We start from the raw sequence: 144,179 nt of genomic DNA, 5'->3' as shown, positions 1-144,179 counted from the left end.
TACAAATGCAAACAAGAAAGTCAATAAACACATACCAACAAAATTTTTCCATGAGAAACGATTTTCTGTCTGCTTCCACGACTGTGGCCAGGCCATCAGGACTGTGTTGTGCTTCATACCTCCTAGACCAGCTGACTGAATCAAATAGGATATTCCATCTCTGAAGTTTGGAGATACCACAATCTGGCAAAATCCTTTAGTCTTTTCTACACCCATTAAAGCCTTAATATTCTGCAATATAAGGAGATACAAATCATCAACACCAGAAGGAGTAACAGCATTAAATAATAGCAAAACTTTATCAACAATGTATAACCAACATGAAGAAATCACTAATTCCAAGAGTGAACATGATTCTATGAAAAATAGGGCCCAAATTGCTACCTCCCCCAAAAGACACCACACACAGTTTTTTCATTATTTTAATTATTCAGCCTTGTTATTTCCAAAGAAGGATGAACAAGATGTGAGTAAAAACACATAAATAAAGATAAATGAAGTAACATTGCTTCAGGTAAAGTCAAAACCAGTGACTGACAAAGCAACATATGGTTGGAATGATCAGTACTTTCTTTTGGAATTGGAAGAGTTTGGAAGTATGATGCCAAATACTAAGAAAAAGAGGCTGCCAAAGTTCCTTAAATACCTTTGACATTAAGAGGCTGATTATTTATCAGCTCCCAACATGGATAAACATAATTGCAGGAGAAAATTTGAAGCACTGTCCAAATAATGACAAGATAAACAGACCAGATTAAATTTCCCACACCCCTTGGATTTCAGAATGGCTCTCCTCCATTTAAACACTGACAAACATGAAGACACATAACCAGGTAATTTAAAAGAAGCCTTCAAACTAGTATCAAGCTTGACCAGGGAACATGAGCTTCAGCATTTATTATTTTCTGGTTAAATAACTTTAAACACCTCTCCCCCATCATCATAATCAGTTACTTGTGTGGGAGATAACATGTTTCAGAAGGAAGAACTAATACATAAAACACAAATATTTTGAATTTTACAAAAAACAAAATTTGTCAAAAATCATCAGGAACAGACTGAATCACGCAGTGCCAGGCTCAGTGTAGCTTCACATCAGAAACTCCATTTAACAGAGAAAAAAGAGCCTTCAGAGAATTTGCTAGCAAAGATAGCAAGTATGCCTGTGCAAATAATATCTGTGAGGATTTATCAGTTGAACTAGATGGGTATTTTTTAAAGACAGAAGAAATCTTTATTTCCTACAGGTCTCCTAGAAACACTTTCTAGTTTAAATTTTCCAGAACCAATGAGGCCTCCAGATGCCACAACTTTCACAATTCATCTTAATTTCCTTTTAAAAGCAATAGTTCCCTTAATCTTAACACCAGGTCTCACTTTCTAGAGAACCCATGGACTAGGCCTCCCTTAAACACATTCATTTTCCGTCTCAGAAAAGCAGCTAAATTAGGCCACCTACAAATAACATTTTAAATTCTTGTGGGTAAGCAGCTTCTATTTAAAGGTTTTTTTCTATTTTATTTTATAGGCCTGATTTTGTATTCTTCGTCTTGTTTTCCTACTCATACATGTTGATAGCAACAGCTTAGTGACAACTACTTTCACAATATAGCACGGTTGGTTTCAACTTGTTTTCAAGTTAATCAGTCCCTTAGAACCTTTTCATGTGATATCAAATAGATGATCTATCTTTATACTTTGTTTTTTAAAAAACACTATGGATAAGCCTGAATACCAAGAGGAAGAAAAAACAAAACTGTGAGGAAATGGGCAGTTAGCTATGTTAGCTAGTCCATTTCAAGATTTTAAATGCTCATCTATTTAAGAGATACCTGAAAAAATCACAGTGGTTTTTACACAGCTTTAAAGACTACTTGGATCAAAATAGTAGACATATCAACTGGTACTCTTTTGAATGACACTGCAGAAATTAACCAATTAATTAATTTGGAAGATATAATAGCAATCAAAACCTACTTTTGGACATTTCAATAAAGTACAGGAAACATGATACTTTCTCCAAACATTTCCCCACTCTACAAAGATAGGAATAGGTGAGTTTGCATAGGCAAGTAAATAAAAGTACTATTATTAAAGAAATATTGAAACTAAATTCACTTGTGTTTGCGAGTATAGTTGGAAGTAATTTTAAATTATATGACAGCTTTCTATTTTTCCTACCTATCCTACTTTCTCTGGAGAAATGGTATAAATAGAAAAATAAAATAAAGGATCTCAAGAAGGATCTTGGTCACAGTTTTCTGGCAAAGACTACTCCAAATCCTAATTCTCCTATGTATTTCTAGATGGATGTAGAAAATCACATAATGAGGATGATATTATGCCAAATATTTGCATTTGTTAGTTAAACATTAATTTTTTTTGTTAAATATATGCTGTTTTCTTCATAAGGTAATTTGTTAAAACTTGGTGGGTTTTGTTTTTGTTTTGTTTTTTGTTGTTGGTTTGGAGTGGTTTTTTGTGTTGTTGTTTTTATTTGTTTGTTTTTGGGGGAGAGTGGGTTTTAAATTTCTTTTTAATGTAATTTAATTGTAAGAACAGGGCTCTCAATATTAAAGAAAAAGCTAGGAAGTATCAGTATTATCTAATCCTATTAGAAAATTTTATAAAACATTTTGCTACATACACCAATCCATTCTTTTCATATAATACCTGATTGTGCTGAAAGCAAAAATATATGTTTTATTCAATATTTTACAACAGTCTATTGCCATTCAACATATGACTTATCCAGATCCAGGTTCAACATTTAAATACTAATGTAAATTTGCAAGATCTCTTTCACATACCTCTTCAGCTTTCTGAGCTTCTGTACATTTATCTAAGTAGATTCCCTGAAGCACAGAACCCACAATAGTCAGTCCTTTACCAGCCTTCAACTGAGAGGTAAAAGAAAGCAATCTAGGGTGTTTCACTAACTGCTCATTATCCAAGTTTAACAAGACCAAAAGTTGAGGTCTGCCAAACAAAAGGAAAAAAAAAAAAAGTTTAGTGCACATACACACATTTAGTAGGAAGAACTGGACAGTTAAAATTAACAATTAATAAAATGCAGAATAATTGCTTCATTCAGTGGAAAACAGACAACTCCTAAATAGGTAAGCCATAATTTGCAATAGCAAAACAGTTCAGGAACAGAACACATAAATCATCACAATATCATTTTGAAAAGATCCCTTAAAGACCAGTTTTACCTAGAAAATTATAAAATCACTCTTCCAATGTCATCTGGTGCAACCTGCTGCTTGAAATGACTACACACTGAATGCACATCACATTGTTTACTGCTTCATTCAGTTGGATTTGCAAAACCTCTAGAAACAGACCTCTAAGCCACCTCTTCAATGCTTAATTATTTTATCATGTTCTCTTATTCTCCTATCCTAATCTCCTGTAAGAAAGCTGACTCCATCTCCTTAATAACCTTCTTTTAGGTTTTGCATGTTTTTAAGTTAGTTGTAATAGCTTTTAGGCTCCTCTTCAGCCTCCTCCAAGATGAAGAAGCATAGATCTCCTCAGTCTCTCCCCAGAGGAGATGCTTAGGTGCTCCAACCATCACCTGCGGTTGTATCTACTGAAGTTTACCATTCCTACATCACGGTACAAAAACATGGAAGAAATCTTCTAAATGTATTCTAATGAGTGCTAAACAAAAAGAATTATTTCCCAATATTTTTACTTCTCAGTGTACTATCTATCCTCCTGCCAATACTGCTCAGTATGCCATTGCCAAGACACACTGCTGGATTACTATCTACAGGTTCTTTTTACCAGAGCAGCTTCCCAGTCTTGTATCACTGCTCTGAATATGTCTGTACCAGGCACTGAACTTGCAGTTATCCTTCTGGATTTTCATGATGTTCTTAACGACCCATCCCTCTACCTGCATAGGTCCATACAAAAGGACAGTTAACCCCTTAATCATACCAAGAGTATCCGAAGTTCAGTTCCAACTGCATACTAGATAAGGGCACACTCTATTTCCTTCAATCCATATGCAATCTACTTGTTTTTCCCAAATCAACATTTTATACTTCTCCTGTCATTGCTACAAATTCAAAAGACTGCTGACAAATTGGATCATACTTCCTACCTCAAACTAGCACAGTTTAAGACGTAACAAGATGGTTCCGTTCTCGCAATTACATTGACACAGTAGAAAAATACCTCATCTGGAACTGAAGCAGTCAAATATTCAACAGGATAGTCAACACTCTATTACAATGGTGTCTCTGAGATGCCAAGCTCATCAGTCCCAGGAAAAATGGTAAAATAATGCCATTATACTGAAGGACAACAGAACACTGCATGTGCATGCATCCCATGATACTACCACTGAGCAGTGACTAGAATTAAAGTATCACATTACATCCATCAGAACTGAAAATGCGCAAATGTCCTTAATTTTTAAATGTTAAGTAATTTTTTAGGTTGGCTTTGAGGACAATTAAATTTAGCAAGTAAAAAATTATATTGCAAAAATAGTAGTGGACATCTAACTGCATTATAGTAAAATGTGAGATTTTGTTTTAATGGCATGTAAGCAATTTAGAAAGTGCTACTATTGGATGAAGCTATATAAAAAAGAATACCACAAAAATTAATTTAAACAAATAAAGGGTCCTCTGTAGATTTGTACATTGTATTTGAGAGGGAACATATACAAAAGCAAACTCTTATGGAATTGCAGTGTTTCTTCTGTAGAGACAGTGAGACTCAAGGATAACTTTCTTTAAATCTGAAAAGTGCATATATAATCAAACATTACAATTCTTCTGCACTTTTGAAAAACATGTCAACCATGCCAGAAATTCGAGTTAGGCTGAACATACTTCCAGCAAAGTTGATTAGATGCTGACAAGTCACATTACATTTCCGTAAAGTAGTCGTACTGCAAGGACATCATTGCTATGCCAAAGTTAAAACATTATTATAAAGGTGAATTTTACTTTATCTTTACTTCACTGCTTTACCAGCAGTATTCCCAATGTATTTCCATATTCCAAGAATTAAGTGACCCGAAGAAACATAGGACCCTACCTCCAGTTCTTGGTGTGAGGAGGACCATCTTCAACACGAAGCAAAGCATAGCGAGCCGCATTCAGAGACAGTCCTCGGATTCCATCGCCCCATTCCTTTTCCGCTCTTCAGGATACGAAAGAGATTCAATTAACAGGGTCTATTTATTTATGCAAATCAACTACTTTTCCTCATGTGGGGAATAATGGATGTAAAAAAAGATCACTCTTTTGTTGCATGAATGCATAAAAAACACCTTGTCTTGTAGACTTGCATCCAGATTGAAGACTAACCAAAGTGAAGCAGGTCGAGGCCCCTTCAAGGTAATTTTTTCCATATTTATAAATATTTACTATGGTCTGGTTTATTCACACTTCAGAAGCATTTTTGTAATGCTAAGAGCTACTTAAGTTGCTTTTTAGCACTAGAATGAATAAGCGAAGGATACTTTAAAGGAATTATTTTAAAGCAGCAAAATTAACAAATGAAACTTGACTCCACATGGATTAGTATAACCTATCTTGCCCTTAACACCACCACTACGGCCTTCTCCACTCTTTTTCCTTCCCAACTTCTCTCCCAGAAAGCCAAAAGCTCCATCCATTCTCCTGACCATTGTCGGTCTCCCTACATTTTCCAGTCCCTTTAATTCCAATACTAGAATATTGGTGATTGAAAGTGGTCAGGAGAGTGGATTCTACAATGGCAAGGGGTCCATCTCCCTTACCCACCCTCCCTCCCTGATTTTCACTCATGAATTTTCTCTGAACTTTGCTACCTCTAGTAAAGCATCTCCTTCTACAAGGTAAATGTCCTGGTATGTGCCAACATTTGCAGAACTTATATATGAATTTGGAATTATGCATAATATTATGTATGCACCTACACACACACACATGTATATACACACACATGCAGAACTGTTACCATCTGATCTGACTTCCTCACTAAAATCAGGAAATTAATTTCCTTATGATTAGCCCAGTAAATGGAGATGTTATAATCCAGGAAAGCATCTAATTGGGAAATGGAGATATTAAAAGATGGAGAAACCACAGGGTGGAACAGTTTATACCAGTTTATACACCACTTAAGAGGTGTGCTTAATCATTCATCAAAGGAAGTGGCCTAGCTTCAATTTCCTGCTCCAAGATCTTACTATTTTCTTTCAGCATAGGGTGTCTTTCCTTAGAAAAGGATAGCATGCACATTTACTGATCATAATTACCTGAAGCGTTTGTGTATGTTGTTTAGTTATTGTTTTGGGGGTTTTTTTGTGTTGTTTGCTGGTTTTGTTTTTTGGAGGTTTTTTATGAACACAGCATGCTCTTTAAGACTCATAGTTGATCAGAATGTCCTACAGGTATGATCATCTCTTGACAAATGCATACAGTGCAAAGTATGTTGCAATTTAAAGATTAATTCTAGAGAGTAAGCAAGTCCACACACAGAAAACTAGAGTTTGAACTTCTGCACTAAGTAATATTTTACACTTTTGTAATAGCTGCCGCTTGATATTGAGAGGCAATGTTCCTGAAGTATCAAAAGTTTATATCATCATCTCTGTTCCCACAGGAGTTTCCCAGACTTATTGGTTCTTATTCCTGTCACTCCTTGGTGTTGCAAAGTTTGTAACAGAGCTTCCAGAGAAATTCAAATCTGAAAACTTATAACCCTTAACAGAGATCAGATCTTACCTTGTTTCAAAGAATACTCTGAACTTTATTACTTCAGTTGCATCTATTTTACACAAAAGAGCTTTTTGCGGAATAGTAAAGATATTAAATATAGAATAAATAAGATATATGGTCTTACCCTCTATATTCTATGTATTTGTATATACATCCTGCGATTAGCATGGCAATCAAAGCATAGTACCAAGAGCAAATGAACATCAAGGCAAGACATAAACTCATCCCCAGGAATGAAAGAGTCCTAAAAGAAACCATTTTTTTCCATTTTTTTAAATAGGCATGCAAATGTTCTACAAAGTTAATTTCTTATTTAAGTTAACTTCCAAAGAGGCCCTTTATCCTTCAAAGGCTATTTTTTAGCTACTATAAAATAAAAACTACATTGCCCCAATTTAGCTTATACAAAAAGATTGCATTCAGAACCTTTGTGTGACATGAATAATGCATCTAAATTAGATAAAGCAATAGATTTACTGTATTTGTCAGTGTTGAAACTTCAGTACCTCCAAGTAAGGTCAGTTTCAAAACACATTATCACTAATTACTGTTGATTTGAATTTAAGCTAAAAAAATTCAAACACTAATAAACAACTTCGTTACTTCCAGCAAAAATAGCTGATTAGTTTAAATTCAAATTGACTCATCAGTTCTAATCTCTGCGTCTGTTGAGGTCTGTCTCTTGGCCAAAAACACAAGTCAACAGAATACAGAAAAACATCTTCTAAAGGTTACAAATCAAGAAGACTTGATTTTCAGACTGTAAGCTGAAAAAAATTACAAAAGCATTTCCAAACTTAAGTCTATATGCCTTGTTTGCCTACACTTATGAAAAATATATGTAAATCATCTCAAAATGGACAGTTCTGTGTAAACTTTTAGCTACATACAACCTCCAAAATTCATTTTCACCCGATTTCCAAATTAGAGCTAACTTTGACTATATTGACAAGGTAACATATTGACATTGACAATATAACATATTAACACTGAGTTAAATTTCAAACTAAAGAAATGCTTTCTACCAGTTCTGAGGACATCAGTCTTGTAGTTTGTGTAAAAGAACAACAGCTGATCTTTTATGCCTGAATTAATCCAAGACTCTACTTTCACTCAAAAAATAAAATGCCATCCCAATTCCAGTTGAACATTACAACATCTGCTTTGGCTAAAAGTAGTCACATAGTGAGTCAGCTGCCTCACTGATGTCTCTGAGAAAAAATAAAAAGGAATTGTTGCCAAATGTATGTATTTGGAGGGCTAGATGTCAAATTAGTATGTAACTACTGAGCAGATTCAACAAGTTTTTCAAAGCTAAAACTGCAACATTTCATTTTCACTCAACTCTTTAAAAGGAAAAATCATAAGTAACTCTTATATCCTAGAATCACACCAGCTTATCTACTAAATGCTCTAGCATTTAAGGTTATTTCAGCAGCAAAATTTATCAATAGAATTATTTTAATTAAATTATGTACTTTTAAGATACAAGAAGTTCCCCAATCTTAGTTTGAGATGTTTAAACTCTTAACCCATTAAAAAAGACTAAACAGAAAGAACACACTTTCACCTTTTGTATTATTGACCTTTACTCACTTTTTAAAGGGTTCACTTCAGTTATCAAATGCAATGTCCAAAGCATATTTTAAAACCAGCCATCACATCATCAATGAGCCAACTGATGCATATCGAATGAGATTTCTTTTCTGCAGAAGTTTTGTGTTTGTATATTTTTTGCATAACCAAAATGAAAATCATCCTAGACTTCCTGGACACTTTTACCAGTTCTAATTATATATACAAGGCAGATTTTATAGTTTTTCATTCTCATTTTCACACAGAAGATCTCTGGGTTTCTAAGCAGAATAAAATGTCATCCTCTAACCCCTTTCCAAACCATCTGTATTAGCCACATATTTTCATGATCACTGTAATTACTATGGCGCTATGTTAAACACATGAAAACAAATGATGCTCTTATTGAATGCATGAATCATAACTCATTTAAGTCAGAAAAGAGATTTTATTGTTGCAATAAAATCAACGACTTAGGGCTCTATAGTTAGTTTTAACTCTTCTCAATGAAGAAATATTCCCTACCAGTGGTAATACTTGAAACGTGGTCTCCAGTTGGGAGTTCGCAAAAGCGTCTGAACTGCACAAGCCAGATTTACAAACATATAGCACATAAGGAAAAACCTGTTAAGAAAGGAAGAGCATTTTCTAATGAGAAATGTACTAGTCAGATGTGCATTAATATGTAAACACAATCCAAAAAAGGGAAGGAAGGTGTCCACTTTCCTGTTACACCATGTTCACAGTGGTCAAGAGAATACAAAACCTACATTATGACTACTTATAGAATATTAGGCCTCAAAATATGGTACTCCCATAATATAGACTCTCAAACACATATTTTGGAGACAAATGTGGCAAATAATTGACAATCATGGTGTATCATTTTTGGCTGAGACAGAGTTAATTTTTATCTCTTTCTATAGTAGCTCAGATGGTATCGTATTCTGGACCAAGTCAATAAAATAAAATTCTATTCATATTCTAAAATATTGGATTTTGTCTGTCTCTGTTAGAGGCACTTGACCTACATTAGCAGTAATTGTTATTTTAAAATATAAGTTTTTTAAAAGTTGAACATATTTTTATTAGCATTCCAGATCTCTCTCAATGAAGAACATTTTTGTGCCTAGAAGTTAGTTCAGGCAAAACATTTTGTTGTTTCATATTATATCCAGGATCAAATATGAATATAATTTTCTAGAAAACAAAGTCTAACGCATATTATTTCAAAAAGAAAAATAATTACTAGTTAATTTTAAAAGACGGTACTATTTAACTTAAGAAGACAAAACACCACACTCATACTTACATTGAAAGAATCGGTGCTACACTGTCCAAAGAGGCTATCAGAATTCCTATTTCACAAATACCAGCAGTGAGGAGCAGTGCCCAAGTTGGTTCTCCATTTGCTTTTCCATGACCAAATATCTAGTTCAATTCAAGTTTACAGTAAGATTAGGGAAAGCTGTTCATTATACAGCAATAAACAGTGGCGCAAATCATGAACTAACTTATTCAGTTCTAACTGGAACTAAAAGTAGTTACTAGTTACAAAGGAAAATGATGCAATCTATACTACAAAAAGCCAAAACTAAAATTGCAAACCACACATTTCCAATAGGAAATACACTTACCTAAAGTAAGCAATGACTACATAACATTAAAGTCCTATGGCAGCTGCTGTTGAAATGTGCTTAAGAAAATTAAAAACTATATGCCTGAGATTCATGCCTAGTAAAAAGCTAATATAGTTTAGGCCAATACTTTTTATAACACAGAAATTAGGTGTCAGTTCAGTACTTATCAACATAATATTGTCCCTTAAAGAGAACTTAGATAAGACTATGATCCTGCACAGATCCCTACCAAAAGTCATTTTGCACGTGGTAATTTCCTTTGTGGAAAATTCTATCAAGCTGTACTGGTGACAGACGGCAAAATGCTTTACCTGAGGTGGTATTTATTTTCTCCCATATTCCCCCATTCAATTACAGAAATTAAGTTGTCATTCATTCTCCATGCTGTTGTCTCCTTTTAGCTTCCTGTCCTCCATCAATTTTCCTACCATTATATTAAAATTCCTTTTTTTTCTATTCATGTTTCAAGTCTTTTGGGTTTTTTTTTCCTTAAATACACACACTCTTGCTTCTATAATAACTTCCTTGCATTTCCTTGATTGTCCATGCAGTAACTATATCACTCCAAAACAGCAAGTGCATCCTCAAGTGTCAAATCCCTCTTTTAAATATCCTGCTTCTCTTCAATGCCCTTTCTCTCACTTCCCAAACCACAAATCTTTCCTTTTGGTTCTTCATTCCTTTAAAGTCTAACTCTGAAGACATCATAACATCATCCTTTCTCTACCAAAATTTTGCTTCAGGCAGAAGTAAATTTTTCTTGTTTATATTTCTCTATACTATCCAAAATATAGAACTTACTGCATTACAACCCCTTTCCATTGACAAGTCAAACCTCACCACTACTCAGTCCCTCCATAAATACTTAGCGTATTTATTTCCTGTTACAGATACAGATTGTCTCGCAAGTCTTGAGGTAAGTTTTCAAACTCCAAACTTCACCATAGAGATCACAGCTTTGCTCTCCAGACACTATTATCTTTTGGAGTTTTTTGGAGAAGCAGCCCAGCAATAATTCTCTCATCACCTTCTGTTTGCCAACTCCCTTACTTTGAGAAAAATCTGATTTATTTCTTCTTAAAACATGCACAGAGATGTTGGAACAAATCTTCATTTTTGGAGTCATGGGATAGAATTCTATTGTTACATCTTTGCTGACGTCATTTACCTTACAAGAATGATTAAAAATTAGAATTTCATCTCCATAATATAAGAATTTTTATGCAGTTTCATAGTGAGATTAAATAACTCTGTTCATAAATACAAGCAGTAAACACAGCCTAGAGTCTACAAGTTCAGTTTTTAGTTGCTTCTTAGTTCATTTATTTCCATTTATAGAATAGTAAATTCTCAGTTTGGAACCACTAACTTTAATGTGTAAAAGCAAATATAATTAAATTGCACTGCACAAAAATATTTGAGTTCAAACTTTGTCCTACAATAATAGAGTGATCTATTATTCTACACAAATAGATCTGAGCTCCAAAATATTTTCTTCATATTTTCCAGGAACAGCAGAAATAATGTATCTTTTTTTTTTGTCTTTTTTTTTTTTTTTTGTGGTTTGTTTTCTCAAAAGAGAAGCTGCATTGGAAGTACTGTAACAAAAACAAACAAAACAAAAATCTCACTTGAATAAAAGGTACAATGCCGTCCCTTGCAATGGCCTGCAGCAGCCGGGGTGCCCCAGTGAGACTCTGGAGACCAGCACCACATGTTGAAAAGAATGAACCAATCACAATCACCCATGGGGAAGGCCAGGCCAGTGTACCAACCACCAGATTTCCATTCACTGCTTCTCCAAACCTTAGGAAAGAAGAGGGGAAACAAAAATAATTAAAACAAAAAGAATCAGTAGGCATTAAAATAACTTTTTCTATAGCTTTAACGCCCACATTTCAATCTTTCTGGACACCACCACTTCATAACAATAAACACTACATTACAATATGCACCATAAGATTTCCCAACCAAGCAATCTCTCTTTATTGTGCTGTTTTAATCAGGAAATTACATGGTTGAAAGCCAACATGACTCCTGATGTACTACTGAGATTTTAAAACAAAAAATAATGGAAATCATAGGTCTGATGGTGCACTGCAGTCTTATAAACTCCCCTTGTCATGTAACTCTCAAATTTTTTAATTTGTTCCTCAAAAGCCTATTACTTCTCCTAAAGTAATATCCCCTTATCCATCAGCTCTGCAAACACTAATTATGATTTTCTTCATCAAGGACATTTTATTAGGCTGGTTCAACTTCGCACATTTATCTTAGATTCTGCTTCTACTTCTTGAAGGCATAATGACCTAAGCAGTTTTTGCAGCCATCTCAGTTTAACAGACAAGTTTCCCCTCCAGTTTTAAACTAAGCAAAATAAATATATACCACATAGATATTTCACAGAAGAGCCATTAGTAAGTCCTATTGATACATCCTATGATTATATATACTCCATGTAATATTAGAAGTTGAATATAACTTACTTATCTCTTAATATGACACCTTCTATGCAGGCGCCAAACAACACTATACAGGAGAGATCTGTTACTGAGACTGAAGGAAGATTACTCTCTAAGAAATCACATTGAGGAAACCCCACCATTTTTCACCTAGGTATGAAATGAAGATGTCCATGACAATGAAGTATGTGTGTGTATTTCCTGGTTGCTTTTTTGTTTGGTTTTTTTAGTCTTCCCTGCTACAATTTTTTTTAGTTTAGGTTCTTACTGACTGTATTCATTCACAGTGATTTGTGAAGTATTGGAAGTAGCCAGCTCATATATCATGCAACAGAACAGGTATTTTCTCATACAAACAGGCAAGTACTTGTGTACTCTAGTTGTAAAGGACTAACAACTTCTATTGCTGGTTGTTGGTTTAAGATCTGGTTATATTGAGTATGACAACAATCACCTAATGCTAGAAACCTTTGGATCACTTGACAAAAAACATCAATTATATCTTGGAATTTGAAGCACTAGTAGAATACATACATATATTCGATAATAAAATTTGACATATTTTAATAATATTTATAAATAATACTGATATTTTAGACAAATACAAAATATTTCTTTTCAGTTAAGATTTCATTAATTTTCAGTTAAGATTTCATTCATTCTAATGACTTTCCAGTGAAAAACCTGTGAAATACCTACAAAAATCTACAGAATGTAGACTAGAAAAAAAGGCAGAATATAAAGGATACAAATAAAAGATGTAGTTGAAATAGCCAAAATTGTTCCAGTAGGAATAGATTTCTGAGCATCCTTTAGATCTCCAGATCTGTTTGAACCTGCCATAATACCTTAAAAAGAGACAAAATTTATGTCATAAAAACAATGAATAATAACTCCATTATAATATCTATGATAACTAATATAATAAGAACATCTAATTTTAAGCCAAATTTAACTCAAAGATTACCAATGGAGAAGGCTACAAAGTATATTATAATCCTGCACAAATCCTCGATTTATATCTTCATTTTATTCAGAAACCTGTTTTACTACCCACTTGAATAAGCAAATCCTATAAAGGGCAGTAAAAAGACAGATTTTAAAAAAACTGTCTAACATTATCTCAGAATCATTCTTGAAATGAAGAACTACAAGGAGTAGCAATTTTGCTGCTGGGGATGTATGTTATAAATTAATAGGGACTTAGCAATTTTAGCCAGTGTGACCTAATGCACCAACTTTCTACTAAACAGACCATCACAACAAGCAGAAGTAAATCAATAAACTAATAAATAAAAGCTTAGAAGCAAAAAATGAAAGGAGCAGGCAAGAAAGGAATGGTTAGAAAAATCACATGTATGCATGCATGTGAATCTTAAAAAATAATTATTTTGTAGCATATACTGTGACAGAAGGGAAATAAAGCCATACAATAACTAATTCTGCTATCTCTCCTAGAATTGACCTGACCACTGGAAGCAAAAACATGGAAAATAATGCCAAGATTTTCCAGTGCAAAAATACTGTCAGACTTCATGGAATGAAATATTAACCATGGGTTCAGATATGATGGAATGTTGGTAAGAGTCTGAAGTAAAGAAATTAGAGCAGTGGGGTTCTAACAGTGAATACAAAGGGATGCCTCCATAACTAGCAAACAGTGCTGAGACTCCTTATTTGAGTTCTATTCTGTTACTTGATATTACAATTACTTCAGCTGGGACTTCTGAAGAAAAAACACATCTGGTTTTTCCAGTCAAGTGCGAGCTGAGCAAAATTAAATGCAACTACTCTAAGCTTGACAAAAAGGTCTACACAGGTAATATGGCAAAACAATATTTGATATGTAAACAAATCTCAGGCAGTTAACCAGGCAGCTTGGACACCTGAAGAACCATTTTAATATTAAACCATTCTCTCATGCCTTTGAGGATTAAAGCATTGTAAAGGTATGCACCTTATTTTGCATAAGCATTTAGTAACACATGAGAGTTTTGCTTTCTTTGCAGACAAGAAATGGCCCTTACACAGATTTTTTGTGTAAGTTCTATAACTTCCAAAAGTCATCAGCCATGACCTATGTCTCCCTAGCACCAGAAGGTTGTAGGTGCATCTACTCAGACACAGAACTAGCAACAGCATGAGTCACCTATAAGATTGGTGAAAATGAAAAATTTTCACATGGAAGGCTTTTTTTCAGATATAAGTACACATCCACACGCAAGAAAAATAGTTGTGTTTACCTGTCACAGATGGGAAATAAATCCCTACAAGCATTGTGAAGTAGGTCATGATGTCTGTAAAAACATAAGGAAGTCCACTCATTTTTGACTCCTCTGATCCAGCAACTGATGGCTGATCTTTTTTCTCAACAATTGATCCTCTTTCTGAATAGACACTCCAGAGATTATCTACAAGGTGGGGGAAAAAACAGAAGTCAGTGTCATCTCTCTGTTTCAAGATATCAACTAGTGAGAATGCTATAATCCTGGGAATCAGATGCTTTTTTCTTACATAAAAATCATGTCATTTCCCAGTATGATTAGTACAAATTGTAACTGGTGGGCATTCCAGTCCATGCCAGTAAAAATGCCGTAGTGTGAGATGCATCCTTCAAAATTTTCTCTTCCTTTAAAGGAAAATTGTGTTATAGAATTAAATTCTAACATATTTGTAGAATGTACAGGCACACAGACGTACCATTGTGAAAAAATAAGGAAACTTATCTCCAGGTTCAGAGAATCTTCGTATACAGTAATATTTCCTGGTCTCATATTTTGAAGAGCAGTATGAAAAATAAATATTACTTAACAGTAATTTGAGTTGAGACCTGCTGTACAGAACAATCCTGGATAACAGTTCAGGATCAGAAGTTAATGGCAAACTATTTCCACATCTTTTGCCAAAAACAGGTTAACCAGACTCCAGAAGACCACTGATAAGCAAAAAAAAACCAGCAGAATATGGCTTAAATTCCCCAACAAACTAAGCATGTTTGTTTGAAGACTGATAGGTCAAAGAGCCAGTAACTTTTGAGAGCTTAAGTTTGTGGAAAACACTGGTTGTGTACCTTGATAAGATTGTGAGAACAGACCACACTGATTCTTATTTGGAAATGAGACAAGTTGTCATATGTGAGAAAACAAAGTAGATACTCTCCTGGCCTGTCAAGAAGGCAAAGGATTTTATAGGAAGGAAATAAACATTTCCCATGGACTGCCAGGATGATCAAATAGCCAATTTTTAGACATCCTGAACAACTTCAGGGAATTTAAGTACATTATTCTAAGCCTTTGTAATAGCAAAAAGTAACCTTGAGCACAATAGAAGATGGACTTTGAACTGTAAGTGGCCAAAGATAGGGTACTCATACACAGATTTTTAACAAAAATCTTACAGTCGGTAAGCATATGTGGAAGTACACATGAAAAACAGTAGAGAAAGCAGAGCAAAGATTAAAAGTATTATTTATTAAGAAATGCTATATGTATTACTACAATCAGATGAAGAGGAGTAACAGACTGATCTAGAGATAAGACTGAAGCAAAAAGAAGAGTTAATGAAACAAGAGAATTTTAAATTTCAGGAATTTTAGCAGAGATTTTAGAGTGATATAAAATAAGACTAGATCTCCAAATTAGAATCTATCTACCCGCTGTGAAACATAGGAAGAAAACGCAAAAATCAGTTTGAATTGCCAATCAAAACCACTTAAACTCTTAATAAGCAGCTTGCGCCCTTTATTCATCATGACAAAGGAGTGATAATGACCTGAGCACTGCAATGCATACAACTTAATGTAGAACTCTGCATGCCAGCACAAATAGGTAAAATTGGCTTAGGTATTTTCTTAAATAGAAATCACTTTCCCATTTCATAACATATCACACAGAGCTTTCCCATGCTCATTTTCCCAAAAGTGATAATCCAAGTGGACTTGAAAGCTAGGGTGAGAGAAGAAGAATGACTTTTCAGAAAAGTCCAGACATTTGGCCCTTCTAGGACCACTCCTTAATTGTTAAGGTTCCTCTAGCAGCTAACATTTAGGATACCTACACAAGAACTGGTACAATGTATCAGACTAACACAGTACCAACATCAGAACAATGTTGATTTAAGCTAGTTGCAGAACTGTATCATATTTGTTCAGGTTATAGACATATTTAGCCACCTGCAAAATGACTTATGATTGTTAAGACAACATTCACAGAAGGCATATAAGAGATAAATACTTACTGTATATGAGTGCCCAATAAATGGTGTGAGGAGTTAGCACACTTCCTGAGACACCCAGTCATGGCATCTGAATATTCCCAGTCACAGCCCAAGAAAATTTAATGTGCAGAGCCTGCAGCTCCAAAGTCTTCACACAACGCAGAACATACATCAAGTGGAAGAAAACTCTCCTTGAGAAATCTCTGCCACGAGAGCTCAAGCTTACGCTAGGTATCATAATGTGTGCCCACACTCAGCCAGTAAGACACCTAGTTTTAGCATTAGGTGTAACTAGAATAGTGAAATACATTGCTACAGGGTAGTTCTTGTTCACAGAAATGTAAATCAGTGAACAGGAGAGCGTATATTTTCAAAAGCAGGAAAAGCCATTTCAGCCTGAGATCTCCAAGAACACTGGAAGACCTGAGGTTGATGTGAAATAGTATTGATACCCAAGGAGAACGGAAGGCCATCTCTATCACTGAAAAGTGTTCCAGGGAGACACAGAAACTAAAGACTCATGAATAGCATCTGTACGTGAACAGTCAATAGCAACAATAGCAGTTTATACAGGCAATAAACATGGGAGTTATCTTTGAGTTCTGAAAAACTCAGTAGCTATTCAGAGTTTTTCTGGAGTTTTGACAAACTGGGGAAGCCTCAACTCAGCTTTTGTAAAAGAAAATTGTCAGAAGTATTCAAATTCCTTGAGGGAAACATAAATTAAGGCAATCCAATTGGATCAGTCCATCTATATTTCCCATGTTTTTAAAATATTCCACACCCAAGGAATCTACAACAGACACTGGATAAGAGGAAATCTCCTCACATGGATAAAAAACATCAGCTCAAAGACAGAAAACAACAGGTAAAAGTAGATGGAAATACAGCTTTGTAATGCAGAAGAGCCACCAGTAAGCTTCTACAAGAACGACCACCAGGATGTAACCAGTGCTATCCAGTACACTCAAACAGTCCAAAAATAGGAGCTAGCACCAAGATGAGAGCCTGCTGGCAATTTGCAGTTAGTTCAGATTTTTAGAAGGAAAACCAACTGCAATGAACTTAAAAAAACAAACAAACTAAAAAACTTCTCAAATTCAGTAAGTAAACATAATGGAATTGATGAAATTCACTATAGGTAAGCAAAGAGTAGTGAATACTGGAAAGCATGCTGCTCACACTGAGCATTCAGCAGACTCCTGGTCTTTAATGATCTTAGAGTTATGTGAGAATAAATTAGAAAAATATGCTTTTATACAGGATTACTTGTTCAATGAAACATTAAACTGATTGGAACAAAAGTACATCTTTCCAAAAGAAAAAAAAAATACTCAGTACTCAGCTTGAAACCTCCAAAAAGTAAAAGAACAATTTAAATCTTACAGGGTAGCAAAAAATTGTAACATACAGCTGACTTGTGAGCTGGGGCAGGAAATGCAAAATTATTCATGAAAAACTGTAGATATGCATATGGTAAATTATAAAATTCAGAGAACAAACTCTAAGTTACATTTCTCATACCAAGCAAATAATTCCATTTTTCATTGAGAAAATTATTTTTCTAAAAAAACAAATCTAGATTCAGAGAAGCCTATGATTCATTTAGTATCTTTTCATGTATTTGTACACTTTATATGTGATATTTTAAACTGGAGTACTATGGCAACAGTGATTGTCTAGTGTCCCTATGTAGCATATTTATATAAATCAAATATTATTTTAAGGGAATGCAAAGGAGAGGTATCACAGTATCCATTCCATTCCCATAAACATTATTTGTGTGTGTACAATACAAATTATTAAACATTTAAGACAAATCCTATGACTCAATGCAATTTGAATTCTAAACTGCCAAAGCCATATAGATCTGTGAAGAGAAGAAAATCTATACACTTTACAAACTGCTTTTCTTGAATTCAGTCACTAACTTGTACACATTGGACAATCCACAGAACTTCATTCTCATTGCACCACCTTTTAACTCGAAACAAGTTCTCCCTCAGGAGAGTTTGAAAATGTATTCATGAATGGCTTATTAAAATATACCCTCATATTAAAGCACTTGATACTAAGATTGTACAACCAGATGAAAATTTTATAGGAAGAAGCTCAAGGTACCAATCTTTCATACAGGTTAGGGATAAAGATACAATGACAGACTAGGCCACTATATTACTGACCAGCCATTGGCCATATTAATAATGTCCAAAAACTTTTAAATCACTGTGCTTTCCAACTTACCAGTTAGAACTCCACTCATTATTCCTGGAATTCCTTGAATTTCTGTTACATTATTCAGACTAAAGTAGTCATCACATGTAGCATTAAGCAAAGAACTATCACAGAACAGGCGCCACAAAGGTGTAGTCTTTGTTTCATTATTGATTTCAGTAAATTTGGCACAGACCTCAAAGTTGCGTTTTGACAATGTACGGTTTCCGAGGAGACAGATACTATAAACAAGAAAAATAAATCAGTGTTCCTTCAACACAAGCCTTTTCTTGTCCATTAGACTTCTTCAGAAACTTGTTATTTATACTATCTGTCTTAAGGCCTATACTACATCTACTAAAACAGTATATAGTTTCTACATCTAAAACTATCATCAATAGCTTTTAAAATATGGATCAAATGTTTCTACTTTATGGTATTGGCAGCTATTTTGCCTCCTGAATTCCTCCTTAGAAAGTACAATCAATTTAAGCAGGTAGACTACTACGTAACAGTGATCATGATGCATTCAGTCCTACAAGAAGGAAGTAAAATTAAGTAATACTTTATAAACTTAATTAAAAGATGAGACTGACAAAGAAAATATGGAAGTAAAATTATGCAAGTAAATCATACCCTTCCTCTTCTAGCAACTAAAAACTTTAAATTATCCTCAAAAATATTACAATCCACAAGGAGAATGACCATCATATAAGCCAGGAATAAGTAAACTGCAAAATTTAACAATAGTGATGGAAATACAAATTAAAGAATCATGCATTGGGAAGCAAATTATTTCTTTCAGGAATGAAAGAAAATTAGAAAAGTCCAAACAGTTGTCAAAATCAAATTCCTACCAGCACAGAGTATTAAGGATTTAAGTATTTTTCTTTGCTAAACTATACAAAAGATGTTTAGGATTCCAGGCTTGCTTAAAAATGGAATTATATATATCCATGAACACAAAAGAAGGAACATCAAAGAAAACATGCAGGTTAGGCAGAAACACCAGTGCAGCTTCAAGGTATTGCATTACCTGGAAATTGAGGAGATTTAACAGAAAACTGTTGCTAAAGAGATCATCTTGCCACTTGCCTTGCTTATTTTTCTTTCTAATTGCTACTGATTTGATGACTCAATAGCAGCAGGGTCAAATGATTCAAACAATGGAAACTTATGTCAGTTTGATTTAACTGGGGGATCTTGAGGTAAACTATTTTACTACCTATACAATGGACAAACTTAATGGAGGTTAGTGATATCAACCTAATTAACCAGCTAAATGGAAGCTGTTTTGTTTGGGGTTTTTTAACAGCCACCATCAGATCAGTCTTACCATTATATAAAACTGCACTCAAGTTTCTCGTTTTGAGGCAGACTCTAAATGTAAACCATTAAATTCAGGGGAAAATAAACTCTTTTTATATTTTCCCCACAGTAAAATTATATGACAGTAGCAGCAACATATAACGTTTCCAGGAACTTGGTAATAAGTCTTACCTATACTACACATCCACATAAACTCTCTTTTACCTATACAAGTGACAAAAAGATATTACTACTTCCCCACCAGAAGTTACTGTAAAAACACAAGTTTTATTCAGAAATATGTCAATATTTTACATGTAAAACCATGCTACAGAACAGTCCACAAGTACTGCTCTAATGTTCAATTTGTAATGTAATTACCAACACTTCAAAGTAATATTGAATTTGTAACAATCATACAGCAAAGGATAACTCTTATTGTGAAGTGATATTCAAGACTGAAGGTATCAGCCTATTCTGAGCATGTCTTAAGCAATATCATTTTGATTCCTCTTTCAACAGAAAAAGATGCATAAAAAATGCAACTCATATAACTGGGTAAAGTAAAATGCAACTAATAACTGGAATAAAGAAGTAACTCTTATTGAGCAAGAATTAAGCACACTGAGGATCTTGAGAAGCAATGTGTCATGCCTAACAGTAATAAAATTTTAGTTTTTTAACAGGAAAGCCTTCACAATCACGAGTGAATTTAAACACTTAAATGTTTCCATTTTAAGTGGGGAGTTACAGAAATTTCTTCATAACACAGAAAGTTTAAAAGTACGTTTCTTCCGTAACTATGGTTCATAGCTACAATGTTATTTTGACCTTTTTACTTTATTCTACAGGTTTTCAGTTAAAATTTTTAGATAAAGCTGTTACATTTACTCTCAGCAAAACCCACCTTCTTGCTCCTTAGGTGTGGATGGAGTAAAAGTCAGCAATTTTAAGCACCAAATTACATTTTCTAGAGTTATCAAATCTTATGAAAAATGAGAGAGAGATTCAGATATGTAACTCAGAATAACGAATGAGTGCACTAGTATTTAAACTACATAAACCTACTAACTGAATGCAATGTGGTTCTATTTTGAAACTTAGCTTAAAACTTGAAATGGTTACAGTAGCTATTCCCATCCCACACTTTTTTTTTTTTCCCTTTTAAATAAGCCACGCAAGTTTGATATTGCACTTACGGAAAGTCAGGTGGGTCAAAAGCAGTCTTAATAACTCCAGCATATATGGCAATGATGGAAAGAATCACACAGGCAAGGAAGACCAGTGCAAGTTTGTTGACATACTTTACTCCCACAAAAACTACTATGGCCATCAGAATGATAATACATGTTCCATAGACTCTCATGTTGTTCAGCATAGCCTCCGTTTCTTTAGCAACATCTGTCACTTTAAATATAGCAGCGCTTGGAGAAATATAGGTCTGCAAGAGATATGGCAAACTATCATACACGTAATAATGAACATTTTATTAAGAAATCATTTACTTGAACAACAAAATCTAACCTTCTATACCAGCTTTGCTTTCACAAATGAGTTTAGCCATATAATTTGGGCATTAGAAACTGTAGGGATTAAAGGAAGGAAAAGGTGAGGTTGGAGAAAAAACTAGTTTTGAGAATAGGATACAGAATAGGAATTTTGCTCCATCTTCTTCTCCCACATTAGAACTTCCACTTCTCAGATTCATGCGTCTGCCAATTGGGAAAAAGGGCTAAGGAATTTGGGGGGGAAAGGAAGTAGCACACAACAAAAATAAAAGAAAAAAAATCCCAAACCATAAACTAGACTTCCATTGATTGAAACAAAATATGAAATATCAAACAAAAATATAATAAACAAAAAATGCTTTCAGTATTATAGACCCTATATTACACTGCATAAAATTTTAATCTAAAGCTGCAACAGCACAATTAAATATTAGTGTGAAAAGGCTTAGTCACATGCTAAAACAGACATTTCAAACTACCGCAATTTCAAACAGGATTCTCTTACAAATCTCTCTCTCTTAAATTTTGGTGTGTTCTACCTGAAAAGAAGTTAGAAACTTTATAGCACTTAAACTGATAAGTGTATGTGAGAAGACAAAGTGACCTATAGTTCTGAGACATTGGTGTACTACGCTACATAACAGTATCTATATTCCTTATTTTAGCACCCCTAAAAAAAACTCCTCTTTGCTGAGCTACTAGCACTTGAATATGAGGGCTTGAGGGACTCTAGGCTAAAATTACTATTTTTCAATAATGTAATTTCTAAAGGCAAGAAGAAACTTTGAACAAGAGTCTACCATGATACATTCATAAGCAAAATCCAAAAATAGACATAGATAATTATTTACCAGAATTTTCTTAGATTAAATTTAAGTTTAGTAAATTAATATTTACTAGAATGCTATAAGAGATGAAAACTGTCATATCATCATGGAAGAAAGCAAACTAAAAAACTATTACAAATAGAATATATATTGTTCGAAAACCCTACACTGTGATGTTGCAGAATTTTCAGTCTGTATGGAGGTACTCCAGAAGATTTTCTTCTGGATTTTGTTGCCCTGCTGTTCACAGCCTTTGCCAGGAAAACCAAAGGCAGATAACTGATTTCTGTTTCTCTAAATAATCCATGCCCCAGGGGAGACAAAAAAAAAAAAACAAACAAAAAAAAAAAAAAACCAGCAAGCAGTACTCATGCCTTGTGGCTCTGTCAGGGGTCTATTCTGAGGTCTTTGTCAGATACCACTGGCAGCATTTTACTTCACATTCTGTAGCTGAACCCCATACATTTTTACTAGCAACACAAACTCAGCACAACTTTCTAAGAGGGAGAACAGTGCACCAAACTACCAATCCACAATTCAACATGTGCTCATATATGAGCTCATATGAGCACATGTGCTCATAACAAGCTCATACGGCTTGTTATCTGATATAGATCAGATAACAAGCCAGATCAGATCACACAAGCAAGCATTAGTGAAGACTGTCTCCAATTTAGATGAAAAAAAGCCTGGACTTGATGACATGAATCTAGTGAGTAATAAGAAAGATTTCTGAAGCATCTCCTCTCATATCTTCAGTTTCTGATATGATGACCAATTATTGGCTCCTCATGGATGAAGCAAAGCCAAGCAAGACTGGCCACTCCCATAAAGGCAGTCTTCCACAGCATCTTTGCAAATATATGAAAATTCAAAGCCAGTAGTTTGGAAATAAGGAAGTGGGATAGATTATTATTGCCTCATCAGAGATAATGCCCTTCATACTCTTCACAATTTTCATTGGGTAGCAGTTGAGTTACCCTGGTAACACCTGCCTGATCTAGGCTTGCAGACTAACATTTGGAAAGAGAAGATTTCTGCTTGGTTACTACATTAAGTAGAATAAATATACATCAAATAGCATTTAATTTATTTTTGTGTTACTGATAAGAATTTAACTTCCTCAAATAGTCACAAGTAGGATAAAAATAAATATCAACATTCTGAAAATGTAGTAGCAAAACATTAACGATCACCAAACTAGAATACATTTTAGATCATTAAGAACATTCATCAGCAATATCCCAAAACAGCCTTAATACATTTAATCTTAATAGAAACTAGTACTTACCAATAAAATCTCAATGGTACCAAGAATGTACATTGCCCCTGCAAAGGTTGTCCCCAAGTAGAAACAAAGTCCTACTGCTCCACCAAACTCTGGCCCTAAAGATCTTGAAATCATGTAGTAAGAGCCGCCAGCTGTGAATTTAACAGAGAGGAAAAAAAAAAAAAAAAAAAAAAAAAAAAAGACAACACAAAACACCTCCAGGCCTTCAGATTAAAGATGGCAGTAGAGAACAAAAATTTGAATCATTCAATTAACATAATCAAGATAACCGCTGCATGTGTCTCCACTGACATGCTTATGCCAAGACTCTAATCAGTGTCTGTACCATCTAGGCAGTTAGAACGTACATTTCAAGCGTAATATCCCCATGCACACTTTCTGTGGAACGGAAAGTGAAGAGCAAAGTAAGACAAGGAAAAATTTCACAAGCTAAACAGAAGTAAATTAGGAAAGGATATACAGGTATAAATAGATGTGAATGAGTTCTTAGCTTCTAACCTTAAGCTGTTCCCCATCAAACAATAAACTTCAAAAATAATTGCTTTATGAGACAAGGACGAAACAGAATATTTTCTACTGATTCTTTCTATTTTCTGTATATGAAACCATTGCCACTTTCACTACAGGTCACATTTTTTTAGTACTCTTCAAAGGTGTTGTGTAGGGATTGCTTTTTCTTGTCCACTTATATACTACTCACTTTGACCCTGAGTTCTTCAGTTCTTCTGGCTTACTTCCCATATGTAATGTATCATCTTTCTTTAAGTCATAAACTACACCACCACCCTATTTCCATTGCTCTATTTGCCTTTTAATGAGGCTCTACATTTCAAGCACTTCATCTCTTTCTTTCAGAACATCTACGAACTCCCTCAAGGCAAACTCTTCTCTCTGATTTCCACTCCATCTACTCCTAACTTCATGATATTTGTCCCGTTTGTAAGAAGCAGGAGTCAGAGAAAGGATGTGTGTAATTTTACGTAACATATATCCAAGTGTGGAGTCTGAAGCTGTTTTTTATAGAATTATTAAGGCTGGAAAAGACCTCTGAGATCATTAAGTCCTATCATTAACCTAACACTACAAGGTCCACCACTACACCCTGTCCCTAAGCACCACACCTACTTGTTTTTTGAACATGTCCAAGGGTGGTGGTTCCACCATTCACCTGGGCAGCCTGTTCCACTGTTTCAGTGTTTTCAATATGAATGAATGAGAAACTAACAAAGATATTATGATGTATCACCAATCTTTTTAATGATATAAATATATAATATTTATAAATATAATGCTCTTGAGCATAATGGCAAAAGAAAGGATCCTGCTGCTCAGGTATCCTTCAATCCTAGATTCTTATCTGTGCTTTCTGCCTTCTCCGTATATTCCAGGACAAGCATAATTTCTCTAAGAAACTGGCATCAACAACAAAAAAGTGAAAATTAAGACCTGTCTTGTGTAAGAACTGCAGGCTTTAAAGCCTGTTACAGATATTAAACAAAATTTTAACAATTAACTTTAAAAATATGAGGGGGAAAAGAGCAGAACATTTTAATTATCTGTGCACTTACTTGAATAACTCCATTTTATTTATATTTTATATATTTTTACTTTTAAAATTATTAAAATTTTATTTTAATTATATTTATTATAAAGCACAAATACTTTAAAGTTGTCTATTGTATTTTTATTTCATATATGGTACTGCATCCATGAAATACAATTATTCTACATCCTACACAAATTCTAGCTTTTACTTTTGCCCAGCAACTTCAGTTTAAGTTCATTAGGTAAACTGTCCAGAGTTCATACAAAAGCCTGAACACCAGAACTACCAAGTATTTTGCTGAGAAACTGAAAAGGGCAAGAGCTTCAAGAGCTAACTGATTTTGCAGCTAAAAAAAAAAATCCTCTTACTTCATGAAGCCAAATCAATTTATCAATCAATCCTGAAAATTTAGAGAGATGGGAAGAACCTAGAGCATTTATATAGAAAAATATTTCTGCCATGAGACAAGCTACTATTGCAGAAAACAAGATAACTAACTCCAGTGTTTATATGGAATGTAGGCAAATTCAGGCCAGAAAAAAGTAGTAGCCTTATTTGTAAAGAAATTTACTTTGTGCGAAGTCCAGTCTCCACTAATTCAAATTATAACATCCTACCTTTGATTAAAACAGCCATTAAAATGATTGATGGAAAAGATATACTGCAGATTTTAATTCCCAGAAGATCCAGTTAAAGACTGCATCTCACAGTAAAAAGTTATTTATAAAATCAATTAAAAGAAATTATCAAATTATCAAATCAATTAAAAGAAAATATGCACTTCACACAACAGTATTACTTCTGATATTTGAGAACTATAAGAATTTCTTATCCCAGATTTAAACTTCCATCATTCAGAAATTTGCCATGTAAGATAAAATTCTTCATTACCTGGAACTACACCATTTGTTGCTATAGCACTCATTGAAATTGCAGTTAGCATAGTCTGTGGAAAGATGAAATAGAAGAAATTTAAAACACCAGAGTTTTGGAGGGTTTTTTTGAAAGACTGAGCAAAACAGTAATCAAATGGAACTAGTATTTTATTCTTTTTTTAACCCAGATGTTTAATTTGAGATATTCATGCAACTCAAGTACTCAATTTTTTCAGCAGAAGATTTAGTTAACCTAGATATTTGGCACAGTCTTTAAAAAAGAAATGGGAAAATACAGACCATTGAATACACTTAAAATAGTATGTTCATGAGTCAAATTAAAAAGTAGCAAAACCTAACTGTAACATTGGTATGACAACAGCTAGTAGTGGTCTCACATTCTAAAAAATTACTTTATAGATGATGTGGTTTGATTTGTAGTTTATTATTCAGTTTGTTCTGAAGTTGTAAAAGGCAGAACACTTTAGATCTCAAAGAAAATAATGAAAGATTGCCTAAGGCAAATTTAAGAAAAATCATACGATACTTCAAACAAAAGTTTACTTTGATCAACCCAAAAGAATGTCCATGCAGGTTAGACTGACACAAGACACTCACTTAATACATAAACACATAACCTATTTCTCTCTATTCAACCACATACAATTTAACCAATGTGATTATATATGGGGTTTTTTCCCTAATACACATATATTAGAAGGTATCAGTACTCTTCCCACAGAGTATTTGGCCAAGAGTTTAGAAAAGAAGTAAAATAAGGTTAACTTACACAAGCACAACACATGAAGACAATGATGAAAGACTCAAGAACTCCAGCTGTTCCTACAATCCATGTTAAACGCAGGAAAAGGATGACTCCTAAGATATTTTGCAAACAGGGAAGATACACGCCAATAAAAGTGCCCATTTGTGGACCCTGGAAACAAAGTGAGAACATCAATTCCTTTGCATTAAAAAATTTTAATCCACAAGCACTTTATTCAACAAACACTTATCACAAATGCTCCATCAACAAATTCCAAGTGAACCTGAATGGTAGCTTCAGAGTGTCCAGTTCTGCAAATATTCACATGTTGTTTATGAAAAAAAAAATCCTGAGAGAAAACTATTTGTGATAGAAAACTCCCTTGTTCCACAGGAATGAGGATGAAACTTTGACAGGGATAGGAAGGCACTTTATCTGTTGATTATAACACTTTACAAATTTTTTATGAAATACCAGTTACAGGCTAAAGTTAAAAGTTAAAGGTCAAAGATGAATTACTCCCATAATCAAAATATCATTTATATTCTGCAAAAAGTTGGTCACAAATTGCACAGAGCTGGCACAAAAAAAAAATTATTCAATAGTATTTTCAGTTTTTAAAAAGGCAGACAAGGTATTAAGACAAAGCAAAAAGCAATACAGAGCTGCCTACAATTTCTTTTTTCAAAAACTGTAAAGCCTACCACAACATAGTATATGTATCCTATTTATTTGCTAGTGATCATCATAGGTCAAGACACACACAAAAGCATTCAGGCTTCATCACTAAAGTTTCAGTCTTCTACACTTACGAAGAGAATTCAGGCTAGTTAGAATCAACAGTTATACACAGTAGCTTTCCAGTTACACAAGATGGTCTTAAATCACAACTTGGGCTGTGAAAAATGGCAGTTGATTTAAATAAATAAGCAAGCATTGATACTTTGGAAGTTATCAAAATAATTAAGAAAATACTAAATTTCCAAGTACTTATAAGGAACCATAGAATGCCATTTAGACTATTTTTATTTTTTTTAGCATTTGGGCAATATTCATGTGCAGCATCAACACTACTGTCTCAATCACCCCAGTGAAAATGCTGCTCTGACAGGCATAGCATTAACTATCACAATTTCAGAAATGAAATTAAGACACATCCATAAAAACCGTGCTATCAGGCCACCACATGGTGCACAAACAAGACCAAGTTCAAGTGAGGACACGATGTTCATTTGGCTCATCTGCTCCAGAGGGACTAATACGGTGCTGCATTGACAAAAACCTCTACACATCTACACAGCAGCTGAATGGACAACAGGGTTCACACCAAGGAACATGTGAGAAGATCAGAAGATCAGTGTTACTTTTCTCACATCTGAAGTTTATCTTCAGATGAGATGAAACAAATATAGATCAGGCACAATTAGACAAACAGAAGGAAAGCACACTCATAAACAAATGCAGGATAAGCAAAAATCTAAGCAAACAGCTGGACTTTATTCCTGACCCTTGCCCATTGTCCTGGTACCAACTTCCAGTTCAAAATCTCCCTTCCAAGTCAAACAAGCTTTCCTTCTAAGCTTATTTTCAAACATATTTCCATTTCTGTCTTTTCTGCATTGTGCTCATTTCCCTTTTACTCATTCTCATGTGCTTCTCTTCTTTTCCTCATAGCTCAGCATATAAATTCAGTAGCAGCACCCCTTCTCCTACACAAAGACAGGTGACTCCTAGCACTGTCCCTTCCCAGCATCTACCTTAATTTTCTTAGTTTCAGTCACCATGCATCTTAACATCCCTCCTTTGCCTGTAAGTTCTTATACTGTCAGGTCATATACTTTGATCCGAGCTTTCTCCTTCCAAAACAGCCCCTACTCACAGAGGGATGAATCCACTGCAGACTCCAGCTGTTGCACACATTCCACTTCTACAGACACAATGATACACACTTTGGGTATACAGTAGACAGACAACCCTTGATGAATTCAGTTCACTTCTAGCAAGTGTGTTTAGCAATGTGTCAAACAGAGCATATGCCTTCCCCTCCCACAAGTATAGCACTTTTAATGTTTGAAACAAAGTGTTTTCTTGGAATGCATCCATTAAATTTTAAAAATACTTACTGAAACACACAAAACCAAGACAGCTACTCAAAAAAATTACTACCATGTTAAGAGATGCAAATATGCTTATAGATTTAAAAGACTGACCTGTTTCATCTCAAATTTACCTCACTATAACTATTTAAAAACCTAGGCAGTTAAAATATATTAATAAAACTGCAAAAAGTCCTACTGTATGCTCACTAGAGGTAGGTAACAGGTACTGATGCTTGCACAAGCTCACAAAGAAGAAGAAAAGAAAGAAAGAAGAAATTTGGTATACTCCATGTTTCAGATCCTAGTTTTACACATTTTACCTAGGGGTTTTACAGCAAAGTCTTGCTAAAATATGCTAACAAGAACATCAAATTGACAAAAGTCCTGCTGCAAATGCTTCAGTCCTAAACATGGTATAACAAATCTTACTCTCATTTTTAAGTGTCCACAATATTCTCTTACCAGGTTGAAAAATGCACCTCTTATAGCTAGCTTTGTCTTGATAAATTATTTGGAATCTAAATACCTTGACTTCCTTTCGTTTGCTGTCTTCATCTGCTTCATGTTCCACCACTCCTTGAGTCAGATTAGTGTAGTTTGCTAGTTTATTCAGAAGAGATGACACCATGGGGTTACTATCCATTTCTTCCTGTTGGATTTTGAAGAATACTGCATTTATTAAATAATTTTTTTTTAAAGTCATCATTTTATGATACTACTTCAATCACATACTCAACAGGTCAGCCCTGATTCAGCCAAATAAAAAAATTAGCTTGACAAAATACCAATCAGCTTTCAACCAGCAAGAAAGTTTTATTCTTTCTAGAAGTTTAACTCTACATGGCTATGTTGCACCATTTCTTTCATATTTTTACACTATTTTACAATATACAGCTTGAATATAAGAGAAACCTAGAGAAAGACCACAGTAATTTAAAATAATCTATTTTTATCACAACACAGTCTTTAATGGATTGTACTGGTAGGATTGAGTCATTAGGGTGTTTTCCAGCATCTTGCTTGTGTTCAGAGAGTGACTTCAAGTGATTTCTCAAGCACTGAAATATTTAAGTATCTCTCTGAAGTCTACTGCTGCAGGCTTACATATTCTCTCTTACACCAGGTATATTACTCCCAAAATGTTAAATTGTTGAAAATACCCACACATATGCATATCACATAAAATTGCACACATGTAATACCACCTGACACAAAAGTCAGCCCATCTGTCTTTAGACAATTATCTGCTACAAAACAAAACATGCTAAAACAAGTAATAAAATCGAGAAGAATATACAACACAAGAATTCCAAGAAAAATGGATCCAAGAGAATTCAATTAAATACAAAAAATTGAACACTGGGAATAAGACAAGAGATTGAGATGACAAAGTCAAGAAGTAAAGTATCTCTGCCTTAGAGATTAGGTAATGATAAGGTCATAATACTCAAACTTCTTTTACCAGTTTATACAACTTTAACATCTGAAAACATGAGAAAAACAAGATTGCAGGAAACTTACTCTGAAACATACATAGTCTCAAACAAGATTCACCACACCACCACCAGTGGTGATGAAGTCACTAGAAGGCTTTCAGTGGGATACTGCTAACAACGTCTATAATTTGAGATATGTAAAAGTCAGGGGTTTATATCAGCTGATGTAATGTAAGCTATGATTCAAAATAACAAATCTGGGACAAAAAGCAGCTATGGCCAAATTATCATCACTGAGGAATAGACCAACTAATTTGAACCACAAAGTTTTGGAAATGGTATTATGGAATAGAGCTTGAAGGAGAGAAATTCAATGACAGATCTTTAATTCCATTGTTCCTGTCAAAAATATTAAGATATTGCATACAAGACAAAAAGACAATTAATGATCAACATTTCTTTGATCTTTAACACAATTTTCTCTAAAACATTGAAAAATAGTAAATATATATTATTTGAGTCTTTCACAGAGTGAGATGAAAGACCATGTTCTTTGTGCAAAGATACTTGAAAAGAAGAGAGAAATGTAAGAGAACAACAAGAAAACATTGAGAAGAACGCAACAGCAAGGTGGCTAAACAATGTTGGAAGCACCTAGTTTTTGTTAACAGCAAGTATCAGACCAAGACCAGTGGATGCTGCTAGAGCAGAGCAACTAAGGTTTTTATTAGAAATACTACTTAGTTGCAGAAGTTGCCCTTTAAAATACTAAATTAATATACTTTTTTCACTAATCGATTGTAATCATTCAGTTGATTAAAAAGGTATGAAACATCCATTATAAAGTAGATGTTCACATTAGAAACTGCTGTGGTGTGCTCTACACTGTAGTTGTAAAACTAAGCCCTGGCTTGTAAGTTTGTTTTATAGCTTTGCTGCTTTACGAAAAGTCTGTAATTCTCCTGTTGAACAAATTATGTTGCTAATCCTTTTAAAACTGAATACCACTTTCTTAAAACAAATAGATTTAACTTCCAGCAGCTTTCTCTAACAATATCTAGATCCTAGACAAAAAAAATTAAATTTGTGAATACTTATTTCGTATCTTCACATTAGTGCACACCAGTATTTACTGTTCTTGCCTATGTATCATTCAAATCCACTGGAATTGAATGTTAGCAGAAAGAAAACTATGAAGAAGTTATTAAAACTCAATTTTCCCCCTCACTACATTTTAAGACAGAAAGAAAACAGGTGTTTGTTCATCTCCATTAAAGGTAAAATATGCTTTTGGAGTATTTAACTTACCTCAAAGAGAGCCATATTCTTTCCTTCATATGTGTTTCCTCTGCCCAATTCTGCATTGTTAATAAATGGACTATTTTCCCTGGCAATCCCATCCCCTGGTGGAAAAGTAACACAGTTAAAAACAAGAGGGGAAAAAAAAGGAGAGAGAAAAAAAAAAAAAGAGGGAAAAAACTATATACATTATACCATACAAGGAATAGTCAGAAGACTCTGGTTTGAGAGCTGGTTCTAATTACACCACAGGTGGCTGCAAACCCAGTTTTCATCTCAGACATGCAGATGTTAAACATTTAAGGAAATTTAGTTTAACAGTCTAATTTTTATATAGTAGTCCATCTCTTAACTATTATTCTTTAACACACACATACTGATTTCTCCCCTACTCTTTCTAGTTTCTCTAAAAACACTTGATAATTGCACTTCACATACAAATTTTGATTGGGTACAGAATAAAATAACTCCCCAGCCAACTTTTTTATTACTTTACTGACTCCCTCAAAAAATCTCCAGAAGTTGAGGCAGGAATCTATGAAATACAATGCAAAAGGAAGTATTTTGTAAAGGCTGTGGAAACCCTTCCATGACAAGCTATATTTCATCTATTCCTTACTGAAATATAAACTGTATTAACCTGTAGCTCTACTGACCTGCTCTGGCACACCTCTCAAAATATATAGCATTACTTTCACTGCCTTTCAGCCCACGAACTACAAAAACTATTACATGCTGATACTGTCACAACATTGGCATTTCCAAATAATCTCAAGTCTTTGCCTGTGCCACTTTGCCTGACTGCCCTTTTGCCCTTATATTCACAGATTACAGCAACAGCACCTATACAGTCTCTTCACTACAGAATTACAGAACAGCTGGAGAACAAGTTGTGCTCTTTTCCCCTGTCTCCTCCCTCTGCTCCCTACAGGACACTAATCCCCACATGAAATCCCAGAAGAAAGCTCTGGCAACCATGTAAACTAGTCTCAGCACAACATATTATCTTGGTTGTAAACCAGACAGAAATAGATCTAAGTCCCTCCAACATAAGAGGGACTGTGGATTTCCCACCATTAATTCCCTATCACTCTCCACAGCATCACTATACTTGTTGGTATCATCACAGAGAAACCACATACTCTCCTAAGAGACACGGAAGATAACACCTGTCCTAAAAATTAGGGCTCTAAAATTAGTTCCTTACTCCAGAGAAGAAATGGTGATGATTTCACACATCCAATATATCTCCTTCTATCCATACCCTCCAACTTTCATTTTTCTGTTTCTCTACAGTTTATATTTGGTCTCCCACTACTTCAAGTCCTACAGCCTGGTTAGGTGCCCCTCCTTCCAACAAAGGTTAATGCAAGGCCAGCAGAAGGAGCACTGTGAACACAAAAGAATCTCCCTCATGAACTAACACCTTGAGATGTTCCACAGTATATGAAACCCGCACAAGATTATCTGAGAAACTGACATTTATCCTTTAATGGGCTCTGCTATACTTAAAGAAAGGTTCAATTAGCTTTTTCACAGACAACAAAAAGCAACTCTGTCCTGAAACAAATACATCCTGATTCCTCTTATCATTTTGCTAAAGCATATGAGCACTAGGACTTCTTGCTTAAGAACTTGCATTTTCTTTCCAAGATTTTTGGAACATTGTTTTTCTTTTAGCTCCATTCTTGAAATCATCCCATTGTTTCTGCTGACGTTTTTATAAACCATTCATTAAAAGGTACATTCCAAGTTCAAATAAAAATAAGGTTGCTTGATTTCAGTCTTGCTGAGACCACACTTCTATTGACTTTCTCACCAACTGACATCTGGTACCTGTAATTATTAACTAAATGCTAGTACACCTCTCAGGGCACTTCCAATCCCTTCACAAAGGATTACTCTTTGAAAAGTGAGCTGGGAAATTTCAATTATTGTTTTGCGTTCATGTAGTGTATAACATAACTGGAGTTACTCCTTCAGTGGGTATCATTAGACACCAAAAGAGTAGCAAAAAAAAAAAATAATGTGAATCAGTATTCATAATCCTGATGTTAAAGATTACAGTTTTGTCTAACCAGTTCTGGACATAAAAATCACTATCTCAGCACTACACAGTAAGCATTTTAAACTGTAGGTAGGAGGATCGTGAAGCTGTCCTTTATATGCTTGTATTTCTAAACAGAGTTACTTGGCTTTGCTCCAATAGGAAAAAGCTCAGAGCACAGTATCTCTAATAAGCATGTCTTATTAAATGCACCTAGCAGGCTTCAAACAGAAAAATGCAGACCTTGGGATCTGAAGAACAGGAAACCTTTTTCAGTGCTTACAACCAATATTCTGCCTATTTCAAAGCTTTCTAATGACAGGCTTCAAAATAGTCTGGTAGTGACAGACTGCAATAAAGTCCGGGTTCTCTAATACAGCTCTCTTCTTGTATTTGTGTATGCTTGGCATGGCATTTTGATAGGTAATGCTGATCATGTCAAATATTATTTTAGCTTCACTTGAAAGAGAATCAATGCTGAAAAAGTGACCACAAAAGCAAACTGACAAGTACTTTGTCATCTGAATTTTGCTGACTACTTCCACAATTATCTTAAAATCATTAGAACCATAGAATCATAAAAGCATTAAGGTTTTGGAAAAGAGCCCTAAGATCAGGTCCAAGCTTTGAACACTACCATGCCAACTTAACATAGCACTAAGTGCAACATCCAGTCATTTCTTGAACACCCCCAGGGTGGTGGCTCTACCACCTCCATGGGCAGTCCATTCCAATGTTTAACCACCTTTTCAGTAAAAAAAATTCTTCCTCATGTCCAGCCTGAGCCTCCGCTGGTGCAGCTTGAGTCCATCTCCTTTAGCTGTACTGCCAGTTGCCTGGGAGAGGAGGCCAACCCCCACCTTGCTACAAATCCTTCCAGGTAGTTAGAGAGAGTGGTAAGGTACCCCCAGAGCCTCCTTTTCTTCAGGCTGAATTATCTCAGCTCCCTCAGCCACTTCTCATCAGACTTGTGCTTGAGACCCTTCACCAGCTTCACTGCCCTTCTCTGGACACGCTTTGCAACTCAATGTCTTTCTTGAAGAGTGGGTCCCAAAACTGGACACAGAACTCAAGGTGTAGCCTTAACAGTGACAAGTACAAGGCAACAATCGCTTCCCTGATCCTGCTGGCCACACTATTTACAATAAAGGCCAGGATGCCATTGGCCTACTTGTCCAACTGGGCACACTGCTGGCTCATATTCAACCAGCTGTTGACCTGCACTCTGAGGTCCTATTTTGATGAGCCACTTTCAAGTCACTCTTCTCCCAGCTCGCAGAGCTGCATGGGATTGTTGTGCATGACCTGTGCTTTGCCTCATTGAACCTCATACCTGTACCACAGTGGCCAACCTCCAGTTTTCTGGAATCTCCCCAGTTTATCATGACTAACAATAATGATACAGGACAGCTTGACAAGCTCTTCTGCCAGCTCCCCCACTACACTCTGGTGGGTCCATCCAGCCCCATACACTTGTGAGTGTCTAAGTGGCTCAATGGATCACTGGCTACTTTTTCTAGATTATAGGGGGTCAGTTCTGCTCCCCATCTCTCTCTACCAGCTCCAGGGACTGGTTGCCCTGAGGGTAACTAATCTTTCTGTTGAAAACTAAGGCAAAGAAGGCACCTCAGATTTCCTCATCTTCTGTTACAATGTTACCCTTCATATCCAATAAAGGATAGATTTTTCCCTGGTCCTCTTTTTGTTGTTAAAGTATTTATAAAAACACCTATAAACACTTCCATCACTGCTGTGAACAAAATCACCTTTATTTGAAACTTAAAAAATCACCTTTTGAAGTATGCTTATTTAACATGTATAGATATACAGTCTGCCCTATTAACATGTAAGTTAATTTGATTTGTATTACATTATTCAGTAGAAAGAACTCAGAATCTCAACACACAAACAACATCTATGGTGAAATTAACCAAACAAACAATCTCAATCTTTAGCTCGTCCTTTCTTCAAAACAAGATTCAATAGAAAATAAATGATTCATTAGAAAACTAGAACTAAATAAAGACAGGATTAACACTTTTCAAAAATGCTGTAAATCTTGCCCCTCATGCATCAAGTGGACAGCAGAAAAAGCTATTTCAGTTAACTCCATTAGGTAACATGGAACACAACAGGAATAAATACTTCATTTCACTACTAAGTCTCAAGCCATCTGTGGTTTATCTTAACCCTATCCCACTGAATTCTATGAGGAAGCCTTAAGATAGTCAAATCAAAGATTTGGTTGGAAAAAGAGCCATTGAGCCCAATCACTCACCTAACTGCCAAATTCACCACTAAACAAGGTCCCTAAGCACCACACCTACACATATTTTAAACACCACCAGGGATGGTGACTCAGCCACTTCCTTGGGCAGCCCATTCCAATGCTTGACAAGCAAATCACCTTCTCCTTAGGTTTCTTTGAAATTGTGTCTGTTCAAACTCTTCTCAAGTGTGAGCTGAGTGAAACATAAAATAAAAATTATTATTTCCAACGTAGTTTCAGACATGTCGTTAAGCTGCATTTCATCTGAAATCCAGTTTCTGCAACAAAAGTGCTCCAAAAATCTATTCTTCCTGTTGCTTGATTTCTGAAAAGTAACTCAGCTTATGAGGGTTTACAGGCAAAAATATTAAATCCAGACTACTATTTCATTTTGGACCACAGAAAGACAAAGCAGAATAAAAAAAAAAATCTTCTTTGGGTTTGTTTATGGTATGTTTCATCTGTCTTCTGACATACATAAAAAATTTGCCTGTTGATTTCATACTCCATGCCACCCAACATAAGTCATCAAAGCCTAAGTTTTAAAAAATACGTTTCTACCCCCATACCTACTTTAAAAATTATTATTAAAATTTTTAATCTGATACAGAATGTTCATATATACTGCTGGACAAGTAGACAAACTAAAGCCATAACTAACCTTTCCTAAAAGCCAGTGTGGTATTTGCTGTGTTGATGGGACATGCAAAAAGCCCCACTCTTAATTTCTACAGATACTTAAGCACTGTATGTGGATGAGTAGCTACATCCGCACGGGAATTAGCTACACCAACATTTTTTTTTGTAAACAAAACATAAACAAGCAAGAAGAGAAGGTAAGAGATGTGTCTCAAGGTAATATTCAGTGTATTGATGCAGATCATCACAATGTGGACTCCCACACACTCCAGACCCCAAATGCCAATGCAGTGTAACCCACACAAATTATCACAAACTCTCCCAGAGCTGTGCCAACCTTAAATTTTCTGACAATGTCATCAGATGATTTCTTACTAACACTTCCACACACCAAACAAAACTTAGGCAAAAATTTTTGCGTGTCACAAATCAGTGTTGGTCACAGAGGCAAAAGACAGCACGGTGTCCAAATTCATATTCTTCGGAAGTTTCAGAGTAGTGATCCTCACAAACATCAACAGGTAGATTATTTTTAAGGTATGTTAACAATTAAAAATTCCTAAGCTCATCCAAACCGGCCTAAAACAGACCCCAACAGTATAGCTTAAACTTGCAGATGCCACCTTCACCAAAGAGGTGGCCCTCTTATTCAGGGGTTGATGAACCACCAGAAGTCCCTTCAAACCCTAACAATTCTGCAATTCCCTTCTCATGCTTATTACTCACCCATCTGCATCCCCATATCATACTGCTCCTCACAGGAATTGAACTATTAATTATAAATGCATATGCTGTCACCAGAGACAATCAGTGCAGGAATGAGCAATTACTGGAAGAGAAACAACTTCCTTAGCATTCATGACAATTGCACTAAACTCCCCCCTCTGCTTCCTTCACCACCCCTGAATCACAAGTAGTAGAGTATGAAAAAAACATGTTATATCTGTCTTGTTATAGAGAAAGTGTCAGAGAAAAGTTAGAGGTAGACAAGGAATCAATCATTCAAGTGATCCTAAATTTGCACTATGATGCCTGTTCAAGAGCTTAAGACAAAAATATTTGACTGTCTAATCTGATTTTCCATCTTTCTGCAGGCTGCAGAATTTCATTGGAGCATTAAGCTCTATAATCTTGAAAAAATCATATTGGAAAGTAATCAGTATATCTCTTGATGTTTTCAGAATTGAAATAAGAAAAAAAACCCTATTAATTTATGTAAAGATAAAGGTTTTTTTAATGCTGAAAAAATCTCAAATTATTCCATATTTCTATTTAAATTTGGCTTTTTCAAACTTCCAGCTATAACATCCTAGTAACTGCTTCCAAATTTAACCACTCACAGTATTTTCTCTCAATGAAGGTAACTATACTTATTCAAATCATCTCAACCTATCTCTTGAAAAACCAAAAAAGTTAAGCTCCTACAACATTTTTCTAACTTTTAAATTATTTTTGTGGAAACATCCTGTGCAGGTTTTAAGTAATAAAAAACAAAAAAAATTCAAACTTTAAAAATCAAATACAGCCTTCTAACACCAGTGTCAGTCAGTGCTATTTACAGAAGTATAATCGTCACCTCTCTACTCCAAGGATCAGGCTAGCCCTCTTTACTACAGCATTAACCAAGCTGATGATATTCTATTCCAGTCTGACCCCTAAATCCTTTCCAGATTCACTGCTTCCTCACTGTCCCACACTATGTCTGCCATCATTATTCATATCCAATTAATGCTCCTATTTACTTTTGTACTCAAACACGTTTTGTCCAAAATAGCAAGCAGCTTTTTCTCCTGACATGCTCTAAGAGTTTAACATCTATCTGAAAAATAAAAGTAGATTGCTTTCATAAGGCAAAAGAATGCAGGTGTTGTTCAAAGGAGTGAGAATTATACAAACCTTTGAATCACATGACCACAAATAAGATAGCCCAGCTATGATAATTTACAACTGTTCTCCAAACAAGCACATGTGTAAAACTAGGAAAGCTTTGATTCCCACAAGAAGTTGCTAATTTTACATGCTGTTATCTAAAGCAGAACTGTTAGGACAGAAAAGTCCGAACTCTCCATAGTTTGTAAAAGGCAACTCTTAATCGCAGCCCATGTACCCTGAGGTAGGTTCTAGCTAGCCACATACAGGTGAAACACAACAGTTTTAAATAAAAACAATGGTAACATTTTCATTTAGATAGTTTTTGGTCACATTAAGAAAAAAAACACTGTAAACTGAGAATATGAAAATGAGATCCTGTTTGCACGAGGGACAGCAAACATTCAATGTTAGTGTAACAAAACTTTTTAAGGTAAAAATACATAAAGTTTAAAGTCAATAAAACTGATGTATACGAGCGTCACATCCAAGAAAGCTGCCTGTGGCAAACCTGTAATTCTATCTTCTCTATCATATTTACTTTTTTAGCATACCTGTATGCTCAAGTTTTTGACTGGCAGGCAGCTAAAAAGAAGTCATAAAATCTTTCAAATTAAATGACTTAACACTTCTAATCTAAATCCATATATTGAAGCACTCCTTAGAGCTCTAAAATATAGTCAAGGTTTTAAGAGCCACCTTAGATTTCTAAAATACAGTCAGGGTTTTTAAAAGCCACTACCTTTCTATAATGCAAATTATTAAAACGGCATCAATAAACTTCTAATAAACACAACTTAAAGTAAACACATCTTACATCAATTTTCGTGCCACATTGACTTAAGAATTCAGTGCAACCTAACTCAAAGCTTCTTGTTCTTGTAGTTATTGGGGTTTTTTTAGTAATTAAATATCTAAATATATTTACTACATCACAAATTTCTTGCAGTATTTCTATTAATGATTAGCACAATTTATGTATTATCTTGAGATGCAGAACAAAGTGTATTTAAGCCCCTTGTAAATAAACCTATTTACATAATGGATGATTCTAATATTATATCCATCACCTATGTTATCAACATTGCTAAATATTAAATTTACCTTACTTAGGCTACTATTATAATCAAGCACAACTTACTTCTAATGAAACACTACAAAAGCTCTTTATAAATTCTTTAAAATACGGATGGAAGTACAGGAACCTCCCGTTTCAGTAAGAAATAGATATTAGAAATATGTTATTGTCTTTTAAAGAGACTCACTTGGATTTGGCCCGTTTTCTTCATAATCTTGTTCACTCATGATTAAGGAAAATTAAGTCAGTCTCCTCTGCTGATTCTTCAGGTATCAAGAACTGAAACAGGAAACTGACAGTTCCTTCCTCCCAGCTTAGTGTAAGACCTCAAATCCTGTTTCTTACTAGCACTGATTAATCCTGAAACAAGTCATTAAGGCTTCAAGCAGCATGAAGCATGCACATGGCACAAACTACATGACAGTCACAGAACTCTCTAAAGAGAATTAAGCTGAAGGATTTTCATCAGAAATAAACACCCTGCTTAGTGAAATGGGAAGGATCAAGTCACTGAAACATCCCACATCTTCATCTAATAATAAGTACTTTTAAAGTTTCATTTCTATCAAATAAATTCACTCTAAAATATCTCCATTAAACAGATCAGTAGAGATTAGCAACAAGTAGTATTAACCTATTCCAAAGGCCTACCTACTATCAAAAAACCCTCTTTTATGCACCAAGTACATATAAGCAGACCTTAAGCAAGTCAGTTTTCAAATATTGATTTTATGTAGAAATAGCTGGCATTTATTCTACTTAAGATGTAGCAGATAAACACTTTAGAATATAATTCTAGTAATTTTGTCAACTCTTTTTAAAAACAAATATTTTTTAATTATAAAGAGGTTTTTTTTAAGATTGGCAGCAGAATTTGTTCATTCTCTTTCAAATTAAATATGTCACTGCTTTCTAGATTATGCATTAATGTATTACATATTCTATACCAGCCTTAAACAACTTTGTACAAAATGCTTCAATTCTGTTAAGGGGATGTTAGTGATAGGAACAGGCTAGTTCCTAGGGTCAAATCTTTGAATAACATCCAAAATCTACTTTTCTCTGGACATAGCATCTATGTCACAAGCATGGTCAGGCGTGGAAAGGCTGTAAAGGTTGTAGGGTTGACCAGACTAGACTTTTCAGTGAGATTAACCTATCCTCCTCCACTACACACACACACACCTCTGTCGACTATTCCCTGGTTTTCCAATAAATAACATTTTGCAGAAATTCACAGCATCCATGCTTCATTATTTATATGATTACTTGTTCATAGATGATCAGGTTTGTCATTGCTATTTGTTGTACTTGAGGGTCAATTTCAAAAGGTTTTGCAGGAGTTATTTCTCACATTAGTTTCTAAAATAAGAAACTGCTGTGGCAAGGAAAATAATACTATGGGGTGCTAAAAATACCAGCTATGCCTTAAAACACCTGATACACAGAGCTGCTAAAGAACAGAAAGCTGATCAACTTTACAGAATTTTGACAGGTCTATCTAGACAGTCACTACAAAGATGTGTGAAGAAAAACAAAATACCCAACACAAATCAAACCCAGAATTTCTTACGAAACTTCTTACTGCCTACAGACTCATATTTCCTTCAGCCATTAATATCTCCTGACTACCCTTTATTTGTAGCATATTATAAACACATTAAAAGACACAGGCCCATCTGCTTCCTGCTACTTTGTGAATATTTGAGTCAGCAGGCTGCACCCTTAACTGTGTTGTTCAGTTGAAGTATTGGTTTCCATTCTGCCTCTTCTGAAGGACTATTGTGATTAGTGCTACAGCCCAGACCCATAGTCATTCATAAATGTCTTCCCCTCCTTCACACACATCAAAGTATTATATAGTCAGAAAACACAAAGCTATGGAATTTCAGATTATTATGCAGGAATGCAGGTCATAGAGTAAGAACATCCCAGGTTACTCCTTTACACACACAGATGATTATCAGGTAAGAATGTGTGAAACGGGATAAATGCACAAAATTGCTAATATGAATCAAAACTGCTTTACTGTTGATTTAATGACTAGATAGTATACAGCTGATTCCCTCAAAAAAATTAGCATTAAGTTTGATGGGACAGGTTTGTCAGGTTTTTGTGTGTTTGGTAGGTTGGGGTTTTTTTTAAAAAAAGGTACTAGTGCAGTCAAGGAAAAACTACTTGATTTTTAAGACAGATAATTCAATCAAAATTGACAACATGCTAGATTTCTAAACAACGGAACAAAATAACATGCTGAGCTATACAGGTTAAGGGTAAGTCAAATGGGAAGCTCCCATTCTCATCTTTTTTATTTTCATCTCTGCTCTCAGCTTGACCCACCTCTCACCTTGACACAACCCTAGCCATTCTCAGTTTTTGCAGCACTCACCTCAACAACATGGGAAGCATGATTTTTACCTCTGCAGCAGTTTAGTTTACTCACAGTTTAACATGCTGAACCAGGCCAGTGAGGTCTGGCCTGATGGTCAAGTGCCGGGAAAAGGAAGCAAACACAATGACACAGAGGACAACAAGGAAAGAAATAATTTACTTCTTAGCCTTTTTCTCAAGGCTGGAGCAGCGAGAAGGGCAAGGAGTCTTTCTCTGAGCAGCAGGCTTTTAGATGGCTAAATTACAACAGCTTTTAGCTGTACAAACATTTCAGAATTCTTTAGTTTTCAGAAGAATAACTCAAGAACAATTATTTGATTACACAGCATTAAATTAACAATTCCATACAATACCCAAAGCAACAATAAGTAGTACACCTTTCACTCCCCAAAACTCTCTGTCAGAGGGTAGCATTTAGTCTCCTCATGAAGTCAGAGCTCTTCGCCTAAAATTTACGTACAAATCAATGCCTTCCCTTTTCAGTGTTTTCCTCTCTACTTCCAATTTTACAGACACACAGGAACAGTCATGTATAAATTCATCCACTTCACTGATATGGATCCATAACAGTATTTAAATAAACCTCGCAACTGTAACGACTATTCCCCAAAACACCACTTAATCACATCAAGAATTATTATTTTTTTTTTTAATCTCTGGCCTTTAGGATTGTGATAAACCTCTATGAAAGTAGCAGTTCCACTCTTCCTCTCACCTCCCCAAGATTTAAAAACGTCCCAAGCCTTTCAGATGCTTTATATACATATTGCCTAACAAATCCTGTCCAACTATGCCCATACGTATATTCAGTATTTTGAGATGCCATCTGAGCAAGCACCATACACCAAGCCTCTCCGGCTAGCTCTCCTACCAAAAGAAGATTTGTCCAGATTAATGCTGTACTGCTAGTCATCCATCTAATACAAGAAACAAACCGTTGAAACAGCTTATATTGTTTTGTTTTTTCTATCGAATTTAGTTTGGAAAAAGACGAGGCTGTTATTAGAACACTCAGGCATCTTTTGAAAATACCGAGAGAAAAGCAACTATATGTAGTATGTATCTTTTATGGGTAAGTAAGGTTTTAAGAGTAGAAAACTTGGGAAAAAAATAACCCAACTTTGTCAGCTTGGTGTTTTACTAAATTAGCTTCCTAAAAGAATGTAAATATATTAATATATAATGTAAATATATTAAGTTTGTCAAATGCCTGTTTTAATCTCTTTACATTCGCATCCAACATCATAGGGAATTAGCCTTATTTATCTGTCATCTGTACCACAAAAACAAGATGCCTCTTACAAACCCCCATCCTATTCACCTGTAATCTTCTAACAAAGATGATCCCCCCATCCACGCCTTTACGGAAGTATCGGTTGTAACAGAGCGTCCGAAATAAGGCGCACGATGTGAACTAGCTCTCGTAGCGCTAGCAGTGATTCACACACCATGCTTGGTATTGCTGCTGCAACACGCTTCGGGTAAAGGAAGTGCTAAGAGCCACAAGAATTACTGCTTTCCCAGCAGTGCCTTGTCATCCAAGTGAGAAATCACTCATTTCCCCAGCAACGCTGGTTGAGAAATACGAGTGTCCCTGCAGCAGGGGCTGTCCTGAGCAGACCCTCACTCACGATGCCCGAGCTCCACCTCCGCCTTGATTCTACTCCCCCAGGAGGCTTCAGGAGCCAGGCCTAGCAAGAAGCAAGGCTCCGAACGCGACGGCATCTCGTAGCAAACACCTACTTAACCCTAGATAATGTATCTGATGCAAAAGCACATGGCTGGACAAACACCTGGAGCAAGGCAGGTAAAACTGTGCGCCTCCCCACCCTCTGAATCTTTCCTCCTAGCCCTCTCTCTAGTGAGCTCCAACAGCAGTTAGCTTTTAAGAGAGCCTAGTGGTTGGGCTTGACGATCGGATCTTACAGGACTCTTCCAACCTAAAGGATCGGTTCCAGGGATTTTTCCCGTCTGTTAAGCCGCCGTGGGCGGCGCTGCTCCCGCCCGCTCCCGGCGGCAGGCGGGAGGCGGACTGACCGCCCCGCACTGCCCCGGGCAGGCGCCGCGCCCGACCGCGGGCTGCTCCGCTCCCCGGCTGGAGCCGCCCATGAGTACTTCCTCCTTTCGGCCAGCGGCGCTGACTAATGGAAACAAAGAGAAACAAGCTCTCAGCCACCCCAGGCGCCAGACTTTAGCCCTTTCCCGAAGCGCACTTCTCCACCTGGACAGGTAGCCCCGGCATCGCTCGCTGCAGACGGGCGATGCGGCCCCTCCACGGTGGCCGGGGGCTCTCCGCCGGCCCGCCACATGCGGCAGAGCCGCTCCTCCGCACGCAGGGAGCCGACGCTCTCCTCACGCGTTGACCCCACGCGTTTCCCCACTCTCTCACCAGTGCCCCGGTCCCTCTCGTCGCCTTCATCCTCCTCCTCCTCATCCTCCTCTCGCCGCTGCCCATCCCGCTGCCGCTCCTCGCCCTGCGCCTCCACCGGCACCACCGTGAAGCTCGTCGGCATGGTGCAGCCGGCCCCAGACCCGCTGGCGCCTCCTCCCAGGGCAGCGGGCAGGGAGAGCCGGGCGCTGCCGCCTCCCTCACGTGAGAGCCATTTCCTCACGCAGCGGGGGGGCGGCCGGCACCGCGCCACCGCCCCCTCAGCGCCCGCCTGACGGCGCCCAGGCCGCGCCTGGGACACGGGCCCCGGGGCACCGGCCCTGGGCTGTCCCCTCCTCCCCAAACCTCGCCGTGCAGTTATCCTTGCAGCGCTAGGACCACCGCGCTGCTGCTCCTCTGAGCCCACCGGGCAGAAACTGCCTTCCAATGGAAACCAGAGCCAGGCTGCAGGACTTTAATCCTCTGGATCGCTGAAGGGGTGACAGCATCCAGAAGGCCCAAGCAGGAGATTTATGATCAACTTTTGGACAAGTGGAGAAAGTCCACTCTGTGTCTTTGGGCTACCAGGACATAAAGATGACTCCCAGAAATCTGCTTTCCTACATAGCAGCTGTGGTTTGCAGTGGATGGGTGAAGGTCCTGGGATTCAGGCTGGAGTCAGCATTTGAACTCTGACCTGCAGTGAAGCAGATTCAAAGAGTCAGTGGATCAGCAGTGTATCAAATTAAATATTAAAGATGTAGCACTAGTGATGAGATACAGCTCTTGGTTACCTCCGACTTCCATCTCAAGGGAGGTTGTAGCATCTCCACTCCAAACGCAGAGAAAACAGGTTTACGAGCCAAGGGCATTTTTTCTTGTTGTCTGTTCTTATACCTTCCCAGCAAAGTGCTAGAATAAATCAGAAAGACTATTCATGTCAGTCTATATCTGTGTCTTTTGGAAGAGGACTCTGGTGGTTTTATGGGTCCCATACCTCATTGGGATGGAAGATGTCTGTGTAACACTACAATCTATCCCACAGCACATAGGCCTTCAGAGAAGGGGGTAGGCAAAGTGGTTCTGGCCATCAAAAGTAGTAGTGAGGTGGCAAATGTGGAGATGGTCGGGCAGCAAGAAAAGGACACAGAGAGGCATGGTAACATTTTGATGTTTGGTAATGAGCTTCCTATTCAAACCATGGTGTCACTACTGTAATGAGAATAGCGGCTGCCTGAAAAAGTTTCTTCATCCTCCCTCAGCCTTTTTCCAAGGTTAAGAAAGCAACTGTAATGATTTCATTGCTAATGATAGCAGATTTCCAATATTAATGTTACCTGCAGAGGTAAGGATGTTTTGGGCATTTTGTTATGGTATAGACTACTATGAAAATTAATACCATGAAGGAATCAGATACGATGATAAGCTAGAATAGTAAATGTCATTTTGAAACCTATAGACAAAATAGTAATTTCTTCTTCCAAACAAGGACTGATTTTTGTCCAGGGCAGAGCTAATTGTTTCACAGTGTCTGTGAGGAAGTGGAGCCTGGAGCTATGTGTACCTGTCTAGGTTGTGATTCTATCCCTTCACTGTCATCACCAGGTGCAGAATTAAGGGATTCTTGCTTTTGAGGAGAAGGAGTGCTTGACAGCTGGAGTGTCTGTTCACAATTGGTTTTCATTGTCCCAGGTTCCTGAACATATTTGCATGTAAATCACTCTTTCTTTGTACATTTTTTTATTAGTATTGTTCCTGTTACTCTTCATTTTCTTATCTCCTTGCTGCTTCCAGTAAACATGTAATCTCTGCCTTTTGTATCTTCCACAGAAGAGGGAGGGGAGCAGCTTGTGGTTTTCTTTTTAGTGGAACTACTAAATTGGGAATACCATTCCTAAGCCATGACAACAGCATGCAGTGTATTAGGTATGGGATCATGTGTGAGCATCAAGAAGAAAATTTTCAATAGCTGATCATATTTAAAGGAACATCCATCTGGTGCCTTGAGAAGTCTATTGAAAGAAACTCATGTACAAGAAAGATGAAAACTGTATCATACTGCATGCACAAAAGGTGCATGTGGAGAAATTAGGACTGAAGCCTTCTTCATTTTACTCCAATCTGATACATTTATTTTTTTGTTTAATATAGCTAAAAGTCAAAGAAAGAGTTTTGGGCCAAACCACTTTTTAATGATCGGAGGCAGAACTTCCTCTTCTCAGTCAGAAAACTCTCTTCTGTTTCTTGTCATAACCATGGAGAACCATCTCATGAAAAATAGGCACAGTTCAGTCTTAAAGGTCTCTTCCAACCTAAAGGATTGATTCTACATATTTTCTCCCTCTCATAAACTGCCATGGAGCAGTGGAGCAAATATGATAAATTCTTATGGGCTTGTGGGTTGTCCCCCATTACAGGGACATCCAGTAATGCAAGGGCTGTGGATTTTGAACATGTTTAAAAGTTACTGCACAATGACAAAGTTTGACTGGGAAGACTAACTCACTTCTTACATTTATTTGTCACTTCCTTTGAAATAGCATGAGATAAGTACTGTTGTGATGTATGTTAAAGTATGTCTAACAACAGACTACTCTGATGGTACACTTCTTGGCATATGAAATAAAAAAGAGCAAAGTAGAATAAGATTAAGACGTTATATCTGTGTCTAAAAAGAACAATGATGAAATCATAATATTGCATGAGTGTTTTGTTAAAAAAATAAAATGGGAAAACCTTTCTGTTTGTTTCTGTTTGTGACATTCTCTAAAAACACAGAGCTCTACACCATCACCATTTCTCTGTTTGGAAAGATAGGAATGCAGCAGGACAGCACCAATTCAAACAGAAATATCCAGATGGACCTTTAGAAGTCATTCCTTTTTTAACAAAGATGGATTTTGAGAAATATTCTACAATTCTACCCCCAAAAAATAAACTAAAAACTGGAACACATTAAGATCTCTATAGTAAACTACCTTATATATCAAGATTAGTAAAAGGATAAAATTAATGTTAACAATAAGGTTGTGATTTAAAACAAGACATCCGTCTAAGGAAGTTAATCATGTCATTAAGACACCAATACCTTAAAAACTTGTACTATATTTGACGTCATCAAGATATTAGTAGTAAATCACTAGAAAGAAAGAAATATATCTATACATTCATATATATATATATATATATTTATTGTCACAGAAAAAGGTAAAGTCAGAAATACCAAAGAAGGAAGGAAGAATGCTTAACAGTCTATGTGAGTGAAAAAAATCACTAATATTACACAGTTTCTAGTCACCAGGACTAATGCAGTTTAGGCATGTGATACTGAAAATAAACTAGCCATTGAGTTCTTAGGCTCAGGAATGTTGCATTTTTAGAAATGTCAAAATCTTTAGAAATCTTGAAAAATAGGGAAAATTCCAAGAGAGGGAATGACTGTCCTTGTCAATATAGAGTGATCAATACTTAAAAAGAAGAAAAAGAGTGGCTCAGGAAAGTAGAGCTAAGTGGCTTAATGGTAATTTTGTTTTGAGGAAAGATGATCATGATCCATATATTTTGGGGCACAAGATAATGTGTCTGAACAGTAAGTGTTACAGTCCACATGAAAAATAGCCAAGGCATTTGATTTAATTCCAACAGAAAGTGGGTTGGAAATTTCTATGGAATTAACTGTATATACTTCCCATGTATTTCAAAATTGGTTTCTGAAAGATCTCAAGCTGTTAGCAGAGGCAGAAAGAAAATAAAAGACAGAGAGCAAGGAAGATTAGGATTCTCTCCGACTCGTTTTTCATCAGTCATTTAAATTTTCTAGTGAAGTCTGTGGGTCACAATGATTGCAGTAATGGCAGAATATGTTTGTAATCTGAGTTGAAAAGATACAGGCTTTATAATGCAGCCATAAATACATCAGAGGATCAGGACTACAAGAGGTGAAAATTCATCTTGGGAAGCAGTAACTCCAAAAAGGTTACAGTGTAACCCAAATTGAGTCTGACACCTTTTCAGGTTGACCTTTTCCAGATCTTCCTGACTCCAGGAATTTGTGTTTTTACTGTGACTAAAATGCTAGCCAGCTATATTGTGCTTTTTATTTCCTATCTAACAAGTATTTTCCAGAGGCCACTGCACCATGCCAGCTGATACTGTTTTAAGACTTAGTTTTTTACCTCCTTGTGCTTCCTTAATGAGAGAAGAGGGACATCATAACCTCCTATTACCTGATTCCTTACAGTCTGTTATTTCTGTCTTCTAGAACACAGTTCACCTTAACACATTGCAATGGACTAACTTTGTGAGAGCTAGAGAGTGTCAGCTGCCCAAGTGTTCATGCCTAAGGCATGCAGAGATGCTGCAGTGCTTTTTCATAACTACTGTGATTAAGACACACCTGAAGCAAAGTACCAGCGTGCATGTCTGTCTTGCATTCAGAGCACTTAGAAATAGAATTCTATGTAAACCTGATGAAATTAGTCATTGCCAACCCAGTCAATTCAAGTAGTGAACTGTTACTTTTTAGGCAGGTTGAAAAAGACAATAGTGGTATATTCACACTGTTTTGTGAGTATGGAATAACCAGCAGCAGCTCCAGAAATACTGTATAATCTCTCCATTACCAAGGAAATTGGTTCAGTCTTCCAGGATTAAAGCATGCTGATAGAAGAGCACAAACTGGTATGAAGGTGGAATGCTACTGTAATAACAACATCAAGCAGCATGGTAGACTCCTCGTATACATAATAAACACATTAATAAGAGAACACTCTGGAGGATCCTTTGATGGGTTATTTAGGATGTTTTATCCACCACAGTATGGAAGCATGTTAGGATACCATCACAAAACCAAATCCCATGTATGTACAATTACTGAACAATATTTGCAAAGCTAGTGGCAAGAGGTTTTCCTTATACAAGGCTTGGAACACAACTGGATTCAACAACTATTCCTCCATTCAGTGGATATATGACTCTTTACTGAGGCTGAGGAAACTAGGGGTATCACATATATTTACAACGCCAGCACGTTTACTGAGTCATGATATGCCAGAGCATGTGCTGATATCACCACACAGGTTTCTAATGAGACTGAGATTTGCTTTGTAATCCTTTAATAAGCCACTGTTCATTAAAAGCACATGCTTGATTGTACTTGAGTTGCTAGCAGAGCAATGCTGTTGGCTCATGGGCAGGCTTTGCATGACAGTTTTATCTTTCAGTAAATTCCTGTGGCTTCTGTAAAAAGAGTGAAACTCAAGAGTTTTATTGGTTTGCCAAAGCAAAAAACTCATGGCTGAGCTTTGTAGAAATCCTCAGACTGAGTTGGGCCTGTCATAAATTTACATGGTGATAGTTTTTGCTGCTTTTTAGTCCATGAGGTTGGGTAGACTCCGAAGGTGCTGTGACAGGTGCATATCTTAAATTTGTGGCTTCAGTTTACTCCATGAAAACCTGCATATTGTCAATTTTGTTGTAAAGATGAGATGGATAAACAGCAAAGCAAAAAGGTGTGTACACAGGCCAATCTGACACTGGAATAGGCATTCTGCCTTTCTAGACAGTAACTTACAGTGGTCAACAGAAGATATCAAAGTGCAAGATAGCAGGCAGACAAGCTGACAAACTCCCCTAAGGTAAGGGATAAAGATTGTCCCAAGGACCAGTAGCAATAGTCAATGACTAGAAGTTACAGGAAAAAATAGATGCAAAGAAACCGAATTATGTATTTTAACTCCAGGAATGCCATATAATGTTGCTCAATTGTCCAGCAGGATCATTGAAAGGGTCACAGTCGGCAAATTTCTTTTGTGACTTCAGATTGATTTGTTCCAACCAGCACAGCTGGATTTCCTTGTATTTGGAGAGTGATCTTGTGTGATTTAGTGTCCTCGTTTATGAAGAAACCTAGCAAAGAAAGGTATTGTGTATATCTTTCTCCATCTTAGTGATATCTAAAATTTGCTCTCAAAACCCCTAAATGTATTAACAGACCAAAGTTGCACTGACCAGCCTCACCTGAGACACTTCTACCTTCTCATTCTCTGTCTTTGGATCTAGGGACTCCCTTTAAATTTGGGCCTGGGCCTTCTGTCCCTGTGTGATCTATGGTATAGATATACTTGCCTTAAGTTCCATCGCAGCTCTGCTTCACCATGAGCTTTGTTATCCAGAGCCTGGCCTGCTTGTCTCACTTGGGCACTGTGGAACCAGTGGCTGGAGAATCTTGTACTGTACTAGCTTTTGTTACTGAGGTTTGGCTTCTCTCCCAAAGGGAGCAGACAGGCCTAAGTGTTCCTTGATGTTCTTCTGAATGAGGCCCTGAATAACTTGCTCTACCCTGGAAGTTTGTCCTGAGTGTAAGAGGCTGCACTAAATGACCTCCAAAGGGTCTTCACACTACTTCTTTCTGATTTTGTAAAAATGTCACCACTAGCCCACCACCAACTAGGTACAACAGAAGTTGCTTTTTAACAAAGAAGAAAAATAGAAGGAAACTAGAAAGCTTGGTAAAATAACTGTTGCCTCCAGCCTCCGCTGCCCTCTCTTTTCTACTTTTGCCTCACTGTGTTAGTATTGTGTGGTATGGGGACATCATGAAACCTAGCTCCTGTAGTTTGCCATGTGATAAAGGAAACACTAATAGAATATTAATAAAAACAGGTTCTAACTTTCCTGGTGATAAAACAGAAAGAAAGTCATCTCTCGCTATGAAAAAGGCTAAGTTTGTGTTATGGTGCCTATAACAGCACTGCTGTCTTAGAACTCTGTGAGCTCTTATTTCTGCTCATTCCTATTGCATTGTTCAAAATCACTTGCAGAATTTACTTTTCCATCCTCTCCCTCTCTGTCCTTCACTTACTCCTTGAGCTGAGAGGTTGTTGTGTGGAAAAGATGCCAAAACTGTGGAAATGCACCGAGTACACATAGTCGATTTTTCTGACTTGCACAGTCTGTGCCAGCTGGAGCAAATTTTATTAGTTACAGAAATTATAAAATAAACCACTTTTACTGACAAAAAAAGACTGGAAGGAAAACCTCTCTACAGGTTGAAGCAGGGAAAAAAAACGTTTGCTTACACCAGCATGACTCACATACACCTGTTATCCTTCATCCTTGCTGAACCACGACTCTGAGGGAAGAAAAACTGAGGGAGGGAAAACATAATGAAAGTATTTAAAACAGTTGTATCTCTTGAAGTTGTTCTCTGACAAAATGAATGCTCTCTCCTCCTCTCAATGGCATCTGCTAGCAGACACAATTGAGATGACTTGCAACACAAGCACTGTCGGTTAATCATTGCCAAGATTTAAATGAATTGTGAAACTAGTTTCATAACGCCAAATAAGTGAGGAAAACATAGAATCATATTAACAAAATGTAAAGAGTTCCTTAAAGAACAATACTTTGTCAAATGAGTGGCAGGTAAAAACACAAAGCTGATACAATAGAAGTTAATATTATTTTTATTTTAATATGACTTTGCTTTAACTGTGTTTTATTATTCTGCTGACACAGAGTACTTGGCAGGAAAAAACCCAGCATAATCCAATTACATTGCTTTTCTTCCAAAGGGAAATTATACTCAACTGAATGCTAGTCCCTCTGCCCCGTGAGAGCCCACATCACTGAGCAGCCACACTGATATGCACTCCTTGGAAGAATGAGTTCTTTGCTGGACAGTATTATGTTTTCAGTAGAAAGGGTTGTTATTTTGGGACACGGCAGATAGCACAGTTGAATCCCTTTAAGTCATAAATGCTTAGAATCTTCCTGGAGTATTCCAAATAGCATGTTATTATGCTAAAACTAGGCACTGCACCTTCTGTTTTTAATTAACTGACTGGTGACTGTTAATTCACATATTCTTTAATATGCCTGCTGAATGAGGACCCTCAGAGGACATGGGACAAATTAGGATCTTCTTTGCTTTGTCTGAAGTGAAGTGAGTCTACCCAAACAAGCTGATTCTGACCAGTTACTTCTTAATAAGGAAAGCAAATATATTTTATGTATCAGGGAAGCTAGCCAACATAATGATATTGCAAACCAATAGAAAATTGCTAATCTTTCTGTAAACTATAATAGCTACAGTTACAGCTTCAAATCTGAATATTGACTAAACTTATTATATACTTTGTTATGCTGAAATACTAACTAGCATAACTTTATTGTCTTTGTAGAATTGTGTTCAACTAAGTAAGTATAAGAACTTGTATTAGATTTACTGTTTATTAAAAATCATAATTTTCACGATATTTGGGAATACATAATCTCCATGGATTTTTTTTAAATCATGTCTCAGTGTCTCCATACTGTTGTATAATATCACCCAGTAGAATATACTTGGACAGTACCTCTCAGAATAACCTGAGGAAGTAAAGCATGCTTCAATAGCAGCTTTCCAACTAAGAACCAAGGGAAACTTTTCACCCAGGTTTCAAGTAGAGAAGCAGCTGGTGGAGAAATGGCATCTTTTGGTGACCAAAGAACATAGGAACAAGAGCCAGATTTTAGATTCTTTTTTATTTTTTTTTTTTAAATTTAACTGTCTTTCAGTTAGACTCTACTGTGATGGATCCCAGGAAAACAGGTTAGATTGTGCCTGTTACATGGACTTTGATCACACTTACCTAAAGACTGTGTGCTGCAAGCTAACTGAATAAGAAATGCTAATTGATTTTAGAAAAAACTATCGACTATCTCTGCAACAGCCTGTTCTCAGCTTTTCTTTAGAGATAAGCTCTCAACATCAACCAGTTTTGCCTTATATAAATAAAGATTATGCTGTAATGCATAAGGAAGTCCCAATTTGAGTTGTAGCATCCTTAAAAGCATTACACTTTGAGCTGTCTTCTAAATGGAAATTTGGGAAACTGTATGAAAAGGCTGTGGGCTAAGAAAAGCCTTGTAACTCTTCGTGAAATATGACCTGGTTTGGAGCCAAGAAAATGGCCCCAGTCAAAAAAAATGATGCATAATTTTGAACTAGGATGTGCTAACTTTCAGCTCATCACTCTGCTACATAAAAACACATACATCTGGAGAGAAAAAATGTCTTAAATCAATCCCACTCTAGATACTTTGTTGCCTGTAAGAATACATTTTTCCTTTCAATGTTAAGGGTTTAAATATATAAAATTACTGTTACTGTAGACTTCATTACTTGATATATATGTATATAATTTATAAAGTGTGTAAAATATGTATATACATACTCTGATACATGAATCTAGTTATAATTCCTATAGGATTTGAATAAGGAGACTGGAATACCTCTTTAGTCAGAGACCATTGTTCATCCCAGGGAAACAGGCAAGTCGTATCAGAGAACGGAGTCAGAAATTGCACAATTAGATCAGAAAACACTGCAAAATCCCCATTTAAAGACAAACATTGTGAAGAAGACATAGCCTTACAATGGGATAAAAGAGCATAGGTGAAATAAACTGTCCACAAGAAAGATTACATAGATTTAGACTGGGAGGAACCAATTGTCACAATATTATAGCATGTATTTGGGCTTGAATGGACAGAAATGAGCGACTTTCTCTCTAGCTGAGAGACTGGGAAACCTGGAAAAGCCAGGGAATGGATGCAGCATTGATCCAACTGAGGACAGAGAAAAGAGGGAGAAGAGTTGCACCTATGCTTTTGTTCTGGTAGTCCTGAAATGTGTAGATTCCATCATTATTTTTTTTGATGACACTTTTGTAAGACCTTTGTCTACAGATTTTACACTGTTAAATCAGTGTGATATTAGCAGTAATAATAGAAGTTTAGGAGGTAGTTCCCCTAACCTTAAAAACATACGGGGACAGTAGCAAGTTAGAACATGCAAGAGGACTATGCCCAGTCTTAGAAGACCACCTAGAAATCCCCAAGCAAGCTCTGCCCCATGCAAAAGTGCTAGTCCTGTGAGTCTGACCAAGGAACCCTGTGTAACCTGACCCAAGATGCCAGGATGACCATGGCACTTCCTGGGGCAGCAAAATACAGGCCACACTGCACACTAAAAGGGAAAAACAGAAGAAAAATGCCTGATTTGGGAGAATGTATAGGTGGGGACCATGGGCATTTTCGTGCTGGCTAAGAAGTTTGCAAGTTTCTTGGTGCACTACAAGCTGGGGTAGAGAGGGGCAGAGGCAGGGCAAACAGCATCCTACTGTGGTCCTGCTGCTAACTCCATTGCAAAAGTATAATTTGGAACATATATCCCACTTCTCTGCATACAATTTATATCATTACAAACATAGCACCTTCCTGCCTCTAGTTGCTTTTAGCATTGGTGTGAAAACACATGTCTTGTGTGCTGCTTTGGCTGGGATAGACTTCACTTTTTTCGCAGTGTCTGATATAGGACTATGTTTTAGCTTTATGCTGAATACAGTGATGATAACAGAGATGTTTTTGTTATTGCTTAGCAGTGTTTACACAGAGCCAAGGCCTTTTCTGCTTTTTGTACTGCCCTGCTGGCAAGGCAGTTGGAAGTGCCCAGGAAACTGGGAGGAGACACAGCCAGAACAGGTGACCCAAACTACCAAAGATATATTCCAGACCATATGACATCATACTTGTTATATAATGCAGGGGAGAAGGAGGAGAAGGGGGCGTTTAGAGTGATGATATTTGTCTTCCCAAGCAACTGTTAAGCATGATGGGATCCTGCTCTCAGAAGATGGCTGAACACCTGCCTGATCTTGGGAAGCAGTGAATCAATTTCTTGTTTTGTTTTGCTTGCATATGTGGCTTTTGCTTTCCCTGTTAAACTGTCTTTATGCAGTTTAATAGAGAAACTCTATTAACCCTATGCAACCAATGAGTTTTCTAGCTTTTACCTGTCCAGTTCTCTCCCTGGTCTCACTGGTGGGGGAGTGAGCGAGTGGCTGTGTGGGGCTTGGTTGCTGGCTGGAGTAAAGCCACAAGAGTACTTTTTGGCACCCAGTGTGGGACACAAAGTGTTTAAGATAATGACAGATTTGACTGGGATGTGCTAAATTGAATTTATAGCTATTAGTGCTGTTTAGCTGGTAATCAGCAAGCTCCTGTACTTGCCATGGAGCTCCCTTCCATGACTGTGTATTAGTCCAGTGCTCATTAATGGTTGCTTTTTGCTTTTGCTGCTTGCTGTATTGCTGTACTGCTTATCATCTCCCTGTATTGTGCCTGGGAACATTTTGATAACAACCCTGGTGAAGGGCCTGGGCTGGCAGATGGCCATGGTGTTGTTGCTGTTTCTGTATTGTTGTACTGGACAGGTGGAATTCCAGTGTAAACTTAAGCTGAATGGGCTCTGACATGAGAAGTCCATGATGGAGCAGAGACCCACCTGCAGCCTGTGTAGGATCCAATGCCTGAGCAGATGAATGGCTGAAGAAGGCTGTATCCCATGAGATGCTGTGATTGGAGCAGGTTTGCTGGAAAGGCCTTGTGACCTCATGGGGGGCCCTGCTGGAGCAGTTTGTGAAGAACTGGAGCCTGTGCAAAGGCCCTGCACTGGAGAATTTCGAGGACTGCGTCCCATGTGTGCAGCCCCACACTGGAGCAGGGGCAGCGCAGATTCCGTCACAGCCCATGATGAAGACCACAGTGAAGCAGCTATCTCCTGCAGCCCGTGCAGGACTGTGATGTGAACTGCACTAACAGTGGACACCAGTGGAACCCTTTGCTGTTAGCCAGGCTGGGCACAAGGGGAGGAGTTCATAACAATGTTAAAAACCATAACCTGTCCCAAAATGACTAGGGATGGAGACTGTAATGGATATACCTTTAAATTGTTGTAAACTATGATTTGAATTGTGTGGTACAGGAATTGGTACAGCAGAAACCACCTGAGGCAATGGGGGAGAAACCTTACAGGAAGCAGTGACATGACCCGAGCTGGCTTTGGTGCCCAATAACAAGCAGCAAGAAATACAGCCAAAGCAATGGACTAGATGAACTTAACATTCTGAACACATTTTATAGATATTTTGCAGGGGTGGTCTACAGACTAAGGGAATATCTCTATATTGTATCAAGGAGTGGGAAGGGGAAGGTGGTTAATGAGGCTATATGGAATAGTGTGGGACCTGAGTATGATGTAAATGGTACTAAGGCTTGGAAGCCCCACTTTTCTGCATGCACTTTACATCATCAAAAACAAAGAACTTTCCTGCCTCTTGTTTCTTTTGATACAGGAATGAAGCACAGGTTTTGTTTATGTGACAGATCTACCCATAACACTTTCTGCCCTTCTAGCCTTTTTATCTTTGATGTTTTCCATGCAAACTTTGCATTTCTCATGAAAAAATCACAGTCAAATTAATAGTTTGCTTTTTAATAGCTAGGGCCTTGTGCTTCTGAAAACATTCCCAGACATCAGTATGCAGGTTCAGCGAGTTACTTTCACATTCACATTAGTTGCAGAGTCATGTGATAAGCACAGCTGGCAATATGTCTTTATAGACAGTTACCACCTGTAATACAAATACAGCACAAAAATTTCCTGCCCTAAATAACTTTCTGACATCCCTAACCCTGCGATAATTGTGACCATGTGAAAGGAGGTCTTGGGAGATCTACAGCAACTGTTTGGGTTAAAAATACCCAGCACTTTTTCCCCACTATGATATGACATGCAGTGGGTCTTCAGGCAAGGAGATCTCTTGCTATGCACAGACCACTCCAATTTGTGAGGCAGTTCTTTTGTACAGATTAAAATATATACATCAGATCTCTCACTTCTGTAAGTCATGTGAGATTCTCAGTAAAACAAAGGCTATTAGCTCAATTTAAAAGTACCTCTTTTTGTTATGGTCAAAGTGGCAGATGGACTACAGTTCTGCATCCTATACCTCCACCTGCTTTTATAATAATAATAGCCAAGAGGAAAACCTGATCAAAACCAAAACTCACTTAGTCTGTAGGAGAGGTACTGGTGCAGTCTAATATTCTCTCTGCTTTCATATTGTTTAAATTAGTAGTGGAAGAATATGGAGGATTGTACATGTTAACAGCTTCAAGATGAGGCTGAACATAATCACCATTTTGAACAGTTGGCATGAGTGGTTAAAACATTTCATGTAATTCCAATAATGATACCTAAATGATAGCCTAAATTCACAAATCTGTATTCTTCTACATATTACCTAGCTCCAAACACTTGGATGTGCCATTAGCATTGCTGCACATCCTCCATGGATGTCTCCTGCTCTACCTCCTCTGCTACATTTGGGTTTAAGAGTAACATTGAGCTTTGCAATACAGCCTCAGAACTACTGTGTGCTGCCAGTGGCCTCTCCTGGCAGACACAGTCATTGTAAACTTGTTCACAATGGGTATAGCCCCCTGCTCTATAAGGTGAGCACAGTATCCAGGGTGTTCCTTCCAGAACTCCTTTCCTAGAAGGACACATGTCCACTGCCCATCAGACTCAGAAAAGCAGTTTACACTTGTGGGATTTATAGTTGCCATAAATAGTCTCTTGCAAGATGCAGATTTTTTTTAGCCGTAACTAATGAGCAGTCTTTGTTGTAACAGCATTATATATTTTGCTGGGCCAGGAGTATTTGCAACACCAGCATTTTTATGCATACTACCTCCTCCATAGCAACCATGGTCTTCAGCTCTGCAAAACCCAAACAAAAAAATAGTGTATTCTTTTTGTCACCCTTGGTTTTTCAGCTGTAAATGTGGTCTCTAGACTGCAAACCAGAGCCTGGGTCTTGCTGCTTCCACAGTAATTATGCTGTGATAATTAGTAATTATGGTCTAAGTACAGTCTTTATTTCATTCTTAGTCTTCTCTTTTTCATTTGAAACATCAAACAAAATCACAAGCTTCCAGCACAACTATTTTTAGTCCTACAAGTTGTCATCTCCCCCACAGCTTTGTGTAAAGGATGCTTCCCCACAACCAGCATTCCCAGAATGAAACTTGAAGTTCAGTTCATGGCTTTGGCTCATGTGGCCTTTCATGAAAAGCCCTTTGGGCTCAGACTGCTCACTTGTATCTCTTAAGGACTTCTGTAAAACATATAGCTCTCCTTCGTGACAGTCTGGCTTTTCAGGCCCAAGATGGCCCAGACCACTGCTACAGCTGTGTAACCATACTACATGGTTACTCAGTTTACTACTCATGGCAGCAAAACTAAAGAATTTCTTAGGATTGCTAATTGAGTGCAAATGTCTGTTCTCTCATTCCAGTAATAAAAGCGAGGAATTTATCCTGGGCTTCCCCTCCCTGTGTATTCAAACAATACTACTTGTCTTCTTTTCTGTTGCCCTGCAAATATCACAAGTCCAGCCACAATTATACTGTGCTCCACAACAAATGGAAAGTCATTAGGACAATACAAAACATGAGCAGTCCTTTGAATTTGTTAATTCTAGTGTTGGGCTCATCTGCATTGAAAACTGCACAAGCTGTTGAGCAACCACTGTGCCTGGCCTTAGACCTTAAATCTTAGTAGATTAAAATCACATGGGGTTTATCAATAGCCAAAATATTAAGCTACTATCTTTTGTAAGCAACATTCTATAACCACAGGAACATATGAATGAAGATGTTTAGTGAAAGAAACTATCTCACAGAGTTAACAGAGGATCCATTTTGTCAGCTCTGGCTACTCTACAAGAATAGCATGGAATTTTTATCAACAGTGAGAGGACAACTGAGCCACCAGAATTCACTGGTCCGCCTAATACTCATTGATCTTGAGGATAAACAAAATTTTCCCTCTAAATGACTAATTTATATTTTTTTTTCTGTTTCTTGATAGGTTGTAACTCCATGCTATTACCTGACACACTGTCCACCTTAAAAAGCAGGAAGTCTTTTGGTACTTGACTCAAGGACTCTGTGCTTCTTCTGTGCTAATCTGTTAGAACTCGGAGCCCACTGTGAAATGAACTTCTAAAATCCCCTAAATTGTTAGTGTACCACATTCCCATCCACTCCTCTGTGATTCAGCTCACACTTTAAAGCAGGTCAGACTGTGGTTGAGTGTCCACCTCACATTTGTCAAGGGAGGGAGGTCTTGCCAATGGTGCCTCATCAAAGTGTAACAAGTATCATGTAAAGAGTCTGGAGAAACAGATCATCTCAATCTCTCCCCTCTTCCATTGTCTACCATGCAAAACTCCATCTTTGGTGCAATCATGAACTCCAAGCATAGCTCACCTATATTTCTCCACTCATCAAAGTCTTCAGTCATTAGCTCATGTTTGCCTAAATCTCCTACTCTTATTTCAAGCAATTTTGCCCCTCAGTGTGCCACCAGAATGTCTGCCCACACTTTCCAAATGCCTGGGCCAGCTTAATTTGTTTTTGAAATACATTGTTGGTTGCTGTCCTGGCTGCAATATGCTCAGGAATACTACTGACTATGCATCACTTTCCTCACTTTGTCCTGCTTTTTTCTCATCACTGTGAGACTATTTCCTCCCAGAAAGTCTGATTTTCTGCCCTTTTAGCAAAAAATGCCAGAGCAACATTTTCTACATTCCATGTCACTACCTTCTCTGATACCTCATGAACTCCTGGGCTTCTGGAATGACAATGCCTTTGTTCCTGAGAACATATTCTATCCCTCCTGCTTTCTTACTCCCTTACCTCAGCCAAAACTGCTTTTTCCTGGCCATTTTATACACTTAGACCTATTCTGGGGAAACTAAGCTCAACAGTACCATGCATATGACTCCAGACCAGTTTCCAGTCACTCATCTACAGTAGTAGAGATGTATACTTCCTTCCTTATTACCTTCTTATATTCAAGCATAAAGAAATCAATCATCCCCATACCCTTCCAGTGTTCTCCATCTTTCTGACAATCTGTATGACAAAAAGACTGCCAGTATAATAAAATCTTCCAGGAACTCTGGAATTAAAGCCACCAGTCATGACCCAAGTTCATGTCTTTTTCACTCTCTTGCCCAGTCTGTTTTCCTAAAACAACCCCTGTCACAGATTCATACAGGCCCATACTCCCATTCTGCACCTGCAATGGCCAGACTTCCCACCTAGTAACAATCAGGGGATTCTAATACCTATAGCAGGTAAAGAACATTACTGACATTACTGGTGGGCTGAATTTGAACTGAACAACCAAAGAAGAATCAGTATATGATTAGAGCCAGTGTGCTATGGAGGAATTCCAAAATTGCACTCTTTGGCTGTGACATTAGTAGAAAAAAGGGGAAGTCTTAGCTCTAAATGAGCATAGTTCTAAAGTAGTTTTTATTGATAGTAACTTCTTGCACATAATTATATTTTCAATTTAGAGACCTGGATAATGTTTTGAAAAATATTTTACATGGGAGCAGTTTTTAGTTTATATCATGTGAAGAGGAAAACATCTGTCACTACACTAATTGAAAATCCTTTTGCTTTTGAAAACAAGCCTTTTTATAACTTTTTATATATATCTATATCAAAAGTTACAAAAGATGTCCATTCCACAGAATAAATTGACCTTGCTTCAGTAAGCTTTTGATGACAGAAACTATTTGGCCATTAAAAGTATGTTCTTAATAAAGAATTAAATATCAGCTAACACTTAAAAGAATGCTTTATAAATCTCAGAATACTCAAGAGCTCTCTCTTCAAGCTATGTTTCTAAATTACATTCTTTGATGCAAAAGAAATGTTATGAAGCACTAAAATTAGTTTTTCATTCACTTAGAATGAACAAATGTTCAAATTTGCTGCTCTTATTGCTATCCCCGGAATTAACATTTGAATTTAACCATAATAGTTGGAATCTGCAAACACTGTAGCAACTGAAAAATTACAGTCTTATCGTAACTGAGTTACTGCATTGCATATACAGCTTAGAAGGTCCCAGGAAAACATAAAAATTTGATTTCCATTCATTCATTCATTCCTTTCTGTTCTATGAGAAGATATTTTACCCATAAATGTGTAAAAACTACTGGATGGTAAACACTAGAAGAGTACAAAAGCTGTATCAGAATAAACAACAACAAAAGATTAGGAGCTATCAAATTTGGAACAAAACAACTGTCAAGGATCTATTAGCACAGAACACTTCAATGTGATTGCACAATTACCTCTTTTATCAATTAAAACCCATCACAATCTTTTTGAAAAAGAAAAATGTAGCACAGGTATTAGCATATTAATAGAACTGCTAATTTCTGGAGACCACATGCTGCATTCAAAAAGGTGAATAAAAAGGCTATGATGATAAAGAGAATCAACAGCCTGTTCAAAAGGGAACTCAGGGAGATCAAGACAACCCAGCAAAGACATGGAGAGAACTTTATTAATGCATCTCTACACACACCTTTGACAGCTAACATCGTATGTAGAAAAAGAACTGCTAAAACTCAAGGACAAAACTTGAGTCAAAAAAATAGTTTCTTTAGGTTGGCCATGAATTGTAGAATCCTATTAGTTGTAAGAGACTTCAGGGAGGTGATGTAGTTCAATTTCCTGCTCCAAGCATGTCCAGTTAAAGAAGGTTGTTCAGGATCTCATACAGTTGAGTTCTTAATGTCTTCACAGAAGACAATTCTGTAGTATGTCTGAGTAAACTCGTCCTGTATTTTACAACATTCCTAGTGGAAGTGTGTATCAAAAATGCCTAATAAAGTTATCAAAAATACCCCTTATAAAAAAATTAATGATTTGATATTTCAATCAAATACCTGCACTGCATACTCCCATAGAATATAATTAAAATTGCAGAAGACTTTAACTGAAGCTGCTGAACTGTCTTTCTTAAGCAATCACACTTAACTAGAAACTCTGGCAACTATTTATTTGATACCAACATACTGAATTTAACTATCAACCTCTGTCAGTTGAAATCTGACTGAAGATTTTAATTAATACCTCCTGAAACAACATTTTTTTATAAGAGGTATCTAACTTACTGTGAGAGCAGTAAATTCTGAAAATTCCTTGAATTGCTTGTTAAAAAAAAGTTAAGCTGTTTAGGTGCCTTGAGTGGACAGAATTTACTTTCCTGACTATACTGTTTGATAGGTGACTATCCAACATCCAGCACTTTTCACCATAGCTTTTATTTCCTAGAACTTAAATTTATAAGTGACGCTTCCTAGTTAAACATGTTAATTTATCCTAAATACACATTTTGAAAGACAGCCTTTTGACTAGCATATAAAAAGTGTTCTATTAAGATAAACTTTTCTTTATATTGATGTTTTTAGTTTAGTTTCTTACATCTCTGTACAGGTAAAGCCCTCTAGTTCTCTGACTAGAATACATTTTCTACACTTTAAGGGAATAAATGTGAATGTAGTAAGATGATTGGATGCTGGAGAAAGTACACATTAGATCTATCAGAAAACCAAACCATTTACTAGAGGGCAGTTCCTGAACATTTCACAGAAAGTAAAGTTGAGACTTTACTGCAAGCATAGCAGAGCTCAACAAAACAGACATATTTTTCCCCTATTCCTTTCACTGAAAAGAGCTCCAAAGAAGGCAACAGTACCTCACAGAGGCACCTAAACTGGTAAAAGGATTGCCTGAAATACCAGAAAGGTGATATGCTTTGATCTGTGCTCTTTTTAAGATTCTTCTAGTGGTAAAAATAACTTTCTGTTTTGAAAGAGATGTGAATTTCCCATAGAAGCTTTAAATCAGACACCCTGACCTAAAAACATAACAAAAATACAGTGCTTGAAACAGCAGCTCAGTGGGTAATACTAAAAGATTCCTAGGATCCTTCTGGGACCTTGCTTCTCGCAGGACATTATCAACATGGTTTCTCTCCACCTGCTCAAGGCACTGCGCACTACTTCCTTCAAAAATCTTGAGATGACAAAGGCTAAGAATACCTAGTCTAAAGTTCATGAGTGTCCAAAACACAGCCTCTCTACATAAATGGCTCTAATATTCTGGTTTATGGTTAAGTAGTAAGTATATGGACATAAAAATTTGCACATCAAACATCTTAGGAATTCAGCATTTTAGTAAAGGATGAGAACAGCACTTTTTAAGTATGAAGGCTTCTGCTGGGAATTCAATATTGACAAAGGTTAAAATACTTGAAACCCAACATCTGAACAACAGTAACTATCTAAGCCCATTTCCAAACGTGGTAAAGTGAACGGAAAGTAAAACTGATTGTCTCTTCTGCTGCTGTTTGCACACACTGGCAAGGATGATGTATTCAATCTCCCTCTAGTCCATGACAAACGTAACTGAAGTGCAAGTGGTTTTTTTCAGGGAGAGATTTCCAGTTAACGGGTTTTCCAGTGCTTGTACGCTTTCAATATGTCATCCTCATCCTCCAAAAATATCCTGAAATGAAAGTCCAAACTTACAGGCAGTAAGTTACTTGAAATAGCAAGATAAAAGGTTTTAGTCTGTCTTTAAAGACTCTTCAATCTCAGATCACTTCCTGAATTTCTACGAGCCATCTTGCACTTGCATTTCCCTCTGAAATATCAGGTCAGGCTTTTGCTGAAAATGCATGACCTGGGTTAAAAGTTTCAGGAGGAGCCAGTTCAAATTATTTCAAACTTCTGATTTTCAGACTACTTTCTTTTTGAGTCTTCCCGTCACTTACTGAACTGTGATGGCAAAGTTTTTACATCATCCCTCCACCCCCCATATATTATCCTGAATTTGTTATATCTAACGCCCACAGGACTTCAAAATTACATTAGTTCTCACTTCCCCTTCCCCCACCTGCCTTATAGTCACCGTTACAACTTAATGGAGAACAAACAACAATGAAGGGACCATAAGTTAAAATCACATATTTTATTGTCAAATAGCATTTAGACTGACATAATAAAGGATTTTTCATATAACCAAAATGTACATTTCTATCCAGAATCATCTCTCTTGTAGTTCTGAATCCTAAGAAGGCAACATGGTCTCCATTGGAATTCTCCCAGAAGGGGAGCCCTCTTGACTTGCTTCATTCTCCACACAGCATTCATTTAAAAATCACTTCAAATCCAGGAAATCACATACTTTACTTAAAAATTTGAGGAAAATGAACTTCCCAAATGTCCACTTTAATCATTACTTTTGTTTCTCTGTGATGTCTCAGTCTTCCAACTCTTGAGTACCAGGATGAAGTTTGCAAACAATTCCAAAGCACTGAACTTTAAACTTAGATTTATTTTGGGTTTATAAAGAAAGTAATTTTACATCAGTAACTTGACAAAATCAAGTTAAATATAAATCTTTCAACAAATAACAAGTGTTGTAGAAAAACTTAACTTTGCTCATTTCGAGGCAGATACTGTAAAACCTGCCACAGAAACAGTGATCTTGAAGTCTACTTATGTATCTTATACAATTTTAGGTTAAACCCAAATATCGAATATTCAGAGCACTTCAAATATGTTAAACTATAGAGACAGGCAACAGCACAGCCCAAATGCCAAACTATCTATTTTAAACACAGTTTTAAAAGCACTTCATGAAGTTGCATGAATTCCAACTGGTATCACATAACTCATTTCAAAAGATGCTTACTGAAAAGTACTTTCTTCAAATATATTTACAGGAAACAATATTATTCTTAGGGCTGTGGAAAACTGCTAGCATACTGAAGCTGAAGTCGTAAGTTACAGTGATGTCACCATGATTTTTGCCACTGACTTCATCGTTGCAAAGATTTCTTTTATCTACTTACTTTTCTATTAGATAAAAGGTGTAAACTCCAGCTCGGATTTAAAAAATAGCTATTTGAAAAGTATTTCACAAGGCACACGTGCAATATGAAGCTAAGTTATCACATATATCAAAACTCCAGCCTTTATTACTATTCCATATGAAAGTCAATGATACATTGCAGCAAAAGCAAAACAAAACAGAGAGAACAGCACCACTGTTAGCCTTTGCTGAATTCCTTCTTAAGGCCATGTAGCTGAGCTCCAGGGGAAAATCACTTTCATGGGAAAACATATGGTATCATATTTTAACCAAGTTAATAAAACTCATTTTAAAAAAAAAGATTTGGTACTTGTGGATTGCTTCATAACTACAGGTATGGCTCCAATAGCCATGATTTAGAGATGTGTAATATATATATCTATAAAAATGTTTTAACATTCACATACTTAAGAGGCAAGTGACAAGAAGTATGACTTCTCAATATGAACCAATTCGGTAATAATTACAAATTTTAGCTCGAGAAACTGAGATTACCTCTATTTTCTTATTACAAGCAGTGGCAACTTGACTGCTGAAGTGTGTCTCATCTAGGCTCTGATTTTTATGCTAATGTAATAATCTGATAAAAATTCCACTAAACAGAGCTGCAAATAATGCTAGGAAAACCTTTTAGGTTTTAAATTTCAAATCAGAGGTGCAATTGTGATGGTTTTGGCTATACTCATGTGAAAGTGTGAATAGTTAGCAGGCTTCAGCTTTATTCTATTTATTATCAACTAAACCACTTTGATTATCTGTAAATGTTAGGTCTACCTATAGTAAACCGTGTGTGCTCCAGTACACATGCATCTGACTCAGTTCACTAGACGTGTGCCAGCTCCTGTCTAGAACTTACCTTTGCAGCATAACTATATACATTCTTCCTAGAGATCTTATTAGCTTTAAGTCAGTGCTATATTAACATAGCTCTGAGTTTCAAAACCAGGAATAGCCTTTGTTTGGCCACACTGAGTCAGCATGTGTCTGCAAGCACTGGTACAGATACAGTCCTCACAAGGAAGGGATTGAAGAAACACATTCCTGGAAGTAATTTATTTCTTCAGCTGAACTCAGCAGTACGCCTTGTAGAATCCAACTATAATTTGCTTAAGAAATTAAGGGCAATATAGGACATACTGATTGTTTTTTCATTTCTGTTCAAAAAGTATTAGACAAAAAAAGTAAAACAAATTTAAATCACTACATAGAAATTAAAAGCCTGAACACTCTTGAAGGTCTCTTGAAGGTACCTGTTTTACCTGAAACACTTCAAATGTTTAGTAACATTTAAGACTACGTTTTTAAAAATGTGAAATAAACTCCTACAAAAATATACAATAATAGCGTGCATTTTAATTTTCAAAACATTTCGGAGCACAGATATGGTTTGTGAGTTTTCTACTTGTTCTTCCATGTTTTGTGAGCTGTTCAATTGAAATGTAGCCATGGAATGCTTCATAGTTAAGGCTCAGGGTCATATGGTAACTCTAAGTGAATCTAAGCATGAGTAAATGCCTTCCATTTTTGGCAATAAATCTCACACTACAACATAGTGAGCCCCTTTTTTGCATCAGCCTCTCATGCTGTACAGGGGACTCACCTCTAGTATTACATGTAGCAGCCACAAGGAACAAGAAACAGAGTGCATCAGTGTCAGAGCTCCTAAAGCTATTAATACAAAAAACTTTCTCCTCAGGAGAACAGATATTACTCAAATTCAGAGCTGTACCACCTCTTCTGATCAGACCTACTATCTCCTCTCCCAGAGAGCTACTCACCTATCTTAAATCAAGATTTGGAAACAATTCACCATCATGAGACCACTCCAGTGTCTTTCAGTGTTTAAACTGTCATCCCATTCTGTTAATGGCACTTCCCATAATTAGGCAGATGGTCTTCTAAATTTTACAAGTATTATTCCAAATCCATAACATACTTAAACCAAACTTCACACACTCATCTTAAGCTTGCACAGGACAGAAAAAAAATATAAACTGCAATAAAACCATGCACAGAGCACCAAAATAATATATAAAGTCTGATTTTGTTCAAGGTCTTGGATAAAAAAGTAGTAGTAGGAGTAATCTCATGTTGTGGGGTTGGTTTTGCTGTTGTTTGGTTTGTATTTTTTCCTTTGTTTTTGCTTGTTTTTCTTTTTAAATACGTCAAATTTGAGATAAATTAGAGTAAGTTTTAATTCCCCACCTTCCCCAAATACTGGTTCTTCAGATTCCAAAGTCTGTGCTCTTAATAGACATTTATGTATATATTTATACTTAAATTTTATATTTCTTTCCATGTAGAAGAGTAACTCAAATTCTTAAATTTACCACGATAACACAAAAGTGAATTAATAAAACATGAAAATACTTTAAGAATATCCCAACCAGTGTTTTTATCACAATTATTTCTAGTCCATTTTCTGTGAGATATGTCAAAATAAGTATTTGAGATTTATTGTCGTTCTTAATATTCCAAAAATATATTTGCTTACCACCAGTTCTCTTACTTCAAAATCATGAATGAAATTACATTATTCTGACAGCACATTAGATACAAAATTGCACCAAACCCAGATTTAAAAAGCCATACTACTATTAGGTATTATGCAGTTACATAAACTGTTGAAATGCTTAACATTTTAAATTAGCATATCACTCTAACTTCAGATGTTAAATTATGGATATGTTGAACAACTGATCATTTGACAGATATTCAAAAAGCACCTCACACAATAACTAAGTATTTTCACCTCTAAGCTTCTGTATCATAATCTATGCAATTCTGATTCATCTGAATGATTCTACATCGATCACTTCAGTCCTGGACATCAAAGTAGTCAATTACTGGCTCTTCCTTTAACGGTTTGGATAAACCACTGTTTCCACTACTCCTGAAATTATAAGAATATTAGATATTACATGCATGAAAAACAAGATACAAAGTAAATTGAATCACAAAATCCTGTAATGTCTCAATGTGCACATACACACTGAATCAGTCAACAGCATGCGCTTCTAAATTAAGTTTTATATGAAGTATCTTAATGCTCCAGAAAGCCTTTGTTAACTGAATTTTGACAAAAACATATACTAGATTAAATTAATTTACATCAACATGTGTCTGAATTGATAAAATTCCTTTTGGGGTTTTACCAGAAAATGTAACTTACCGGTAATATTTATTACAAAAAATTATACTGTACTGAAGATTAAATGTTAAAAATGCCTTTTTAGAAGAATCAGCAAAAGAAACACTGTTAAAGTGAGCTGATGATCAAATCCACTTGCTTTCAAAAGCAAGAGTAAAAAAAAATGTGGTCATAGCAAATCCAAACACTAAAGATTTTTTTCAGTAAGACAGCATGAGATCTTCCATAAGATTTTGTAGAAAAAAAATCTAAAAAATCTTTAAAGTTTCTAAATAAACTTTACTTCTAACAATGAAAAAATAAATGGCTAAAGCCCTTTATTTTATTTTGCTACTTAACTCCTTGGCATTAATTAGGTTCACTGAGGACAGCAATGCCACAGAAGTGGAAATGAAGAGTAACAACCTATTAGAAACTGACATTGATTTACACCTTAAGAATCCTTTTAAAAATGTGTTTTACTTTAGATGCTTAGCTCTGAAACAATTTAAATTTTCTCAGAACAGCCTACTTTGTATTGCAGCAGTACCTACCAACAGTAGTTACTGCAACATTAAGCAGTCCCTTTCTGCAAAAGGTACTTGAACCTGATTTCAGATGCTTATCTGGGAAAAATTTGGGAGGAAAACACTTCTGAAAGGTAAACCCAACCAAACAATACACCATCCATTAAAAAAAAAATCATAACTATGAGATAGCTACAAGCATCTGGAGGTCATACAATGTAAAGATGTCCTTTTAAGACCATTCATCAAGATGTCTTATATATCCCATCTTCAGTAATTCTCACTATCTGACAAAAATTGTAGTTCACGTTTAATCAACTGTGTAGCTATATCTACACAAGAAAAATACATTTAGTACCTGTCCAAATAATTTTATGCCAGTAAGACATTACTCTTGGTTAAAGGTAAAAAAAAACAACCCCCAACCCTCCAAAATAGCACTCTCTTCCCAACTATCTGATATTTATTAAAAAAAAAAAATTAAACTCCATATACTCCATATACTACCCCTATATCACACAGCCAATCCTACATTTTCTTATCACTTCATTTCAGGCTTACTTCTATGGAAAGAACATCTTAGTGCATGCTGCAAGCTCTGAAGCTGTGTGTGGGTTGGGAAAAAAGGAAAAAACAGGGCATGAAATTGAAGCTCAGGAATAGGTTCCTTGGGAAACTCAGCACAAAATTGAAGAATACAGTTTTAAACCCAAATTCCTTACTTATCTGTTTGCTTGTAATGAGGAAGAGGAGGTGCAGACCTGCTCTGCATTTCTTTATCTAGCACAGAAGTTAAGGTATTGCTTGGACAAACGGATTTCCCTCTAAAGAAATAAAAGAAAGATTATTTAGTTCAATAGGAAATCATACTCATTAAGAAGTTGGGAATTAATAATATTTTTAAGTAGCAGTTTTGGTGTCAGAGTTCACACTTGAATTCTTAAATAATCTATTTAAATATTTAATTTTCCAAACATGGAGACCAACACTGCAAAAAGTGCATTTTCATTACCAAGAATCCATCCAGTATTATAAATGTCTCCCCACTGCTGTCTGTAAAAGATGCAGAAGCAGCTTAGTAGATTTGAGCATCCTTTTCTGCGTGTCAAGTCCACAACTCCTTTCTACTATGAAGTGCACTAAATGATCAACTGTTAAAATACATAAACTGGAATACTTTAGGGTAACATATCTGTTCTTTCAAAGAACAAGATATAGATCAGAAGGAACAACTTAATAGCTTAACTCAGAACCACAAGAACACAGTTCACTGAATCTTTAGAACATTATCTAAAATTTTGGAAGCACCTTCTCAAATGCTGTCAGTAAATTGTGTTAAACTCGTTAACCACAGCACTCTGCTAAGAGGCACTCTCAAACAACACTGCCTCTTCCTTGTAAGCAGTTCCAGGTTAATCAGATCAGAAAAAAAAAATTATGCATTAGAGTGGGGAAATTAAAAAATCAGCTTCTTCTGCTCTCTACACAAATTACAATCTATAGTGTGATTGCCATCACACAATGAAATATCACACTTGTGCCTGTCCCATCTGCAGTGTAACAGTCACCCCACGGATATGGTTAGAGAGCAGTAGGTTCTCCAGTATAGGAGGAAAACGTACTTCAGCACGTATACTTATATGTTTTAGGCTGTGAATCACACTCAACTTCAGTTGTCAGTCTGTGCCCAAAGGCTGCGTTGGCTGGAGAAAGAAGGAGGATATAAAAAAAAAAAAAAATAAAAAAAAATCTGCAAACAAACAACCCCCAACACCCAGGGAAAAAAAAGTCCTGGAAAGATCACAGATCTCAAAAAGGGCATCTAACTAAAAAAAAGAAAACAAAAACCAAACAAAACAGACAAAAATAATTACTGAACATACTATATCTCTAATAGGTTGTGGAGATGTCTTAAAATTTCCTCTAAATTCATGAGTCACTTTCAGTAGTGAGTTTGTCTTATTTCACTTGGATGATTTAATTGTAAGACTGAAAGAGCTCCCACTGTTAGCATTTTTCCCACTCCAAGTTTCTTCTTCATCTTCTCTGGGGCAGATAAGATCAATTTTTTACCCTTCCTGCACTTTCTTCTAAATCCATGCAACTGGCATTTTCAGACCAAACTACTTCTTGTACACTACATTAAACTGCATTCCTGAACAGCTTTTATTGGTTATTAGCAAAGGGTTCCGCACTCAGAGAATTGCCAAGCATTGGAACAGGCTGCCCAGGGAAGTGGTTGAGTCACCACCCCTGGAGGTATTTAAAAGATGTGTAGATATGATATTTAGGGACTTGGTTTAATGGCAGACTTGATAGTACCACTGGACTCAACGATCTCAAGGGTCTTTTCCCAACCTACATGATTCTATGTCAAACACTAAATACAGATGTGTCCTCCTTATTTACTTTATTCATGCATTTTTAAATATACTCCTCCAGATCATGAGATTCTCTGTGCTTGCTAATTGCATTAAATTCCTACTCAATGGATACCATCACACGCTCTTGTTTCTTTCAAAATTACATACTGAATAGCAACAATGCTGCAAAGCAATGGGTACCATATTGTTATAATTCCAGAAATGTGCACATGTTGAGTTCCATGCTTTGTCACGTACTTGATAATTCATACTTTCTGCCCATTTCCCCAAGAGCTCTAAGCAGGTGAAATCTCACATCAGTACACAGATGAATGCCAGTTCTGTATCAGAGTTTTTAAAAAAAATAAATTTGAAAATAATTTAATTAATTTAATTTTAAATTAAATCTTAAAATAAAAAAATATGTATTTTTCTTATTTCCATTATCTTCATCTTTTTTATTTCATAATGTCTTGCTTCTATCAGTCTGTATTTAAGGACAAATTCTTGTGATATTGTGGCAACACAGATTAAAAACTCCACAACATTTTCAAGGTAAGTCAAAAGTCCACTAAAATATTAAGTGGTGATTCCTGAACCCCTTTCAGTATTGTCTTAAACTGAGTACTGACAGTCTATTTCAATGAACTACAAAATCTTACAAACAAGTCACAAATTAAAAAAGCATTCTCTCCAACAGTGAAAGATTTCATTATTTGGAAAAAATGTTACTTGTCACTGGCCATAATTTTTTCAAGGTTATATTACATTTACATGTATACTCTAACAACAAGTATATAACAGTCCTATCAGTTGGGAACAGCTAATTTTCCTCTCCTGTCTAAAATGGTTAAAGAGTCCTTCTCTCTCCCTAGCTCTAAGCCTGACATATAAAGTCAGATGTTCACACTGCCATTTCAGTTGCAACTCAACTGCAGAGCGAGTTCTAACTGGAAAAAGACAACAGTGGTAGATGGGAGGGTATTTTGTTGTCTTCTTCCATTTTTATCAACTGTGATATGCAAAAACATGGAAAGCAAATTGCCTGGAGGTAATTAAGCAGAAAAAAGAGGCAGGTTACAAAGGCCTTCAAAAAACTGCAGTAAAGTGTCCTTGTTCTAGAATATCAGACTAAATCTCACTTGTATAGTAAAAAATAAAATAAATGAGAGCTCTGAAAAGCCAGAAACAGAACACTTAGAATATACGTGCAGTAATCTCTACTAATTAGCTAAAAAAAAAATAAAAATAAAAAAATCCTACTGAAAAAAAGAGAATGTTCCTACATTTCAAGAAAGGAAATCAGCAGTTCTGCTCTAAAGTTAATGTTCCCAGGACGTAGAGGGTTAATATAGAGAACTTTTAAAAATCAGGAAGAATCAAAGCCTTGTGAAGAATCAGAGATGACTCTGGAACCAAATTTGCTTTAGTCACATCAAGGCTTAGACTTTTTTTTACCCTTGACAAAATTTGGCATCCCTCAAAAAAGAGCAAAAAGCAGAAGACATACCAGCAAGCTGGTATGCCATGAAACCACAGATTTAGAGAGTACAGGGATTTAGAGACAAAAATCTATAAACTTACACTCCAGCAAAATTAACACCACTTTCTGTATACATTGGTGGTACATTGATTGGTTAAAGAAAAAAAAAAGAGATGAAACAGTCACTCACATTTAGCCCATGTGGAAAAACCCCAAACATCTGAATTCAACTAAACAAATGTACAATGGGGAAAAAACCTTTGATTAATTAATTACCAGAAATAAGAAAGAAAGCAGACCCTATCTAACCAGCTATGATTATCTATCATCAGTTGTGAAAGAGCTGTTGATATGAAAACAAAAGACTCTGCAAGTATTTTGGACATTTTGATATGAAAACTGCCATTTGTCATTTCATTAACTTATTCTTGAAGTAAGGAAAAGAAAAGCCAAGTGCCTGCCTGAAGCAACAAAGCTGAGATGACGCATTTTTAACAGCAGTACAGGGAAAAGCATGAACATAAACTATCTGCTCATTTTAAGGTAGTGCTAGTGCTGCCTGTTGCATAAAACTGAAATGTGGAAATCATGACTCAATTTATCTTCTTCAAGACTTCAAGCTCAATTTCTATAACTACAGGACAGATCAGCATTAAACTGTTTTGGTACGAACTACTACAAAATTCTTCGTCCACCAATCTGTCCAGACCTACTCCATGTAGTCTTGCAATAATGCACCACCATCTTTCAGACAGAGAAGATTTTTGTGAAAAATGTCTCTAAAAACTGGTAACAGTTGAGGTGGAAAAAGGAAGCAAATGTCTCTTCAACAATTTCTTGATTGTTTAAACTTCATATATTCTACATCGTAAGATTTCCAGAAGCTAAACATACTATTCTCAGGGTAAAAAAATGTCAGCATTTAAGGAAAAAACAGTAAGAAAAAAATGCAGCTTTCTTCTGAAGCAGGACTATTTTGAAAACCATCCTGGCTGGTGACTTTATAGCAGTATTTGTAATTAAATTGCTTTAAAATTCTTAGAAGTTGCAGATATTGAGAGGTATTGCCTTGCAATTGGCCTTTGTGATTGCAAAAGGAGTTGGGGAGAAAGTTCGTTTTTGCCTCTTGGCAAAAAAAAGAAGATAACATTCTTAGACAGTTAAGGATGGAATAAAAGCTCTTAAAGAAACAAGAGTACCTTCAGGTAGTCAATAATTAAATGTGAATTTATTTTAGATACCAGAAAGGCTGCAGAGACAGTTAAGTAAAATGGATTTGTACCTGGAGTTCAAGTACTGAAACATGCCCAGAAAGACTTAAAGGAGTCAAAGGATAATTTTATTTCCACAGAACATACACTTTGCTTTCAACCCTGCTACTGGGATGTGCAGTGTTTTCTTTCTGTGATGCACTGTCATGATCTAATAAGGAGGTTCCTTGTGGTCACAGGGGTTTAATTTCTTTAAGTCTTTGATCCTGCTGATCTTGCATAGTCTACATCTAGGTAACCATTTCCAAACCATTTTCAGACTGACCTCACTGAAAGGAAATAAAATCCTGGGTGAAAAAAATTAACACAGGACAACTATGGCAGCATGTGGCTTCCTCAATGAGAACCATGTGGGACCCTGTCACCTTCTTGAGAAGTCACCTTGTTCATGAGGAAAATCTGAGCCTAATGTTCTTCCTAGAAAAACAGGACAAGGATGGGTCTTATGGGGATGAATGCCCTCAAAACCACTTCTAGGATGTCTCAAATCCATACAAGCTACTTAAACACTGGCCCCTACATAAAAACAAGCAGATACCCCTTTAACAGGCTCTGTAATTCAGAGTTATTTCAAGGAGGAAATTTTTACTCATCTGAGTAAAAAAGTTCAAAAAACGAGCTAAGTACAGTGAAATGCAAGTGTGACTTCAAAAGAAAAGCTTTACTCTTCTCATCATAATAGTCTGGCTATTACCTCTGAACCTAGTTCAGAAAGAAATCTGGTAATGCAACTGTTCAAAAGATGGTGATTGCAAAGATGACCAACAGGTCAAACAACAGGTCAAAGCAAAGAGAAAGGCATTTACAAGGATTCACTACAAGTCCTACACTTCAAATGACACCAGAACTGTAATTCAGATCAAGCTTAACAGTCAATACTGGGAATGATCTTCTTTGTGGGTATATATGGGCAATGCTGTACAGGACTGATTCTAATGTACCTAAGTATGACCAGCTTTGACTGACGGAGGCAGAGGCTGAGGGCAAAGTTTGCCCCACTATCTCTGGAATAGGAAGAAGCCTGGTTGGAGGAAGCTTTCTTAGCACCAAGGAGACTTTCTCACCCTTCTAACAGACATGCATAAGGATGTTACCATTTGAATGACACAATGGTGAAGTGTGAAAAGAAGGAATGATCTTTTTGCTGGAATGGTTTTCATTTATTTATACATGAAAGAGTCCACAATAGAATCCAAAGGCATTGCTGAGACAGAATGAAACAAAACCATTTTGACTTTCTGGTGATTATTAGCTCTGGGAGTTGAAGAAGCCATTGTGAAATACTCAAAAATATCATCCTGGAACTTGAGTTATTACTCATGTGAGGCTACAGTGTTTTTTATATCATGAAGAAGTGGCAAATAAAAATTAAATGAAGCTTTGGAAGAATTCATTAAATTAAGAAATACTGCTATGCAGCTGAAGAACAGTCTCAGTAGACCACTCAAGTGTCTTTTAAGAGTGGTAGCAATGAAATAGAAGTATGTGCATTCTGCACAGTATGCTATTCCCTGAAAAACACAAGAGAAGGAGCAAGTGTGCAATCTATCCTAAAGCCATACAGAGGATGGCCAACCATTCTCAACTTGCAAAATATCCCTTTGCTTTTAAAGCAGAATCATCTGCTCTGCTCCTTTTATCATCTCCACTAATTTCTCATCTGCCCCCCTATTTTTGTTTTTAAATAAGCTTTTTCAAATATTTGAAATATCTCTGTTCATCTTCCTTTACTTGAAACAAAAAGTTTCTTTCATTGTAAGATCAAAGTAATGTTCCATCTCTCTTGGAAGAAATCAAGACTGTAGATAAGCTACCAAATAATGCCCAAGTTCAAGAATAGCTTGTGACACTCTTAAGAACATGGAAGGTGAAAGATTTCTTACTACTGCAGTCAATATTTACAATTAAAAACAACTGGTTGTCAACTAATCACAATTTGACAGTGTTAAACTAAATATGTTGCTGGTAAGGAGAACAATCAATGAAGTCCTGATACCAGAAGCTTTCCCATACTAGGTCTCTAGTGCAATCAGCTTGTTTTTTTCCCTTCATTTTCTTCTCTAGTATGAACCGCCCTCTGTGAGTGTTCTCCAAAACATTTCATTTTTGCTATCAAACCTCTTCCATTTGTAGTAATTCCAGCTCCCTCTTTGTCCATTAACTAAAGAGGAAGGATACTCTGCGATAGGTTCATATAGATAAAGAAATATGTTACAATAACCAGATTGTTTCAAAGGTGGTATAAATTTAAGTATGATTTCTCAACCCAGGAATTAGTTTTCATAAAATTTTATTACATACATCAAATCTAATTGATGACAAAAAGTTACTGTTAGATAAATGGAAAACAATCTTGCAAAATAGTTTTTTTATTTCTAATGGTGTTTTCTTCTCTGAAGATTTACTTCAGTAAATGAGCCCATGAAACTATCAATTCAAACACAGCTTTAAAATTTTTTCTACTGGAAATGACTGCATTTTGCAAATTGCATTGTAAATAAACTCCTTCTGGTAAGTGATTAAAACCCATCCAATTATATAAACTATACTGTAAAAATTTGAAAACAATGAATTACATACTTCACTGCAGTGATAACAACATTGCGCTTTGGTTCGTTGTCATAGCTCACACTTTCAATGCCATAAACCTGAGCTAATTCATGGATGATTCTGCGGTGATCTCTGTTCATTGGTGGGTAACAATGACTCTTCTTTGTATGCTTGCCCTGAATTCAACAGAAGAGGTTAAGAAAGAAGAAAAAAAAAAAAGGTGAAGTTTTCCTTCAGGAGAGCCAGGGGGAAGAGAATAATTTTACAAAATGTTTCTACATCTAAAATTTTGCTGCTATGACAAAATCAATACCACCAATTGCTAAGACCTCAGTATTGACAGAAAGCTCATCTGAAAATACTCATTTAGCTCCCCAAAATTAAATTATATGTTCTCTGTTGTTTCCATCACCTCAAAATATACACACACCCACACAGGGGTATCTTCTAAGTTTGAAATACAAATCCTGATTACAGTCATTCTACTTAAATCCCAAAAAACAATACAAAATTATTTTTATCAGAATTTGTATTTTTCAAAATAATCTGCTGAATTCACATCAGATCCAATTTTATTTTGCAGATTGGCTTCACAATGCACATATTGCAGATAGCAACAAAGATGTCAAATTTATCAATCACTTCCCTCTACCAAAGAAACTATTTATCTGCAAGTTCCTCATGTAATGGCATCAGTAGATTCTTTATTAAATAAAACCCCAAAGTTCTAATCCATTAACAAAGACTGATAATGTTTGATTCAATACTGATTTTTATATCAACAGTAAAAGAACAAAGAAAAAAGCAGGACCCTATGAGCCCATGTCTTTAACAGGTTGGATCAATTTGTAACAACAAATGCATGTAAGAATGAGTGTGTAATATCTCAGTGCTTCAGTATGCTTTCATGGATTCAGGACACTACTTCAGCTTTTGCTTTCATTATCACCAGAGAAGTCTTCTGGGTCTCTAGGTCAACAGAAAGGATTCAAAGGGAAAACAAACTGCCTGTAGTAGAATAAGTTTAAGTCAGGGACTCCTAGAGAAATCTCAACCTATATAAATTCCTAGGACTGCAGGCAGTGCATTTAAGGTTCTGAGAGACCAGGATGATATCCCACTTCTCCATCACCTCTGAAAGATTGTAAAAATGGCGTAGGAACCCAATGACTCGAGAAAAGTAATTGTTGCAACTGTATATAAACAAAAAACCAAACAAACAAACCCACAAACTATTGGCTGATTAGCTAAAATTTGGATCTGTTTTTAGCTACACGGAGGAGAAAAGTCCCTGGGAATAATCAGTGTGGATTTACAAAAGGTCAGCCACTAAAATTAATGTAAAAACCACCACATGTAATAGAACAAGTCACCAGGAGTACATTGCAGCTGTCCTGAAAACAGAGGGTTAATATCTGTCTCTCAGATTATGAAATTGCCAAGTTACAAATAGAAACTGTGATCAACCATTTCCGTAAGTCTTCAGGGTAATCACATGCTGACAGAATATTATCTTTACTTTGCAATTAAAAGTAATAAACTTCCCAGCTATTACATTTCCAGCACAGATACAAGAATTTGAAGAACTCTATAGATTCTGTACCTATTTATGATTACTAGTATGCTTGCTTTAGAAGTGGTGATGGTTCCATGCTCTGAAAAACATCACAGTTCTTGTCCCTATGAAGACAGAGCTCTGTCCTCTGTCTTTTCTGCTTATATATACCAACCATGAAAACTATGCTATGCTAGATAAGAGTACATACTGGTGAGTGTAGGGCAAGAGATGCTTATGAAGCAAGTAAAGTCATATATAGTAGACAGAGGTGAATCACATTAATAGTAAAACTCTTCAGTATCAAAATCCTTTTTATTTCTGATTTATCCACTTAAGCTGAAGTGAGCATCTCCAAAGGTAAAATGAAAAAAAATAAAATTAAAAAGCAGAAGTAAACTGTGTAAGCCTAAGTAACAGTAATCAGTATGAAATACCTAGTACTGATACAGGCAGAGCCACATGAATACTTGATAGATTAGCATGCAAAGTACTTTTAACACAAGTAAAGTTCAACATATAGAAACAAAGAAAACAAGCCACACACTTAGTCAGAGAAGTTTAGGAATCATAATGAACAAACAACCAAACACAGACTCAAGCATAAAGAGGACTTGAGGATCATGGCAGAAGAACAACTAAAACCAGTCTCCCTGCATAATGAATGCTATGTCACACATATTAATTCAATCTTTAGCTACATAAACCTGTGGGTTGCAAGATGAAATGTGACTCTCATAAGAGAGAAAAGAAAGCCTCTGAGTCTTTCTCAGAAATAAAAGAAATAAAAAGAAAAGTTATGCAAGGAGTACAAGGGCATGTTAACTTTACAGTGCAAGGGAAATACTCCCTTTTAGAACTCTATGCCACAATTTTGAAGGAAAAGAGAGTTGGAGCATGGCTTCCACACATGCTGTCACTTTAGTTTCAAGACAAGGTAGGAGGACACATGGAGCGATAGGCTGGTCAACCTGTCCTGGGGTGACTTTATGATGCTTGCATCCCCAATCATCTGGTTTATGTTACATATTAAGTTCTGCACCTTTAAGACTGGCTCTGAGAGCGAAGCTGGGGGAAGAAGCAGCACACAGTTTGTGTTGAAGAAAAACACTCACTCCTCCGCATCCTGCTCCTGGACTGTGGTGTCGGCAGCACAGACAGACAGTGGCACAGAGCTTTCTTTTACTTTTAGTTAGTTTTTAGCTAGTTGAGGCAGAGAAGTTCCCTGGACTTTTTTTTCCCTTTTTCTTGGATCTGTTCAAACCTGCTCTGGACTGAAAAAAACAGCTAAACACTGGGAGCTCAAGCCTGTGGCCCACCAGGGCCTGGGCCTTGGCACTTTCCAGTGGTGGAGGGACTGATAAGAACCTGAGAGAGCTGAGTAGCCCCACATAAAAAAGATTTTTTCTGGATTTGCCATTTCATCAAACAGCAAGAAGTTTTATTGTTTAATACTATTCAATTTCTGTTAAATAAAGTGTTTTTTCCACTTTTCTCCAAGGAAATCCTTTTTCCCAAACCAGTTGGGGGAGGGGACACTTGAATTTGCTTTTCTGGGGAGACCCCCATTTAGAAGTTCTCTCCCAAAACCTAATTTTGGTTTAGGGAGAGAAGTTCTCTCGCCCTAAACCAAGACACAGCCTCACTTCAATCCCTGGGGAATCTTCTCCCCTTTGAAATACAACTTGATTTCTGGGAGCTTTCTGGGAAATTCTCATACCTTTATGGAATAGCAATTCCCTACAGCCTGATGGGTAGGATGGTACAGAAGTCATCCTTGAGACACTCAACTGTCACGTGGCCCTAAATGATTCATCCTGATCATAATAAAAAGCTGGGTACACTGAGTCATCCTCCCCTTAGGTCGGACAGGGAAAAGACTGAGATGTGGTTTGTTTTCCTATTTTCCTTCTCTTCTGCAATGTAGATGCTTCTTACCAGGCACTACTTGTCTGCTTTGTAGGACTGTTATTTAACAAATAGCTGGTTTGCAATGAAATCTAAAACACTGGAGATGCCCTCAAGCTTTCTGGTACTCTTGTATATTTGATTTTATTTGGTACTCTTGCATATTTGATGTCACTAATTGCAAATTCAAGACCTCTGGTTGCCCCTTTTTAAATATAATTACATATCTTGGTTTGATATTAGCATAAGCATATATCTGGTATATGCAATTACATATAGAAAGATATATGTGCACACACTTGCATACATATGTGTGTGTGATAAAGGAAATGTATAAAGGAATATGTAAAATAGATAACCACAGGCAACACAACACTAGGCACATTATTCTTAGCGAAAACAATATAGATAACAACTATTCTATGCATCTACTTCCAAGTGCTGGAGGGACCTGAGTATAATTAGCATAATCTGTACTCCAATGAACAAGAAATTGAGCACAGAGAATAACAGACAAACTAGGAACTCCTGTTAATACTCAAGCAGTACATAAACAGGAGACTCAAGCAGTGTCAGGCCACTTGGAATGAACATAAATAAGTTGTAAGAGTAAGTAGAAATGAGACAGTGAAGACCAAGGCCCATCTGGAACTACATCTGGCCAGTTATGACAAGGACAGAAAGAAGGGCTTCAAATACATAAACAATAACAAAAGGAAAACTAAAGATAACGTGGACCTATTACCGAACAGCGGGGGGGAACCCTAGTAAGAGGACACAGAAAAGATGAGAGTATGTGAACACCTTCTTTGCACCAGTCTTCACTGACAAATCCTCAGGAGATGACTCAAGAGACCAGGATAAAGGAATGTTGGAAGGAAGAGCTCCTGTTGGTCAGGGACTGGGGTTAGAGAACACCTAGGCAAATTTGATATCTGCAAGTCCATGGGCCCTGGCAGGATGCATCCATGAGTGCTGAGGGAGCTGGTGGACATCACAGTGAGGCTGCTTACAATCATTGAAAGGTCATGGTGGTCAGGAGAAGTGCATGAAAACTGAAAGAAAGGCAACAGCACTCCAGTCTTTCTTAAAGGGCAGGAAGTACTCTGAGGAACTACAGGCCAGTCAGTCTGTCATGGCTTGATACTGGCCAAAAGCCAGGCAACCAGGAAAAGCGACTCACTCACCTTCCCCTGCTACAGCTGGGCAGAGGAGAGAAAATTAAACCAAGGGTTCATGAGTTAAGGGCCGGAAGAAAACACTCCCAGGGCAAAACAGGCTGAACTCAAGAGACAGAAAGTGAATTTATTAGTAAGAAAATCAGAGCAGAATAATGAGAAGTAAAATAGGTGGTTTTTAAGGGCTTTTTTTCCCTAACCACTCCCTCCTTCCCACCAACTGCCCAAGGAGATGGGGGGTGAGGGTTTTCGTCAATTCATCATCCAAGATTTTCTTCTGCTTGGCTCAGAGAGAGAAGTCATTCCCCTATAAGACTGTGGAGTCCCTTTCCACGGAAGACAGTTCTCCACAAACTTCTCCAGCATGGTTCCAATCTCACAAGCAGCAGTCCTCACCAAACTGTTGCAATGTAAATTCCTACCAAGGGCAAACAGTCCATCCAAAACTTAGGTCACTCTTCCGTGGGGTGCAGTCCTCCAAGGAGAGTCTGCTCCAGCCTGGGAGCAGGGGCCCTCTTATCTTCACCAGGTCTCCCTATGGATCACAGCCATCAGGCATCTACCTGCTCCAGTGTAGGCACCTCCCACATGTGTTGCAGATGGATCTCTGCATCCCCCATGGAACTCCACAGGGTACAGGGCTGCCTGCTTCATCATGGTCATCACCATGGCCTGCAGAGGAATCTCAGCACCTGGAGAAGCTTGGCTCCTGCCCTTCCTTCTCCACTGACCTTGGTGTGTCTCCATGTCACATTAGCTGGAATTAAAACTGCACCATCATCTTTGTTTTGATTTCTCCTTAAATATGTTATCACAGCGGTGTTACATTATTTCTAATTGGCCCAGTGGCCTGTGGCCTGTTCATCTTCAGAGTCATCAGGGATTGGCTTTGCCAGACATGGTGAAATTTTCTAGCAGCTTCTCAAAGAAGCCACTTCTGTGGCCCCCACCCCACCACTAGCAAAAATCAGGCCATGCAAAACACACAGTTTCGCATCAGTTTCTGGAAAGGCGATGGGAATGGTTCATCCTCAAGGTCATCGTGGGATGACAAGAAGGTGATCAGGATTTGTCAGTATGGATTCACCAAAGGAAAATCCTGCATAACCAATGTGACTGTATGACAAAACAACAATCTATCCCCTGGATAGGTAAGGCAAGAGCACTGAATATTGTCTACCTGGACTTCGGGAAGATTTTTGAAACTGTGTCCTGTGACATCCTCATAGGTTAACTCAGGAAGTGCAACCTGGATGAGTGGACAGTGAGGTGTACTGAGAACTTGCTGAACAGCAGAACTCAGAGAGTTGTGATCAGTGGCAGAAAGTCAAGTTGGAGGCCTGTAACTAGCAGTGTTCCAGTGGTCAGTACTGTCTCTAATATTGTTTTAACTTATTCATCAATGACTTGGATGAAGGGGCAGATACCTCCTCAGCAAGTTCACTGATGACCCAAAGCTGGGAGGAGTGGCCGACACCCTGGAGGGTTGTGCAGCCCTTCAAAAGGATCTCAACAGGCACGAGGGATGGGCAGAAAGGAACCTTCTGAAATTCTTTAAAGGCAAGTCCAGAGACCTGCACTCAGGGAAGAAGAACCTCATGCACCAGTATAGGCTGACCTGCTGGAAAGCAGATCATCAGACAAGGAAGGATCTGTAGGTGCTGGTAGGCAACAAGCTGTTATGAGACAGCATTGTGCCCTTGTGGCACAAGGCCAATGGCATGGTGCGCTAGGAAGAGTGTGACCAGGAGGTCATGAGTGCTGATCCTGCTCCTCTACTCAGCCCTTGTGAGGCTTCACCTGGAATTCTGTGTCCAGTACTGGACCAGCACAAGAGAGGAATGGAACTCCTGGAGCAAGTCCAGCAGAGGGCTACAAAGATGATAGAGGACTGGACTATCTAACAAGAATAGGCTGAGAGAGTTTGGCTTACTGTGCCTCAAGAAGAGATGACAAATAGGATTTTATTTATTATTATTTCTTTTGTCAATGAGTATCTGAAGAAAGAGTGTCAGGAGGATGGAGCCAGGTAACTTAATAGTTGGCCACTTAATAGTGCCAACCAAGGCACTATTAAGACAAGAGGCATTAAGCAGAAACTGATGCACAGGAAGTTCCACATGAACATAAAAACTTCTTTACTGTGCAGGTCACTGAGAACTGAAACAGATTGCCCAGAGAGGTTGTGGAGTCTCTCTCACTGGAGATATTACAGAACTGCCTGGATGCAATCCCATGCAATGGGCTCCAGAATTACCCTGCTTGAGGAGCTGGGAGCTTGGTCTGGATGACCCAACTGGGGCCCCTCTGGTAACTAGACACAGACTGACTCATTTTAGTCTTTCATTCTAATGATGGAAACAACAGGCAAGAACATTAGACAGATAGACAAGCACCAAGACTGTTTAAGAAACATTATCCATAATTTTTTGAAGGAATAAAGTTAAGTAACTGTCCTTAGGGCCTAGGGGGATCAAAATGATGCTTTTTACAGTAGGTTAGCTACTTCCTGAGCTAAGGGCAATTGAGGATAGTATAGTTTACGTGGTAACTTTGAACCACATATATTGGGTCTTTCACAGAGAAGCAGCAAGCTAACCTGACAGACATGAAGGTGGTATCACTGAAAAATACATGATTGTGTCTGTGGTATCAACCTCTCTAAGTATACTGGAGTCTCACAAACCCTGGTTTCTTATAGAAATTCTCACAATCCAGGTTTCTTATAGAAAAAGGACAACCTCATGCACTGGCAAATGCAGGAAGGCATCAAAAAAATTGTGAGCAAGTTCCACTACAAGAATCAGAAGTACCTAGGCTTTCTTTCTCAAAGTCTGAATGTTTAAAACTCATCTTTGACAATATTTTATTAATGGAGATCCAAAATTTGATGATAATCTATTGATGCATTAAAGCCTAGCACTACTTGAATCCTTCAGCAAGGTTTGGCATCAAAATGATCCTGAACTACTAGGATCTCCTAAAAATTTTGGTTTTTTTACAAAAAATTGTGCACTATATTGGAACCCAAACAGATCTAGTGTCAGCTCATAACTATGAGTATTAATAATGTTTAGTAATATCAAACTCCCCCCAAATGAAACCAATTCCTAGAATCCATACAGAATATATGAATACTGACCTTATTCACAGCTTCCACAAGCATTCTCATTTCCTTCTCAATGTCACTGACAAATTTTATATCCTTCCTGCAAGAACAGCATTCTAGGTTAACAAGGCAAGAGACTGTACAAAGTTAAAATATCTTCATATTTTGTAATATTTTTCAACAAGAACAAAATTAAGGAACACAACTGACTGAAGCAGAAGCTTCAGTCACATTAAAAGAGTGTATCACTATCACAAAAATAATTATTTCCTCTTCAACAATTGGAACTGAGAATAAAATTCTATTACATGGTTCTACTGTCTGACATTACAATTCTACATTTTCAAATTAATAATGTAGATTTTTGAGTTGCCATTTTGGTGTTTTACTCATCATTGATTTACTTAATTACAATATATAATGAGACACAAAAAGGGGAATAGGGTAAACAAAGAGGAGTTCTTTTCCAAGACAAAGCTCACTGATTTTGGTCTTCAGCTCACCTAGCATAACAAATTATTAAGATTGCCAGAAGCACTATAAAGCTACTTGCAAGCAAAAAAAAAACCATTCTTCATGTGAAATACTAAGGATTTGTTTGAAGTATTTTTTTAAAACTAGCTTCATCACAGAACTTCCAGTCTTTCACTTAAGGGAAAACTTTGTGCTCTGCTCTTAAATACGCAGGTAAACTAACTTTAAAAGTAAGGTTGCTGTTTGTTAGGCCACCATCCCCATGGGGAAAAAAGGCTACCTGAAGATTTCATATCTCAAAGCTGGTTAGTAGTAAATAATTCTTCAAAAACCAGGATATTCCATGACTATTCCATGTCAACACACTACCACTTTGTGAATGATGTCAGAAGTTAACCAGTCAAGAAGTCCCTACCACAGGTAGTCGTGCTTGCTTTGGTAGATGACCTACTAAAGTTCTGGATGAAATGAATGTATCATCAAAAGACCAAACAAATGGTCTCAAACAAATGTGCAAAATGACAATAGTGAATAGCTTAGCTATCAACATCACTTGATCAGATCCAATGGACTTAGTCCATCCCAAGTAAACAAGCCTTCCAGATTTAGCAAGAGTACAGACACTGCACCTATCTATGAGAATTCCTTGGTCTTCACCAGGAAAACTGGAAAAATGACTTGAACTGGGTAGAGTTTTAAAAAAAGGGACCTCCAGACACCTATGGTGTGAAATACCATCAGCTCATGTGGTATGAGGCTTTGGAAAAAATATTACAGCAATAATTTCAAGTTCAAAAAACCCCCAATCCCCAAACAAAAACCCCAACTCAACAACAGAAAACCCAACCAACTCACTGATACCTTCAGTATTCAGAGGGTTAGAAAGCACATACTACACAGAATGTCAACTATGAACACCTGAATTTCAAGGTGATGATGGCAGGTAAAAAAAATAATCAATAATCCAATGAGAGGGTCCACAAGCATCTAATATTTAAAAGCATACTAAGGAACTAGGTAACACACTGGGGGATCCACTAAAAAAAAACAACCCTTCAGGAGCCTATAGAAGCAGAGATTTTCATAGTCCATACAGTGGGGTCCTGCACAGCCAGTGACAAAGTAAGACAATTCTCTTCTGTGCAGCTCCAGGTGGCTAGATACTCCAGATGTTCTGTCTTTCTCCAGTAGTTTTAATTGATCAAATAGCATCCTCATCATCATCAATGTCTAACTGCACATTGATACTTGTGCTGGTCTACCCTCCAACTTTATGTCAACAAATCAACCTAAGCATTTTCTCACTTTCTGTGTATATTTCTGAAGCTTCTTAGAAAGGTCAGTGCTGAGGTGTCCAGCCAGTGGATCTGTACCTCCTCAACTGTGCTCAATTGGTAGTCATATCCATGCTACAAGATGCTTCCCCTTTGCAGCAGAGTATCTCCTCAAGTAAAGCTATATGGTGGAGGGACTTCCTTGGACTCCTCATCTAATCCTGACAAACACCAGCAAGATTAGCATGCAGCACTATTACCATGCTTTTCGTGCTACCCCCTTCTCTTGTCACTGTCCTATGAAGGAGAGATATTATCTTGACATGCTTACTTATCTTCTTCCTGTTACCTGGAGCTGTACTGCATTTTGGGAGCTTTAGGGTTCTGTAATTAAAGATTACACCTCAAAATCAGGAGTTCTTACAACTTTTTCAAATTTTCTTCTTTTTTAGGTATACATTTCTTTCAGCTCTTGCCAATGTATCAGCTACACAGATCAATTAATTACCTAAAAAAGATAATACGGCATTCTAGTAATGACTTTGGCCACTGCTACCTTCTTGAGGCAGCGACTCTGAATGCACAGGGAGGCATCTGTCATGTTCCTCAATCATTCTCAGATCCCATTTGTAAGTTACGCTCTGCAGAATGCCACAAGCCCTGAACTCCTGCATTACTGATGTGCTCAAGCAAGAATAAATTTATCTGCCAGAAATTATTCAGAATTCTGAGCCACCTGAAAAACATACTGTAACAGATACAGTTTCTGGATCGTGCCATCTTGATGGAAATTCAAATCTTTTGCTAGACTGAGACAAAATATCTTCAGGAGCAGTCAAGGAAGCAAATTCATAAAGCCATAAATTCACAAATTGCAGTTCGCTGCTCTTGTAAAGAGAGCTATTTTACTATAAGGGGAAACTCATTTATCTTTAAAACTAGATAAATGAAATCCAGTAATTCAAAGTACAAAGTAACTGATTTGAAGACTAACAAAAACTTTTGCTTTAGCTATGAATCATTAAGAATAGCCTTGGTGAATTAGTTTATTCTAAATTACCAGTGTAAAGTGGCTGCAAACGAAACACAAGTAAAATCACTGAAAGAATGGGAGTGTGGAAGCATTTAAGGCTACTTTTCAGTATATCTGTTCAACCATCTCCAGAACAGTGCATGACCCTGGTCAGTTCTGTACATGAAAGATGAACACTGCACTATGTATGATGGCTGGCAGAAAGACGAGATAGAATTGTACTGCAAAAAAACACAGTAGACTACACGCACAATGCAAAATCCACTTTCTTATTGTACTGTGTGCTGTGTTTTCTGAAAAAGATAAAGCAAAACATATTTTACACACAACCAAGAGAATAGTCCTTATAAAATAGCACTTTTAAGTGCAAATACTAGTAAAACAGTAGCTCCACAATGAAAACATTCAGCTCCTATTTTGCAGTGGGCTAATCAGCTGGAAGTAAAGAAGACATAACTTGCTCTTAAATTCTAAATGGTTGCTTATGTAAAATTTTCACCTAACGTATCAGCAAATCAAATAAAGGATTTTCAAGTAGCAAACATACAAAACCATGAAATTTATGCTGCATTAGAATACTGGAGCAAGAACAAAACACACTAAGCTGTTCTAAAAAACTCAGACCTGGTAAAAACTAATGTCATTCCTACAAACACATATAAGAGTAAAATCTCTCAGATGACATATCATCTAAGCATCTTTGACAAAATGTGTCTGATCCCTGATTTACCAAAATATCGATATTGATCTAGGATTAATATTGATCTAGGATCTGGGATCAATATCAACCTGTTAACAGACAAAAGACTCTCTAACAGTTTAAAGTTAGAAAGCATATGTTTAACATCGGCACTGGGCAAGCATGGGGGTCATCCCCTTAATACGCACTTCAAGTTGACAAAAGATTCCAGTGTCTATTTATTTACAAAACTCTTGAATATCCAAAATACTAATACATACCAATAATGCTAACGCCTCCCATTCCCTGCTTCGTATTAAAATGCATGGTAATGAGTTTAAAAAGTCATTACGCCTGCATGGTTGGTTCTCTAATTTGAGGAAGGGGTTGTTTTGACAAGGAGGGGCCAGCAAGAGATGAAGGAAAACCGCTCTTCCTCACTCTGACCCTTCTACCTTTACAATGGTTGACACTACAAATGACACTTGGCAGAACTCCAATTTCCTCCCTTCGTGACTTTTAAATGGGTTTCCAGAGGTGTTCTGGTTCTGTGTTCTTCCTAGGCCTATTTACCAGTTTCTCTTTTTCTCATTATAAGCACAGCTAAACAAACATACAATGACAAGTAATTTGTTATCTAAGTCCAGGATTTATTATCTCAAATCCTGCTTCTAACCTAATCATTAACTCTAATTCCAGCAAAGTCTATCTCTAGCTAAAATCTTTAACTTTTCTAAAATTTTCTAAGAAGTATTTACTGGTGTTAAGTTTTTGATATTACCTTGATTCCACATTGCCTCATTTTAGGATGTTTCAGTCTAGCAACCCTCTGCACAGTCAGACTGGCATAACCTTTGCTCTGCATGCAACATTTGATTAATTACATTTCTTTATTTTTAAAATAAAAGCAGTAAGGAAAAAAATAAATGAGACTGGTGGAAAGAACAGCAGGCTATGAGAGCATATTTCATTATTTAGCCATTATGTTTGCCATTATTTTGAAATGTCTATAAGAAGCACTGAGGTGGAAGTTGGTTCTGAGTAAAAGCAGTAGAGATGCAAGAAGAACAAGTACTGATTCATAGTGAGAATGGTATAAAATGATGTTGCCATTCTAAATCTAGTCTGATTATAGAAAAAAGCAAAACCTGTCAGGCACTTCTTACTTTTCAGGTTCTCATTTGGAAGGTCTTGAGAAGTGCACATCAACTCTTTTGCCTCAACTGCCATCTACTACCAAGACAGCTATTTTTAAAAGAGTAAATAGAACTGTTCTGCATTTCTCATTGTGCTCTCAACATTGTTGACTTATGACACCTGCCATCATTAAAACACATACCTTGCATCTTCTTTTAAAAGGTCACTGTACTTTGGTCCGGAAGAACGGATATTAAAAGGATCAGAATTATCATCTATTTCAAGAGCTTCAGCAAGGCGCCTAAATTTGATGGTAGGAGGAAAAAAACCCAAAATATAACAAAAGCATAAGCAAACAATAAAAACCCTGATATAAATTGCCCCAACCTTCCACACATGCCATAGATTACCAATACAAATGAACAGCTTGCCAAAGATAGGGTCTGTATATTTGAAACTCCTCATTTAGAACTAGAATATTCTAACAAGATTTCTGATCACTCAATATAGATCTTTATAACAGGAACCATCTCCACACATTTATCTTTTCTCTAGGTCATGCAGAAAATTTCTTCTCCACATAGCATTAACTAAGAAAAGGTAAGTTAATTTCTCACCTGTTCCTCTGAAGAGCTAAGCATTCTTCATCACATTGCAACCTGAATTATGAAAGAAAAATACAATTAGAATCACTGCTGCTACTCATACTTTTCAAGCTGTAGCTTGTTGGTGTCATCACAGTCTAAAGAAGTAACAAGAGTGTGTGAGAATATTTTATTGTATTAGAATAGACAGAGCTAAAAATAAACAAACAAGCAACTATCAAAGATCTTTGAGCACCCAATTCCTTCTCTAGATCTTGAACAGGAGCAGCAATTACCAAAGGCATATAGGAACTGAGGAAAAAAGCCTCTGAACTAGATGTTATATTGGTAAATTTTGCTAAGAAGGACTGGAAATCAGCAATGGAAGATGTCACTCCTATGAATTAGAAAAAATTATCAGTCAGGAAAAAGAAGAAAGCTAGACATGTCTATGGAGGATTACAATGAATCATGAACATCAGTATTTCAACTGAACCCCTAATTTCTAGTGTCAGCAGTAAAGAATTTCAATTTTCTGTCACATCTTTGAAAGGTATTTCATAATTTTATTTTGAGGAATTAAAATGTTGGAGGAGAATCAGGAGTTGCCCAGAATTTCAGTGGCAGTTACAAACTTTTTCCCCCAGACTGTGTAAGTTAATTAATTTTCTTGATAATCATTCCTTACATTAAAAAAAACCAAACAAAAAAACCCCCAAAACTACAGTGTAAATTGGTTCAAACTGGTTTATTTAGAGGCATGTATTATCTTTGTAGACAAATAGTTCCAGGTTCCAGAACTTCTGATGGCTTTTTTGAATGAGACTTTAGAAAGCTAACATACTTGTACTCTTAAGATCAACACAGTACTAGTCAAAGTCTTTTGCTTGAACAATTATTTTCTCCTCTACTAAAAGAGGAATGTAGCCAATTTATAGAAGCTACTCTAGGTCTGATCAAATTTGTCAAGAAAAATCCAGAGTTCTAATAAAAAATCTAAACTAAAGTATAAAATGTCTGCAGACAGGACAGGAGAGTGAAGCAAAGAAAGAAAACATTCTGCTATTGTAAATGAATGAAGCAGATTTGTACATTACCTTGAAAATACTGGAGTTTGACAATAAACTAAAAATTTCAGACTAAATATTTTATGTACCAACATCTCTTTTCCCCCTGCCCCAATATTCAGTAGACAAGAAGAGAGAAGGGAGAATACTTCCTCTGACAGTCTTCGAATAAAGGCTACCTACCACAGTTTAGATATCATATTAGGAAAGACTTGTATAAAGAAAAGTCATCTCTGGTAAATTCAACTGTTCAAGGAAAGGGCAGTTTCTGTCCACACAGAAAGATATGTTTTAGTGACTACAACACAATATCAGAAGTTCTTAAGTATGTGGGCACTAGCTATTGATACAGGAAGTCATGAAGCAACACATAGGAAAAGTCATTACTTTGACTTTACAAAATATAAAGGAACATTAGATTTTAACACATATAATAGACTGACTCTGAAATAATTAAATTCAATATAAAAAAGAAGACATGATAATAGAAATAAACTAAAACCAGAGACTAGGGACTTCAAAGGCAAAGACTTTTTAAGTCCTTTTGTAAGTCAAGTTTCTGACAGAAGGATGTTGAAGAAAGTTGACAACTTCATAAAGAAATGATACCAAAAGTAAAAGGAAAAGCTATTTCAATCCTGAGGAACACCAAGAAAACTTATGTCACAAAATTAAAATCAGGTTTGTGGTGTCAGCCAAGATGACAACACAAAAGTACCAATCAAACTGAAATACAAACATGAAAAATTAAAAGAAGGGTAATACAAAAATATTGTAAATAGTAAAATGATGACTAATATATCAATAATAATCAATATCAATAATCCAGAAAGGAACACTCTACTGCTGAAACAGAAGATAAAGTCTGTTGTCCTGTCTAGAAATCAGAAAAGAAATTCAGAGGAACTCCAATGAGTTGGCCAACTAGAAAAAAAACTCTAAAACCAGAGCTGTATTGTTCCACACTTAATTATAACAACCAACCATACAATGACAGAAAACTCATCCAACATGAAAACAAAACCACAAACCACCACAAAACTGCAAAATACTCTTTTAGCAATATTGCTGAAGTAGAATCAGGCTGCATAGGAAGACTGTAATTCTTCCTATTACAGCTGGCTTTTTTATCACCATATTAAAGTATTTTGCATGTTGTCTATGCTTCAGGTACACACAGAGGCTTCAAATACGTTACTACATGTATCTCCTTACCTGGCCTGCTTCATTTCTTTTTTCGTAATAAGCCTACTGATTTCCACTGAATCCCCAAGCTGGAGATCTGTTAGCTTAGTTGCTATAGATATAGCAGCTATTCTGAAAAAGAGAGTTGTAGATTTCATTTGAGGCAACACAAACTTCTGAAAAGGTATACAAAGGTGCAGATTTAACCTCTACATGCAAGAAGACAGACTGATCGCTTGCTCATTAGATTACAGAATGGAACTCTAGTTTTACATCCCCAAGTTTTAGTAGTCTAATCTAGGTATGTAAATCAAAAGTTTACTCTCATCTTCTTCAACTAGAAGTAACACTAACAAATGGACATGCTTCTCATGCAAGTTGAGATTATGCAAGGCTAATACTCTTTCTCCTCACTTGCTAATTATACAAACTACAGGTGACTATACTTTAATGGTAATTTTATCTGATTCTTTGTTAATCATATGCAACTAAAATCTGTTAAGTGAATTTATAATGTACTTCGATATTCACTTGAAAAATATAGTTACCACAATTCAAAAGGAAAGGACAAAATGCCTACTGAGATCATTACTATTTTCTTTATAAAGATTCTTCCTAATTCCCTTCAATAACAAGTCTTCCCAGCCTCCTTGGCTTGCTAAAACTTGTATAACTAAAATATAAAGGAATTTCTTATGAAAATATCCCACAGAATTTTCAAACTCCTAAAAATGAAACATTTTATCCTCTTGAACTATCTTTCCTGCTACAGTTCCTTGGGACATTCTTTCACAAACATTCACTGACAAAGCCCAAGTCTGTTTCATCATTTCTCTAAGATTTCTGAGAAAACTTGGATACTCCCCTAATTTGCTGACCTTTACTTTGTTGCGGTTTTTTTGTTTATGGTTTTTGCTGTTGTTGTTTTGGTTTGGTGATAGGCAGGAAAAAAAGGCAAACTTATCTCCACAAAATCAGAATAATCTTTCAGCAACCTGAACTGCTGAAGTTATCAAACCTAGCTGGCACGTTACTATCAGAAGTCAAGAGTGATTTGTAAGCACATGTGAACACATTTTAACTGATACAAATACTTGCTTTAAACAGAACAGTTTCTTTCCCGTCCTCTTGATTTGAGCTCTGATTAGAGAAATAAATACATACATATTCACCTTACACATGCAAGAACTCTCACTGACTTCAAAGAACCATTTTTCTTGCATGAATATTTTTGCACAGCCTGAGCTATAAAACAGCAGAGGAATAATAGCCTTCAAAAATCTGAACTTATAATTAATGACAAGCATTTGTCAATTTAAACTGGTATTTCAACATTGAGCCAGTCTTCTGATTTGCATTCATAATGGTGAAAATACCAAAAATACCAAACTTCTGTACATGTATCTTGCATTCAACTTAGTATTGACTATAACAGTTCTTGATTTGTTTCCAAGTATCAAATTTTCCTCCTCGTTTTCATTAGGTAATAAGTACCTCAACTAAGCTATCCTCTGTCACTACTTGAATACAGACAGTGCTCAGCAGAAACCAAGAAACATACCCTATGCTGGACTAGGATAAAAAAAAGGGTCCTCAGAGACCAGTTCTAAATAAAACCGTCATTAAGACAGGAAGAATCTCAGACTTTGGTCACCTATCAACTAGGATACAGAGCAGAACTCTGATCATATACCAACTCTCTAGACTAACTTATTTACTTCCTTTCAATCATAGCCTCAGAATAAGATTTTTAAATTATTATTATTATTACTGTTTTGCTATATTAGTTTCAAAAGTTCCAAAGCCCTACTTTTCTTCTTTTCCTTGTCCACTCCTTGCTCTCTCTCCTATGAGAGAGAAAAGTAAGTTTAGGAAATAGGATGGAGACTGTTGCAATAGAGTTGGGTAGGGCACAGTTTGCATTTTAAAACCCAAGATTTAGATGCCAAAGCTCTCCTGCCTAAATTTAGTTATTTCAGTATTACTTTAAATCACTCTTTAGCATCCATCACCTACTGACTAGGTTCAATCACACATGATTAGAAACTTGGACAGCAAGTCACACATAGACTGCAATCACCTACATGCAGAAGCCTGAACCTGGAATTGACAGATTTGTCTGTACTTAACTGCTCTGTGTCTGTAGAATAAAGCTCCACATATGGGAGAGCTGAGCTTCGACACACCACCACAGTGAGACAACAGTAAAGAAAATAAATATGTTCTAATACAGCATAGCTGGTATGAAAGCTCAGGGAAATACCAAAACCACCATATGTCAAGGTTCAAAAAAACATGAAAAAGTTTGTGAACTAAATATATTTAGTCAAGTCCGCAATTCAATCAAACTGTGAAGCAGTAAGTCCAGTAAGGAATTGAAAGAACTATTACCATACCAACCTTTGATATGTATTGGATGCTTCTGAGCAAATCATACTCTCCTTTCTTCTTCCACACTCACACTGAAGATCAACCTGCCGTATCACACAAGTAAGCAGCTTTTTAAAGTTTTGTCTTTTTATGGTCATGGAGGGATGTGAAGGATATAAATTTATTCATTTTAGAAGTCCTATTTTAGTGAAATAATGTCTAACTAAAAGTGATGAATAGTTTCATTTTTAAAAAAATCAGTATTTTAAGTTTACAGAAAAAGTGGCATGCTATATACAAATATATCACAACTGTTACTGGCTGATAATTAAACCCTACAATTCACCTGTGACTTGGCACTGAACTTTCTTTGGGTGTCTAACCTTTGCAGAGCAGGATGTTGTTGGGCAGGGTGAAGAAGGATGACATGGAGCCATACACGGGTGATTACAATATAGCCTTGGAATAATACATGGCTGTTTACACTCTTCATCTATAAGACATTCTCCTTTATGACAGATTCTTTTACATTTGTGCATTCCACATTTTAACATTTGATTGCAGCGAAGTCCACAGGAAATGTCAGTGAGATGACAAGGAATATTACTTCGCAGCTAAGAGAGGAAAGAAAGAAGATGACAACAGTAATAATTATCAGTGGAAATCTCAAAGTGCTGTTACTGTTCACACCTTCATTTGGCACTGTCCATGTAAGAATCCTATTACTAAAAGATCTTAGGTCAAAGAATGACTTTTGTTTTATACTATAGTCCAATACAGCAGCTGGTTTGAATGCATATGGAACTAAAGATCTACCTCTCCAATTTAATCACAATAAATTCCAGCTCCAGTAACATATTCCATTTCGAAGAAGACACAAAAATCTAAGTCTACAGTCCTAAAAGATTGTTTAGTATTCAAAAACATTAATTGTTCAGACTTACTTCATGCTTGCCCATACACCATTTCTGAGTGAGATAGGTACAGGGGGGACATTTCTCCTCACTATGACATGAATGGTACACTGCAGTCACAGAAATATAAAAGTCATAACAGTTTTATTAGCATACTTCAGTTGAATACATTAAAGGAGACACTAAAAACTATTAAACATGAGTGTGCATTTCAAACTACACAATTTATGGGAAGGATGATGCATTATAAAAGAATAACGTGTTATTTAAAGATTATGATTCCAAGTGTTTAGGTGAATGTTCTCTATATAAATTAAATAGCAGGCAATTTTCTAACTTATGAATAGGGTTATACTCCCAGGCAAAATCTGTCAGAAATTGATTGACCCATGCTTTTTATTTTGTGATCAGCCAATGTAATTCCAAGGAACACAGAAATTAACTGTTCACTGGATTATTTTACCACTTCAATAGAGCACTTGATCTTTGGAATACAGCATTTAATGTACTGTGACTAATAAGAAAAAATGCCAGTGCTTTTACCAGTGAGAAGTACCCCTAGTAGTATTCATTGCAAGTTTTAAAAGGTTGGCTTCTAAGTGTAGACCCTTTGATATATATTTTCAGATAAACCTATATGGACTGTTCTTCATTTGGATTAAAAGAACTCCAAATTAAAAAAAAAAAAAACAAAAACCAACCACACAACAAAACCAACCAACCAAAAAAAACAAACAAACAACAAAAATACACCCCCATCAAAACTAAATGGCTTGACTTACCTGGATGATCACAGTCATGTGGCCTGGTACATGTCTTTTTACACTCTGGTGGCTGAGTGCCACAGGGAACAGGGGGGTAAATCACAGATTCACCACAATAACAAGTTAACTCATCAAAACCTGCAAAAAGAAAAGTCAAATGTATCCTAATGGCTACATCTATTTGCATGTTTCCTCTGTGAGAAATCTTTACATAATGTGCAAATGTCTTACTCCAGCTTTGTTTTTTTAATATTAAGCCCTAATACTTGAAATTAGTGAATTAATTAGGTCTTGTGGCTCCTACAAGAAAACATCCAATGCTGACTTGTTTAGGAATTATGCTTTGCTTATAGAGTGGTTCTTTCACATGAATGTTTGAACCAGAGCAAGCAAAATGCTCATGTCAAGTTGAAAGCTTTGCTGTTCTACCTTTGACTTTAAAAAGGGGAGGTATCTCTTGAATTCCCTTCCAGAAGGCCCATCATTGAAATTTTGTGTTCCAAATTTCCCAACATTACTTTTTCAGACCAGTGTTTAGATTTTGTCATTTTGCCAAGTCCTGAATATAGTACTGTGAAGATTCCAAAGAAAATTACCAAAAGACAGCAAGTCTTCTTTATGGTATTTATTATTACATGGATCCTCATAAGCATCTTATGAATTTGTCCAAATACTTCAAACCAACTTTTGCATGTTTTGGAGGTTCTCTGTCTCAGGTAGTACCCATTTTATTCTGAGTTCATTTTTTTATCTTCTATGTGTGGGAAACAAACACAGATCTCACAGAATCTAAATCCTAGTGATAAAGTAATAGAAGTAATAGAAGTACTTACATAACATCACCTCAATGCAAACACTGCACAAAAATTAATACAATCAACTGCTTTTTTTTCAGACTATAAAAAAACTGGCAGACTGACTAGAATGCAAACTACAGTTCAAACACATAAATGCTTAGAAAAACAGAACACTAAGAAAACATTTGACATCATACAAAAGGAGATCTAAGAACAAAAAGAAAATGATTACTCTACAAACAAATAACGAGGTAGTGGCTCAGGGAAAACAGCAGAAAATGGTGGAGAAAGTAAGAGAATAAAGGGGCAACAAAAATACAAACCAACACAATTTTAACCTGAAAAGATGAGTGTTAAGGGACCTTCTGAATTCAGCAAGTTCTCTAACTCTGGAATCACAGGATTTTTCCTTCCTAGTCTCCCAAAGCAAAACCTGTTGAACTCTGAACATCCAAATGTTCCTACTGTCCCACTTCTGTAGATACTGATGGCTGGTAGTGAATATGCAGGTCCAGCCTGGGGCAGGACTGAACACACATTTCAGAGAGACGAGGCACACAAACATACATAGCAATAACATGATGACCAGATACACAGACTAACACAAAGCAAACTGAATAACAAGACTCAAGTAAAGAGAAATAGCAATAGCTAAAGTCATCTTCCTTCAATTCAGCTCATCAGAACTGAAGCCTATTAGAGAAGACACCCCCACACACACAATTCACTCCAAATTCAGATGCACACCACATTAATGAATCTGAAATACTAGCCCAGGCTCTGTCTAATATCCATGCCTGGACAGACTCCTTTCCCAGGCACTGGCTGAAACCTTGGATTTCCAGAATTTCTGGAATTTCCAGAGGAATATCTTCTCCAACTAGCTAATCAACCCAGCTTTGAAGTAAGCTTGTTTGAAAATGGCACACAATCCTCATCCTTCCATGTGCTGCCACCCAGATCAAGGGGTCGTTATAACGTAAGATCCCATTCTCCAGCTGTTCATACACGGGATACATCAATCTGGTCTCTCAGTTGCTAGCATAAAGACTATGTGCTCCCATGATCTGCAGCCAAGCCTCCAGCTGCTGGCACTCAAGAACTCTCACACACTGAACAGAGAATGAGACTACACTGAAAGATATTAAATCTTAACTATGACAGGACAGACAGCAGACATTAGGTGCACACATCTCTAGCTCTATCAGAGATATAAGTAAGCTGACCAACAGCTTCAATTATGAAAATGGTGTCTTTTTATTTTGCCTTCACTCCATTAGTCCATGCATCCACCTTGATTCCTACCAAATAATCTAACAAAATAATTTTTTCCCCATTAAAGTGACTTGAATGTGGCCGGATGCCCTGCACCCACCAAAGCTGCTCCATCGCTCCCCTCCACAGACAGGAGAAAGAAAATATAATGACTTGAGATAAGGAGCAGAAGAGGTCAGTCACCAAATACCATCATGGGTAAAACAGACTCAGCTTGGGGATACTGAGTTTATTTCTAATAAAATCAGAGGATACTGAGAAGTAAAATATATCTTAACAACACTTTTCCCCCACCCCTCCCTCTTTCCAAGGCTCTATCTCCTGCCCCCAGTGGTGCAGGGGTCAGAGAATGGGGCAGTTGATCACACATTGTTCTTGTTGCTTCTCAGGGAGAAGAGTCCTTCCCTGCTCCAGAGCTAGGTCCCTCCCATGGGGAGCTCTCCATGAACTTCTCCAGCCTAAGTCTGCCCCTCATACAACTGTTCTCCACAAACTGCTCCAGTATAGGTCACTGTTCCAAAGGGTGCTGTCCTTCAGTCAAAGCCTACTCCAATGTGGGTTCCCCCAGAGAGTCACAGGTAGGCAAGCAAGGAAACCTGCTTTAGTGCAAGCTCATCTCTCCACAGGTCTGCAGGTCCCTGCCAGGAGCTTGTTCCAGCACAGGACTCCCACCAGCTCTCAGCCTCTTTCAGGCATCCACCTGCTCCAGTGTGGGGCTCCTCTGTGGGCTGCAGGTGGACCTCTGTATCCCTGTTGACCTCCATGGGCTGTAGGGGCACAGCTGCTTCACCATGGTCTTCCCCAAAAGTTGCTCTGCTTCAGCACCTGAGCACCTCCTCCCCCTCCTTTTTTACTGATCTTAAGTGATCAGTGCATAGTTGCCCCATCTCCTCTCTGGAATCAACTACATCTGTTCAATAACTATTTTTACTTCTTAAATATGTCATCTCAGAGGTGTTACTGTTATTCCTGATTGGCTTAACCTTGGCCAGTGGTGGATCCATCTTAGAACCAGATGGCATTGACTCTGCTGGACATTAGGGAAGCTTCTAGCAGTTTCGCACAGAAGCCAATTCTGTAGCCCCTTACTTCCAAAACCTGGATGCAAACCCAGTACAGCCACTGGCCCCTGTTCAGCTACATCTATACCCAAATCTGCTATTTCTGCTATTATTAGTATGGTTATACCAGCATCACACAACTACACCAGAGCTCTGCTGGCCTTGAGAAATTTGACTCCCAAAAAGGTTCCCTATACCTCACTCCTTCACAATTACTTGTGGAGCTCAGATATTTCTCATCCTTATGGGTGAGGAACAGATGTGAAGTTTCCTATCTGAAACTTATTTCAGCTTTTCCATGTTTTTTATAATGTTCAGATAATAAAAAATAACCAGACTCAAGAAATTTCTGTTCCATCAGTTAAATCTCAGGCCAGATCCTACTCACTTGCCCATATATCTTCAAGCACAGCAGTTAGTAAAAAGAAATGTAATTTTTGCCTAAGGAGACTAAATTACAATAAATTACAGCAAATAAGAATGCTAGGGAGAACAAAATGTTATGGGTTAGAAGAAAGAAATAGAAAGCAAAAGTAGAAAAGATTCCTTCCCATGGAAAGGAAGCATGGGAAAGAGTAGTGCTTTGTTTTCCCTAACTACAGGTCTTGAAACAACATATAATACTCTATGCTTCAAAGCTACCAATCTTCCTTAGTGCAGGAAGATGAAAGACTAGACACTCTGGAAGACCTGAATGTTAGACAGCTACACCAGTTGGTTGCTATTGATGAGAAATTGTAAGTGAAGAATCTCATAATAAGAAATCCCTCATTTACAGTAATCAGGATAATGGGGACAGTGTGCAGAGAAGTCTGATCCAAAGGGCACAAATACATTATCTGAAAGCCTTTTTTTTTTTTTTTTTAATTTCTTAAATGCACTGTCTCTAATGCTGACATTGTTTATTTTCTTCAAGAGATGTATTCCTGTCTTGAGCTAGACTGCGTATGCAGAAAGAGACCCTGGCACAGAAAGGGACCACGCTTATCAGCACTGAGGAAATTACACTGGGAAAGTAAAGTACTTGAGAAGCACACAGAGGTGTACATGCACTCTAGACTGCACCACGATGTCAGCCCTCACCATTCCTAGCAAAAACAGCAGTGGAGATGAAAGCAGTGGCAAGAAATCCAATCTAATGAGTAGGTGAATGACTTAAAGCTAACCATACCATGACATTTGATACCATGGCTGATACAAACCAGCTGCAAAGTGCTGGTGAGACAGGTGAATCACAGTCAAGAGTGGCCTTCTGACTGCTGAGAAGGACTCACCATCAACTACAGGGTCAGAATCATATTGAATCATACAATGTATACCTCTGAAATCTCAAAAAGCAGCATCCAGGAAAACCAGGAGTAAGGAGTCTTTAAAGATACTGCTTAGTTGATTTACTTCTAGACACATTCAGAATGGGAAACTTCAGGGACACAAAGGTTTAAGCCAAATTACCATAAAAATCTGGTTCTTGAAGTAGGTAACTGCTTGTCCTGTATTCAGAAAAAATTCAGCAGGGAACACTGACCTCTAGATTGTATCACATTCAACAGTGAAGCAATTTACAATGGAGACATCCCATTCAACAATGGAGGCAATCCTTAGGTCTCCTTTAATCTGAGAGTGAAATACAATCCTCAAAAACATTGCAGCAATGTGGAGAAGTTTAATGACCTTAAATTGTAAACCCAGAATTCAGGGAAGAAAAACAACTGCTGAGAAAAATCCATGCATTCTGACTCAACTAGACCAGAAGTTACTAACAGGACTTCTGAGACATTAAGATTACTATTTTGTTTGGTCAGTGTGAAACAGATCACATTAACTGCGGAGAGTCAGATAAAGACATTAATGTATTTCTAGAGCAAATAACAATTACACATTTTTGAACATAACTCACTTGTTTGCCAGCATGTTTGACAACTTCCCCGATGACAGGGTTCTTCACATCTGTGAAGCCCACAGTTGAGTTTACGACCACAAACCAAAGAGCACTTATGTTCTGTGTCCTAAGAGACAGCAAAAAAGAAAAAGCAGAATTGAACTATAAACCATTTTTTTTTTCTTTTTCTCTTTGAGGTTCCAATCTACTTCTAATAATAGATTGACAAAACTGTAGAGGGCAAAAAATAGCTTAGGCCAAATTTATACAGTTTTTCTATCACTGTATGGATACACAAATTTGGAAGCAGATTCTGTTACAACTTCTGTTACAGACACAGCTACAAGGTTTATGCTTCTTCTATTAAGTAACATGCTTTCCCCTCTGCATTCTCCCTGGAATCACTGCATTGACAAAAAAGCACCTTTACACTGACTTAACTGTATTTAGGCTGAAATGTGGTTTTACATTTATAATAATATCTATAAAACAAAATTTGCAAAATAAATGTGCACACAAACTTTTTGAGCATGACCAACACAGCAAATAGAGAATGAAGATGCACAGAAATGGAAAGACACAAAAGAAAAAAAGACTGTTAACACCACAACCAAAATTAAACACACATCATTATCGAACAATTTTATAAAACCACTGGTAGACTTACCACACAGCAAACTTCATTACATTTGTGTCGTCCACATGATCTCTTCTTGTTGCATCGCTTGTCACACATGAATGTAATAGCAGCTATTAAAAAAAAAAAAAAAAAGCCCCCCAAAGTTCTAACTTTTAGGTCTTTGCATATGCTGAGAATAAAACCTGCAATCACAGGATTATGCTAAGGGTGTTGCAGGGCATGGTCTAGGAGAAACTAACACAGGGAAATCCAGCAAGCAAACATTTAAATTACTTTTTCTCCCTCACAATTATCCCCATGTGGGCACTTGCCTTTCTTTAAAGAAATCCTTATTCAAAAGGATTTTGGAAAGCAGAATACATTAAGCTAATTTATTTTCCCTTAACCATGACACATAAACTCCACACAATAGAACAAAGAAAACAGGATATTCTGATACAGTGAAGTAACATGAACATCCAGTTTAAGACTGCTTAAATTGGTGGAGCAGTAAAAGCCAGCCTAAAACAACTACTGCTATATCTTCATTAAACTACTGCTAGCAAAGAACATCCTTATTACCATACACAGCTAACAAAAGGGAATCACTTCTGGATTCCGTAAGAGCAAAGTCTTCATAGACAAAAGCTCATATTAAAAAATATGCATATTCCTTATATATCTTGTAAACAAATACCTCAGTAGACAGGGGTCTAGATTTCACTGAGGTGAATTTTGAGATGTTACATCCAGAATACCAAGAAGCATCAAATGGGAACTCTGTGCCATGGTCAGATGCAAAGACCAGCTGCAAAGATCAGCACCATACAATGTGAAGCAGAATCAAAGCTTGTATTTCCCCAGAAACATAGGCAATCTCAGAGCAAAATTATTACACTGAATCTGAGCTGTGCAAGTTGACCAAAAGTTATGATGGGGGAGCAGGAGGGGGATGGCAACCTATTGAATAGGGCAAGTGGCATAAGAAACTGTTCAAAATAAATCAGACATTGTCTGAAATCTTTGAACTCAAATGTGAAGAAGTCTTTCTTTATATAATGAAAATAATGAAATCTTTCTTTTAATAATGAAAACTGAAGATGTTTATTTTAAACCTTTTCCCAAACACAGCAGCATGACCAGTACCACAAATGAGCAGCTGAAATAACTAACTCAGCATAGAAGTACAGATAAAAGATGCAGTACAGATCAGCTGTTTGCCAACTTTGTCAATCAAACCCCAAATTACTATGAGCTTTAATAATTTTTAAACGATTTTACATTACGTATGTATCATAACCTTGTACCTTTATTTCTGAGAAGAGCACATGGGATTTCCTAGGAAACAAACAAGGAGCCATTAGATTAAAAGAGATGAAACAACTGAAACATACTTATCTAGAAAACACTTGGCCACATTAAAGAAGCACACTCACCTTCCATCTGTATAACATATATGTATACAAAAGCGAAAAAAAACTGGAAAAACATATCCTCAAATCTTTTAACACAATATTTGTTCCTTAAAAATTCCATACCAATTAAAAAAAAAACAACAAAAAAAACGCAGTTTTGTATTCTCCACCCTTAATTCATTAGAATTAAGTGTCACTGTAAACTGAGAGAATCAGACTTGTCCAAGAAACCAGAAATCTGTGTAATGGAAACAAATAGAGGTCTCCCAGAGAATACTGACAAAAGTGCAGAAATTTGTGCTTTGACCAACTGTCTCAAAACCGTAAGTCTGATGTAAGAGAGGAAGAAAGGAAGAAGCCAAATGTTATGATCTACAAAGTTATACGTAAAGACTTCAACATGAAAATAAAATGTGATGGACAAAAGTAATGTTGATGCTTGAACCACTCACCACAATTTTATATTCCACGCTGTCATTTCTCAGTATCACATTTTGCGTAACTGATTTAAATTATCACTGTAGTTCACTCTTTTTAAAGAAGCATCTTTCTGGTGTGTGAGAAACTTCAAAACTAAACCAACACCTCACTACTTTATTTCAGGATTCAAAATGCAATCTAAAGCCTTCTACCCCATAACTACCTTCAGCAAACTTGTAAGAGAAAACTGTTCCAATCTCTAGCAAACTCTCATTTCTTTGCACCTACAGACTCATATATTCAAAAGGCATCTCTCCTTGCAAATGATACATAAGAGGTCAGAAAAGTCATCAAAGCTTCTGTGACAGTAGCCAAAAATTTCAAAGCTATGATTACAGAAAGCAGCATAGCTTAAAAATATAATAATTACTAAATAACAGCCGAGGATCTGCAGGATCACTGCACAAATGTACAAAGAACAGGAAGCAGTAACAACATAGTCTCTGCATAAACTTCTGCAAGGAGACTACACCCTAATACTATAAAGTTTTAATTAGACTGTCTTTCTTCTCTCAGTTTACTCTTGGCAACTCTACCAATTCCTTACGCTAAAAAAATAATTTAGAATGAAAGAATAATATAGGATTTTGCAGATTGTTTACACTAATAGAACTCTGTTCAAACTCTGCCAAAATACTTTAAAAATTGCCTTCATGGTAAAAAGCATGTTACCACTTCACAAGTATAAACTAGATACCATCTATCAGTTAGTATACAACATGGGTTCTTGCAACTAAGGAGCACAGCACTTCTTTATCCTTTTTCAGCTCCTTTTTCTCCACAGCTTTAAAAAGCAGCAAAGATTACCTGTCTCTGTGGTTACACACTCACCTTTTTTTTGAAGCCACACCTACAATAAATATTTGATGTGTGAGAACATGGTCTACAGTCTCCTTCATGGCAAAGGCTTTCACATGTATGAATGAACTCTAGAAAAATGAAAATACAAATATTAAGAATAAAAAAAATTCTATGACCTGGAACTTCACATTTATTAGGATAAATATGGTCAATGATAGTAAGCTTATGCACAGCTGGGTTTTATTTCCTTATTTTAAAGCATTATTATGAATAATAGAGCCAGACTGCAGGCTCTGCAGCGGTTTTTACACTCATTTTGGTTAAAACTCAAAATCACTAATAAAATATTTATTTCTTGAAATTAAACATTTAAAGGCCACATTTTGTTTTGAAAACTATTGATATCAAAGGATTAATCTAAGAATAAAGACTGTGTCCATGTACTTTTAACAAAGAAACAGGTGTGCCCTGCTTCCAGAACAAGGGAAGATGAAGGGAAGATAAAGGGACTGGGTGAGTGAGTACCTCTGGCTTGGGAATGCAATCACAGCCATAATAAGACCATAAAAAGACTGAACCAAAAGGAGAGGTTTATGGCAATAAGTAATTATAATATGTATGAGATTTCTGTGAACTGTGAAGCATATGTATGTAATTAAGGTATATAAACAACATGCTTGCAGAGAATCAGAATGCACACTAGATGAAGCTATCCCCCCTGCAGCTGGTGCTGCAGTGAAGAATGCCTGCTTCTTAATGCTGCACTGGTTTTGAGGAGTTCTATTCACCTGACTTTCAGGGACACTATGAGGTACTTCAAATACTCTGATACAGAAATTTCTAATTACCATAGCTACCACAAGAAAGAGGTTTGCCACATGTTTTTCCACACGATGGGATAGGATCTGTGCAAATTTTACGTTCAACACATCCTAGTTCCAGTAACTTGCTGAGAGGAGTCTGACCACAGGGACAACGATATACGACTTGTGGAAGTCGTGGACAGAGCTGGCAAGGCTGAGGATGGCATACTTGCTTACAGTTGTGCCTCCCACAATTTAATTTTCTGGAAAAAAATTCAAGAAACAAAAGAGAAAACAAGAAAAAAATTAAAAGGAGAATTATCTAAGAGTATCACAATAAGTCATTGTGAATAGAAAAAAACCCTCTGTTTTTAAAAGCCCAAGTTATAGTGATCTTACTTGCCACATATATTCTGACATGAGAAACTCCCAAAACCGTCGGAGAATTCTTCCTTTGATCCACACAGTACTTCTTTAAAGTTGCTTCCACAGTAACACACTAAAAGAAAGCAATATTTCACAGAAGACAACATGAGAGTATCATGACAAAACATCTCCAGCAAATATAAAAGGAGTGAAAAATTGTTAGTCAATTTTTAGAAGGATAAAGAAGTTGCTCCTCTTTAGATTTATTTCATCAATGAAAGTTTTTTGTCATACAGAAGTTGGAATTCCAGCATTATTTGTTTTGATAAAGTGGTACTATTTGCACAAGAAGTTAATTTATTAAAGCAGTATACATTACAAGTTAATTATTACCTTAAAAGTTTAGAAAATTAACTTGGGATTTTCTGTATAAACTGTTCTATGAAGTTATTTATATACTGGCATACCTACTCAATCAATTTAATTTTCATTCAAGACTAAATTTAGAAAATTTTAATAGAAATCATGACAAGCTTGTTGAAATGTGCTTTCCTATGCCTTTTTCTATTTTCTTCCATGTACTATCTAATTAATTCTTATAATTAAAATAAAAAATATTCAGTAGGATCAAAGGACAATTCAGGTAAGAAAGGACTAGTTAATCCAAACCCTTACCTAAAGCACAGTCAGCAATGAGATCAGACCACATAATTCAAGTGTTTTATTCAGTTGGTCTTGAAAACCCCAAGAAAAGAGGTTTCCCTTACAGCTAGTAAGACAATTTAAGCTGATTGTCTCTCATCCTTCACATATGCATAGCCTGTCTCTGTCTTCTTAAATTACTTACTAGCTACTGAAAGGTAATCTCATCCCTCACAAGCTGAGGAAGTCCAGTATCACCAGCCTGTCCTAATAAGTCACATGTCCCAACAGTCTAATCATCGTGGCAGGATTCCAACAATAATACTGATCCTTCCCCCCCACCCTGCTCTTGTTTTCATTGTATAGGGTGGATTTCTGTAAAGGATTTCAGTACTTACCTTGTTGTACTGTTAACTGGCAAGGTGAACATTTTCCTGCATGGCACACTTGAGTACAGCTGTGCTTTCCACAGTTTAAAGTATTTCCACATACATTAGAACAATGAATTTTTGTTGACTGGCCACAGCGAACCGAATGACTGTAGAGAAATGACACCACAGCCTATCAGCTACCTTGATATCTATACAGTATTTAATAAAAAGAGAAATACATTTTCAATAAAATGCCAAAATCTTCAAAAGGCAGCATAACTTATTAATTGAAGTTTTTAGGAAATAACACCCCTAGTTTTTCCCTTGCTTCCCCTCTTCCACCTCACTGAAGTAAAACACCTATCAGAGTAATTAGTATACAGAATTTTTCCTGAAGAAAGAGGGGGGAAACAATGCAAGATGAGGTGACACTAAAACTTGAACCTAATGTATTAACTCATATATGCATTGTCAGAAAAGCAGATATTTCCAATACAGACATCTTTCTGAAGACTTAAACAATCCTAAATTCATTTAAGACAATGAAGACAGGGACAGGGCCTTAACAGTGGGTCAGATGTCTACGAAAATAACTGAGTTTTTAATTAAACTGTCCAAAAATGGGACAAAATCAATTCTTCTATTTTTTTCAACCCTGGGAGGCTCATACAATGGCTGTAAAACTCAAAATAGTAGTTTTAAAACATCCTAAAGCTGGTGATGCCATGCCATATACCCTGTATGCTTATACAGTACATATGAGATGTACTGCTTCTTTCGAAGCAGGTTTTAAGTATCAAATGTACTATTACAAAAAAATCAGCAATCTGGTGAAGTAGCTGACATCTGGAAGAAAAAAAAAAGTTGATGCGTCTATTACACTTTTAAATTAAAGGAGTCAGAAAAACAACAAAGTAAAATCCTAACCAAAATAAGCAACCCCCATAAACAATAAAAGGAGGTAATATTACTATGGAAGATAAAATTCAGTAATCTAGAAGCAACCCATTTTTCTGCTGAAGACAAAGTGCTTTTATCTACAAGTACCTTCACAGAAATTGCAGTACCTTCTTCTGAAAAATTAAGATTGTGCAGTATTAGATTCAAACTCTGAGAAATAATTGTAAAAATCTGAAAATGAAATCTTGCTCTGAAACATTGAAATCAGTTTATATTTGTTTTGGTTCTGTAAACAAGCTCAGGCAAACAATTTATTACACAGAATCAGTTGCAGGTAACTAGAAAAAGGGATTCTAAAAACCCAGGCCAACTGATTAGGAGAGACCATGCATAATATAGGCATTACCATATTGCTATGGCAATAACACTATATGCACCAAACATGCAAGGAAAAGAGAGTCTGGAATACACTATAGACATCTCTGTACAGTTTGTGAGGAAAGTAGATTATTTTTGAATTATTATTTCTGAAATTAAGTAATTTAAGACCTCATTTCATTCATATACAAAAGAAGGGAACCTACTTCTACTAAATTTTCTGAGTCTTCTAGCAAATAAAACGAATAAATACTAGTGTGAGATTTCAAAATCAAATCTGAATCAACTCACAGACTGCTCAGAAAATTCAGCTACATGTATCATAAATTTACACATCTTTTTTGTTATTTTTAGTTTATTTCTTGAAAATTTTAAAGTAACTGCACTTTTTAAAAAATATAAAATTTTCAAATCATTTTAACCCCAAATAAAAGTTACAGCTCAGATTAAAATTTGTTCAGCATATTTTTAGTAAATTATAAGAAAGAAAAAGATTAGTATATAAAATTTTGAACTGTTCTTTTCTTTGTTTATAATAACTCAACTTTTGTTTGCATAGCAGAATCATTCTTACCTTGTTTGCCCACATTCACATGTTTTTGTCACAAAGGCTGGGCACGAAGGGCAAGGTCCTGGGTGGCACAGACTTAGAAGTAAGTCAAAAAAGCAAAGTTAACTTTAGATTTATTATACTCCCAGAGACACAATCCCCCATGACCCAACCTCAGTGCATTATCAGGACATTATACAGGACTCCCACACTCACTCCTGCAAGGTGTGAAAGCAGTCTTAACACAAGCAAAAAATATTTTATTATTACAACTGCACCAGTCCCAAAGACAACCAATGTTGAAGGAAAAACTATTCCTACTGCTGTCAAAGCAACAGTACTACTAACAAATCAACTCTGCTACTGACACGTTTGTTATTTTGCATTTCACCAGCAAACATGCATCAACTCAATTGTGCTCATCATTGTTAACACCCAAAACAATCATCTTATGTCCAAACCATTAACATATTTATTTCTTCAGTGATCTTAAACACAACAGTGATAGAAACTTCTCTATTAATTTCTTCTTTTGAGCTGCTTTTGGTTTTATCTTTGAACACAGCATTTCTAGTCCCACCAATAAGGGGTGTTGCTCCTCTTCCTGTAAGGTAACATATGGGAGACACAGCAAGCCTACCTCAGTTTTCTTCTTACCATCAAAGATGATCTCCTGTGAGTGTCATCAATTCCAGTCCTTTACATAACAGATCTTACCTCCTACTTCAAGAAACACTAGATGTTCCCTATCTGCATGTAAGACCTTAGCTAGGTACAGACAACCCCAGGTTTGTGAAATTACGCTTAATTATTTTGTCTGTACTCTTCTGTAGCCAGCTCCCAGTTCCCTTCACTTGCAAAAACAGCAGCTCTCATTTGGAGCAATTATTGTGGCCAGGACTGACCAGCACAGACATCCTAGCCGAAAGAAAAAGAAAAAACCCAAAACCATCAGAAAGTCACATAAACACAGACTACCTAGTTATATGGTAACTACTAAATTCCTCAAGGATAGCAACCATTCAAGTACTAATTCATACACCAGTTACTACAGTCGTACTCAGTATAATTGAGTCATGCCTCCAGCTTGTCAAGAGTGGTATGGCTTCCTTTCTTCCTCTACCACTCCTCCCAGTTGACAATAAGGCCTAATCTATCACTCAGTCTATGCCAGCCCTAACAGTAAAGCCAAGCAATTACACAATAAACCAATTCAAAACAATGAAAAATCCCCATCACATAAAACAAATCCAAAAAACAAACAACCAAAACCACCATAGCCCTCTACCTTTTGACAAGTCAGTTTTATGACATGGTGAAGAGTTGAAAAAGCACCAAAGCAGGCACAAGGAAAGGGAGAAAAAAAGAAAAACTGTATGGATACACAGTAAAGAAGGAAGAAAGCAAAACCACTGAATTGATTAAAACTGTACTGTGGAACTTCAGACAATGAGAATTAAAAAGCATTCTGCAACATACAAGAAAACCTATCGCAGAAGAAAACCTCTTGTAAAAGGACTGCACCATATATTTCACTGTCTTGACTTCAACTGACTTCAATTCCTATAGATCCATGCAGGATTCTAAAGGCTGCATGCCGACTTATGAATTTAGGAATCAGATTAAAGTAGACAAATTCAAAATACTATGATTTCCAGGTCATAACCTGGAGAAGTGAGAAGATATCATCTTCAGAAGTCTTGTCATGTTAAGTTTTTTACCTGGTGTATTGTTTCTGTCAACATTCTCATGTAGAAGCAATGCTAAGATTTCTTCCATAACCCCACTCCTACAACACTTTCTGATGATACACATCACACATATGTGTGATACACATATCACACAACAATTTATATTGATCATAAATATTTTAAAGTTATAAATACCAACAATAGTAGACTGCAGTTTTACAGTAAGTTTCCTTTTGTTAGAACAGTACCAACAGTTAAATTTTCAGACACCTCAAAGTTTTGACAATGTGTGTTTCTGAGACCGCTTTCTGACTTCCTGTTAATATGAACAAGGAAATTCTAGCAATGCAAAAACTAATGCTTTGAAAGAAAACTTCTGACTTTTGAAATACATATTCTTTATGCATCCCTACAGATACACATGCAAAAGTTTCTGGTACAATTTAGTTTAGGCAGAAGCTACAATATGGCCACAGTTCTACGATATACTTGATCCATACAACAACAATTGAAATTCAAATTTCATTCAGCACAGAGACATGCACCAGAAGTGCAGAAAATGCCCCTTAGATGATAAAGATGGATGATACCTTTAAAGTTTTACTCCTGGTTTAGGGGATTAAGCAAAAAGCTAAGTTAAATGATTTGAAGTATTGCAAACTAAACTCAAAAAGACAGGCTGAAGACATCAGTATTAACTTCTGTTTGGTGAATGCCAAAGTTTTTTTCAACTGAAATTTCATTATCTATCATTAGCATATAGGATTATTCTGCAGTTTACTGCTGCTTCTCTAGAGAACTGGTGTGCATGAAAAGTTGTGAAGATAGATACATCTAAACTGAAGAAAAATTAAACTTCCATTTGCTGGACAGTGAAAACACTAGATACTGTAACAGAGCAAAAAAGAGACTTCTACTGCTGTAGAAAAAATTACAGCACCAAAGATCTACGAAGGAAGTCCATCTACTAAAATTTAAATAGAAAATTTACTGCCTTTGTAAGACCTCTTTCAAATGCTCTCAAGGGCTTGCATAGTTCCAGCTGGCAGGGAGAATTTCAGAGTCTTAAAAGAATTTTTGCTTTGTCATGAAGTTTATTATCAGGAACATTTTATTGAAAGTTAAGCTAAATGTTTCTTTGATGTAGAACCTAACACCGCAAAAGCAATTTCAGTGTTTTTAAACTAAAAATGTGAAGAGAACTCACCTTGAGAAGTGCTATACATGTCACAGCACAACATTCCCCTTTCAAACAGCTGCTTGCCTGTTCCTCAGCTCTGCCAAATTGGCTCTTTATATAAATGGTTACCATTTCAACAAATCTGAGTAAATACTAGACTTATTACTAAATCATTTTATGTGCTCAGACTTGAGCAGCAGGCTTACTTCCAGATGGTTCCTTAGCACTGTGTGGCTAACACCATTAGTATTATTTAGCTAAAAATAGATGACTAAGAGCTTATGCTCACTGTTTAATACCAAACTGCCTTCTTTAGAAACTTTCACATAATCTTGTGCAGTTGTCTGCAAGAAATGTATCATTTTAAGAAATTTTCCCAACTGAGATGACTAGAGGCTTGGTTGCAGGGAATTTTAGGGGAAAACCCTCCCAGCCAAGGCCTGGGCTCTGGCCAAGCCCTGGCCCTGGCTGGTCAGGAAGTGTGCCATCAGATTCAGAAGTTTCTGTGCTAAAAACATAATCAAGTCACTCTGACTTGCTGATATGGGCCTATAAAAGCTGGACCCACTTTTGGGGCAAATTTGGAGACCTCACCTACTGGTGGATTCACCACGTAGGATTTTCCAAATAGCGGGGAAGGGCTCTCCAGGTCCTCACTGCAAAATGGGGCTTCCCAGCGACTGCGGACTCTGGATGATGGTAAAGTATTTAGGCAACTGGTGATGTATTGATCTTCCTCGACCACTATCCTTTCTCATGTATAGTAATGACTAGGCGCGTTACCTTGCTTATTTTTGCTTGTTGCTAAAACCAAGCATGTAGTTTTATTAAATGTATAATTTTACTTTTGTGTTACCTTAATATTCATTGTAAAATAAGAAGACCATTCTTTCCATTGATGTCTATGTCTTTTAAATCACCCCCATCAATTGGCGTAACACCAGTGTAAATTACCTTTACTAATTTTCACCAGAGTGGGGTGTGGTGTTGAAAAGGAAAAACAAAACTGTTTTTAAGATATCTGCAAACAGATATCAGATATCAGAAACAGTTCTGGTTCAAACCTTATCACTTTATGGGAACATGTGAGAGGAGGGGAAAATGGCACCCAGGAAATCCACAGTCCAAATAAAAAAATACTTGCAAGAAAAAGTTCTGAGATCATCTAAACTTAAGCAAGAATCATGAAATAAATTCCTGCCCCAGGTGGTGACATCTAACCTTGAGCACTCACTTCAAGAAAATCTCTGCCCAGACATAGATGCTCAGATAATCCAGACTTACTATCTGCATTAAAATAATAAAGCTCTGCATTTTTAACTCCACCACTGATACAGCAAGATGGAACAAAGCTTCTACTTGCTTTCTGATACAGCAGATGTGTCCTCAAAAATACCAAAGATTCCCATATGGGAGAAAGAAGAGTCCAAAATATACTGAGCAATATCCAAAACTGAGTAACACTAATATTGAAAATGCATTCCTCTCCAGTTCACTATCATAAGTTGGAGACTGTCAAGAACATCTATTATCTTGATCTGCATGCCTACTGCTGCCTTACCTCCAGGCCTGGATGATCTCATCATTCACGTGAAAGAAAAAGATGAATGGTAATGTTTTTAAATATGATACAACTGGCCACAAATTTGAACTCAATTTTCACAGCTTTTATGCAGATCAGACTTTAAGAGACTAAGAATCTGTAGTGCCTCCAACGTCATAATATTGGTCACTACTCTTCAGAAGACTTCTAGAAAAGAATGCCAAGGACTGAGCCTCTGCTGTAGACTATGACAGGAAAGAAGAGAACAACATCTGCTTCCAAGCCCTACAGGAAAGTTTTTCAGGCAACAAATTGCAGTTAGGAGTTCTCAAAGTGATTAAGAAGTCTGCTTATTTCTGACCAGGCAAAAGATATGTCCACGAACATATGCCTCTCCTGAGATGGAGGCCTACAGCTGGTCTCAAAGAGAATCAGTGTTCTGTTCTGGGTAACAGCTATACCAAGTGTAGTCTGAAAGTCAATCTGATCTAGCATGATTCTATAAATTCAGAAAACAGCTATGATACTTAAATGAAATAAAATGCAAATCTGTGTGCATAAATAGATGATGCATAAATATAAACTAAATCTAATATCAAAAAGAAATCTAATATAACATTTTCATGTATGGCAAAGAAGTATTACAGAATTATTCTGACATTCAATAAAATGTTGAAATATATTTCAAACAAAACACATTAAATACGAAGTTCAGAGTAAAATTCTAGTAAAGTTCCAAGCTTTAGCAAATCTTGGAAAAAGTGCCAGACGACTATTTATTGGAATGACTGAAGCTTTTGAGTCTGTACCAAGAGGAGAAATAACTGCTTCAATCAAAAATTTCCAAACCCAGAAATATGAAAAAATGTTAAGGACCAACTTCAATGGGAATCGAAGCTAGATACAACAGGAACAACATATAATTTATGTTTCTGACTAACAAGCATATTTATACATTGAAAATGATCATATAATTGTGTTAATCTTAGCAATGCTACTAAAAAAAAAATCCAATGTAAAACATCCAGAATTGAAAACAGAGGTGCTCTCCTTTGCATCTCTTCACTGAATTCTACTAATAAAATGGTAGCAAAACCAACCTGAATTACATATACTGACTAAAATCTTCAGAGGGATACTGGTTAAACTATCTGATGATCTCAACAAATAAATACAAATGCCCTTTTCTCCTCAGCAGTTTACAAGCCAAAAAAAAAAAAAAAAAAAAAAAGACACAAAGGCAAGAAGTGGTCTTTCAGTTTAAGCAAGTAGCACAAATGTCAAATTAAGATATTCAAACACTTTTACATTAATAACAACACCTAAAAAATCTGGTGGACCACTGGACATGCTCAGTTACCTTCAGACACTACAATATATTTCTCTACTTCAATGAAAATTCCTGAAACTAAGTCAGACAGCTGGTTCAGTTCCTAAAACATGACAGAAATGTTGCTACAACTATTGTAGACCTCCTGTTCATGCTCTTGTATGAACTCACTTTAGACATACCAACACAAGTAGCCATCAGGCTTTTCATTTCTTTCAGGCTTCAGCTGAACTATAAACCTCTATAGGTTCCAAGTTTCTAAGCATATCCTGGAGTCAAAAAATAAGCAAATACAATCTTCAGAATTTTTTTCTAAATCATTTCAATGCTTGTATAATAAACCTTTACTTACATGTTACAGAGATGTGGACAGTCCAAACACTGCCTCCTCTTTCCACAAAGTTCCCCACAGCTATGTGGGATTTCATTTCTATTCCATTCAGGATTGTGCACCTTACCTAAACCATGTGAAAGACAAAAAGGTATTTATTGCTTTGAATAGCAGACTGCCTTTGTGAAAAATATCATACCAAAGAGAAAAAGCAGCATTTTAAATACTGGCAAGTAGTCTTTTTTGACAAAATCATTACAAAAATGTTTATGTTTTTCTGTACTGATACATATTCGACTTCTTTAAAAGAATTTACCACTGGAATAGCAAGCTCCAGAATATTCTTTCCTCTGTACTGTCAATCAGCAGGCATGTAGGTAGCTGGTAAATTAAATTAAATGGATAAAATACATGAAAACTAAAACCCCCCTGTAGTTAGTCAGGCTGCACAGTAGCTAAGAAAACTGAAAGGTGAAACTCCCTTGCTGTCTCAATGCAGCAGGGAGGGGAAAAAAAAAATGTAACAAAGTAAAAAGATAATCCTTTAAAAAAGTAAGATCTACCAGGTATGGTGATGGATAATAGGGAATTAAATGAGTGGGCAAGTTATAAAAGTCACTTCTATAAAAAGAAACAGACTCTACATTAATCTAAACATTAAAGGTTCATGAATTTTGGTGAATGAAGCAGAAGTCTTAAACAAGAAGTATGTTAGCTTCAGTTATTCTGTATTTCAGAGAAGCACTAAACCATATTTTTATTAATCTGAGATATTATCAACAGATCTCATAGCTCTAAGTGCATGAGATTGCCATCAGGGTTAAGGTTAATTGCCATCATGAACACTCTCTTGGCTCTCTACAAGAGAGGAATTAAATTAACAGTGAAGCAACTGAGCCAATGTTACAACTTTGAGTTGTGACAATCCAAAGCAGGAGGAAAATGTACTTTTGGTGACATAGTTACATAATTTTAATTTTTTTAATATACCTTTCTACATTCTACCGGTTTTAAGTTAGGAAAATATGAATAAATGCTACAGATAGCATTTATTCACCTGTGTTTCAATTAAACAAATTGACTACTCAGGAAAGTCCTAAAAATCTGAAGCTTCAGAAGAAAAATAAGCTAGGAATTTCCTCATGGGTGAAAGGGTGGTAAAAAAACAAAAATCCTACTTAACCATTCTCAGTACATAGTTAGTACTTGTCATCAAATAGAAGGTATCTTTGCATAAGTGACTGATGATGTCCAAATTATATATAATTAATGTAAAATTATCTACAGAAGATTAAACTCTTATGTTAATGGTGCTCTTCGAGTAATAATTCTGCAGACAATTTAACATTCTTACGGTAGATCTCCTAAACCATGAAACAGCCTTTAGACTCAGGAGAATTTCTTCCCTATCTAACAGACAGAAGACTGTCTTAAAAAGTCTAATTTTCATTCATGGTCAGTTCGTTCTGACTGAATTGTTTTCCCTAATAACTCAATTATTACCTCTATAGTTCTAACATTTGACACATTGTTATACAAAAACTCTGTCTTAACTGCATTGCACTGTTTGTAACTGATTCACTGACACATTTAGATAAAAAGAACCCTCCTATTTTAGCAAATCTAGCTTCTTTAGGGCAAGTTTATGGACACAGCTTCTGTCTCAACTTCAGAACACTGTTTTATAGAAAGTGAGGTGAAAGTTTCCAGTGACGCAGATTTAAGGAAAAGAAAGCTATGTAAAAACAATACAGATCACAGAAGTATAGATTCCAAACAAAACTTATTCACATCTGTGTATTAAGTACCATAATTCATTTCCCCTTTTTGTTTTGTATTTATGGTGTGGTGAGTGTTGTACTCATGCCATTTACCTTTTTTATTAAATCCATATCTACACAGAGGTCTGAAAAGCCAAAATATTTTTTCCTATTGAAGCTCCATGTGTTCCTGAGCAACATAAGTCATGAAATTGCTAGATCAGTTTAAAGGTTTAGGTAGTTGTATCCTTGAATTGTGTATTATTTTGGTGTATCTTGCCATGAAGACAGACATAACACATGCAGGTTACTCCATTCCTTCAACAGAAGGAAAGCTCAAAAGATAACAGCCAAAATCTATCATTATTCCATAAAAATCACTATTTTTTACACAATGCTATGGAAATATTTACCATTTGGGACTTAGTATTTTCTCTTTCTTTTTCAAGCAGCATATGTATGATTTTCTGTGCAGCCACCTTCCCGTGTCAATGAAATTTTTAAAAATTGAGCTTTAGGCATGTAAGCAAACGAGCACCAATAACAAAATCCGTATTAACAAAAAAGAATCAAAATGACAAAATTGTTTTTCTTTCCAAAAGTAAGTGAGAAACTCACCACAAAAACAAGTGTAAGTTTTAGGAACCTGCACAGAAGCATTCTGACAAGCTGGACATCTCCAACCGCTATTGCCATCTGTAGATAAAGAAAAGATAAAAAGGACTTGAAGTAAATAAAAGACTAATCTGCAAGCCTAGAATAAGTTGTTCTACTTTGCTTCTTACCACAGATGCAAATAAATCAGTATTTCTACTTACTCAGAAGCGGTGAGTAAACACATTAATAAAAATAAATTTTATACAGTATTGACATCAACGGAGCCATGGTATTTCATTTCAACAAGCTACAACATTTTATTGAAGCAAAGCCAGATTTTAAACTTCCCATTTTTCTATTATCATATACCCTAAGATATACAGCTAGAATATAGACAGTCTTCATCGTATCTAAAGCTGTGAGAAAAAAAGGTGTTAAGAGAGGGAAGCTGGTGAGGAAAATACCACACAAAGCACCACCTATACTTTCTTTCCACTATCCTCACATGAATTTATGTGTTTTGTAGAAGACCAATTTAGTGTTGCCTCACACCCAGAATAAACCACTGTAATACAAACCAGAATAACCTAATTTATTAATTTACAGGTGATAATAGCTAGATATTGACTAGGACATTATTTTTCAAGTTGCTATTTTATTAAATAGTAGTTTTCTTGTTTCCATGTTTCAGGACAGTGCTGGTTAGCAGTAAAGAAAGAACGGTAAAGTGGAAGAAAAGCAACGTTAGTGAAGACTTTTCCCCAATTCAGTATACATCTTGCTATTAAGAATATGAAACTGAGAGCACAACCGACCACAAAAATGGTCATAGACAAGAGAGATACGTTTTTCTAACTATATATAGATATTAAAAAGAAAAAAACTGATTAACACTTTCTCTCTTAACTTAATCAGTTCAGTGCTGATAAAATTAATAAAACTTTAATTTTAGAACTATACTTCACTATTAAGAAATCTGACCAAGATTCACAATAATTTCATGTTACAAAAGCAGAAGGGATTGTAGACAGGAAATTCTACTTATGACAAGACAACTGCAGTGCAACAAGAGGCACACCTCGGTTCACCTTCAATTGGGTTGAACAATTTATGTTACCTATCATAATGTACAACGGAAATTATTTTCACAAATTGAAATTATCCAAATTACAGACTGCCTTGACAGTGTAGAAATGCAAACCTAATGCATGCATGTTCTTTCTAACACTTCATGCCTATTCATACCCCTCTTTATCCTGGCTCATATTACTGTGCCACCAAGATTGCTGCAGAGATCTGCATGATTATGGGCCGAGCAGCTCCAGGACAGTGGCACAAGGCATATACTCTCACATTCATGGTCAAGACCAATCTGCATTTCCTGACTAAGACTTTTTTTTCTTTTGACTGCTAGAAACTAAAGGATCTCAGAAGAAGCAACTCAGGGAGATGTGTTGAAAGTTACAGGCAAAAACTGGCAGTAGACAACTAAAAGGCGTATTTGCTGACAAAACTCTAAGTACTTTATGTGGCTCCTCCTAAAGCAAGCATACTAAATACTACAGGATTCCTTATGAGATTACAGCATAGCACAGTACATTACACTCAACTGCTTCACTAACAATTTCATTCTGATTCCATGTTATGCTTTCAAAAGCTGTGAAGGTAAGTGGACCCTGAGAGCTTCAGGAGGCCAGCAGAAGACCTCTCCTATCAACAACTCCCCAGGAGCTGGATGCCTATTCCTCTACATTCAACAGTTTCTCTAGAGTATATGGAAGGTCCCCAAAAAATAGGAACCTATTAAAAACAGCCTTGCAAGATATATTTTCTTCTTCATCATCATTGATTATCTTTGCTCAAAGCACATTAATGTATGTTTACCCAAAAGGGACATGCATAGTTGCCTTCCTCCAAAATCAGAAGTAATGAAAATTTTACTCCAGGATTCAGGTGCAATTACAGTAGTATAGAATGATGGTAGGATGACTCCTGACATACACATTTGTAAGAAGTGGTCCTGTAAGCACTCCTTACAAATTCTGATTACTAAGTAAAGTGAGAATGAGGATGATCCTACAGAAAGAACATTCCACTTTCACAAATTTTCTCATGAACAAAAGTGAAGCAGGCAGAATTCCAACCAAAAGCACCAAAAGGACAGTAGTCTAATCTGAATCAAGAAACCTCATTCCCTTTCACTAGAGATTGTTTTAGTAATTGCTATCCTCTTCCTTCTGGGATAAAAAGATTCCTTATTTGAAACTATTTATTAAAATTTTTGATAATTTCTATTCTGACTACTGAAACTCAGAAGTTTAGAAGTGCTGTGTTAGAGACCAGCACTGGACAGTATCTGGACTGATCTGGTACACTTGGAAGCAGAGCCCAAGGGTAGAATAGAAAGAAATACTTCCAATATCTCCAAACCTTCCAATCAAAACGAAAATAACAGTAAAACTATCTTGTCTACAAAGAAGGGACAAAATTATTTAAATGTTTGTTCTATCCATTTAAGGGCACAAGTTAAACACCACTTAGACATCAGTTTTTAAAAGTAGAAAAAGGAAGGGGCAAGTAATAACAACTTCCCCTTTATAAACGAAGGTCTTGTGTAAAGTGCAGGTATTTTTGTCAGATTGACCTTAGCTATGCGATTCCTCAAAGTCACATTCCTTCAAGACATAATTTAAAATGTTAGCAAAATGCTTGCTTCCTCCTTACAGGAAAGAATCTTTCCACATGATGGCAAAGTGATCCCCAGTAAAGCTCCTCCTCCTGACCAGGACATCTATAACATAGAATAAAAATCTATTCTCTAGTTCTGAGTGCTGCTGACAGTCTACACTGCAGAAATAAATATGGGAAAAATGTGTGTTAATGTCTTCACAAATGACTCAATCTGGAAGAATGGGTGTGAGAGTCATTACAAACATCAAGGTGCCCAAGTTTGTTGCAGAGCCAAGCAAAGCTTGAACTTACAACTTTGGGGGAAAATGCACAGGCTTAATAGACTTATGAATATTAGTTTCTCCACCAAGGATGGGCTTACAGCTAGTTTTAATGGTCATACAATGTGTGATGGGGGGAGGAGTATACATGTTCAAGGGGGAATATTTAGTAGGCAGTTTAGGTAGTCTTTCCCTTCCTAGCACCTCAACCCAATGGGGAAAGGAGGAGGGCAACATGCAGCTGGGAGTTTAGGCTAAAAGGAGGCTGCATCCACCAAAAATGCAAGAGACCCCATAGGAGCATGGCCTAGTGGACTCTCTCCCTTCATTTGAATAAAGTTGTATGACTCCTCTGTCTTCTTTATGGACACTGGCTTTTCACAGCGTGACTTTCAGCATAGCAGGGAGTCGAGCAAAGCACCCACTGGCTCCCTGCAGCTGTCCACTGTGAAGGGGGGCTTTGGTCCCAGCACGGTGTTGAGAGTACGACTGCTACAGGATCCTGTGAATGGGAGGACTGGGAAGGTTCCTTAACACAGCACAGAGCAAGCAGACCAAGAAGAGAATAATGCCTTATGACTGCCCACAGATAATCAGGCGACTTTCACTTGCCTTGGCCAAACCAGCTGTCATTTTTCAGATGACTGTCAAGACAATAGAAGGCAAAGAAGTCTCTGAGGGAAGACATCTTCAATATAGCCTGAGAAGAGAGACACTGTAGAGTGTGAGAAGGCTTTGTTACAGTAACCTAGTCCTAGAACTAGCTTCTGGAACCTAGAATCTAGACCTAAGACAGTTCACTGCATCATCCCATCCAAGTATATAAAGCCCTAAGCACATATTATCACACTGACATCGTAATCCAGAATACCACACTTTCCTTTTCACGTGTCCCCACCTGTGCATCAATGCCAATCTGATGGCCTACCGTGAATCTCAAAACTCAGACTATAATACCTGCATTATTACATCAGTAAGTTTGGTATAAGCAAAACATACACACAATGTGTTAGGAAATACAAATTATAAAGGAGAGCTGTACACTCCTGTTTTTTACTTCCTATAAGCATTCTATTGCATAGTGTCCCAATATTTAATTAGTGTTGGTGTTCCAGGGCTCCTATTCTGGTAACGCCTTGCTTTCATTAATGCCAAAGCTTCCCCCTGCTGAGCATTGTGCCTTGTCCCCAAACTATCCATACCTACTTTTCTCTCATAACAGACACAAGTCACTATTGTTCTGGAAGACAGAACTACATGAGATCCCCATGAGGGATGCTATCTACTTCATCCGAGTATTCAAGATTACTCTGATCACAAAACATTGTGACAAATTATGCACACACACACACTTTCAGCCTTCTACTATGAATTACACAGCTTAAGAACTGCTGCAAGGCCCTATATAGAGGGCCATTCTCACTGAAACACTGTTAGAGGCTCTTTTCCTTTTCTTTCTCTCATGGAATTTTGTTTCTAAGAAAATAGCAGCTGGCACTTAAGAGAGACAAAAGAAATGGCCAAGATAGGGGAAGGGTTCGGCCAGCTATTCTCTTACCTGAGGGGCTTCCTCTTGGGAAGGGCAGAGATAATGCCAGATTTTGGCTGGGGGTTGAGGGGCTTGCTTTAGCCCTTAGCCCTCTCACTCTTGGCATCTGCTGAGGACAGCTGAGCTGCTGCTTACCATGGGGAGAATTCACTGCCACTGCAGTGCCCAGCCCCACACTGCTTCTTCATTACTGTGGGTGAGTCTTTGCTCGTAGGAGCAGCAATTGAACTGGGAACTTATTAACACATGATCTGATTAGAAAGGACCCTCACCAGGAAAATCCAGGACCCTTACCCTCTCCCCCTTCCTGGAGAGTGGATCTCCCTTGCTTGGAGTGGCAGCTTCTAAGGAGAAGTCAACCTGCCTCTGTGCAGCCCCACTGTTTTCTGCTGCTGCCTAGGGCTTTTGTGCTACACTGTAACCCAGCACCCCCTGTCCACACAACCCCTGCAGCCCCTGAGAAGTTTTCTGTTTCATGTTGTTTGCCACCCGTGATTGTACGCTTGTTTCTGCCATCCCAGCTGCAGCTCTGAGGTTCCCGCTATAGCCCATTTCACCATCTAGCCCGCCCACCATTACCACGTGAGGGAAATGCAGCCGGGCCCGCGCCACAGCGCCCCCTGCCGGCGCGGGGGAATCATCGCACCCGCCCTGCCTGGCCGGGAGCCACCAGCGCCCCCTGCCGGCTGTGCCCGGAACTGCACCGGAGATGAAAGTGCCTGCGGCCCAGAGAAGGCGTCACTGGGCTTGTGCTGCTGCTCCTTCTGCTGCCCTTGTGGCTGTTTGTCTGCCTTGTTATACAGATATATTCTAGTAAAGAACTGTTATTCCTTTTCCCATATCTTTACCTGAAAGCCCCTTAATTTCAAAGCTATAATGATTCAGAGGGAAGTGGAGCATATTTTCCATTCCAAAGGAGGTTCCCACCTTCCTTGGCAGACACCTGTCTTTCAAACCAAGACACATTCAGTTGCTGCCAAAACATAAAATGAACATTCAAAACTCATCTTATTAGCAAAATATGCTGGAAGTGAAACATGCCAGTGAAAAGTTTGGCTGCTGAATTAGCTAAGATTTTCTGAAATTCATTGTAACATTTGCAGAATCAAAGGAAATTGTTTTCAAAAATACAAAAAATACCATTTTTTTCCCCTTTCCAAAACCCAGCAAATTATGAAGTTGGGTAGATTACAGTGTCCCATTTCTCCTAGAGCAGACATTAATAACTGCCAGGATTCTAGTGAATTCCTCATTATCCAAAGCCTGAAATGCAGAACATAAACTGAAACAACCTATGGTAAAACAAATACACTCTGAAGCACAAAATCTATACAAGATGGAGTAGCAGAGCCTTGCAGGTCAAGAAATATGCACCGATGTCTTGAAGTTTGGTATCAGTTCTACTGAGGCCGTAACCTTTAATTTCAGTTAATGATTAGCTCTAGTTCTTGCATATGCCGAATACAGTAACATATTTAGTCCACAAATTCTTATAGGAAAAGCAAATGGCCCAAAATGTTGCTATTTTAAATGCTTTCATCTTTCAAGCATCTAAGGTTACTGTCTTGAAAGATAAAAGCCCCCTTTAAGCAAGGAGCTACTCTGTTGTCAAGGAGTAAGCTGTTCCAGGGAGATAAATCAACCCAAAAAAGGTGAGTCACTCAACAGTCACGCTCAGTTGGCTTATAAAATTTGCCAATAAAGTTTGTTTTTTAACCTCCTGAGCATGTTGCTGCATTTCTCCCATGTGTCCCCCTAAGGGTAAAGTAGTACCTCAAGCCCCTTTGAAATAAGCTTGCCAAGTGAGAACTGGGGCTCACCACCAGCCCTACCCAGAAGTCTGACTATGCATTTTCTGCAAGAAGAACTTTACAACCAATCCTTTCTGCAGGAGATTTACAGTCTGTTAAGAACTTCTGTCAAACATTTGGAACTAGGTGACATTGCAATTCCTGTCTGCCCAGAGAGATACAGGAAGACACACAAAAAATGGCAAACACTGAACAAGCAGGGTACAGAAAAAACATAAAAACTACTTCAGAATTATCATCTTTTGAGTGTGTCTACACCACTCAACTGAACTGAGCAGTAGCTGCAAGTCAGCCTTAGCTTACATCAAAGGATTCAAAGTTCATAACACATTGTCTTATGAGTTTCAAAAAGTGGTATAATACAGGAGATCTGAAATGGTTTAAGCTGATGACAAAGGCTGAAGCTTTCTATTTTCTCTGAATTCCCCTACATGGCATGGCATGAGGGATGGATTTCAGGAGTATTTTATCCAAGGAAACAAACTAAAAAGTGGTTGAGTAAAAGCAGACAGCTAATACATCAAGTGCATCTTCTCCTTAACTGCTCAGCAAAGCACAGATGAGAGAGGAGACATTTCTTGGTGTGTAAAAACACAGCCACATAGTTTTGCATCCTGATTCACTGATTTCATTGAATCATCTTATGTATCCAAATCTGGAAACCAGGTTTAGCTAGAGCACTGGAAAGAATCGAGTTATAAGGATTATATAAGGCATACACAGAACCAAAAAAAACCCAAAACTGATTTAAAACTTGCTTACAGCTTACTGCTTGTAAACCATTTGCACCTTATTTTCCCTTAAACAAGCTGTTTAAATTTGTTTAACTAAAGAAGAAACTGAACTAAAGAAGAAACCACAGTTAAGCAACGGCTATTACAGAGGCAGAGAAGATGGGTTTTTTTATGCCAATTTCTCTCCTGCACCACTGTGGAGGCCAGTAAACCAACTGGGAATAAGCTTACCACACTCCCCTGGAGGGACAACCCTAAAGCAACAATCCCCATGGTCATGGAAGAACCATGAAGCCTCCCCCAGAATGCACTGTTGTTGTATGTTAATTTTATGCATCCCATTGGCCCTTCCCCTTTGTTCTGTCCCTGTGCTCTCATCTTATTCATTCTGATGTTCTGCCTAACCCCTCACTATCCCTATATAAACCCCTGCTCTCTCTGCCTGAGGATTAATTCGTACCTTGACCACTTTTACAGTAGGAGCTCAATAAAGACCTTCCGTGGAACCCCATACAAAGACTCTGTCCCTTCCTTCTGTGTCGCTTGCAGCTGAAATGACCCAAGAACTGAAATCACTCAGCAGGAACAAGACGTGCCTGTGCACCCAGGACATCTTTTTAAAGACGCTTCTCTGGGAAGGTCACAGCACTCTACCACCTCCACCCGCCATGGCACACCACAAGCCACCACCATGCAGCTGCAAAACTCTGAACTTGGAACCTTTGTTCATAAAATTTTTCCAGGCACATCCAGACACATACACTCAAATCCCCTGTTTGACACTGCCAGACTTCCAACACCTTCTAGAAAGAAGACTGTGTATACCCAGAATTCCTCCTGGACGAAGTACTGGAGTGTTTAGTGGAAGAATCAGTGTTATAAACCCCCCAAATTTTGATGCCTATTGAGGCTTCCATCTCCAATGGACTCGGATGGCATATTGCGACCACGGACCGTGACAATTCCCCCCGGCCACATCACTGAAGCCATGGGTGGTGACAGATCTCTCTTTTCCTCTGTTTTTCTCTTTCAAATTTTCCTCTCTTAGGATGATCATACACTTCAGAATGACTACAATACCCCTTCTCAAATCCATTTTCTACTTAAGGTTTCAAAGCAGCTCTAATAAAATTTGTTGTTTTATCAGTTACTTACTGTTGTTTCGCTTTGATCCACCCCCAGGGATCCCTTTAACAACAAACTTGGCTGCCTTGCCTCAGAGGTGGGTCACAGCATTATCTTAAACAGTATTTCTAGATAGTTTTCACTGCATAAGCAACACATGAATTTGGCTATTTTATATAGTTGAGAATATGTCATATACATTATACATACAATATTTATACATAGTATAGAATATCTATAAAATACATATTTGAGAAAATACCAACCTTCAGCTTGTGAAGCTGGTGATCGCGCCCACTTCTTGATGCAATTCAGGTGGAATACATGGTAACAATTCTGACAGCTCCACACTGGTGCTACTATTCGGACCACCTCACAGCATACCATGCACTCATACTTCTCAGTGGTCAGCTGTTCAATCAACGACCCTGCAAAAAAAATATATTACTCATGTATAAAAAAAAACAGCTAGCTGAGAAATGAAACTCAGATTAAATTCTAAGATTTCATTTAAATTATAGCAAAACTCATTTTACCTCTGTGGCTATAAGTAAGGTATTAGTTTATACCTGGAAGATTCCAGTTTGATACTTTTTTTTTTATATGCATTTTTTTAGCCTCGGAGCAGGAAAAAGGAGTATAAGATTCCTATTGAAGTGGCAATGCAAATTCCACGTTGACAAATAGCAGTTACTCTGATCTTATAAATTAATAGTTTCAACACTGGCAGAAGTTTGAGATTTTATTCATCACTTTATATGGGAAATTCATCTTTGCATGCACTTTAAACCAAAAAGATGAAAGCCCTTAAATATAGAAATCTCTGCCAAAATTACATTTCATTTCCATCCTTAAGTATTCCCAGGAGATGACATAACAAATATTAACAGCAAAGGACCTGGATTATGGGAACAAACCCTTTATAAAATGAGTGCTTTAGAAGTGGCATTACTGGGAACAACAAAGGACAGGGTCTTTTGAGCCATATTAACTAATATGAAAAAGTACTGGGAAAATAAACCAAGAACCCCACATTAAAGTCAAAACAGCCTGATGTGCAACCATAAGAAAGGCACCACATAAAGCTTAGTTTCTGTCAAATTAATTCTCACCTAGCAAGGTAAGACTATCAAATGTGCCTTAGAAATGTCCACGGGATTTTGAAATATATTAACTACAAGTGTACAGTGTAAAAATGTACCATTTTAAGATTGTGTCAATACAAGTGTCAGAGATTTAAATGTTATGGTTTATGGCTTAAACATTTTCATGAAGGACTTCTGCCTATTATAGCAAATTGCATAACAAAAACTGCATGGAAGACCACTGCATCCTGAATGGGGTCTCTGGGCGGAGGCCCTCAACTGTGAGTTAAACTGCCTAAGGGACAGAGATAAGAAAAGTAACACTGCTGTCCAAAGCAGCTGGGAAATGATGGTTAAGACTGGAAGAGCAAGCATCCATGGCAGGGATGTCCAGAAGTTTTGGTGTGGAGGCTCTAGCCCCAGGTTTATCTGCTACCAGACTTGCACAGATCCTGATACCAAAGAGGAGCAGGAGAGGTTTCGGATGTGCAGCATAGCCTCTAGTCCGAGGTAGTGAACACCCATCCACTGCTGTGCACCCCTGCCCAACTGCAGGGCCCCCTATCCCAGGAAAGCCACATCTACCAGACATCCATGAGACTGACAGCAGAAGGGATGCCATGGCCCATCAAAGGCCCACTCCAAGGGGTCCCCAGACCCTAAATCAGAGAGCACTGCACGTGATGCAACATGATGCAATGGATCCACAGTTTTTCAGGTCACAGTGTCAAACCTGCCCCTCTCAGGGGAGGCACCTGGGCATTCTCACCTGGCCCATGATTAATCCACTGGATTCTATACATTTCTGCAGGGGACCCTCACCACCAAGACCAGAGGGAAGGGAATAACAAGATATCACTGGAACCCATGGAGGGGTGATATGTTTCTATTTAGTCTGTCTCTGTTACTCTCCCTGTTCTCTCCCCCTGGCCCCCTTCTTTTATTTGTTGATTTCTTTTCTCTTTCTTTCTTTCTCTTTGCCTCTTTTCCTATTAAGTAAAATATATATTTTTTTTTTTATAATATCTAACCTCATTTGTGTTTTAATCTCGTTTTTGGGAATATTCAAACCCAAGTACATTCAGCTTTATTCACAGAGAGTGCTCTTTGCTCCTCTGTGATTAGACCAGATAACAACAAGGAAAGTTCAAATTCATAATGAAGGAAATACCAAAAATAAAAAAAATAGAAAAAAAAATAGAAAAAAAATACTGTCAATTCAAAATCTGCTTGTACCACATGTGACTGCAAGCAAGTCCATGGCTTGCAAGTGTTAACACTGTGTCCTCCTCAATACAATTTTCAAGTTTCTAGCCCTCCTGCATGAAGCCTCACAACATTTAGGACTAACAGTCATTTCTATTTGTTATCCCATAACTATTATCTGCTGTAAAGGAAGATCCTCATATAAAACACCTCTTTTCTCCAGAAGACTAAACCTATACCATGCTGAGAAACTAGGTGTCCCAGAAATAGTTAAAAACCCACAATCCTAGTTCCCTGAAAACAGTGGCAGACAGTGTTGCCAAAAGAGCTCCCAAATAAAGCACACAAATAAAGTACTATTTTGGTGGGAGAAGTTCCTTAAGTTCCCTGGGAAAGACTATTACTTATCTTCCTGCTTATTGCATGTGATGTTTTCCATTTAACAATAATGCTTGGAAAAGGACTGATGTATCTTCAATTTTATGATTCAAATAGCACCTAGGAGCAGGACATTTAATTTATTTAGGTTAGAGAAGATCAAGGAAAATCTTGATCCTCTTAAGAGAAGAAAATTTCCAACTAGACATATCTTATGCTTCCTGATTATGCTATTACTTTCTCAGCTGTGTAATAGGAAATATTAAGGAGAGTCTACAATAGATTTGATATCACAGTTAAGATAATTGGAACTAGTCTACCCATCTCTAACATTCTGTGCTGCAGAAGATAAGGTTGATATGCTTTGTAAAAAACCAAATAAATAAAATTCTTGGTGTTTCTCTTTATTGCTTCTGAACATTTAAGCCTTTTAACACTTAGTGCTTAAGCTTATGCAAAACAGTAACAATAAGCTACCTAAGTTGTTGAAACAGAAACCAGTATGATAGCACTGAAGAGATTCAGCTGATTTCCATTTAATGTTTTCAGTCACTAATGGTATGTGTCAGCACAAAATTCATTCAGACAGCCAAAAACTGGGTCTGGTTCACACTGTCAACAGCATATGTTTCTATTCTCAAACTTCCAAAAATAGTATCCAGATACTGCCTCTATTTCCAATCACCTTTTGAGGTGGCAGCTAATGTTTTTCGTCTTTTTTATATATTCTCTGTATTCTTCACACACATATTTGGAGCTCTGTAGCCTATTATTGCATTCATAGCTAGTTTTCCCAGTATTTTTCCCTGCCCTGACAGGCAGAAAGACAAAACACATTCCAAGACCCCTATGCTATCTTGGTTTTCCTTAGAAACAAAGCTTGAAAAACAACTTTTCGAGATACATCTTCATCAACAATGTTCAGTTCCATCTGAAGGGGAAGGATTTAGAAGGGGCTTGAACTAGGGGTGAATTGCATCACCACATGTGCTCCTAACTGGTGATTTTTGTTGATTGTGCTAATTTACTAAACTTATAAAACTGTATGCACCCCTGGGGGTGGCTTTTATGGCATTTTCTATATTTGCCCCTGGAGGCCTCCAGTAAAGACCAGCTTTTATATTACCTCCTATACTAACAATATCTCAGAAGCATGTGTTGTTTCATTTATAGGTTCTCTAAGGCATCAAAGGTGCAGAAAAAAAGCACATAAAATTCACTTATGAGTAGAATACTGTTTCTCTGTCTGGCATTCTCCTACCTTTACATAAAACATGAGAAGACCTATTCTGCAAGTTAGTTTCAGCATAACCCTTCTCAAGCCCCATTGTTTAGAATGCTCAGAATTTTACTCCCACAACATACACATTTTAATATGGTACCTGACTAGGTCACCATTTGCAGTTTGGTATCAAAACATAAAAAACTTTAAACAAAACCTGTCCTTCTCTAGTAAACTTAAGGTATTTGTTCCCACCGAGAAACCATACATTTACATTTAATTCTACCCTCTGAAACCAATACCAATTTAATGTGAAATAATAAGCCTCCTCAGGTACTCAAGGCAGGAGCTGAAGCAAAGACTCTTTAAATTACTCAAGATCATATCTTTCATATAGGAATCCAGGACAGTCTCAAAAACTTACCTGTATGAGTTTCTTTGTTTTTTGGTACGTCACTTTGCTTTTTCCAGTACTGGGTCCAGCTGAAATGAAGTGAAGGTACTTGATCCCCCTTTAGCAGAAACTTTCTTCCATTGAACCTGAGAGACTCAGACAACTGATGTCTGGTTTCACTGGCCAAGTTTTCATCATTTTTGTGAGCAACAAGTTCTTTCTTCCTTTCATTTTTATCTTTTGGAGTATATGCAACAGAAGACTTCTTACCTACTTTTGTATTTTTACTATGGTGAGTATCATGCCTTTTCTGAGACTCCTTCTCTACTGGGGGCTTATTCCACACAGGCTTCCGGGGATATCTTTTGTTTACGTTATTGTAACCTTTTTGCTCATCCCCACTTCCAAAAGGCGCATCACAGAATGCCTTTCCAACAGATGATTCTGAAGAGTCAGACTGTGTCAAATCCAAAGATGGAAAATTTTCAAACAGCTCTGCTTTCTGTTTAGAGCTCACTCGCTTTTCACGGTCGTGTATCTGCTTTCCCTTTTCCCTGAAACCTCTGCCAGATGTATGCATCAGATGTGTCTTCTTTGGCTTTGCCCCTCTGCTATCTGCATTAGGTACCTCCCTGTCGCTCTCTGAGGAGAGAAAATCACTGTATCCTCTAGGAGGTGCTCTTCTACCAGGTACTAGTGCAGCATCTGAAATTCCCGGACCTGCGGAAGCATCAGTAGTACTTTGCCGTATCTTATTTCTAGCACATGTGCTATCATTTCTTAATCTGTGCAATCTCTGGCTTTGCAAACTGCGATTCTTCAAACTTTTACTGTTACCAAAATATTGGTGGAAGTCTTCAGAATTCCCATATTGAGTTTCTGGATTACAAAAGCCACGATGCTTTGTGGAAGAGCTTTCATAATCTGTACCTCTTTCAGAAGACAGATTAGGAATTGGTATATTACTTCTACTCTGATTACTGTTAGAGTCTTTTCTATCTTTATTTACCCAGTTTATATCTGTAGGTTGTCTTTCTCCAGGAATGGAATCAGCAGCATCAGGACTGAAATTCAATGTACCTAAAAAATAAATTTAAAAAATACAAATTCATGAAACTTAAGCAGTAAATACTTCTTTTCAACCAAATTACCATGCATGCAGAGGTCCAGAAGTTCAATGAATCCCACACTTGACGGAACAACTGCAAACAAGTGTCCAGAAACTAGAACTGAATCATACAGTGCTTTGTAGAAGCCTTCTTGTCCTGTCATCTTTACAGAAGGACTGTGATGACCCAGAGTTAAGAATATCAAAATAAAACGTGAAGGAAAACTTTTGAAGCAGTACAAGATATGCAAGTGTGATAATGAGTGTTTAATATCTAAAGTTTTTCCTAGCATGTTCACATACATACAAGAACCTAAAAAAAGGGGTCCTTGAAATAGGGTCTACATCTGAGATTTTAATATTATACAAAACTTTGAATATAAACTAAAAGTATCAGTAGCAAATACTTGCATTAACTCTGATTACACTGTTCTACAAACAGACATATTAAATGGCACAGGGTAGCAGTGTAAAATTATTTTTTCTGAGGCTATCAACATGAACCATGCTTCTACTTCAGAGGTCTTCTGTAATTTCAATGTCTCTAGATAAAAGGAAGAGAAATCCTATGTTGCTCCATTTCCTGTAACATTGTGACAGTAGTGCCTGCCTGAAACAGAAATTATGTGAGTATCGGGGATAGTTTAATTGGCTGTGGCATATTGATTAAATCTTACACAGTAATGTAAAAAGAAGTAGCTTATAAAATCACGTGGAGGTAGTGCCCATTCTACTGGTTGGGTAGGTTACCTCACATGGTAGGGCAGAGTGCAGTTTATTCCAATAAAAAAAAAAAAATAATCAAGCACTTAGGCCACGACTTAGGCCAAGAGACTCTTCAAAAAGCTAATGCAATCTAGGTTCCTGAACTACCTACTGTTTTTTCAATAAAGATTGTGGAAATTAACATTTTGAAGGGAAGAATAAACCAGAACATTTCAAGGCGCTAACATACTCTTTTTTTTTTTTTCAGTGAATTTGATTTGCTTGCAAGCAAAGTTTATCTTAAAACTCTAGGAATGGTCACAGCTGCAATGTGAAAGCTGGCAGCCAAAGGAAAAAATATAACATATAGCTTTGTGGAAGTGAAACCTGAATAAAAATTAAGAATTTAAAATTACATTTTAGGATATTTTAACCACATAGCCTAATTGATACTTTGATTTTTAAAGAGAAGTTGAAGTTACTTTGTGTTTTTTTGTCTTAGAAAAAACTCTATTATATATTATTTATATAATATATATATACTATAATTCAATATTATCTATATTTACTATATCCATATATATTAACATTACAATGTTACATCACAAGATAGTATATGTTATTAATATAGTATATTATATATTATTATAAGCCACTCAATACAGCATTATATGTCATAAATAAACTAGATACAAATGGCAATTACAAATAGTTTGGGGTTTTTTAAGCTGAAATTCTAACCTGATTCTGAGATAACAGAATGAGAAGACCAAACAGAAGTCTGGTCTTCAAAAGAGCTCAAGACTGAGTTAAGAATCAATCTTAACTCAGGCAAAAGAGAAGTAGAGATGTAGGTGCTGATCTATTCTTCTCAGTACCCAGTGCCAGCACATGCGGGAACGGTTCAAAGCTGTGACCCCCAGGGGGTGGGGACTAGGGGCAGGGAGGTGTTCAGACTTGACATGAGGGGACAGTTCTTTGCCAAGAGTATGCTCAAAACCTTTAACAGGCCTTCCAGAAGGGTGGTCAATACCCCCTTATCTGCCAGTCTCCAAGAGGCAACTGGACACTCCTAATACGCTTCACCTTTTGGTCAGCCCTGAATTCAGTGACCATTGCAGGGCCCTTCCAGTTGAACTATTCTTTCATTAGGACTGCAGACCCTAGTAGGTACCAACATTAGGCTTATAAATTTGAGAGAATCTGGACTGCAAGCATCTTCCCTAGAAACATTCTATTTTTCTCAGCATTTGTATCCTGTGCAAAGAACTGACAATATTGTTGTTTTAAAGTCTATTTTATTTTCTACAGCTATGTTTACTTTCAGTTTTCCCAGGGTTTTGCCAGTTTCTTTTCTATCACTAAAAAAGAGCAGTACAATTATAAAGTATGGTTCTTTTACACTATGATGTTAACAGCACTCATTCAGTATAGACTACTTAAGTTTCACACATTTTGATTTGAAAACAGAATGCAATCCTGTAATTGCAGAATGCAATCCTATGATTACATGTAAAGCTTATTTGAAACAACACATTTTATTAGCTGTTTAAAGTTTTCTTTTGTATACTCTAAAATTGAAAGTCTGATGTATAGCTAAAGATTAATAAAAACAGGTTTTGCAAAACCCACACAGCTTGGCTCTAAAAAGCATATTCTATTTTTAAAGACCACTCTTTTCTTTGCTTATGAGATGCGGTATATAAAACGAACGAAGGAATTACAGTCAAATTGACCTTTGGGCATGGCCTCCAAGAAATCTAACCAGGATATAAAATGTAACTGTTGAAGTAATATTTTCAATGCACTTTTCAAATAATCTATTAAGTCTGCAGAAAAAAAATACAAACTGGGATTCAGATATTTATTCCAAAATATTAATAATTCATTAGCACTTTTTACATCAATAAGATGCCTATTCTTGCTGTCAGCTTCTACATAATGAAGAAAATTCCAGAGTGGTAAATTCTACTAAAACTGATTTCTGTCTGCCAAGACAAGAAACTGCAAAATAACTGTACAAATGTAATAATTAAGTAGCTATCACTGAGTGAAATTATCTCTGACATGCTTACACATACATAAACAAAAATTCAAAGTAAAAGGGATGCCCCAAAGCTAAAGTCCAACCTGTATTTTTATAAAATAAACACAGGATAACACAGTACCTTTGGAAAAAGCTTCTATATTGTCTCACCTCTGTGCCTGAGAACATCATGGAACAGATCCTCCTAGAAGTTATGCTAAGGTCCATGAAGGACAGGAGGTGATTTGCCAGCACAGCTTCACCAAGGACAAGCCCCACCCAACCAACCTAATGGCCTTCTGTGATGGAGTGACTAAATAAGTGGACAAGGGAAGGGCTACAGGTATTATTTATCTGGACTTCAGTGAGGACTTTAATACGGTCTTCCCCAAGATCCTGCTCTCTCAGAGAGATGGGTGGACTATTAGGTGGACAAGAAATGGGCTGGAAAGTCACATCCAGAGAGTAGTGGTCAACAGCTCAGAGTCCTGATAGACATCCATGACAAGTGGTGTCCCTCAGGGGTCTGTATTGCAACCACTGCTGTTTAATACCTTCATTAATTATACACAGTGGAAGAGATACCTTGTACCCCTGGCAAATTTGCTGATGCTACCAAACTGAGCAGCACAACTGACACACCGGAAGGATGTGTCAGATCCTGACGGATCTGGACAAGCTCAAGAAGAGGCCCACAGCAATCTCATGAGGTTCAACAAGACCAAGGGCAAAGCACTGCACCTGGGTCAGGGCAACCCCCAGTATCAATAAAGGCTGATGGATGAACTGATCAAGAATGGCCTTGCTGAGAAGGACTTGGAGAACGAGAGGCAGACATGACCACGTGTTCACAGCCCCAAAGTCTAACTTTTTCCTGGGCTGCATCAAAAGAATGTGGCCAGCAGGTCAAATGAGTTGATTCATCCCCTCTCTGCTCTGAGTACTCTGTACCTGGAGTGCTGCATCCAGCTATGGGTCCCTAGCACATGAAGGACATCGACTAGTTGAATTGAAGCAAGCGTGGAGGAGGCCACCAAGATGGCTGGAAGGATGGAGCTTATCTCCTGTGAGGAAAGGCTAAGAGACTTGGATTTGTTCAACACAGAGAAGAGGCTCCAAGGTGACCTAACAGCAACTTTCAAGTGCCTGAAGGGAGCACACAAGAAAAATGGATAGTGCCTTTGTAAAAAGGCATGTAGTGACAGGACAAGGGGGTCTGGCTTCAAACTGGGAGAGGAGAGATTTAGGTTAGACATGAAGAAGAAAATCTTTACTGTGACAGTGATAAGGCACTGAACAGGTTGCCCAAGGCAGTGGTCACATCCCTGGAAGTGTTCAAGGCCACACAGGATAGGGCTCTGAAGAAGCAGGTGTAGTGGAAGATGTCCCTGCCCTTCAGAGGGGAGTTGGAACTAGATGACTCTTAAGATCCGTTCTAGCCCAAGCCAACCTGTGGTTCTATTATTTTAAAATTCCTAGGAGCTTTGGTTTGAATTAGAATGAAGCCCATGAAAACCATATGGTTTCATGCCTGTTCTGCCCTAACATTAAACCCCTTCAACATTAACTGTTGACAGAGACAGAATGCCCGGGGTTTCAGAAAGACAATTTGATGACACATTTAAAAATATGAAGCAAATTAATAAGCACTCATCTCATTTTAACAAGTATAAGCTCATCTTCAAAAACAGAGTTTATACTTGGGAACAGTACAGCGAATAGCTTAGGTACTTTTTTTATGAATACATTAAGGATGACATTTGAAAGTGCCACTTAAAGACATTATGCCTAAGTGACATATTTTAGAACAGTTTCATGGTTTCAGGAAGCTATAAATTAATTAGATTTTTAAGAACCATTAAATAATGTACTTTCATTAGTATCAAGTTGATAATCAGAAACAAATATAAGAGAGAAAAAAATATACTGACAAAGTTAATCTGAAAAAAATATAACACAGTCCACAGAACAGCCCCTTAGGCATCAGAGTTAGTAGTTATCTATTCTTAAATTAATTCAGCTTTATCTCCCAGACCAGAAGAACTGATTTCCTTCTGAAGTTTCCTATCAATACAAAACTGGAATGAAACAAACAATACTGAATATTACCATTGTTTCTGAATGGACTTCAGACATCTTTTAACTGACTGCTGTTAATTAAATACCCATAAATTCAGCCAAAAATAGTGCCTTGCACTGTGTGCAAAAATAGTTTCTTCAGTGCTGTGTGTTTGGCTCCACAATGCAAAAGGATATAAAAATATCAGGTGTCCAAAGGAGGACAACAAAGATGGTATAAGGACTAAATTACATGAGGAGGAGATGAAAATACTAGCTTTGCTGAGCTTGGAGGAGACTGAAGAGTGACCTTATTGCTGCCTACAGTTTTCTCATGAGGGGAAGGGGAGAGGCAGTTGCTGATTTCTTCTCCCCAGAGGCCAGTGATAGGATGTGAAGGAAAGCTTAAAGCTTGGTCACAGAGAGGTCAGATTGGATAACATCAGGAAAAAAACTTTAATTAAAGGGTGCTCAAGTACTGGAAAAAGCTTTACAGGAAGGTGGTCATGACCCCAAACTTTTCAGTATTCAAGAACTGTTTTAATAATGCACTTAGATATCTGTTTAATTTTTAGATTGCCCTGTGTGATGCCAAGCATTTGACTCAATGACTCTTGTGAGATCCCTTCCAATCAGAATATTCTGTTAATAGTTGTTCTATTTATATTCTGTCTTTCACCTGTAAGAGAAAGCTAATTTCAGGATGGATGTCTTTAGTTTTAAAGCAATTCAAATAACCTATTCTTTCACCTAAAGATAGATGACAGTAGAATGTGCACACAACAATCTATTTGTGTCAGCATTACATATATCCAGACAAGAGATGACTCAGTCAACTGCACACGAAGCACAAGTTTCATGGAAGACACTCCCTGCAGCTCTTAAAATGCCTCTACTAAACAGTACAACAATCCAAAAAAACCAAAAGCAAAACCCCAAAAACGAACAAACAAGCAGAAAAAACAAACACAAAATGAATGGTGCATTATGGAAATCTGACACTTGCCCCATAGCACTGGAAGCTTTAAACCAGACTACCAAGTTTATATTTTTTGTCTTCTCTTATCACTTTATACATTCACCTACAGCATCTTATTTTCAAGATCACACAGATTCAAGATCAAAATGTTGAATTTCTTCCTAAGCAGGAGTTACATTGTTTCAGGTTTAATGATGCAAGCAGTGCAACCCATTTCCAGGCAAAACAATCTGCATGCCCAAAACTCATCATTTATTTCAACTCACAGTATTAGATCATGTCATAAAAGATATGCTCCCTTCCTACAACTCTTGACGGAAATTATTAGAGACTAACGTGCAAAATCAGCTTATTCACAGAATTACAGAATGGCTCATTTTGATACTTCTATAAATCATCTAGTCCAAAAATCCTGCCCAAAAGAGGTCAGTTGCCCATAACTGTAACCACCGGGATTTTGAGTATCTCCAAAGACAAGGACAGAGAGGCCATAACCTCTCTGAGCAACCTATTCCAGTGTTATTACCATTCTCACAGTAAGAAGGCTTTTTCTTGTGTTCAGCTGGAATTTTGTGTGGTTTGTACCTGTGACCTCTTTAATTTAATGCCACTAAGAAGAATCTGGTTCCATATTCCTTATTCCCACCCTTTCAGATTTTGTACACAGCACTAAGATCACTCTGAGATCTCTTAAGACTACACAGTTCCAGCTGTCTTTACCTCTCCTCATGTGAGGGATGCTCCAATTCCTTAAACATCTTAATGACCCTTTGCTGGACTCACTCCAGGGGTGGCCTCATCTCACTTTTTCTGCAAAGCTATTTTCCAGCTAGTTAGTCCCCTGTGTATATTGGTGCACAGTGTGGTGTTATTGTCTTTTTATGCTATTGTCCAGTTTCACATCCAATTCAGTGCATCCACACTTCAAATGGAACTTTAAAGTTTTAGCCAGCCCATTTCAAGAGGATATGGGGAGAGAATTTGAAAGTAGGATTTTGTCATAAGTAGTTTTACCATCCTAACTACAGAATGGATTTTACATATGTAAAACAAATACATTTAAAGTTTTCACTTTTCTCTTCCCCCTTACAGTGGGCTACTCAATGCTTTATAGAAATCCCCTGATTATCTTCAGCTTAATGATGCATTGTACCATGTATAACACCCAGCTGTCCTTAGGATGGCAAAAAAAAATGAAACTACATTCAACTGCAATTACAGCAACTGATGGGAAAAAATCCATTAACAGCTATTAAATACAATACACTCATCCCTTCTAGGTGCACAGGGACCTAAACTAGAGAGAAGCATCAATGTGAACAATTATTACACAACTGCCTTGCTGCTTATATTTTTCCTCTTTGTCTTTTATAATCATTTCCTGGGTCTCAATAATTCTTCGCTATCGACAAAATATCCTGGATGGGCAGCACATCTGCATTGACCCCAAACTGTCACTCTTTGACCCCCTGTTCTACTCTGAGAGCAGAAACATCTTTCAATTTTAAGCTTTCAAAATCAGACATTTGCTCTATCCCTGAAGTTGCAGTGCAAAATGCAGTTTCCACTCCAATACTGCACAGGTACAACTCAAAACTTACCTATGAGATTTTTCTTGAGAGCACAGTAAGCATTACCACAAAAAATGAACCAACCCCAGAACTTAATCCCAAGTAACAATATCTGTGTTATTTTAAGTATTACAAGGCATTCTACAGCTTCACAGTACAGCATTTTTTAGCCCAATATACCTACAACTCTTTATTCCAATATATATATACTATACAAAAGATTTCACAATCAGAGTTGACCTGCAGACTAGCAGCATGAAAGATAGACAAGAAGAAATTTGACTGCAGCAGCTGTACTGAAGCTATGTCTCTCCTCTTGGTACCATGTCCCAGACCATTTCACCTCTGTCAAGGCAGCAGTGCGGACCCATTCTCATAGCAACAAAAAATGAACTCAAATAACTTCTCCATCATGAAAGCCAGGCTACCAAGAACAGGGGATGCTATTAAGGGCATTGGCTGTTGATAATCTGAATTAACATCAGCATGCTGCAAAAGTAGAAAATTATACTTTCTTCTACACCCAAAACACAAAAGCCCAGGATTCCCCCTGACAGAAGCCAAACAACTCTATGAACAATGAAATTAGTCAGCTCATCAACTGACCTCAATGTGACATTGATTACTGGAGAAGGTCTACCTGGACCACAATAAAATTAAGCAACAAGATGGAAAAACTAAGTAAAATTAATTACTCTCAGCAACAGTATTATTTCTAGATACATACTCGTGACAAAATTACATAAGGGTTCTTCTATTGTTAAGTACCTGGAATACACGACAAATAATTAAGTGCAAGGCTGAAACACCAATATTGAAAGGTTTCCTCCCCACTCCTCAGCAACCACAACCAAGAAAACTAAAGTTAATCTGAACTCACATCGTACAAGTAAGCAGGGCACAACAAAAGAGAAAGTGCTTTCTTGCATGTTGCCCTCAAGCCCTGTCCAGGCCGTGTCCCTAAGATGTTCTCCATCCGTGAGCCCCTTCCAAGATCCCTCAGAGCAGGCAGCACCTGCTCTAAGCAGTAACCTCCTGCACGTCCGAGACTTCTACTCAGAGATCCTTCTGAGACCCCTCAAAAAGCTGCGATGTTACTGCAGCCCGTGGGCCTGAGACGTTGTCACTGTCACTGCTCCATGCGGACAGCCTGAAACCTGGGTTTCAAGGACATGGGTGGGCAGGGAGCAGACAGGCTTTCCATTAACCAAGCTCTTCTCTATGTATTTTCTCTGGCGCTACCAGCAACCTTACATTCGTTTGCCACATACCAGGAGTAAGCACGCTCCTCCTCGGTAAAAGTTCTTCCTACGGGGCCCTGCGGCACCGGCGAGCCCGGCCATTTTGGGCGCCACAGGCGCCTCCAAGTCGCGGCGGGCAGAGGCGGGGCAGCCGCAACAGGTGGTGCCGCAGCCCGCACAAGCCAGCGGTCGGCGGAGACCCCTGGGGGCCACTTTCTGCCCACTAGTATCGCTGGAGAGCCGTGACTGCTCCTGCCCTTCACCGCGCCCACCCAATCCTGCGGTGCCCCTCCGCAGTCCACCCCCCCACCCCAGCGCGGCAGCCACGCTCACCTGAGCCGGGCCGCGCCTCCGCCATGCCAGCGCCGGCCCCGCTCCGCGGCCCGGCGTCCCCGCTGCCGCGCACGCGCCACCAGTTGAGCCTTCTGCCCCCGCGCGCAGCCGCACCGCAGCCCCCAGAGAAAGGGCGGAGCCGAGCGCGAGGCGGGAGGGGCGGGGCCGGGCCGGGGGCGGGCGCAGCGCGGGCGCGGCCCCTGAGGGCGGCGGGGGGTTGGGTCGCGTAGCGCTGCGAATCCGGCAGCGCTGCTTTTCCTGAGGCTGGAAAGAACTGGCAGTGGGAAAACTCGTTTGATAGTGCAAAGGGGGAAGAAAGGAAAACTGATAGCGAGAAAGAAAAGCTAGCTCTGGCAATAAATTGACCTTTGGTTTGGTAATCGGCTTGCCTCCAGCATTTCAGAGCCCGGCTGAGCGGGCCAAGAGCAGGAAGGTGGGTACAGGACGGCTCGGCTCTCTGTCTCAATAAATAAAAGAGGTGCTTTCTCTAGGCACAGGGTAGAAAGCAGGGAAGGAGGTAGCAGAGACATAAAAAACGTCCACACGAGGATTCTCATACTACAGCTGGTGCTGCAGACGAATCTTGTGCTCCAGCTACAAATATCCACAGAACTGCATGATTCGTCATACTGCGGGTTTCAGCACCAGTGTTTAACTATTTTATGATTCACACCTTCCTGCAGAGGTTTGCAGTGCCATGGTTACAGTACATCTGCTGAACAGCTCAGAGGACTTACAGAGCTGCTGATTTTTACAGAAACTGCAGAGAAAGTTCATAGTTCAGTAACATCAGCAACTGAAGAATGAGACACCTCGGGAGCACTGCTGCGCACAGCCTGTCTGCATTTTGACCTCCGCACCACACCCTCCTACTGACGCTCTCCGTTCAAAGTTCCACCTGCTGCTTAGTACTACTGTTCATAGTGGTCAAAGTTCATGGCTTTAAAGTCCTTGAAGAACTTGTGGGTTATTGCAGAAACGCTAGCTACTGAAATGTCCCCCAGACTCCTGCCATTGCTGCAAAGGAAGCTTGCAAACCAGTGTGGCAACAGCCTTATGAACATGCTACGTGGTTTGCCATGAATTTTGGGTGTATTTGAAGTGCTTTGCTGTATGTAAACACGGTGATTGCCTAAGGTTACAAAGAAAGGTATGTGTCAGTGGCATCCTTTCAGAGATGGTGCATGTGTTTTCCTGCTGCTGTCAAGAAACTTGCATTAGTCCTCTAGTTCCCATAGACTTCTCTGTCACTACTGTAAAGATGTGGCCATAGTATTCACGTAGAACTACTACAAAATTTCAACACTGCTTTTCATAAATACCACAGCACTACAGTACACAGTGCACTTCAGCATGCACACTCTTTTTTTGTTATAACCAGGAAACCAGTCACTGCCTGGAAAGCACTAAGGAGATCTTCCTGTATTTTTCTGCTGCAGAATTGCTAATGGTTAAATCTGTACAGGTTTTCCTTTGTTCCCCCTTTTCCTTTTTTATCTAAACAGTTTGCTTCTTTTTTCCCTTTCCTGTCTTAAATTTGCATTGGGTCCATTCCAGCCATTCCTGATAGCCTAACTTAAGTGCCCAGCATTTCTCTACAAGCATCTGCTCTTATTTTCTTCTTTAGTTTGGCCAAAATAACCTTTTTATCTTTTCTTCATAATTTCTTCTTTTCACTTCAGGGATAGAGAAAATGATCTCTCTACTGTATCATACACTCTCTCTTTAAACATACGTTTTTTTTCTACTTTGTCATGCTTGAATATTTATCTTCGATCTTTTTGCCATTTATCACTCATTTCTTTGTTCAGTGGCTGCTTCTTTTCATCTGAACAGTATGACTGTCAGGATGTAGCAGGGACAGCTGCTCCATGTGGAAGATAGAACTAGGAGCTGAGTCAACAAATTCAATACCTGAGCAAGAAGAGCAAAGCCGGTTCACCAACAGCCCAGGCAACAGGCCAGGTTGGCATGCAAGCCTGTAGTGACAGGGCAGCTCAAGACAGAAGTCAAGACAGTGAGTAAAAGTCAGAGAGGTTAGGCACAAGCATACCTGCAACATAGTTCAGGCAGAAAGAAAGAGAGCAGGAAAGCAGTGAGGGAAAGAACAAGGGACAGGCACCCTTTGAAGTTGGTGTGAGCTCATCCAGACAAACACTCAGGATGTCAGGAGAAGGGAGAGATGTATTCGGGGCTCGTACAGTCATCTCTCCTACATGCAGCAGGGATGACAGTAAACAGCCTTGCCTTTCAGGGGAGAGGGGGGACACAAGGCAGGGAAGCAGAAGGAAGAAAAATCCTAGCCTAGGTCTGTGTCAGTGTGCATGCTAAGGAGAACAAATCTCTAATAGAAACACACTCACTCCTGAACTGTCATCATGGTATAGTCATTTCTAAAAACCAGTCAGTTCACGGTGAGGTCAGTGACTGCTCAGTACATGCCTTGACATGAAGTCAGCAAGGTTGTCATGATGTGGAGGTTCTGGTGAGGTGGATGAAATGGACTACAGCCAATAAACAACAAGTCTATATGTTCAGCACGTGTGTCCTGCACACACATAATACCCTTTTTACAAACTATTCTCTGGAGTTCCTGATTTTTAAAGAGTCTGTTCCAAATGCCATTGGGGTTACAATCCCTGCAGCCAAGAGCAGTAGTTAATTACAGTACTGTGTACACCTCCAGAAGGCAGGGGAGAAGTTATAAGGTGCTGCAGGCACAGTCAATTGCAGCACACAGTGCTACTCTTTCTCCTTTGTTCTTTCCTTCCTTACATAAAGCCCTTATGGACAAGCAAAAAAAAAAAAAAAAAATTAAAAAAAAAAAATCATCCACCAATATGTGCTTGCATTTTAAAAAATGCCTGTTGCTGGGAACAGCTTTTTAGATGCATCCTTCCAACAGCTAAATTTGGGCATAAAATTGAAAATAGAATCCAAACTTGTGACAGATAAAAAGTAAACCACACCATAAGATAGTCTAAAAGAATTTGAGGAACAACTTGCATAAGGAATTAAATCTAATAATAATCCCCTTTCAAACACTTCAGGCATTGGCTGTCTGCCCAACAGACTGCAGTACCAGGAAAATTGAAAGAAATTTGAAAGAGCATACAAAGAAAATAACAGAAAATCTAAATTAATTCTTTACATCTGTGTTCACTACAGCAGAGATGGATGAGATCCCCAAGCCAGCTCTTCTTTTTTATGTGGGGACTTACTAGGGGTTATGTCTTGAAAGATTCCATATGTAACATATAAGTTATGGAACATATAGGCAAAATTAATAATAATAAATCACAAAGACCAGGCAGTATATAACCAGCAATTCTTAAAGAATTCAAGAGTGAACTACAAACTGTCTGGAAAAACCTCTAGTACAAAACTGATTTGGTAGCAGAAGGCAGCTACAGCTGACTCTTGAAGTGTGATTTTAAAAGAATGCCATAAGAAATCTAGAAAAATACAGTCTTGATGTCCATAGCAGGAAATTTATTGGAAACTGTAAAATAGATTAGAATTGGCAAGCATATGCATAAAGATATTATAACAGAGATGAGTCATAAGGGCTTTTATAAAGGGAAGAACTGCCTCACAATCTCACAATCCTATTGACATACTTATTAGTCCCTCATAGCTAAGGGAGCTAGATCCTAGAATACTGACCATGGATTTCTGGAAGGAATTTGGAGAGGTCAGTCATCAAAAGCTCTTAAAAGTTATACTGCCAAGTATAAGCAGGGGTAAATAACTGAATGAAAGACAGGAAATAAAACAGTAAATAGCCCTTTTTTTTCTGGATCCACAGGAAGAGGAGGTAATCAATAGATTACAAGGAAGTGTTTTGGAATCTGATCTGTGCAGCATATTTCTCAAGGACCTGGAAATGGCACTGTCAGAATCTTCTGACAGTGCAGTGCTATTTAGGGAAATATAGGCAATGGCAGGCTGAGAAGAACTGCAAACAGAAGAATCTTTGAGTACTGGATATATGTGCAAAAAGATGGAATTTAGGGAAGCTCACTATAAAGCAGGGCTTGTGGGAAGAAACCATTCCACCTTCACATTTAAAAGGAAGAGCCATGAACTGTTACAAGACAGGTAGTTAGTTGTATGAAAATGCCTTAGCTATGCTCAGTAGTGTAAAAATAAAGAAACTCAAATTATTAAACTTTGCTAAGATAGGAGTAAAGAATAAGTACAGATAACACCACGACAGTGATTGATACATGTTATACACAAACTTGGGTCCTTCTTCTCAGAGAACACAGAAACAGGGAAAGGACTTTGAGAGGTGACTTAGAATTAAAGATCATTTAGAGTCTTGGCCAGGAAGCAGTGACAGAGAGTAAAATGTAAAAATAAAGTAAGTTAAACTGCACTTAAACAACCAAACATGTTTGAAGCTCAAAACCATAATGGCAGGGTACTAATAACATGGTACTACTAACAGAATGGCCAGTTTGGTTTGAGAAATCTGAGTGTCTGTAAAAAGGCAGTAGCCCAGTCAGGAGTCTCAGACATGACTTTTCAGATGTTGAAATTCTGTAGCCACTTCTGATTTCTGATTTTCACAAGCTGATCCTGCCTTTACTCATGGTGTCCTAGGTGCTAACTGTGTTTTTCCTGCTTATGGAAGACAAGTTCTGAAGTCACCACATAGGTCTTTCACCCAGTCAAAAATAGGTGGCCTAGAGCAACTGTTCCTTTCTACACATTGCTGAGATAACAGACCTGTCCAACACAGCTCCAAAGAGCTTGCACCTTGGTTTAAAGGCTTCAGCAAGCAGCAGCTCTGCTGTCCAAGGAGGAAGAAATAAGCAGGTCCCCCCACAGGCCTAAAAAGGTGATAAAAGCTGTCTGGTTTGTGTTAAGAAAACTCCCCAGTCTTCCCATTTATGAGACTCTCTAGTAGTGACACTCCCAGTGGCAGAGACCTTAACTCTTAGGACTGAAGCCCATTTACAGTGAGCTCCAGTGAGCTGAAGGTAGTCCCACTTGACAAACCCCACTCACATGCAGTCAGACCAGGTTCCCTTCTCAATTTATCCCAGGTTTTCCACAACGGAGACTCAGATGGTGAGTTCCAAAGAGCAATTTATTCACAGCACAGTAACACAGAAACATGTTATCCAAAAGGTCAGGATTTCACAGCCTCTTGTATCAGGCTCCTTGTATCAGAGCTCAATCTGCATCTCAATTTGCAGCTAGCAAACTGGGCTATGTGGACCAGATGTATTTCTCAACATTTTGGAAAGCAGCAAATGAGGTAGAAATGTG

General features: G+C 37.3%; 2 protein-coding genes across 12 annotated transcripts in view; both read right to left on the bottom strand.

The window, feature by feature from the left end:
* The window catches only part of LOC111923691 (solute carrier family 12 member 7), a 62,332-nt gene extending 17,570 nt beyond the window's left edge, over positions 1-44,762 (bottom strand). For 2 of the 3 annotated variants that reach the window (XM_086844047.1, XM_086844031.1), the window contains exons 1-18: positions 44,475-44,759; positions 31,802-31,896; positions 29,584-29,706; positions 26,983-27,129; positions 26,209-26,263; positions 23,772-23,902; positions 21,345-21,586; positions 18,868-19,079; positions 14,652-14,819; positions 13,158-13,256; positions 12,433-12,490; positions 11,578-11,752; positions 9,619-9,737; positions 8,832-8,930; positions 6,856-6,975; positions 5,062-5,166; positions 2,811-2,979; positions 36-231 (exon numbers count right to left, since the gene is read on the bottom strand). In XM_086844047.1, the coding sequence (XP_086700173.1) occupies positions 36-231; positions 2,811-2,979; positions 5,062-5,166; positions 6,856-6,975; positions 8,832-8,930; positions 9,619-9,737; positions 11,578-11,752; positions 12,433-12,490; positions 13,158-13,256; positions 14,652-14,819; positions 18,868-19,079; positions 21,345-21,586; positions 23,772-23,902; positions 26,209-26,263; positions 26,983-27,129; positions 29,584-29,706; positions 31,802-31,896; positions 44,475-44,598 (2,437 nt within the window). In that variant the 5' untranslated portion in view covers positions 44,599-44,759. Of the gene's footprint in view, positions 1-35; positions 232-2,810; positions 2,980-5,061; positions 5,167-6,855; positions 6,976-8,831; positions 8,931-9,618; positions 9,738-11,577; positions 11,753-12,432; positions 12,491-13,157; positions 13,257-14,651; positions 14,820-18,867; positions 19,080-21,344; positions 21,587-23,771; positions 23,903-26,208; positions 26,264-26,982; positions 27,130-29,583; positions 29,707-31,801; positions 31,897-44,474 lie in introns of all 3 variants that reach the window. The other variant, XR_015274543.1, reaches the window with a different exon arrangement.
* Positions 44,763-64,178: 19,416 nt separating this feature from the next.
* NFX1 (nuclear transcription factor, X-box binding 1) lies at positions 64,179-139,040 on the bottom strand. 9 transcript variants are annotated; one of them, XM_086843999.1, is made up of 25 exons: positions 138,900-139,034; positions 129,888-129,958; positions 128,909-129,598; positions 124,860-125,021; positions 116,445-116,522; positions 114,088-114,193; positions 108,016-108,087; positions 106,191-106,330; positions 105,184-105,283; positions 104,830-105,047; positions 104,012-104,109; positions 102,593-102,623; positions 101,334-101,416; positions 100,685-100,793; positions 95,673-95,792; positions 94,921-95,000; positions 94,360-94,590; positions 94,007-94,080; positions 91,637-91,738; positions 89,388-89,429; positions 88,973-89,071; positions 84,207-84,273; positions 76,454-76,599; positions 69,479-69,580; positions 64,179-67,992 (listed from the first exon to the last, which is right to left on the bottom strand). In XM_086843999.1, the coding sequence occupies exons 3-25, from the start codon at positions 129,456-129,458 to the stop codon at positions 67,917-67,919; spliced, it is 2,886 nt and encodes a 961-aa protein (XP_086700125.1). In that variant the 5' UTR covers positions 129,459-129,598; positions 129,888-129,958; positions 138,900-139,034; the 3' UTR covers positions 64,179-67,916. The 9 variants fall into 9 exon arrangements, 8 of the variants coding, with proteins under 8 accessions (XP_086700125.1, XP_086700142.1, XP_086700134.1 ...); XM_086844016.1 differs by having other exon boundaries at positions 69,518-69,580; XM_086844008.1 differs by lacking the exon at positions 138,900-139,034 and adding an exon at positions 138,597-138,745.
* Between the last annotated feature and the right edge of the window lie 5,139 nt (positions 139,041-144,179).

This window comes from Cyanistes caeruleus, chromosome 1, assembly GCF_971803275.1.
Source record: "Cyanistes caeruleus chromosome 1, bCyaCae1.hap1.1, whole genome shotgun sequence".
Lineage (NCBI taxonomy): Eukaryota > Metazoa > Chordata > Aves > Passeriformes > Paridae > Cyanistes > Cyanistes caeruleus.
This window is presented reverse-complemented; position numbering and strand designations above follow the sequence as displayed.

Bases quoted from the DNA above. Each gene is read 5' to 3' on its own strand.
- NFX1 (XM_086843965.1), bottom strand. From the start codon at position 138,924: ATGGCGGAGGCGCGGCCCGGCTCAG. The intron at 100,794-101,333 runs GTAAGTCTACCA...GCTGTCTCTTAG, and splicing joins GTAATGAAGTTTGCTGTGTG to GACACAGAACATAAGTGCTC. The intron at 95,793-100,684 runs GTGAGTTATGTT...TTCTTTTTGCAG, and splicing joins TCAAACATGCTGGCAAACAA to GTTTTGATGAGTTAACTTGT.